At 38.7% G+C, this 130,556-nt stretch overlaps 1 protein-coding gene across 1 annotated transcript; it reads right to left on the minus strand.

The window, feature by feature from the left end:
- Positions 1-37,398: 37,398 nt before the first annotated feature.
- On the minus strand, positions 37,399-98,504 carry cxxc4 (CXXC finger 4). The gene is made up of 3 exons (XM_087237241.1): positions 98,273-98,504; positions 96,114-97,052; positions 37,399-39,584 (listed from the first exon to the last, which is right to left on the minus strand). Exons 2-3 carry the CDS (start codon positions 96,936-96,938, stop codon positions 39,540-39,542), a joined length of 870 nt encoding a protein of 289 aa, XP_087093367.1. The 5' UTR covers positions 96,939-97,052; positions 98,273-98,504; the 3' UTR covers positions 37,399-39,539.
- Between the last annotated feature and the right edge of the window lie 32,052 nt (positions 98,505-130,556).

Here is a 130,556-nt window from a genome sequence, read left to right on the forward strand (position 1 = left end):
GCAAATGCTTTTGGGATTGGTCACAAGAACTACAACACTAGTATTTTTGTGTAGTGTGTTAAATTCTACATTAGATTTTTATTATCTCTGTCAATTGTTTCTAGGTTATGAAATTCCTAGAATATGATCAGGATGAAAAAAATTGTTTACAGTTATTTTGTTGGCCACAGAGTGTATTATCTGCAATAATTCAAAATCAAAAGTATGTCACTAGAACCTTTTTTTAAGTTCACTTTATGTCCAATGTATTTTAAAGTTAGATCTAAATTTGTTTTTTAACTATCAGATTGTATAGGTAAAGTGCTCAGTGTATAAATACAGTTGAGCAAAGAGAATACAGGGGGCAGTGGACACCCCTGCCCAGAGATCCACGCCTGGAAATTGGCTTTGATATTATGTTATTTGTTATAATGGATGTCATGGGTGAGGAATGAATGCTGATCCATTTGAAAAATTGCTGCCAAATCCAAATTTTCTCAAAGCAAAAGGCCAGCTGACCCTATAAAACCTCCACTCCAGACTGAGCTATATTGCTTCAGACTTGACACTTAAAGGAAACAAGAAAGTGCTCCAAAAATAAGCACCGCATATCAACAGTTCAGTCTTCTTATTTATATTTTAGAATCTTCATATCTAGTGACAGATATTAAAGCATTATTAAAATATATAATAGGCTTATTACAAAGTTTTTATCAGGTGTAAAAATATATACCTGTGTATAATCTAATTTTAAGGAAAACACTTTTTTTATTTATAAAATGACAACTTATGTAGAGTTGTGGGTATCCTGGATTTTTTCACAGTGTGCAAAGCAAAGTGAAACTTCATTTAGCATGTTTTAAGTCAATCTAACAGAATCTTGGAAAGATATACCTTTTAAATCTTGTGATTTTGCACTGTCAAAAGCTCAAATCAAGACCAAATCTGAACCTTGTGTATCGCCACTTCTTCTCATTTACAATATGGGTTCATACTAAGAAGGTCATGTACCCATTCAAAATAATTGTGCAAATTAACCCAAAAGGACACATAGTAATGAGTGATAATTTAATCTGCCAATACTTGTGAGAACCTTTATAGAAGGAGTTTCCAAACTTGGTCCTGGAGGGCTGGTGTCCTGCATAGTTTAGCTCCAACTTCCTTCGACACACCTGACTGGAACTTTTTAGTATACCTAGAAAGAGCTTAATTAGCTGGCTCAGGTGTGTTTAATTGTGGTTGGAACTAAAATATGCAGGACACCAGCCCTCCAGGACCGAATTTGGGCAGCCCTGGTCTATAGGCTACAGCATAATATTACTTTTCAGCCATAAAATAATACTCTAATTATAAATGTAACACTTTCTAAATGCATGTTCTTATAATACTTAAATCCAACAGACAGTGATCTTTTAGCCATCTGTAAGAATGTAACAACCTTCTATCTGAGGGAAACTTTACTATTGTTAATCTTTATCTTCAAATTGAGTCTTTTAATATGTACTCAAATTGTTCTTGTCCTATATATGCCTGACAGGATATTTCTAGATCCAGGTAATAATATAACAAATTTACCATCAACTACCCAGATAGCAAAATATATTCAGCTCACCTCTAGGTGGACCATGTATACAAGGCACCAATTCCCCAAAATGCAGTTTGAACAAGAGGGCATACAGCACAGTGCAATGGAACAGGCGCCCAACTCCTCTAATGAGTCAGGATTTGGGGGCCTTAGAGGAACTGTTTTGGGTTCAACAGTGGGGAACTCACTAGAATGGCACAGCAAGAATTGACACCATGTCAGTTTTCTTCAGATTATCTGGTGTTAGGCAGTAACAGCGATGGAATCAAATTCACCCTGTAATTATAGAATCATATATATGTGTTAGGTGAGCGTGTCAGGCTCAGCCCACAGCTCTAGAAATGTTTGTTAAAGAGGTGCTCCTGGCTAACACCTTGGAGGAAGCAACACTCCTTATTGACTGTGCTCTCTACTCCAAGTAGCTATTGCTGCAGTCAGAGAACTGACAAGTAGGCTGGGCCACCTGGGGGAGGAACTGAAGTGTGGGGGGGGGGGTTTTATGGTTGATGTAGATGTAGTACACATTAATAAAACATAAGAGCTTACTGTGAGGTTGCGGTTAGGGTAGGGCTAGGTGTAGATGTAATAAAACCCAACAGGTTACTGTGAGGTTGGGTTTAGAGTAGGGGTAGGTCTAGACCAGTGGTCACCAAACTTGTTCCTGGAGGGCTGGTGTCCTGCAGATTTTAGCTCTAACCCTAATCAAACACACCTGAACAAGCTAATCAAGGTCTTACTAGGTATACTTGAAACATCCAGGCAGGTGTGTTGAGGCAAGATGGAGCTAAACCCTGCAGGGACACTGGCCCTCCAGGATCAGGATTGGTGACCCCTGGTCTAGACATTCAAAAAACACAATAGGTTGGACTGTGTCATGTACAAGAACGCTCAGGTTACAGAAGTAAAATGCTATTAGTGGATTTGAACTTAGAAATCCACGAATGGGAGGTTTCGGTTCAGAAGCCGCTTGTCTGAAAGAGTATTGAACGGGCCAATGAATGCCAATGAATTGGCAGCGTAAGCTTGCGCAGGTGTGCTTCATTGCCAATTATCCCAGCATATAAGCACACGTGGAGCGAGCAGACGCCATCCTTTTAAGCTGAAGAGACTTGCTAACAGCTAAGGGACAGTCATTATGGTGATGCAAAATAGCATTTCCGTTCCCCTCCTCAGGGAACGAAGGGTTACTATTGTAACCTGAACGTTCCCCTTCGGGTAGGGAACTCTAATGCTATTAGTGAATTTGAACTTAGAAATCCACGAATGGGAGAACTATGGAAAACGCCATAATGACTGCACCTTACCAACGCCTCCAATGAGAGGATAGTCAAGCAAGTGTGACACACCCACCTCATGGGAGGCGCGGCCCTCCAACGTGTCCCTGGCCCTAACTTATTCCACTTCAAAGGAAGTTTTATGGATTGGCTATATTTTTTGGGAGTCGCTAGCGTCTAGATAATTCTAGGAAATATGACAGTACGTTGGGAAGCGTGCAATCCCGATAGGGAGGACGCTTCAGAGACCATTCGCACCCAATGGGGGAGATAAGATGGCAATTACATATGGACTAGCCCTAAGAAGGGGGAGTGCGCATAAGAAGGTGGTTAGCGGATAGGGAAGACACGGGTCCACCCAAGAGGGGGGACTGAACCGTGGCGGAATAGGCATATGGGATCGCCTAGTGGGGATCACGCATAGCAGACACTTTTACCCAAAACGCGGGCTGACTAACGGGCAGACCTACAACATAGTGGGCCAGAAAGTGACTCCTCCGCTGAGTCAGTGCTGGGGCCCATGGAGGAATCTGCAGGGCTCACCTGACGGTGAACTTACTGACAGATAAGAAGGTACACATCTTTCCGTGTTAGGGAAAAATGGCACCACAAGCGTGTTACAACACCCTACCGAGTTGTTTCCTCAATCACCAAAGGGTTACCTAATACCCTTGAGGAAACTGGCTCCACTCACAGATTGTAAAACCTAGCAAATGTGTTGGGTGTCGCCCAGCCCGCAGCTCTACAGATGTCTGTTAGAGAGGCGCCGCGTGCACGCGCCCAAGAGGATGCAATGCTCCGAGTGGAGTGTGCACGCACTCCCGGGGGACACGGCTCACCTCTGCTCAAATAAGCAAATGAAATGGCCTCCACAATCCAGTGGGATAATCTTTGTTTCGATACGGCACTTCCCTGCTGCCGACCGCCATAACAGACGAAAAGCTGCTCAGATGATCTAAAGTACTGAGTACGGTCCACATAGATGCGCAGAGCGCAAACTGGCCAGAGTAAGGAAAGGGCTGGGTCTGCCTCCTTCGGGGGCAGCGCTTGCAGGTTTACTACCTGGTCTCTAAAAGGAGTGGTAGGAACCTTGGGCACATAACCCGGGCGGGGTCTCAGGATAACGTGAGAATAATCCGCCTCGAATTCCAGGCACGAGTCACTGACCGAAAATGCCTCCAGGTCCCCGACCCTCTTAATGGAGGCCAACGCGACCAGCAGAGCTGTCTTCAGGGACAGAAATCTTAAGGATACTGATTCGAGTGGCTCAAACGGATCTGTGCGCAGGCTCATGAGAACGAGGGCGAGATCCCAAGAGGGCATGAGAGGGGGCGAGTTGGATTAATTCGCCTAGCGCCTCTGAGGTACCGGATGATAAGCGTTCTCGGGGGAAGCAAACATCGATCTGGGCCTCCCCGAAATGCGCCCATATCAGCTGGACAGACTCGGGGTGGAGTCTCCATTCTCCAGAGTGTATTTGCTGCCGTGAGAGCACATCAGCTGCACGGTTGAGCATACCTAGGATGTGAATGGCGCGCAGCGATTTCAGCCGCGGGTGACTCCAGAGGAGCAGACGGCGGGCGAGCTGAGACATGCGGCGAGAGCGCATACCCTCCATACGCTTGATATACGCTGCCGCGGCCGTACTGTCCGTCCTGACCAGAACGTGTTGCTGCTCCAACACCGGAAAAAGCGGTGGAGAGCGAGGAACACTGCCAACGGCTCTAGGCAATTGATATGCCAATGCAGCTGGGCACCCTTCCATAGGCCCGCAGCTACATGCCCGCGACACACGGCCCCCCAGCCCGTGTTGGAAGCAACTGTTGAGACAACAACATGACTGGACTCCTGTCCCAGAGGCACACCGGCCTGCAGGGCTGAAGGCGCGGCGACACAGCGCAGTGACAGAGACTCGGTGTGTGCCCGCATGCCATGTGCGTCTTGGGACTCAATTGCGAAGCCAGTGCTGAAGTGGTCTCATATGGAGCAATCCGAGCGGCGTGACGGCTGCAGCGGATGCTATATACCGAAGGAGCCTCTGAAAGTATTTCAGTGGGACCACTATTCTGCTGTCGCGCTCTCTCAGACAGTTCAGCAACAAGCGAGCGCGCTCTCCGGAGAGGCGCGCTACCATGGTGACCGACTCCAGCTCCATCCCGAGAAAAGAGATCCTCTGCACAGGGACGAGTTTGCTCTTTTCTCGGTTGACCTGCAACCCCAACAGGCGGAGGTGCCGGAGCACCTTGTCTCTGTGCATAGTCAATTGCTCCCGCGAGTGGGCTAAAATCAGCCAGTCGTCGAGATAATTGAGTATGCGGATGCCCGCGAGCTGAAGGGGCGCTAAGGCACCCTCCACGAGTTTGGTGAAGACCCGCGGAGACAAAGAGAGCCCGAAGGGGAGGACCTTGTATTGCCACGCTAGACCTTCGAACGCAAACCGCAGAAACTGGCGGTGGCGTGGAAGAATGGAGACATTAAAATACGCGTCCTTCAGGTCTATGGCTGCAAACCAATCCAGAGGACGAACGCATCAGAGGATGCGCCTCTGCGTAAGCATTTTGAACGGCAGCTTGTGCAGACAGCGGTTCAAAACGTGCAGATCTAGGATTGGCCGTGACCCACCGCTCTTTTTGGGTACGATGAAGTACGGGCTGTAAAACCCGCTCTCCATCTCGGCTGGAGGGACCGGCTCAATTGCACCCTTCGCCAGGAGGGCAGCAATCTCCTCTCGCAAGACAGGGGCGGACAGGGGGTTGACCCTGGTGAAATACACACCCGTGAACTTGGGGGGCTGTTTCGCGAACTGAATCGCATAGCTGAGTCTAATTGTGCGTATGAGCCACCGCGAGGGGCTGGCCCACACTAACCAGGCAGGCAGAGCCCTCACTAATGGAGTCATCGCTACAATCGCTGATGTACCAGTGGTGGGGCAGCGCGGAGTGGGTGTGCTGATCTGGGAAGCACGAGGGTCCCGCGGAAGAGCTGGAGGAGAACGATTCGCTCGGGCTCCGCACCCTGACTCCGGAGAGGGGGCTCGAGGGTTTAGGGAAAGGAGACCGTCCCCCCAGCGCTCGCGAGCCACTGGCGGAGCATGTAGAAGCAGCTCGTCCCAGACTGGCAGGGTTCATGCTATCACATCCGGGGAAGGGGAAAAGTGCTCCTCCATTGAAATTTTGGTGGCACTGAAAAGTACCGTTGAAATAGGGGCCCAGCCCTCCAGCGGGGAAAGAGCAAGAAGTTTCCTCTTCTCCGGATGGCCTGTCTCAGGGACTTTTCGCGGTCCGTTTACTGGACTTAATGGTGCCATGGGCAGGGGGGGCTGCCGGCTTTCGACGTGCTCGACGCGCCCGCTTCGCCGGAGGTGCAGGCAGGAGCGGGGCAGCACTCGTTGGCGGGCGCCCTCGGCGAGGAGCAGCGGAGGTGGAAGGCTCGGCGGGCGGAGCGGGCTTACGATCCTGCCGATAGATGACATTACCTATCGCATCCGACTGCTCTCTCACCGCCTTGAATTCCTGGGTGAACTTACCGATGGTGTCGCCGAACAGGCCAGCCTGAGATATGGGCGAGTCAAGAAAGCGAACTTTGTCGACATTGCGCATATCAGCCAAGTTTAGCCAGAGGTGGCGTTCCTGGACCACTAGTGTGGACATCGTCTTCCCTAGCGCATACGCAGCGGACTTAGTAGTCCGGAGAGCATAGTCGATCGCGGTGCGCAGCTCGTGTAACAAGCCTGGGTTAGACCCACCCTCGGGCCAGCGCCTGCGCTTGGTAGTGCTGGTAGGTGGCCATCGCATGGAAGGGGGAAGCAGCCTGGTCCGCAGCCTTGTAAGTTCTGGCTCCGAGGGTGGCAGATAACCTACAGGCTTTGGACAGGAGGAAAGTTGCAACTATACGCACCGCTCTGGAGGACCGGACCCAAAGAATGCCAGGCAAGGGAGAATCCCAGCCGGACCGGGAGACACTCGTTCGCTCGGAAGTCGCTGTAGCAGCAAGAGGAACCCTCATCGACTTGATCAGAAAGTCTCTGAAGCGAAAAGGATGGCGTCTGCTCGCTCCACGTGTGCTTATATGCTGGGATAATTGGCAATGAAGCACACCTGCGCAAGCTTACGCTGCCAATTCATTGGCATTTATTGGCCCGTTCAATACTCTTTCAGACAATCGGCTTCTGAATCGAAATCTCCTATTCGTGGATTTCTAAGTTCAAATCCTCTAATAGCATTGGAGTTCCCCACCCGATGGGGAACTGAAGTTTCCACCCATTTGGAGCTGGCTTCGACCTCTGCTCATATGCTTCTTATATGGAGTGAAATTTGTGACAAATATATCACAAACAAATCCACCATTTTGCAAACATACACAATCAGCTTTGCAAAGAATCAAAACTTGCAAACAATCAGAAAGCTCTTTGCAAAAATATTGTCAATTTAAGCAAAAACCTTGTGCTGATAACAAATAAACTTTTAATTTTTACAAATATAAATGCGTAATTGCATGTATCATTTGTAGAAACATCAAATCTAGTGCATACAGTTGCACACCTGCTGATTTTCTAACAAATGCATCAAGGCTAATTTTCTCACAAATGTGCTTGGACCATTTCCTCGACCAAAACTGCAGATGGCCCCATGAGCCTCCTTGCACCTCTCCTGAGCAGAGATGGTGAGTGGAGATGGCAGTGACATAAAATTTCAGTATGTAGGTTGTCAGCTTCCAATCTAACTAAACCTGAAGAAAGTTTAGCACAATACTAATCGGGCAAGTTCAGGGGTCTTTTAATTGAAAATCACACCATTCCGTGCAGAGAATACACTCTGATGTCTTTAGCATTTCATCTATGGACCGTAGATGGAGTTTGCACAAATGTTGATGCTGCCGTGCCAGGTGTAAAAGGTCTTAGGGGAATATGTTAGGAAGGTGCTATTGTGCAGAGTGTTGGTTTTGGAATCAGGCCCAGGTGGGCCAGTGGCACAACCAGCAACCTGCTACTCATCGTTCCTGCCTTGCACAGTGTCTGTGTAGGGAGACTCACTAGAGTAAAGGTATAATACACAGACCCCCAGGGCCTAGACGAAAATGTTCATCCTCCTGATGGTTAATGTACTCTGCAGTGGCCATGTTGTAAATGGTCTCTTAAAAAGTTTCAGTGGGACCAGTGCTTGCTGAATGAGTTTCCACAGACAAGCCCTGACTTGGAACATGCAGTAGAGAGCCACACCACTTTTATGGGCTGTAAACCCCACATTTCATCTCAGCTGGAGGGACCAATCCAGCTGCATCCTTTGGCAGGAGGACAGCAATCTCCTTACACAAGGTAGGGGTGGCTGTGGAATGCACAGTAGTCAAAAAAAAAAAAAAACACCTGAAAGCAAATTGCCAGCCTAGGAAAGCAAAGCCTGATACAAGCCCCTCATGTGCAAGCACCACAGTAGGTGAAAACATCCCTAAACTTTTGCCAAACTCTTCTGAACGAGAACACGCATTACTCACGAGGATTTCATCCACATGTTTTTTTCTCAGATGTGTAGATGTGGACAACATAAAGAGATTATGACCATCATACACTACCACAATTATGACAACCAGCACAACATCTTGGAAAAAAATGTAATTACAAAAAGACTACACATGAAGATTGCACTCATCAATTACATAGTCATTTCATTGGCCCCTTTTCATACAAGTTTGAGTAATTGGTCTTCCAAGTGATTGCCCATCTGTCAGTTTCGACACAACTTAAAGTGACCAACTAATCAAAGAGCTTTAAATTCAACAAAAAAGGGGCATTGATATTTAATACAATAAAGCAAATGATAAAAAAATAAATGACTTAACTAGAATATTAAAATTAGCCAATCTAATAATAGATAATAAAAAGCGATAAGAGTTAATATACAAGATTATTATTTTTTTATTCTTTGGGAAACTTTTGGGGGGGCAGGGGGATGGGGGATGGGGGTAGAGGGGGACACTTCAGACGCTGTATTGCCATTCAAATTTAAATCAAATCTAATAAATGTTAGCATTCTCAATTCGGTTGTGAATAGCACACGACAAAGGAACGCACTCAAACAGAGGAACCAGGCGAAGGTCAGCAAACCTCCCTCCCCCACTTCTCAATCCTACATCTCTCTCTCTTTTATCTCTGCCTGTATTTCTCTCTCTCCCATTCCACACGCAGACGTTTTGACAAACAGTTTTATCGGTTACGTCATATTTCTTCCCTGTTTTAATCAAACAGTTGGGTGGCAGGCTGACTGGCAAGCAGATTAATATCACCATTGATCAGATTGGATGGAAATATTCTCGCACATGTTCTCTCCTCTCCAAAATACCCATACCCTGTGAATAATTTGACCATTATCTCTGCAGTTTCGGAATCCTCTATATTGAAATGTTAAGTTTTCATAATGCACAGGCTATGAATGTACAGGTGAAGTTCTATAAACAAATTTTGAGAGGAGCATGTGATATGATTGATGGTGGCTGATCTCTCATCTGCAATCATCGATAAACCAATCGGATTATTCCAACAATAATCCTACAATACTACAATTCTACAATAAATAGGCCATTTCACCTAACTTTCCTTATCTTCATTTTTAAAGAGTGCCAACCCCCCTCCCCCCCTTCCCCCCAAACCACCCCATCTTACCCTTTTTTCTCCATCTACCAGGGGGAGCTCTCAAGAACTACCTGATTTCAGACCTCTCACATGCTAATTGACCAGACGGGAGCTCAGGGTTCGCTCCTGGGACAGCATGCCAAACCTGCTATTAGTATCAACCTCTTTGATAACTTTTAAAATACGTTCAAAAGTTGGGGTCAGTAAGATGTTCTGAAACAAATGAATCCTTTTTTGGCATAATGCAAGGATGCATTACATTAATTGAAAGTGACAGTTAAGGCATTCATAATGTAAGAATTTTTTTTTAAATTTTCTTCTTAAATAAATAAAAGCAACAGAGCAGAGTACAGAAAGAATGTGGTAAAAGGAAGATAATTTTGTCCACGTGCATTCATTTGGAATGCCAGAAGACAATGTAATTTAAACATATTGATTAGCAAACCACACCATTTTACATTTTCACTGCTTTGGTAGATTGTGCTGTGTAGAGTGAAAATGAGCTGTCTCTGTGTTATTTATTTTGCACGTATCTGCAGAACTTTCTATTACAATTTGTGCTTTATGGGACAGCATTCTTACGCTAATTTGCCCTGCTTTGTAAAGTTTGCTGAGTAGGCAAAGTTTGATTGCAGATGCCTTTTATAAAGACATCTTGTTCCTCCCATCTGTTTTTGCTGTGCCATTTTGATGTGACATCGAAGGCACGACCATTCTGGCTTCTGCAAAACTCTGTCTAATGTGATGTTTAGGGGTCAGTGACAGCAGTGAGGAATGTTCAGTGATCCGCGGAAAGACAGGCCTGCACATAAGAAATAACCTAACATTTTTTGATTACTAAGTGTACAGTGAACCAATAACCAGGACCTTTGGCATAATTTAACTGAAAGGCTCACATTGTACGTGTGTGTACGTGTGTGTGTGTGTTTATGTGTGTGTGAGACTGAGAGAGAGAGAGAGAGAGAGAGAGAGAGAGAGAGAGAGAGAGAGAGAGCTTAGTGAGGACAGATCTGGCTGGTGGAGATTGTAAAGACAATTTCAAGAATATACAGTATAGGTAAATTGCACTCATACTAATTAAAGGTAAGGAGTGAAAGAGAGAAAGAGATTGAGCAACCTTTTTCAGGACTGAGGGGAAAGCACCAAATGCTTCTTAACTGTCTGTTATTTGTGCCCTTTTGTCCTTGCCACTTTTCATAAAATATTTTGGATTTCTTTTCTCAAATTTGAACTTTGAGGACTGAGAGATGTGTTCAGTTTGTATGGAAAAGAAGAACAGAACCGGACGGAGAGAGAAAGAGTGAAAGAGAGAGAAGAATAAGATTCCCCCCACCCCCCAGGAGTGAGCACCTGTGTCATTGTTATGCTTGTTGCCTAGTAACAACATTCTTCACCGCCCACCACAGAAAGAGTGGAAGCCATGCATGAAGACGGGAACAAAGAATCTCATATTTCATGTATATTTTTAAGGAGTTTATGTTAGGGATGTGACTGAATGGTGTCTGTGTTCTGGTTTTCAAGGTTTATAACTTTAAACAATCACATTATTTTAGTTTTGCTGATAATGTATTTTTGTTTAAATAAAGAATTGATTTAAGAAAAATGTCTAACTTGCTATTTAATTGTAAGGTAAAAACAAAATAAGCAATTAAATATTATAAAAATGATAACATACATATATTTTAAAATAATTTTCAGAAAACCAAAATATGTGAAAAAATGAAGGCTAGAATTACCTTAAATATTAAGTTTACAGCAACGCTAATGGTCTCTCTATTTATGTTCAGACGCACCAGAGTTTTGGGTGAATATAGAGAAACACAAGGGACAGAAATCCCTCAGATTTCATTCAATTACTGTTATTTTTTTATTTGTGGTCCTAATGTTAACTGAAGTCTTATGGGGTTGGAATTACATGAGGATGGGAAATTATATATGATTTGAAGCCTTTAATATTACTTAAACCAAATGTCTCCCTAATTTAAGAATGTAAAAAACAATATTTGAGCTGAGTAGTGTGTCTGAGTGTGTATTGTATTCGATAAAGACATATACTCATATAAGGCTAATTATTGTTTATTAATTAAGATTAATATTTATATGGGTATTTTTTACTTATTTATTTACATTTATTTTAACATCCCAATGTTGACAGGTATGACACACACATGCACAAAAATATATAAAAATGGTAATGTCTTGGTTACTAACTTGTTTGGAAGGACACTAACGGTGTCGCTGGCAGAGTTGCTGGTGAGTTGGCAGAGCTGAGCTCCACAGGTGCCCGTGATTAATTATATATAACCAGCATACGTGGAGAGAGTAGTTACATTTTTAGCCTCTGAAAAGCCGAAACTCTTCAGAGCTGAGTGATTGTATTAACATTCGATGCCAGTAGATCACCCAAGTCTTACATGCTCTGTCTATGGACCACACTTGAAGGTTCCAGAGATCTGGGCATGGGTGCCAGAGGGTGCCTGGGAGAGGAGGTCCTCTTTCAAGGCAATACGCCAGAAAGGGGCCGTTGCAGGGAGTGTAAGTTCAGAAACCCCGGTCCGATTGGGCCAGAAAGATGCAACTAACAAAGTCTGTGCAAGTAGACTCACAGGGGAAATGCATATTTCTGCATGCCCAGAGGCAGGCTGTTAGCCAGCGCATCCATGCTAAAGTGGGCCTCAGTCAGAGAATAAAACAACTGGCAAGGCCATTTTCGGGAGAAGCAAACAGGTCAAACTGAGCTTTCCCGAAGCGCTCCCATATGAGCTGGACTACCCTGGGGTGGAGTCTCGATTCTTCTTGGAACACTAGCTGCCTTGAGAGCATATCGGCTAAAAAGAAGAGCTCGCCCGGTATGTAAATGGAACTCATCAACTTAAACTGCTTGTGAGCGAGCTGAGACATGCGATGGGAGCTTATACTGCCCATACGGTTTATATATGTCACTCTTGCCATGCTGTCCGTCCTGACCAGCACATGTTTCCATTCCAGAACAGGTAAAAATGCAACCAGAGTTCGGTCCACGAATCGCTGCTGCATGCTCATTGCACATAGCCCCCTATCCCAACAACATGCCTGGAAAGGCAAGATCCATCCAGAGACTAAGGGTGCGGTGGCACAACGAAGTCACACGGTGCACACCCGCATGACAACGACTGTCTAGAGACCCGATCGTGAAGCCAGCAATTAAAAGTGATCTCATATAAAGTAATCCAAGCTACATTATTGCAGCTGTGGATGCCATATGCCCCAGGAGCCTCTGAAAATTTTTAAGTGGGACCACTGTCTTTCTGTTGAAGATACTCAGACAGGACAGCAGGCTGGGTGCACTCATCTGAAAAGCATGCCATCTTAGATATCGAGTCCAGCTCCATCCTAAGAACTTCCTGAACTTCCTGCTTTGCTACTGTTCGGACGTCTTTGCCCACTGCTCCGCTCTTCGCACTCTTGCTTTTATATCTTATACCCTAATTTTAACTTGAGCCTATCAGCACAGTGCTCAAACAACACGGCTTGAAGATCAGCATCGATTCTACAAACTTTCTGGAATACAGCTATACTAACAAGAGGGGAATTACCGTCTAAACAATCCTCCCGCTACCAGCTATCAGCTGCTTACATTCCGGAGACGGGAAGACACGGCTGTGAAAATGCCTCTGGACCGGATTATTTCAGATTCTTACTGCTGCACAAACTGCCACAAACTTCTACAAAAGATTGCAGTTCTTGAAACGAAGTTGCTTGCGATCCGACCAGAACTTCAGCTTCATTGTGGATTCTCTCAGCACACAGCCGGTGAGTCCCATAAATCTGTTCCTGCTACTGTTTTGAGCACAGAAAGACAGAAAAGAACTGTTGAAAATGAGCATTGGCATAAACAAGGTGCGAGACCAAAGGGTACTCGCGGGGTCAGATCATACGCTGCCGCATTAGCGTCTTCTACCCCAAATACAGCTCGGACTCAAATACAGCTTCAGAACAGATATGAAGTGTTGAGTAATATGGGTGAAGAATCCCCAAATGCAGTCAGACAGAGATCGCATGATTCAGCAACTAATTCTGCATGGAACAGAGGCTCAAGGCCGACTAGACAGCGGCATTCTGCTCCGATCACACCGGAGATAAGAACACTAGTCGTAGGAGATTCAATAATCAAGAATTTCAGGAGCAGATCTACAATGACATACTGCTTTCCTCATGCTACAGTTTCTGATGTAAACAAAGAACTTGAGGAAATTCTGAAAAAGCACAAGACTGCAAAACGGATTATCATCCATGTGGGGAAGAATGATATTCGGAAGGAACAGTCAGAACTGCTCAAGAAAGATTTCTGTGAGCTCTTGGAAACAGCTGAAAGATTGAAGGTTCAGGCGTTCATAAGTGGACCACTCCCTGCAAGAGGGACAAATATGTTTTCACGGCTTCTTGGTCTAAATGTATGGCTACAGAAAACATGTAACAAGAAAGGACTGAATTTCATCGACAACTTCAATCTCTTCTGGAACCAAAGACAGCCGTTTACATCAGACAGCCTTCATCCAAACAAATTTGGTGCAAAGGTGCTAAAGGACAATATTTTTTTCTCCCTCAATCATCCATCAGCTGTGTATGCCACTGAACTGAATTGTACGCACACACCTAGCAAATGTCCGGATGACCACAGGACCTCAAATCAGCTCCTAAGTGGACTTGTGGCTGACGAATCACCCAAGGACAGTGATAATGCCATGCAGCCAAAACACCCAATGGTGATAGAGACACTATCAGTTGCCCTCTGCTCAACACAGGCAGACTGTGACGCATCAGAACAGCATCAAGTCTCGTCACTCAAAAATGATCCTCAGGAAAACATACTTCTGCAGACAGAATCTCCAGATGCACAGCCTCTGTCACCGGACACGTTTTCATTGTCACAATGTTCACCACTCTTGGGTTTTTCAAAAAAGATGGAGGAACTGGTGTATGCTGGAACTAAACTTTCACACTCCATTGCCGCAAGCCCCCAGTTACCAACCAAAAAGCGGCCTGCTCCACAACCACCTATGAGCCCACCTGGAAGAGCCCTCCGATCACACCGCCAGGGCCCAAACAACAACGCCCCATCTTCAGCTGGTGAACACAAGAGCTCTCTGTGATGTGTGTCGGGGACCTGCTTAGATAACAGTGTCTTTATCAAATGTTTTCAGAACAAGCAGGAACCCAGTGTGTCTGTAGCTGTCTCTAAGCAGATATGTGTTGTGTTAAGTGACAGAAAACCAAAGACTCTTTCAGACCGTAAAGCAAATCATTCAAATCTGGTGTCTATTAAATGTAGATCTGAGACTACTATAGAAAAAACAGCTAAAACTGTTAAGTTAGCACTTTTAAACATCAGATCGCTCAACAATAAGTCTCTTTTAGTCAATGATTTTATCAACACAAATTGCCTTGATTTTATGCTTTTAAATGAAACTTGGCTAGATGACAGTTGTAGCGCAGCAGTTCTGAATGAAGCAGCTCCTTTAAACTTTGACTTTTTGAGTGTTTGCAGAGTTAATAGGAGAGGTGGAGGCATCGCTGCCCTGTTTAAAGATGTGTATGAATGTAAACAAGTGTCATTTGGTGACTATTTGTCTTTTGAATATCTGAGTATAGCACTAAAAGGTGCTCCACGCATCTTACTGATCATTATCTACAGACCTCCAAAATATTCTCCAGCTTTTATTGAGGATTTTACAGAGCTGTTATCAATTGTAACCTCTGAATTTGATTATTTTAGTATTGCTGGGGATTTTAATATTCACATTGATAATCCAGAAATCAATGCTGTAAAAGAACTGATGACTGTTTTTAACACTTTTGATCTGACTCAGCATGTTCAAGGACCCACACACAATCGTGGACACACTCTTGATCTACTTATAACTAAGGGTTTACACATTTCATCGACTGTTGTTAAGGATGTGGCACTATCTGATCATTTCTGTATCTTTTTTGATATATTGATCACTCCAGCTATTAAAGACAGATCTGTCTCTGTCAGAAAGAGATACATTAATGAGAACACTAGTGAGCAGTTTATGAAGGCCATATCACTAGCACCAAGTATATCTGCAGACTCTGTTGATTCTCTCCTTGATTTGTTCAATTCTAAAATTGAGAATGTCATAAATGACATCGCTCCTGTTAAAGTCAAGAAGATGACTGGCAGGCAAAAGGGATCTTGGACAAGGTCACCTAGAGTACAAATGATGAAAAGACAGTGCAGAAAAGCTGAGCGTATGTGGAGAAAGACAAAACTAGTAGTCCATTATAATATCTATAAAGACAGTCTTCATGCCTTTAATATGGAACTAAACACTGCTAGACAGACTTTCTTTTCAAGCCTTATAAACAGCAACTTAAATAATGCTCGCACACTCTTTGCAACGATAGAGAGACTCACAAACCCCCCCAGTCGGATTCCAAGTGAGCTCCTCTCTGAAAGCAAATGTAATGAGTTTGCTCATTTCTTCACTGATAAGATCAATAATATCAGAAAGGCAATCAGCTCATCCAATCAGTCAAGTTGTGTCGATATCAAACAAGCTCAACCACAACTTAAGAAATCAGAAATTATGTCTGATTTCATGGCAATTAACGGCAAAATCTTAGAAGAAATTGTGCAAGTTATGAAAACATCAACCTGCAGTCTTGACACGCTCCCCACATCATTCTTCAAAACGGTGTTTACCTGTTTAGAAATGGATCTTCTAAAAGTGGTAAATGCTTCACTTCTATCAGGGATTTTTCCAACCTCACTTAAAACTGCAGTTGTTAAACCCCTCTTGAAGAAGAGCAATCTGGATAACACCCTATTGAGCAATTACAGGCCAATCTCAAATCTCCCTTTCACTGGCAAAATCATTGAAAAAGTTGTTTTTAACCAGGTTAACAAGTTCTTAAACTTCAGGGGGTGTTTAGACAATGTTCAATCTGGTTTCAGAGCACATCACAGTACAGAGAGCGCTCTTATAAAGATAATCAATGATATACGCCTAAATACAGATTCAGGTAAAATAACAGTGCTGGTATTGTTGGATCTCAGTGCTGCATTTGACACTGTCGATCACAGCATACTTCTGGATAGGCTGGAAAACTGGGTTGGGCTGTCTGGCACGGTCCTCAAATGGTTTAGATCTTACCTTGAAGGGAGAGGTTACCATGTCAGTATAGGTGACCATAGGTCGAGGTGGACACCCATGACGTGTGGAGTCCCACAAGGCTCGATTCTGGCACCTCTCCTGTTCAACCTTTACATGCTCCCTCTAAGCCAAATAATGAGAAAGAACCAAATCTCCTACCACAGCTATGCTGATGACACTCAGATCTACCTAGCCTTAGTGCCTAATGACTACAGCCCCATTGACACCCTCTGCCAATGCATTGATGAAATGAGCAATTGGATGTGCCAAAACTTTCTTCAGTTAAACAAAGAGAAAACTGAAGTCATTGCGTTTGGGAACAGAGATGAGGTTCTCAAGGTAAATGCGTACCTTGGCTCTAAAGGTCAAACGACAAAAAATAAGGTCAAGAATCTTGGTGTGACTCTTGAGTCAGATCTGAGTTTTAACAGTCATGTCAAAGCAGTCAGTAAATCAGCATACTATCATCTCAAAAACATAGCAAGAATCAGATGCTTTGTTTCTAGTGAAGACTTAGAGAAACTTGTTCATGCTTTTATCAGCAGCAGGGTGGATTACTGTAATGGACTCCTCACTGGTCTTCCTAAAAAGACAGTCAGACACTTGCAGCTCATCCAGAATGCTGCAGCCAGAATTCTAACCAGAACCAGAAAATCAGAGCACATCACACCTGTCCTCAGGTCTTTACACTGGCTGCCAGTTACATTCAGAATAGATTTTAAAGTATTATTACTGGTCTATAAATCACTAAATGGCCTAGGACCTAAATACATCACAGATATGCTCACTGAATACAAACCTAACAGATCACTCAGATCATTAGGATCATATAAACTAGAAGTTGCAAGAGTTCAGTCAAAGCAGGGTGAATCGGCTTTTAGCCACTATGCCCCTCGCTGCTGGAATCAGCTTCCAGAAATGATCAGATGTGCTCCAACATTAGGCACATTCAAATCAAGACTGAAAACACATCTGTTTAGCTGTGCCTTTACTGAATGAGCACTGTGCTGCGTCCGACAGATTGCACTATCATGTTTTTCTCTTCTTCTTCATTCTTTTATATCACATTTTACCTGTTTTTATGTTTTGTTTTGTTTTTACGCATTTTTATTATTTGTTTTTATTTTTATTTTACTTGTTTCTTTTATTCTTGTTTATGTAAAGCACTTTGAATTGCCATTGTGTATGAAATGTGCTATATAAATAAACTTGCCTTGCCTTGCCTTGCCTTGCCTTAAGATAGGACATGCTCTGCACAGGGGAGCGTTTGCTCTCCTTTCGGGTGACCCAAAGCCCCGACTGGTTGAGGTGCTGGAGCACCCTGTCCCTGTGTATAATCAGTTGATCTCAGGACGAAACCAGTATAAGCCAGTCATCAAGATAATTGAGTATGTGTATACCTGCAAACCAAAGAGGCGCTAGGGCACACTCCATAAACTTGGCGAAAACCCGCCTTTCAGGAAGAGCCTGAAAGGGAGGACTTAGTATAGCCAAGCTCGACCTTCAAACGCAAACCGCAGAAAGCGACAGTGGCATGGAAGAATAGAGACATGGAAGTGTGCTTCTTTCAGGTCTATAGCTGCAAACCAATTCTGAGGACGGAGTATGAGCTTCTGCATGAGCATCCTGAACAAAATTTTGTGTAAATAGTGGTTCAGTTTGTGCAGATCTAGGATTGGTCTTAAGCTACCACTCATTTTTGGTCACAATGAAGTACAAGCTGTAAAACCCACTCTTCATTTCAAATGGAGGGACCAGCTCCACTGCATCCTTAATTAGGAGGACAGAAATCTCTTCTCGCAGGACAAGGGCATAGACAGGGCTTAGCTTTGTGAAACACATTAATGTGAACCAGGCACGTGCACACACAGGGCTCAACCCGTGCAGTGCATATGCCCTTTTTAGTCTTGGATAGAAAGTGCCCCTCCTAAATGATCTGAAGTGCCCCCGCTCCACAACCCCGCCTCACTTTAGAGTTTGCCACAAACAGTCCCCCCCGCCCGCTCTTCTGTCCGTGATAACACTACCCTCCATTCTTCAAATGTATTATCCTGCACATGCCCCTGGGATTGTCTCTGCAAGGGGCTGATGTAAACACCAGCTCAGGAGAAGAATGCTCATTCTGGGAAGCGGAGTGTCCTGAAGAAGAGCTGAAAAAAAGAGAGCTTACCTTCCTTTCTGGAACCCGAGATGAGGCTGAAGGAGTGAAAGAAAGGAGACCGTCCCTTTGCTCCCTCAGAGCTCATATCAATAAGGCCCGATGCTGCGAGCTGAAAGGCGGAGCATTCCAGACTGGCAAGGCTTGAATTTGCACACCTGGAGAGAGAGGAAACTGCTCTTTTATTGAAAACATTAATTAATCTGGCAGCGTGGAGAGCAGTTTTCCGAGCTTGCTGATGGATGTGATGGATTAGTGCAGAGTACCCGGCTTTCTTGGAGTCCTTGGGAGAGGTGCTGGATGGTGTTCAGACTGAGGACTCCATTGTTCTACTGGGGGCCTTCAATGCCCGTGTGGGTAATGACAGTGAAATCTGGAGATTGGGAGAAACGGCCTCCCTGACCAGAATTCAAGTGGTGTTTTGTTATTGGATTTCTGTACTAATCACAGTTTGTCCATAACGAACACAATGTTCAAGCATAAGGGTGTCCCATCAGTGCACATGGCACCAGGACACCCTAGGGCTTGATGGTTGTATCATCTGATCTCCACCCATATGTCTTGGACACTCCGGGAAAGCAGCTCCACATCAACATTGTTTACAGCGGAAATGGGGAGCTGTTGACCTCGACTGGGAATGTGGTCATACGGTGGAAGGAACACTTTGAGGATCTCCTTAACTTCTCCTAATGTCTTTCATTAAAGAAGCAGAGACTGGGAATGCAGGGCTGGACTCACCCATCACCCAAACTGAGGTCACTGAGGTAGTTTGCAAGCTCAAGGGGGTGGATGAGATTCACCCTGTGTATCTTAGGTCTCTGGATGTTGTGGGCTGTCTTGGCTGACATGTCTCTACAGCATTGCATAGAGGACGAGGACAGTACTGGGCAACTGGGATGGTGGGTCCCATTTTTAAAAAAGGGGGACCGGAGGGTTTGCTTCAATTTTAGGGTGATCACACTCCTCAGCCTCCTGGGCCTGAGTCTATGCCAGGTCTATGCCAGGGTACTGGAGAGGAGGATCCGACCGATTGTTTAACCTATGATCCAGAAGGAACAATTTGGATTTTATCATGGCCATGGTACGCTGGGCCAGCTCTTTACTCTCACCAGGTTGCTTAATAGTTCATGGGAGTATGCCCAACCAGTCCTTATGTGTTTTGTGGACTTGGAGAATTGGCATTCGAATGAGTCCCTCGTGGCATTCTGTGGAGGCTGCTGGGGCATTATAGGATCAGAGGCGCTCTGTTAAGAGTCGTCTCGTCCCTGTATGAACAGAGTAGGAGTCTGGTTCGCATTGCCGGCAATAAGTCAGACTTGTTTCCAGTGCATGTTAGACTCTGGCAGGACTGCTCCTTGTCACCAATTCTGTTTATAATTTTTATGGACACAATTTCAAGGCGCAGCCTTGGGCTGGAGGGGGTCCGGTTCAAGGACTACAGGATTTCACCTCTGTTATTCACAGACAATGTTGTTCTGTTGGCTTCATCGAACATGGACCTTCAGCGTGCACTGCACTTTGCTGCAGAGTGTGAGGCGGCTGGGATGAGAATCAGCACCTCCAAGTCCGAGGCCATGGTGTTCCACCAGAAAAAGGTGTTCTGCCATTTGGATTGACAGAAGGGGGGGTGCAGTGGCAGCAAGCAATAATGTGGTCAATGTACCAGTCCGTTGTGGCAAAGCTTTCGATTTGTCGGTCAATTTATGTTCCTATTCTCAACTATGGCCATGAGCTTTGCGTCATGACCGAAAGGACAAGATCTCAAATATAAGCAGCCAAATGAGTTTCCTTCGAAGGGTGGCAGGGCGCCCTTATGGATAGGGTGAGGAGCTCTGACTCCCAGGAAGAGCTCGGAAAAGAGTCGCTGCTCCTCCACATCGAGAGAAGTCAGCTGAGGTGGCTTGGGCATCTGTTTCTCAGAGTAAAATGATCTTCTCCCACTGGTCTCACTTCCACAAAGAGAGTTAAAATAACACTGCAACAGAGTTAAAGTGCTGACTGGACAAAAAATAACTAACTCCTGGTGTAAAGAGCAGATTTCAGTCACAACCTTAGGCTCTGCTGTCCACACAAACATGGGTATTTTCAAAACCGTTGCTTTTTCTACACAATATGGCTATTTGTCCTCACAACAATGCAGTATCAGTTCACTGAAACCCAAATTTAAAAAATAATCTTGTCAGGATGGAAATGCTTTGTGTAAACTTCCACTATGGGGATTTTATTATGGAGCCAATCATCTGAAAGAGTAATAAAACATTTAAAATCATTTGTGTATAAAGATGCCGGCCGTGCATCACACTTTTTCTATTTTCTAATTTCCTCATTTACTGGCGTTATCCAGCACACATGAGGAAAATTGGCTCCACTTAAAAATATAGAATCTTATGAATGTATTAGGTGTCACCCAGCCCACAGCTCAACAGATGTCTGTTAGAGAGGCACTGAGTGCTAATGCCCAAGAGGAATTAATAATTTTAGTCGAGTTCGCTCTCACTCCCGGGTGACTGCTGATACAGAAAAGCGAGTTAGATGGCATGCCTACACCCTGAAGTGGAGACTATATGCTGTGTGCCTTGAGCACCTAGGTGGTCCGGTGGAGCCGAGTACGCTCACTAGAAAAATGCGTATTTATGCACGCCACGGGGCCAGCTGTGTTAGCCTGCGCACCAGAATGCACCCATAACAGCTGCACAGCCAGGGGTGGAGCCTCCATTCTTCTGGACGTGAACTGCCATGAGAGCGCATCGGCTGCATAGTTGAACTTTCCATGAAAGAATGGCACACAAGATTTATTGCTGCATATGACTCTGAAGGAGCAGTTGATATACACCATCATCACCGTGCTGTCCATCCCGACCAGCACATGTTTCTCCTCTAGCACAGATAAAAAATGGCACAGCGCAAGATACACTGCAACAGCTTTAGGCAATTAAAATGACAATTTCACCAGGTTCCTTCTATGAACCCGTAGCTGCATGCCCACAACACACGGCCCCCAGCTTGTACTGAAAGTATCTTGTAGAATGACAACATGTCTGGACACTTGTTTTAGAACCACACAGGCTTGTAGAAACCCAGGGTCCAGGCTAACAGTGGAGTGACAGGCACCCAGTGCATGCCCGTGTGCCATGCGCATCTGGGGACTCAATCATGAAGCCAATGCTGAAGCAATCTAAAAAAAAAATAGGATTGGTCATAACCCACCTCGCTTTTAGGGTACAATGAAGTATAGACTATAGTAGGAGGCAATAGAAGCAGCCAAAATCGTCAGGGAGAGCGTTTTTTTTAAAGCCCACCGATTACACTTGACTGCTCTTTCACCATGGAACTCCTGGGTGAGCTCATTCTGGTGTTGCCAAACAGGCCAGCCAGGGATATGGGTGAGTTAAGAAAGCCAACTTTGTCAACGACATGCATATCTGCCAGATTTAAGCCAGAGGTTGCATTCCCGGACCACTAGTGTGGAAAGCATCCTTCCCAGGGCACTTGCAGCCAACCTAGGATTTTAGAGCAAAGTCGGTTGCAGTGCCTAAATTAAGCCTGGGTCGGAACCTTCCTTATGCCGATAGGCCAATGTCTGCACCAGCCATAGCAAGCATAGCATTTGGACAAGAGCCGAGGCTAACCATGCCAGGAAGGCATCTGGTCTTCGGTGTCACTGAGTGAGAGGGTCATCATTCTAGAGGATAGTGCGCTTCTCTTACTCGAAGCTTGGCAAAAGTGCGCTGAGGAATAGGAGGTCCGCAAGCCAGAGGGTGGCAGATTGAACCCACACTGCAACCCTCAGATTTGCCCGAGTGCCAACTGCTACTTGTGGGGGACAACAGGGGTGGTTAGCCCTTTTACAAGAGCGAGCCACGATCTTAGATGCACAACAGACACGCCATAACAGTAATGGCATGCGCTGCCCACAAGCACCGTATAAACATGCTGAACCCCCAGACATGCAACACAGTGCTCGTGCAGTGCACGATATTTGCAATATCTATCTTTTGATCTACCTAAACTTTATATATAACACTTTTTAAAATAATATATATATATATATATATATATATATATATATATATATATATATATATATATATATATATATATAACTTTTTTAATTACAGTAGTCTGTTGGGAAAATTAGTGTGTTTTGTCACTTTAAGACATATAGATCAGTTCTTTGTGTTTTTATATTGCTGAGATTATATGATAGATACTTTCTTGGTGGCTCATATCAAGTAGTATTCTATGTTTAAACATAATGAATTTGTTTATGAATATGAATTGATCTGTTGAAGGCAGTTATTCCTATTCTAATTGTACACTGATATTTTGTTCAGAATATAGACAGTTTAAGTGAATGTGAAAGAATATGAGAGCAAATATTTAACAAAAGTGAGCATATTGTGCATACAATTGTGCATTATTATTCTAATCAGTACACAATTGTTGCAATCATTAAAATCCTAGCAACAGACATTTTTATTCTGGTTTTATTCTGTTCACATTTCATTTTGGTCTGGTACTGGTAGATTTTTAAGGGTGAGAGGTCATGCAGGGTTTTAAATGTTAAAATATGGGTCTCCTAAAAGAAGGTTTGGGAATTACTGCTTTAAAGTATCATCAAATGTCCTAGGGACACTTTCACATAGTTCTTCAGCAAGAAAATAAAGTTTCAAATGTTTCTTTGTTTGCTTCTGTGCAGCAAATCATTTTGATTTTTACAAACACATTGATGGTGTTTAGAATATAATAATTATTTTATTTAAAATAATTGTGTATTATGTACCTTAAAGTAGCAAATAACCATTCTAAACAAACATTTTGTTTTGTTTTTTAAGCATCAAGAATGTCTAAGAATTTAACACAGTACTCTATATATTGTAGCAGACTGAAGAAGGTCAGGAAGCGTTTAGCAGTCAAAACTTGTCTTTTATTGAACTTTTGCACGTTGCAGACAGAGTAATCCTTTTAGCTCTTCACATAAAACAACTCTCTCTCTTGTAAACCAAAGAAAAACCCCAGATACCTGTCAATCTCTCGAAAACCCGCCCCCTCCCTCTCAAGTGCGCAGACTCCTTTTTCCCATAATCCAGCCCCTTAAAGCCCTACATTACCCAACATAAATACACGCCAAACTACAACAACCAGGAACTGTATTTAAACCTTTTCTAGCATGCTACACTGCCCCCTCCTCACAAAGTTCCTCGACCTCGAGGGAACAAACATAGTCCTGGAGACGTCTTGGTGGCCTCTTGACTCTCTGAGACCGAGGTGAGCCCCTATCTGCAACAGGGCCACCAGAATGTGAACTTTGTAGCTCAGGAACTGGTGTAGTTTCAAGGAGGACATCTATAGTATTAGAACTACCCAACCCGTGTCCCGCCTCATTCTCCAGAACAGGCATAACTGTAGGAGAGGCCAGCACTGTATCTGCTGAAGCACACCCTCTGTACGGAGCCAGTCTATCCCTGTGCACCGCTACTTTCCTGCCTCTTGGTGGCATCTGGACACGGTAAACAACTTCCCCAATTCTCTCCAGTACAATGCAAGGCCCCACCCACTGTGCATCAAGTTTAGGGCACCTGCCCTTCTTCCTCTGTGGGCTGTACACCCACACCCTTTCTCCCGCTGTGAAGTGTCGCCCTTTCGTTTTCAAGTCATAATTCCGCTTCTGTCGGATCCCCGCTTTCAGCAAGTGTTGCCTTGCAAAACTATGAGCGGTTTCCAAAGAGGCCTGAAGCCTACTTGCATACTCAGGGCCCGGTGGCACAGCAGGTGCATCAGGAGGCCTTCCATAAGCCATTTCCCCGGGCGTTCTGATTTCTCTGCCCAACATTAAAAGGGCGGGAGTGCATAAAGTTGAGTCTTGCACAGCTGATCGGTATGCCATTAAAATAAAAGGCAAGTGCCTGTCCCAATCTTGCTGATTGGTTTCAGTTACAATGGCTAATTGTTCTGCCAGAGTCCTATTAAATCTCTCGACAAGACCGTCACTTTGTGGGTGTAAAGGGGTAGTCCTTGTCTTGTGGATCCCCAGTTTTTCACACATAACTGCAAATACACGTGACTCAAAGTTCCGGCCCTGATCACTGTGGATGGACTCAGGGACCCCAAAACGGCTAAACATCCCATCCACTAATGCATCTACCACTGTCTCAGCTTCTTGGTCAGGCAGTGCGTACGCCTCTGGCCATTTTGTAAAATAATCCATAGACGTCAACACAAACCTGTTACCCCTCTCTGAGCGTGGGAATGGGCCCATTACATCTACCCCCACCCTCTCCATTGGCCCTCCTACAGGGAACTGCTGAAGAGGAGCAATGGACCGACCAGGGGGACCCTTACGGGCAGTGCAAGCATCACAACGCCGACAAAAATCCTCTACATCTCTCCTTACCCGCCCCCAGTAAAAACATTGCCTCACTCGATTAAGTGTTTTTGAAACACCAAAGTGTCCAGACCCCACTGTACCATGAGAAGCCCCAATAACCCCCTCACGCAACACTTTTGGTACCACCACCTGCCACCTTTCCTCTCCAGTGGTGGGGTCTTTCCACCCTCTCTCCAACACACCATCCCGCAGACGCAAGCCCTTAAATTTGGCCCATAAAGTTTTTGTTGACAGTGACATAATAGCCACTTCCTCCCACGGAGGTCGTTGTTGGGCTTGAACCCACTGAATTACTGGCTGCAGGTCTACATCTTGCTCTTGCAGCCGCTTCCAGTCCTCTATGCCCACAACCTCCATTGCTGCACACACCAGTGTATCCCCACACTTACAATCAGCAGAATTCTCCCCTGCATCAACATTCCCCAGCTCTCGGTCCCTGGCTTCCTTCTTGTCGCAGTAGCGACACCCAGCTATCGCACACGGCCGGCGAGACAGAGCATCTGCGTTTGCATGGCTCAACCCTGTACGGTGAACTACCTTCATGTTGTACGCCTGAAGTTCTTCAATCCAGCGTGCCAGTTGGCCTTCTGGCTCTTTAAATGACATAAGCCACTGGAGAGCAGAATGGTCAGTGCGTACTGTGAAATGTAACCCACACAGGTAATACTTAAAATGTCGCACAGCAAAAAGCATTGCAACGAGTTCCCGCCTGGTAACGCAGTACCTGCGTTCAGCCTTACTGAATGCTTTGCTATAGTAGGCAATGACTCTCTCCCCACTAGCCCCCACCTGAGAGAGAACTGCCCCCATACCCACATTGCTGGCATCTGTGTCTAAAATGAAAGGAAGTGCCGGATCAGGGGGGGCCAAGATTGGGGCTGTAACCAGAGACAGTTTCAGGGCAGCAAAAGAATCCTGACACTCCTCCGTCCACCTAAAGGATTTATCCTTCTTCAGCAGACGGAAAAGTGGGTCTGCAATGCTGGCAAAACCCTCCACAAACCTCCTGTAATATGACGCCAAGCCAAGAAAACTTTTAAGCTGCTGTGCTGTTGTGGGAGCAGGCCAGTTGCTCACAGCCTGCACCTTCTCTTCCACTGTGCCAATTCCCTGTCCTCCCAATTTGTGCCCTAGAAATGTCACCTCCTTCTTAAAGAATTTACATTTTTCTGGGTGCAGCTTCAAGCCAGACTCACTCACACGAACCAGCACATGACTGAGGGATTCCAGTGAGGTTTGAAAAGAGCTACCATGAACCAGTATGTCATCTAGGTACACCAGACACTCAGACCTTGGAATACCCGACAACACCTTGTCCATTAACCTTGCAAACGTGGCAGGTGCATTGCAGAGACCGAAACAGAGCACCCGGAACTGCCACAGCCCTCGACTGGTGCAAAATGCTGTTTTAGGCCTTGCATCAGGCGCAAGCGGTACCTGCCAATAGCCAGAACGAAGGTCCAAGGAAGTGAACCATGAGGACCCCACCACCAGGTCCAGTGATTCGTCGACACGGGGAATGGGGTAGGAGTCCTTTCTGGTCACTTCATTAAGGCGTCTGTAGTCAACACAAAATCTCCACTGGCCCCCCTTCTTAGGCACTAAGACTACCGGTGCAGCCCATGCACTCTCGGAGGGCTCAATTATCCCTGCTTGTGCCATTTCTGTCAAGGCCTTATCAGCAGCATCCTGTCGTGCAAAGGGGAGCCTCCGTGGCCGCAGCCTAACAGGTGTGGCATCTCCAGTCTCTATTTCATGTTGTACTAGGTGTGTTTGCCCCACATCTCCCTCCCTAAATGCAAAACAGTGTTTGAATTTAAACAGCAAATCCCAAAACTGCTTCTGCTGACACTCATCTAAGCCCTCACAATTCTTACACCATAACTCCCTCAAATCCCCCAACCCTGTCTCCTCCCCAAGAGGGGAAATCAGAGTGCTGGTTCCCTGCCCTTGCATGTCATGGAATTGTGGGGCCACCCTGGGATAGACCACAGGCGGAGCAAGGGCTAAGGAAGTAGGAGAGTTCTTTACCCCTTGAGGACTGTTGTCAGCTTTGTTGTGGTTTTGCAAGTGTGGTATATGTTCCCCCCCATTAGGCTTCCCATGAGAAGATTTTGCCTCTAGAAGGCCTGTAAAAGACATATCCCTGTCATTTCCAGTGGACATGACAACCTCAGGACCCCCTTCGAAACAAAGCATACCATTTTTCAAGTCTAACTTACAGCCTGCACTTCTTAGGAAGTCTAGACCGAGAATACAGGGGTCCTGGACAGTAGCCACCCACACTGAATGTTGTAATGTCTTCCCTCCGACAGTGAGCTCCACCTCCCCTTTACCCTTCATTGGTGCAAGTTCCCCTGTCACTGTGCGTAACAGAACAGTGGTGGGATCCAGTCTGGCATTGGTTGGTACCAAATCTGGTCTCAAGACCGTTACAGTAGAGCCTGTATCCACCAATGCCACACATGGAACTCCTTCTACTAAAATTGGTACATGACAAAAATCACTAACACATGTTCGACCCACCACAACTACAGACTCTTTGGGCCCATATTTCCCCTCCCCCAACAAAACATGTTTTCTCTTCGTTTGCCCCACTCCTTTGACCCCTGATGGAAAAGTCTCATGGTCGGGATGAGAGTTGAGGGTCCGCACATCCCCGCTCATGCGGACCCCAGGCCGTTTCCCTGGTTCCCCGCTACATTAGGACACTGTCTGACTAAATGTCCAGTCTGACCACAACCCCAACAAACCCTTGGTCTCGTGCGAGGACGTTGCTCGGCTTGAAGTGTCACAGATCTAATTAACTCAGTTATCTCTGAGACCCAGGCTGGTCTTTCACTTAACCCCTCCCCCACAACAGCAGACCTTACTGGAACAATATTGTGATGACTCTCTTCCAATTTAGGGGTTCCACAAACAATTTCTCTCTCCAAAGCCATCTCCAAAGCATCCTGTAGGGTATGTGGGTGGGCCAGTTGAGTTTGTCTGCGGAGCTCCACAGGGGCCAGGGCCTGGACGAACTGGTCTCTTGCAAGCTCCCCTTGAACAGAGGGAGGCATGTGGGCATATGCACGTCGAGTCAGATTCTCAATGTCGTTTGCTAAAACTCTCAGCTGCTCTCCAGGAAGCCTGCGTCTATTATTCAGTTCAGAACGCAGGAGGCCTGACTGTTCAAATTGGCCAAAACGTCGTTTCAGAGCACCGACAAGTGCATTATAGTCATGTCTGTGTTCAGGGCTTAGAAGTAACAAGCAGGACAGGGCATCGTCAGTTAGGCACATAGCCAATTCAAGAGCTTTGCGGTCCTCTGACCAGCCTCCAGCTCGAGCCAGCAATTCAAATTGAGCATGAAAAGCTTCCCAATCAGCTTTGCCTGAAAATTTGGGTGTTTTAACAGTCACTATAGCTGTAGCGCCGCGGCCGCCACTGCATTCATATGCGTCGGCAGACAGCGCGGATCCGTGGGCGCCGCCATGTTTATTTACATCGTCAGGCAGCGCAGCTCCGTGGGCGCCGTCATGTCCATTTTTATCCGCACCCGGCGGGGTTCCAAAGGTGCCGCGGCGTATATTTACATCAGCCGACAGCGCCAACCCTTGGGGGCTGCTATGTTTGTTTTCATCAGTACCTCGCGTTGTAACATGGGCGCCGCCATGTTTGTTTGTTTCTCTCGTGACTGTTCGGTAACTCTCGGCGGCACTCGGCTCTGGTAACGAAAGCCCGGCGTCTGCTGCCATCCGCCTCGTGGCATCAATCACACGAGCTCTGTGAGAATCCCATCGATCTTCCTGCTTAATCAAGTGCTCAGGAGGCGACATTGATCCATCCAGAGCCCCACGAAACCTTTGACTTTGGTCCTTAGATTCGGACTTTATTTTTCCTTGGGTCTTCTTCCACATCGCGTTGGTTGCAGGACGAAAAATAAGTAAATGCGGCTATCCAGTTCACTTCTGACACCAGTGTAGCAGACTGAAGAAGGTCAGGAAGCGTTTAGCAGTCAAAACTTGTCTTTTATTGAACTTTTGCACGTTGCAGACAGAGTAATCCTTTTAGCTCTTCACATAAAACAACTCTCTCTCTTGTAAACCAAAGAAAAACCCCAGATACCTGTCAATCTCTCGAAAACCCGCCCCCTCCCTCTCAAGTGCGCAGACTCCTTTTTCCCATAATCCAGCCCCTTAAAGCCCTACATTACCCAACATAAATACACGCCAAACTACAACAACCAGGAACTGTATTTAAACCTTTTCTAGCATGCTACAATATTGTAACTTTTTTAATCCCAAAAAGTATGTCACTTGCAAAAATAATACTAAAATGCTAAACTGTGCTTACAAACATGTCTAAGTTTTTGCCATCTTCATACTTTGACAGTAAACACTACAATGCAGTCATTATATGTTTAAACTATTCACCTTTTTACCTTTTGTAGATGTCTGTCATCCAAGTGTGAAGAGACAACAGCATTTTCTCCCTTTTTCTTTGCTGTACCTGCTTGTGATCACAGAGCGGCACTGCTAGGGCTGTCATACAGGATCAGAGCTCCACTGATTACTTCCACTTTGTCACCTTCATCAGGAAATGATTCTGACGCACACTCACACCCCAGTCTCTCCACATCAATATGTGTGCTGTTGAAAAAAACATGCAGACTGGAAATAAATAATGAAAAAGACCATGCTCTAGCTTTGCACACTTTCTGAGCCATGCCCCCCCCCCTTCCCCCCCTCTCTCTCTCTCAGCACTTGAATCACCTTTTCTGTTAGAAAGAAAATCTTAAAATGAAACCTGTACTGAGAACCCCTGGCTGGACCATTTAAAAAAATAGACACTGTTTATGTACGTCTGTAAGCAGATTCATTATGGCTGTTATTATAATTTTATGATATATTATGGTATATATATATATATATATATATATATATATATATATATATATATATATATATATATATATATATATATATATATATATATATATAATTTTATGTTTTATGTTAGCCTTTGTCGATGGTGTGTTACTTTTGAAACATGTTTCCTACTTTGTATTTGTTTTGTAATATTCTGGACTGTTATTAAATCAGTTGAAACTGTGTTGGGATCATCACCTCCTCTCAATTTTGCACAACAGACATTGGACTGTAAAATTTTTATATATAAAATTTTTTTAATATTTAAATAATGCTCTCACAAGCCAAATGGTTTATTTCCTCTTTAAGGCAGTTTTGCTTTTCTCCCACATTAGAGCCACATTTTGCAACCAATTTATTAGACTTTTGAGACTTTATCTGTTAAAACCCTAATTTGTGTTTTTTTATTTTAATTTTTTTTATTGTTTACAACTATTAATAAAGGGGCAGCATGGTGGTGCAGTGGATAGCACACTCATCTTACAGCAGGAAGGTTGCTGCTTCGAGCCCCTGCAGGGTCAGTTGGCATTTCTGTGGGGAGTTTGCATGTTCTCCCCGCGTTGGCGTGGGTTTTCTCCGGGTGCTCCGATTTCCCCCACAGTCCAATAACATGCAGTACAGGTGAAATAAATAAGCTAAATTGGCCGTAGTGTATGTGAGTGTATGCAAGAGTGTATGGTTGTTTCCCAGTGTTGGGTTGCGGCTGGAAGGGTTACCGCTGTGTAATAATGTGCTGAATAAGTTGGCGGTGAATTCCACTGTGGTGACACAAGATTAATAAAAGGGACTAAGCCAAAAAGAAAATGAATGAATGAATAAACTATTATTAAAAAAACAATAATAATAAATAATAATAATAATAATAATAATAAAGGCTATTTAAAAATAAGGACTACCAGTTGTTCTTAATGTCAGGCTCTGTAAACTGAGTGAAAACAAAACAATAATACTATAATTTACAATAGTACTATTATTATTATTATTATTAGTAGTAGTAGTAGTACCAACAATAACTAATAAACAAATAATTTAGTCAAAATAATGCTAAATGTGTGTTTTTACAGTTGCATGAGGCTGCTCTGTTGTAGTTGTTGTAGTTCATAAGTAACATGTTCACAAGTAACATGAATTTTTGTACTATATTGTTTAACGTTATATTTGTAACAGTAAAAATAAACAACATTTGTTACCTTACTTTGATGGTTTACCTTTACATTTTCTACATGTATTTGTTTAGCAGATGCTTTTTTTAAAGTAAAAAAGTTTTGAAGGTAAAAGTCATTGCAACTGATTTATTACTTGAGTCTGTTACAGTATTGTTTTAAAAAACTACCCACTCGTCTTTGCGAAATTGTTGTAATACTGCCTTGGAGGGCTTTCGAGCATGAACCACCTTTTTAAGGTCATGCCACAGGATCTAAATTGGATTCAGGTCAGGACTTTGACTAGACCAGTCCAACATTTTCATTCATTCATTCATTTTCTTGTTAGCTTAGTCCCTTTATTAATCCGGGGTCGCCACAGCGGAATAAACCGCCAACTTTTCCAGCAAGTTTTTTTACGCAGCAGATGCCCTTCCAGCCGCAACCCATCTCTGGGAAACATCCACACACACATTCACACATTACGGACAATTTAGCCTACCCAATTCACCTCTACCGCATGTCTTTGGACTGTGGGGGAAACAGGAGAACCCAGAGGAAACCCACGCGAACGCAGTGAGAACATGCTCCACACAGAAACTCCAACTGAGCCCAGGCTCGAACCAGCGACCCAGCGACCTTCTTGCTGTGAGGCTACAGCACTACCTACTGCACCACTGCTTCGCCGGTCCAACATTTTTATTCAGTTTTTTTTTTTCCTTCAGCCATTCGGAAGTGCACTTGCCGGTGTTATTTGGATCATTGTCCTGCAGCAGAACCCAAGATCACTTTAGCTTGAGGTCACTAACAAATGGCTGGACATTCTCATTCAGGATATTTTGGTACACAGCAGAATTCATGGTTCCATTTATCAAAGCAGTTCTTCCAGGTCTTAAAGCTGCAAAACAGCCCAAAACCACCACAGTGCCAACATATTTTACTGTTGGTATAAATGTTCTTTTTCTGAAATGCTGTGTTACTTTTTTAAGCCACACTAGCCGTTATGTTCTTTTTGCTCAGCAGTGGTTTTGGTCTTGAAAAATGGAATTATCGGCCAATGTCTTTCCTAACACTCACCTTAACTTAGGAAAGTGAGGCCTGAAGTTCTTTGGATGTTGCTATAAGTTTTTTGTGACCTCTTGGATGCATTGTCACTGCTTTCTTGGGTTAATTTTGGTCAGCCAGCCACTGCTGGGAAAGTTCTCCACTGTTCAGTGTTTTTGCCATTTGTAGATACTGGCTCTCACTGTGGTTCACTGCAGTCCCAAAGCTTTAGAAACAGCTGTTCCAGACTGGTAGATCTTTATTATTTTCTTTCTCATTTATTTTTGAAAATCTTTGAATCTGAGTTTATGAATGTTTAGCTTTTAAGGATCTTTTGGTCTACTTCACTTTGTCAGGAAGATCATAATTATGTGTTTTCTTGATTGCAAACAGGTGTAGCAGTAATCAGGCCTGGGTGTGGCAAAAAAAATAAAGGTGTGATAAACCAGAGTTAATGTATGGGGTTAACACCTTTTCACGCAGAGCTATGTAGTTTTGTATTTTTTTTTCGCTTAATAATAAAAACCTTAATTTATAAACTGCATGTGTTTACTTTTGTTATCTTTGGCTAAAATTTTAATTATTTCCTGATCTAAAACATTAAAGTGTAACAAACATGCAAAAAATCAAAAAGAAATCAATGAGTTTATAACGTTTTTTTACACTAGTAATTTTTATCACGAGTAATTTAATACCCTGAGTCCTTCCTTCAAATTCACAACAAAAATTAAGATATTTAAAAAATATTCTGAAAGTTCCTTTACACCTCCCCCACCACACCCCCACCTCTAACGGAAACAATGCAAAGACATTCAAAATCCTAAAACATTGTAAAAACTGCTTTGTTTGGGCAATATGACACTTGTATGTTGTGCTCTAATGACAATATGTCATAGCCCTTATTAAAAAAGCAAATTGGTGACCTGACAAGGAAGAACTTTAGGGGAACAGAGTTGTATTTACATTATTTTGACAAACAAAAGTGTTTTGGAGTTTCATCACATGGAATATTTTGACAAGGGTTAATGTTTTTTTTTTTTTTTTCTGAACATCTCATGAACCTTGCTGTCTAGAGAAGGGAGGGTCAGAGAGCTTTCAGGTTAGTAGAGTAAAAGGACATGGACTTTTAATTTACATATTAGGAGCATGCATCTTGGAACACCATCAAATTTGTTGATGATATTACTGTTACTGTGTTCATTTTCTTATTAATAACAACACAATATTGAAAACAAACTAATAAAATTAAATGTTACCTAAAGTGGTCTCAAACCATTATGAGTATTTTTTTATTCTGAACATTAAAGAAGATATTTTGAAAAAAGATGAAAACCTGTAACCACTGATTTCTAGAAGGAAAAACAAACACTATGGAAGTCAATAGTTGCAGGTTTCTTAAAAAGCTTTCTTTGTGTTGAACAGAAGAAAGAAACTCAAACAGATTTATAATGAGCATGAATAATTGATGACAGAATTTGTATTTTTGTGAACTCTCCCTTTAATATTGCTAGTATTGGTAAAGTTATTGATAAAGTTATATTTATAATTTTACAACAGTATTTGTCTTTTTCTTGACTCCTCTCCCACATTAGGTGCATCTTTCTTTTTTCACTTAAACCCCTCCGCACTCTAAAAGTTGTGTGCACTTTGCCAGGAAATGCCAGTATTCCTAGCACAGCACAGCATGATCATTCCCTGCAGAATCCCTGAGGGATTACTTAGAGGACTGCACCATCCCTGGGGTGGGCATGCCTGCGGGAGACACTGGGTTCAGACCCAACAGAGCCACCACAAAAGAACAAAAAATCATAGACAGAGAAGTATCTGTCTACACTTTTTTTGTTGCTCACTGATGTATTTATTTGATATGTTTTATTTGCTTTAATATGGGTATTTTAAGTGGATTGCTTAATTTGTTATCCTTAAAAACAATATGTAGAACACTCTAAGATTTCTTAACTTTAAAGATTTCAACATAATAGAATGAGATTGTTTTGAGCTAGGCATCAAACACTGTTTGTTTACTTATGCAATGTAGAGTTGTAGAATAAGGGAAGGCGTTTCTTTAAATCAAGGTGTGCGAATGGGCTGAGGAACAGAAGAGGATTAGAGCCCCTTCTGATGTGGTTTATTAATCACAGCATTCAACATGTTCTTGATGGCTCTTATCACCTTGTGATCACTGGCTGAGAGGATTTGGCACAGACGAGGCTGCCGCCAACTGCAGTCATATTCCTCAGGCTCTCTACTGCCAGCTGTTCCAATGCTTCATATTCTTCTGTCATTTTTCAGGAAACATCCTTTCCTGAAAAGCAGAGAGGCTTGTGAAGAGTCAATAACAAGTATTTAACAGGCATTTGACACTTTCAACAGACACAAAAAAGAAGATTTTGTTTTTGCCTTTGCTTAGTCCTGTATTTAAAACCTACAAAATGAGGTAATTCAAAAATAATCATTCAGGTAAAACCAGGTAAAAACAAATTAGGTTTATTCATTGTTTGTTGGTTATTAATGTTTGAAAAAATGTGTTTAAATGCTGAACTACAAAAATATATTTTAACAATGAATAATAACGTAATAAATAAAACAAACAAAAGGAAATGCAATCAAAAGCTATCTGTTATTATAAATAGGCATAAACTAAATAATAATAATAATAACAACAACAACAAATGAATTAAAATGCAGTAGACACTGTGGTCATAGAAATTCCAACAGGCTCTCCTCTTTTTTTCTGTTACATTCATCAAATAACAGTTCCAGTTTAAATTGCCACTATTAACTGGAAAACAACAACAATGAAGTATACATCCATGTCCCATGCATGATGCTGTTTGATAGCCTAAATAGAGTAAAACACCTGAATCCCATGAAACATGAATAGCCATAAGACTTGTGCTCTCTCTCCCTCTCTATTATAATTAGCCCCCCTAATTTATTAGCCCCCTGTTGTTGTTTTTTTTTTTTTTTTACCCAGTTTCTGTTTTACGGAGAGAAACTGATTTAATAATAATTTGTGACTGATTTATCTTTGCCATGATGACAGTAAATAATATTTTACTAGATATTTTTCAAGACACTTCTATACAGCCTCAAGTGACATTTAAAGGCATAACCAGGTTAATTAGGTAAACTAGGCAGGTTCGGGTAATTAGGCAAGTTATTGTATAATGATGGTTTGTTCTGTAAACTATTGGGAAAAACAATAGCTTAAAGAGACTAATAATTTTGACCTTAAAATGTTTTTTAAAAAAATTAAAACTGCTTTTATTCTAGCCGAAATAAAACATATGAGACTTTGTCCAGAAGACAAAATATTATCAGACATACTGTGATTTACACAGTGATTTCCTTGCTCTGTTGAACATCATTTGTTATATATATATATATATATATATATATATATATATATATATATATATATATATATATATATATATATATATATATATATATATATATATATATATATATATAAAGAAAATAAATAAGGTGGGCTAATAATTCTCACTTCAATTGCATATACAGTGCAAAGTATTCATAGTGCTTCACTTTTGTCCACATTTTTTTAATGTTACAGCCTTATTCCAAAATGGATTAAATTCATTTATTTCCTCTAAATTCTACACAAAGATTTTTTTTTATTATTGCAAATTATATATATATATATATATATATATAAAAGAAAAAATCACATGTATATACGTGTTCACAGCTTTTGCTCAGTACTTTGTTAATGCATCTTTTGCAGCAATTACAGCCTGAAGTCTTTTTGAATACGATGCCACAAGTTTGGTACACCTTTCTTTGGGAATTTTTGCCCATTCCTCATTGCTGTACCTCTCAAGCTCTATTGGGTTGGATAGGAAGCGACGTTGTACAGCCATTTTCAGATCTCTCCAGAGATGCTCAATAGGATTTAGATCTGGTCTCTGGCTGGGCCACTCAAGAACATTAACCAAGTTGTTGTAAAGCCACTCTATTGATATTTTGGCAGTGTACTTTGGGTCATTGTCCTGCTGGAAGATGAACCGTCGCCCCAGTCTGAGGTCAAGAGCATTCTGAAGCAGTTTTTTTCTCAGGATGTCCCTCTACATTGCTGCATTCATCTTGTCCTCTATCATGACTAGTGTTCCAGTTCCTGCTGCTGAAAAGCATCCCCACAGCATGATGCTGCTACCACCATGCTTCACTGTAGAGATGGTATTAGCCTGGTGAGCGGCGCCTGATTTTCTCCAAATGTAACGCCTGGCATTCACTCTAAAGAGTTCAATTTTAGTCTCCTCAGACCAGAGAATTTAGTTTCTTATGGTCCGAGAGTCCTTCAGATGAATTTTGACAAATTACAGGTGAGGAGTGGCTACAGTCTGGCCACTCTACCATACAGGCCTGATTGATTGATTGCTGCACAGGTGGTTGTCCCTTGATAAGGTTTTCCTCGCTCCACAGAAGAATGCTGGAGGTCAGACAGAGTGACCATCGGGTTATTTGATCACCTCCCTGACTAAGGCTCTTCAAACCTGATCACACAGCTTAGATGGCCAGCCAGCTCTAGGAAAAGTCCTGGTGGTTCCAAACATCTTCCTCTTACAGATGATAAAGGCCACTGTGCTCATTGGAACTTTCAGAGCAACAGAAAATTTACTGTAACCTTCCCCAGCCTTGTGCCTCGAGACAGTTCCTTTGTCTTCATGCTTAGTTTGTGCTTCAACATGCATTGTCAACCCTGGGACCTTATATAGGCAGGTGTATGCCTTTTCAAATCATGTCCAATCAACTGAGTTTACCACAGGTGAAACATCTCAAAATGATCAGTGGAAACAGAATGTACCTGAGCTCAATTTAGAGCTTTACAACAAAGGCTGTGAATACTTGTGTACATGTGATTTTTCAGGTTTTTTATTTGTAATAAATTTTCAGCAATAAAAAAAAATCATGTTGTCATTATATAATCCATTTAGGAATAAGGCTGTAACATGAAAAAAAATGTGGAAAAGTGAAGTGAATACTTGACAATAAATACTTTCCGGATGCATTGTATATTTAACAGTGACTTGTTGTACCTAGTATATTTAATTAACAGGTAATATTACACAAATAATAATAATAATAATAATGAAACAGTAAAATGTACAAAAAAAATGTAATTTGATTGCAAATAACAGTTACAGGCAGCCTCACAGCAAGAAGGTCGCTGGTTCGAGCCCCAGCTGGGTTGGTTGGCATTTCTGTGTGGATGGAAGTGTATGAATGTTCCCAGTGACGGGTTCAGCTGGAAGGGCGTCCGCTGCGTAAAACATATGCTGCATAAGTTGTAAAGGATGGCTAGTTTGGAACCATGAGTCGAGCCATCAATATCATTATATTTTCCAGAAAGCATATTCCTTCTGTTTTCCTGAAAGAAGTTCCTTTGTTCCATGTTCCACACCAAAATTATTCTATCCTTGCGATATCCTTGATTCCCCCAAACCACCGCCTGCCCCCCAAACCCACCCGTTCCACGCATTACAAACCGCAAGGGATTTCAGTGTCTCTTTAAGGCTTAACGCCTCTGGGAGTCATTCTCTTTTCCATGTGACATTTCTGCATTCTCTGGGAAGATGGGATGACAATGTCTGTTTTTTTCCTGTGTTTTCTTCCCACTTTTTTATCCCCTGTGACAGCCACATAGAAACAGAGGAAATGTATGCTTATATTAGGATAAAAGATAGAAACACAATACAGATGTAAAAATTGTTCAAATTATGGCATCAAATAATTTTTTTTCACCGTTTTTCCTTTTTTTTTTCTTTCCTTTATTATTTTAACACATAAAAGCATCACAACAACAATATACAAATTTTTAGTTATCTTTAAAACAAAAACACACTTACACATGCAACATTAGGGTAAAGACAATGAGCAACTTATTGGATAATTCATATCGGAATGTGTTGTTTACTGTGTTGTGAGACTTAAAATATCATGTCACAAATCTTACTGTGATTTCCATAAATGTTTTGTACTGGCTCGCTACCTACCCTTTAGGTAGTCTTTTGAAAGAATTTCAACCAAAACTAAGTGGAATGTGATCAAACTTTGAGAGACTATACAAACAACCTTAGACCACCGTCTCTCAGCATTACCGGACCTTTAAAAGTGCACCATGGCAACAAGATAATGTGCCACACAAAAAATTAACACAGCTGAAAAGAAAGAAAATTCCTGGCTTTTGCTTACTGTTCATACATAGTCTGTCAAATACAAAACATCACATTAATGAGAGATTAATCACAGTAGCTATGTTTCCATTCAAATTGATGAGATTTAAGTTTATGCGCAAAACTGGAATATCGCATTAAAAATTTGCGAATAAAGCACTGTTTCCATCCAGTGAGTCAAAGACAATGAAAATTTCATAAACTGGCAAACATTTGCCTGAAATTTGCTGCTGTAGGAGGTCACTGTGGGCTGTTTCATACTTATATACTAAAATACTTGCATCTTAGAAGACAATGAAATGTAATAAACGCACAGTGGCTTTTTGAGGCATGAGACAGTTCTGGGAAGTAATGAAACTTAACTACTGTGAAGACTTGACCAAAACAACATTACTGATGCTGAAACAAAATCACATGATTGCGCACAGTGGAATTTATTCTGTATATTTGTTTCTGTCGTAGTTTATGTGCATTTTTTTTCTAACCAGATAAAAAGTTATCTTAGTTATGGGTATAAGTTTTGACCAAATTTTCAAAATGTAATGCTTTTTTGGTGATAGTATAATAGATAATAGATGAAAACATAGCTAATGTGTGTCTCGAACTTGTCGGTTTAGGTGAAAAGAGGTATTTTTAAGATCATTCCTTAGAAAAGTGTAAAGTGGTGGCAATTACGAGGTGAACAATTACCTTTATAATTATTGCTCCAGATTTAAAAATATGTTTGTGATCCAAATGGCCATTAGCCCACTGACTGACATTATTTTCCTCTGTTTGTAATGATTGTCTACTCAGTTCTTTACAACATTGCTTGCAACTTGCACAGCCAAGACACTGAAACACATTGATAGACACTGAAAAATATACATTATGATGCTGCCAAAAGGTACAATAATAATTACACAGGAAATAAAATTACAAAGTTTTTTTTTCTTCCTTTTTTTAACTTGTCAAACCCTCTCATGCTCTGTCATCCACAGTCTGGGTTTTGTTTTGGGTTTGTAGCCCTGCAATTTCCTTTTGTGGTAAGTCTGTTACATCAGTCCATATGATGTCACGTATTTGAGAGTCCTAAAAGAACCATCGAAATGCTTCTCCGCTGTTTACTGGTGTTCTCTGGTGGAAACAAACAGAAAGTACAGAGAATCAGTATCATTCGAATAAAGACAAAAGTTCACAATAAGTTGCATGGCAAGTTAATTACATTTTGTTACATTCTCCGTTTTTTTCTATAAAAAGCATTTAAAATTATTCTCTTAGCTCATCATTCTATAAATAATACACTGAATCCTACATCTCAATGTCTCGATGTCCCAAATAGACAAAGGAAAGTTTAGGTTTAGAGTCATGTTTAGATTTCCTCACAATATTTTACAAAAACTGTACAATCAAAGAGTTAACTCTACCCAAAATGAAAATTCTGCAATTATTTACCATCATGTCATCACAAACACTTTAAGAACTTTGATTCAATTTGAAACATAAATTTAGAGATGTCCTTTACTTTGTTGAACTTTTTATACCTCAACACTGATGCTTCTCACCTCAAATAAACAGCACAGTGACAGATACGAAGGATGCTGATTTACCATTTATGAGAGATAAACACACACAAACACGCACACACATGCACACACTTCTTGAAACAGAGTTTTGGGTGATTCGATTTTTAATGGGTTGACATAAATCTTTTGGAATTCAACTTAATTTGTGTTTTGAGGGTGAACAAAAGGTTTATGGGTTTTGAATGGACACAAGGAGAGCAAATTATAAAAAATTTTATTATTATTATTTATTTTTTACCAATTCACTCCAAGCAACTTTTCTGTTGATGTTGTTGTTTTTAAGATAACGTTTTGCAAAAAAAATCTATCATGCAATGCACATAACATAAAGCAATGATCAGCAATCATTCTATGAAATTCAATCTGAGGTAAAGAAAGGCTCATATAGTCAGTATGAGTTGTGTTTTATGACGCAAATTGGTATTTATATTTAGAAATGTTGTTTTTGTGAAACTAATTCATGTACAGACATTATAGCTTGTGCCCTATTGTGCTATGTTATGAAAAAGTAAAAAATAAATGAACACATATAAATAAGCATTTTTGAGGATTATGTGATAAATGTGAAAAAGTAATCAAAAAGGTTAAGATAATGAGAACATAAACCTAAGGTTTTAGCATTCAGTGGAACATTCACCAGCTTTTCTATACAAAAAATAGGAAGTCAAAGGAAGCTTTTTGATCAACACAAGTCATTTACACAAGTAAACAGTTCATCTAGTAGTAATTGAAAGTAATTAAAAAAAATATCTAAGGCCAAAGATGATATAAGCTTTATTTGTGGACGATTCATAATAAATAAACACACCATGAGGTTTAGGATTGTAAGGACACTTCTTATCTTAGCTCTGCTGGTATTTAAGTCCCTGCTGTATTTATTTAATGACAAATGAGAATTGAACTTCTGAACTTATTCTGACCTCACACTCACAAGCAATAAATATATCTGTAGATCATACAACACATCTAAAAATCTGATCCTTAAACTATAAATACCATCAGAAAAAAAGGGATTGATTGGCTGTCAGGATTTTTTGTTTGATTGTTGGTCAAATTAAAGTCACCTGCACTTCAGACATAACGTGCAAAAGCCAATACATAAAAAACATGTAGTATTAATTGAAATGCCTATTTAGAATTTAGAACTCCTTGTTATTAGTAAGCCCACACGGAATCTGTGCGGGCAGAATTCCGCAGATGAAAGTTCATCTGATTTATGTACAACACAGTTTGTTAAGTAATGATTTCTTTTAGTAAAGATATTATATGAGAGACTTGCTTTGTTTACCAAATGAAATTAATCTAATTGGATTTGCATTCGAAAACATTAAATAAAAGTTATAAAGGTATTTCTTTTTTATTTCATGTATTAAGGTTTTAGTTGTCATACCCCGCCGGATACTCCCAAAATTATTCCGCAGAAATCCGCAGATTTTTACCAAAATCCTCTGCAGAAATAGCAAAAAACATCTGCAGATTCCGTCTGGCCCTGGTTATTAGCCACATCAATGGCTATGCAGAGATCTCCTTGAAAGCAATATAATAAGTGTGAATCATAGAAGTAAACTAATATAAAATTTTAATCCACAAAACTGAAAACTTGATTTAAAGTTTTCCAGATGGCAAACGATATCAGTATTTCTGCTCATAGTAAAAAAAAAAAAATGTTATGCTCTAATTTCCACATTCTGCACTTGCGTGATGGCTTTAGAATCAAAATTGGCTTTAGACAATCAGTCGAAGAAAGAGTTTTGAAGATCAATCCCATCCATTTCCAGCTAGAGTTTATTCACTTTCTCACTCTTTGAAATGTTACACTAACTTGTTGTTGTAACACAATGCAAGTGAAAATGCGAGTGAGAATATAAACTGGGAGATGTGCCAAAATAAAAAGCCTAGCTCTGTGTAAACATTCCATGTCCTTTAAAGAAAAGCTGAAGCATGCACAAAATGACATTAATCTTTATCTTCAATGCCGTCAAAATGGAAAGTATCCAAAACAAATGCTGTAAAATCTTCATTTTCACTGTTTACACTGTAACCCAAAAAAAGTGTTTCCAGATTTGCACACCTAGGAGAATACTTTTAAAGAGATTCCTAAAAATGTAATCACAGTGTGGAAAGAAAGCTGAAACAGAGAGAAAAAAATATGTTGTCGTTTTTTTAAAAGAGTTATGTATTAGTGTGGACATGGACTAAGGCTCCATTATACTTATGATATATTGATATAATAAACAATCAGACTGCAACTACAATTCCTCTGAAAGTGACATTTAGATATGTAGAATTTGTAGACATTTAGAATATGCAAATGACAGTTGAGAAAACAGCAGTTAAGAAGAAATTGTGGGTATGTTTGCAAAAGCCTTGCAATTAACCACATCATTTATTTTTGTTTATAATTTACTTTCTTAAAATAAAATTATTCAGGTAAAATATTTAAGTACATGACAAAGTTTGACCAAGTATGTCAGACAAAAATAATAATAATCACAATAATAATAAAAATAATAATAATAATAATAATAATAATTATTATTATTATTATAGAGCCTGTTGACTATTTTATATATATATATATATATATATATATATATATATATATATATATATATATATATATATATATATATATATGTGTGTGTGTGTGTGTGTGTGTGTGTGTGTGTGTGTGTGTGTGTGTGTGTGTGTGTGTGTGTTTTTTAAATAAACAACATTATATATACACACACACTCAACAACCACTTCATTAGGTACACCTGTCCAACTGCTCGTTAACACAGATTGATCACAAGGCAGCAACGCAATGCGTTTATGCATGTAGACATGGTCAAGACGATCTGCTGCAGTTCAAACTGAGCATCAGAATGTAGAAAAAGATGATTTAAGTGACTTTGAAGGTGGGATTGTTGGTGCCAGGTAGGCTGGTCTGAGTTTTTCTGAATCTGCTGCTCTGCTAGGATTTTCATGCACAACCATCTCTATAGGGTTTACAATAAATGGTTCAAAAAAGGGAAAATATCCAGTGAGCAGCTGTTCTGTGGGTGCAAATGCATTGTTGATGTCAGAGGCCAAAGGAGAATGGCCAGACTGGTTCGAGCTGATAGAAAGGCAATAGTAACTCAAATAACCACTCATTAAAACTGAAGAGCATCTCTGAAAGCACAACACGTCCAACCTTGAGGCTGTTGGGCTACAGCAGCAGAAGACCACACCAGGTGCTACTCCTGTCAGCTAAAAACAGGAAACGGTGGCTACATGTCACATAGCCTCACCAAAATTGGACAACAGAAGATTGGAAAAATGTTGCCTGGTCTGATGAGTCTCAATTTCTACTGTGACATTCGGATGATAGGGTCAGAATTTGGCTTCAACAACATGAAAGCATGGATCCACCCTGGCTTGTATCAACAGGCTGGTGGTGGTGGTGTGATGGTGTAGGTTATATAATCTAGGCACACTTTGGGCCTATTAGTATAAATTGAGCAGCATGTCAATGCCACAGCCAACCTGAGTATTGTTGCCGACCATGTCCATCCCTTTATGACCACAGTGTACCCATTTTCTGATGGTTACTTACTTTCAGCATGATAACATACCATGTCAAGAAGTGTGAATCATCTCAGACGGGTTTCTTGAACATAAATATAAATATAATGTATAAAACCATACATTATTTATATTACTTCATATTACCTATACGCCTGATAAGAATTATATTAATAGACAATGCACAGATACTGATGTTTCACAACGTTTTACACTATTTTTTACATTATTTGACATTATTTGACAAGCTAACAAGCTTAGTTTACAATGTTTGCATTGCTGTTCTTCCATTAAATCTGAATCCCAAATATCAGAAATGACAACAGATTGTTAAGATTTAATTAATGTCAGTTTTAATGTTATTGATTAATGCACTTACTTTACAGATTTCATTCATTCATTTTCATTCTGCTTTGTCCCTGGTCCCAGGGATTAACACAGAGGAATGAACCGCCACTTACTTGACAGATTTATGTGTTTTTAATTTTATATGGTTTGTTTAATGTGTTTAATGTTTGGTAAATGATTAGCATCTTTCATTACTTTTCAACTAATTACACTATCTTGTCCCAGTAGATGGATTTAGATGTTTTTGCAAAAAAAGTAGAAGTGGATTTAACTTGTTTTGACGCAAAAGAAAATCTACCTTGGTAAAAATAAAAGAATTGTCTAAAGTGACATTTTTGAAAAAAACTTTATTTTATTTACTAGCTAATAACCTTTTTATTACATATAAAATGAAACTTCTGAACCTAATCAGAGGAGCCTGATAGAAAATGCTTATTTACAAAAAAGTGGTCTGATGTATTTAGAGGGTTTTGCATCTAAACTATATATATATATATATATATATATATATATATATATATATATATATATATATATATATATATATATATATATATATATATATATATATATATTTAACAACATAATATTTATATAACCTTCAGTAACTAAACAGTGATCTAATCTGAAAAAAAGGGAAAAAATGTATATTAGTATTAGAATCAGCCATTAGTTGCTATCACAATGCTATCAAACACAGTACACAATCCCAAATAAAAGGTTAAAATAACTAAAAAACAAAAAATCCTAGTCTATCAAAAACAAATAAATTATTTACACTGAAAAGCCTAAATGTTTTTTTTTTCAATGTTCAGAATCAAGAGACTAAAACTGGTTCAAAAATTCCAAGTCCTGGTGTCATTACAGGTTGCAGGAGGATGACACCTTCCATAAACAAATACACAAATGTCTTCATGCAAGTGCAGGAGAGGAAACAGAAAGAGACACGGACAAAGGGTTTGATTTGCATACCGTGACTCCTTTCTCACACATATTTTCTATAACTGCCAACCACAAAAAAATAATCCCGCCATTGAGATTTTTCGAGAAGTGAAAAAAAAAACTATTCTTTTGAAAGAAAAATACTAACACAAGTTGTGGTTTAGAGTAAGAAAGAAAAGAAATGTTTCTCCAAATCCACATATTCCCCCATTGATCAGTCCCCAGTGGAAATGTGGCTCGCTATAGACAGTAATGACCCTGATGTGCGTGGCCGGCATGTCTGCGTTTTGTTAAGTCTCGCACTATCGATCTGGTTGAGGCTTCCTGAGTGCTGCTCAAATTCACTTCCAGCCGTCTCTCCTCGCCTCACTGCTGTGACCAGGCACAAAGAGAGCTCAATTAGCACAGCTCCACGACGGCTCTCGGCCGCCTGCGCACTCCATCAAAATCACTCCATCAAACCACCCAGAGAGAGAGAGAAAGATGGGGGATGGAGAACCAGATACGAAAGGAATGTTCTTGTAACTTTGAGCTTATATTTCCAATCCAAAGACACCAGGACAAATTTTGAGAGCATACAAACATTACCTATTGTCAGAGATACAGGAGAAATTGTTTTCTAAATATATCTATGGCCAATTTTTTTTGTTTTTAAGAAGTCTCTTCTGCTCATCTAGCCTGCATTTATTTGATCGAAAACAGTAAAATGTTGATTCGGGTTTGGTGAGGAGATATTACTTCTTCAAAAAACATTAAAAATCATGTTTTTGGTTTTAATTAAAATATATAAAGTTATTAATATGTTTGTCTAAATTTCGAGGTTATTTTAAATGCCTTTAATGTGAAAAAAATGTAACATAAACACAGGTTTTTGCATCTGAATTCTTGATATAATGACATGTAATTTATTCCTGTAATTTCAAAGCTAAAATTTTAGCATCATTACTTCAGTCAAATGATCATTCTGCTTTTTCAGAAACATTTCTTAACATATGAATATTTAACTAATAGAACGGACCCCTTGGTTTTGTTGTATTTTCTGCATGATCAGTGCGATAATGCAATAACGACCAAATTTATTGGGCGTCTAGTTTACTTAATTTGAAGTTTCATTCGGAATTTATTCTAAGTCACATTTGGCTTTACACAGTTTTATTGATTTTCTATAATGAACAAAAGTTGAAATCAAACATTTCTGTAATCGTTTAACTTTTAACACAGCAGTTTGTCTGGAATATGATTTCACTCATTCATTTATTCATTGTCTTGTTGCCTTAGTCCCTTTATTAATCCGGGGTCACCACAGCGGAATGAACCGCCAACTTATCCAGCATGTTTTTATGCAGCCGATGCCCTTCCAGCCGCAACCCATCTCTGGGAAACATCCATACACACTTATTCACACACACACTCATACACTACGGACAATTTAGCCTACCCAATTCACTTGTACCGTATGTCTTTGGACTGTGGGGGAAACGGAGCACCCGGAAGAAAAACCGACGCAAACGCAGGGGGAACATGCAAACCCCACACAGAAACGCCAACTGAGCAGAGGCTCGAACCAGCGACCCAGCAACCTTCTTGCTGTGAGGCGACAGCACTTCCTACTGGGCCACTGCATCGCCGAAATATGATTTTACTTTACAAAAAAAATTAATAAACAAACCCCAAACCTGAAACATTCTGTTCTTGCTCTGTAATCCAAATTTTAGATGCACTTGATTATGTCTTATGATTCATATGTTTTTGTTTGCATATATTGTTTTTTTGTGAGGAATAGAACCTTATTCCAGCCTTTGACAATTTTTATCTATAATCTCAGCATACCTACAATCTCATAAACATTTTCCGGAAACCGGAGCACCCGGAGGAAACCCACACGAACGCAGGGAGAACATGCAAACTCCACACAGAAACGCCAACTGAGCCGAGGCTCGAACCTACCTACTTCACCACTGCTTCGCCATCAATGTAATATATTTCTGTTTATTATGTAATCTAATATGTAATGTAATATATTTCTGCCTCGGCTGGGTCAGTTGGCATTTTTATGTGGAGTTTGCATGATCTCCTCGTGTTGGCATAGGTTTCCTCTGGGTGCTCCGGTTTCTTCAACGAGTCCAAAGACGTAGTATAGGTGAATTGGGTAACCTAAATTGTCTGTAGTGTATGTGTGTGAATAAGTGTGCATGGAAGTTTCCCAGTGATGGGTTGAAGCTGGAAGGCATCTGCTGCGTAAAACATATGCTGGATAATTTGGTTCATTCCTCTGTGGCGACCCCAAGTTAAAAAAGGGACTTGAAAAGTCGAAAAGACAATGAATGAATGAATGAATGAATGAATTATTGTTGAATATACTGTCAGGTTAAAATGTAATGGCTTAAATGCTGTCAAAAATATTAGCCTTCAAAATTAAAAAAAAAAAAAAAAAAAAAAAAAACATTTCCCAAGTGTTGTTTAATGGAGAGAATTTCTTTTTTTAACATGAAAATTAAACATAATAGCTTTGATTAAGCTTAAAGTGCAATTTATAGACTTAACTAGGTTAATATATTAATTAGGCAGATTAGAATTATTAGGCAAATTGTTGTATAACAGTACAGTTTTCTGTATACAATCAGAAAAAAATCTTAAGGAGGTCAATAAAATTGACCTTAAAATTGTTTAAACTTTAAAACTGCTTTGATTCCAGCCAGACTAAAAGAAATAAGACTATTGGCCTTATTCCTTGCGTACGATCGGGTGCAGCCATTTGAATCTCTTTGACTCAAGACTTCCAGTCTCATTCACTTCCATTTATTTTAAGACGTTAAAAACAGCTTGTGTTGCTGCTTGATGTTGCGAACTGATATTTTCTTATTATATAATTCTGCTTTGTATGTATAGTCATGGACACACTTGTTTGTAGAGCAAGTTTGTTTCTGCCGGTTATTATTCCTAGTCATTTCTCCCATAGGCAACTCAATCGGAGGTTATAAAACAATCACATAAATAAGAGCACTTCTGCATTTTAAATTAAGTTCAATAAAATATTATAGGAAATACTGCTAGCATTTCCTTGCAACATCACTTGGTAAATATTTGAAAAAAAAAAAAAATTGCAAGAGGGCTGATAATTTTGACGTCAACTGTATATTCATAATGACATCATAAAAAAATTAAACCTGTAATACTTAATCAAAAAATCTTTTGAAGTTACAAGCATGTCCATACTGTACATTTCAGCTTCCACCCAAACATACAAAAAAGTAAATGTTGCATTAGAACACCAACATATAAACAATGGAACTCTCATACAGTATGTTACAGCATGAAAATATTACTCCAATACTACAAATTTCCAAACAAATGCACCCCAAATTAGTCCAACCAAACGATTTCGAATAATCTCCGTGACTGAGAATTGAATTGATGGTTAAAGAATAGTCTTACATTCTTCTCACAAAGGAAGACACGTCAAAGCCAAAATCAGGCAGACTGAATGAAAGCGAGTTGTGCATGCGGTGGGGGTCCTAACAGCCATTGACACTGATTGTGGATGGCAGGTGCAGTTAATGACAGGGGCCGTGCATGTCCTGCTCTGATTGAGCTGAGCGAGATTGGAAGGATAGAGAGGACGGATGAGGCTGGAAGAGATGCTGACTCATAATCAAACACTAATCAAATGCCAAACACACACACATACACACACACACACACACACACACACACACACACACACACACACATATATATATATATATATATATATATATATATATATATATATATATATATATATATATATATATATATATATATATATATACCCAAGGACAAAAAATGGATATCCAAAAAATGTACAAAGATTCTTTCTCTGCATCTCACACATGGACACACACATCCTATCCAATCCTGTTCAGTCTCCCCAACCCCCAGCAGCCCTGATATGGTGATTCGTGGAGGCCACAGATAAACCACTCAAGACCATGAGGATGATAATGGCAGATGCTGCAGAGACTCAAATTCAATCAGCACTGGGCTGTCAGCGTGGATGAGCTGAAGAGTGAAACACGCTCGCTGATATATGTTAAAGACACATCAGCTGCTACAGCTGCTATTTACTACAAAATTATAGCATCATGTACTCATCCTCCTGTTGTTTTAAACCTGTATGACCGGAACACAAAAGAAGATATGAAAAGTATTGCATGCCCCTACAAAATAAACAAAATATGTCCAAGTTTTTTCAAACCTTTTTTGTGCAAGACCAGCGACACAGGTTTAGAACAGCATAATGGTGATTAAATTATGACAAACTTATTCATTTGTTTATTTATATATGAAAATGAAGTATTGTATCCAAAGTTAATGACACTCAAAGTAAGTAAAAAAACAAGTAAATTAAGTAGTCTGATAGGATGATATAATATAGTAAGAATGTTATGGTACAGTTCACCTTTATCAGACTTGCATTTCCACTGCCAAAAGGGTACCAATGGTACCAATTTGGTGAGCGTGGTGTATGACAGAAAGTTTCAGTCGATGTCATTCTCACTCGAGGAGATGTGTACAGTAAAGCTGTATGGGTCATTCACATACTGTATCATATGAAAAGCACTTCTCATAAAACAGATGCTTTATACACATACGTGCGATCAGGCTGTTTAATTATAATAGCAAATCAATGATTGTGCAAAACAGCCTACTGTAAGGTCTGTGATTATATAAAATAAATGTATAAATGCAACATAAATGAACACATACAGACCCTAACAGTCTCTAATATGTTACCAATTACAGAAAAAACTGCACACAGCATACATTTAGTCCTTATTTGGGTTCAAAAACAACACGCAACATATAGCCTACAGTCAGTGCAAACCTCTCATCTGTATCTTTAATCTTCACCAACATCTCTTGTTAGAAAGTAATTACATCATTTCATGGTCATAATGATCCAAAAAGTGATGGTAATAGTTAAACATAGCAGTTTTGTTCATGTTTTTGCTGAAACAATCATTTGCTCCTTTGTTTTGTCTGGCTTCTCCTTTGTTTTTTTCATGTGTCACTCTCGCATTTGTTTGTTTCTGAAAAGATCGGATGTCAAAAGCACTTTAATAATCATATGCACATTATTATCATCAGCTCAAGAAGTTCATTGTTTCAAATATAGATGCGCGGCGAGCTCTTTAGAGAAAGTGAAACCACCTGTGCTTTAGATGGCCTTGTAAAAAACAACGGGTCACAGGGTAGATTCCGCTCATCTTCTCGGCTTTGTGGCTATTCATCAAGATGACGGCAAGGTTTGTTTGAGCTTGGGTCAACCACGGCTCATTATTATTTGTATATATTATTATGGTGTAATGTCTTGGTGTTCTTAATGCTTCTCCTGGCTTGTGCTCGAGCCAGTGATGTATCTCTGTAAACCAATAGCGTAAAACTGTGTGTCTCGCTCCGCCTTTTGGTACCCTTTTGTTGTGCTAGTTACCCTTTCGAAAGCATACTCAAAAAGTGGCATGGTACAGTTTCCTTTTTAGTATTTTTTGACAGTAGAAACAGCCATTCACGAGTTCACACTTGCATTCGTTTAAGTATAAAGTATATTTGGCGTGCTGTCCGGGGGGAGGGCTCTGAGCTCGAGGAGACACCCTAACTCGAGTTACTCCCCTTATCAGGAAACAAAGAGGAATTGGTATTTGAGCGAAGTGTCTAGCCCGGCCCCAGAACGCTGCCCCCGGGAATTCGATGCAATAGGTGAGGTGACGGGGTGGTGGAGGGATGCTAAAGTCATGAGATGCTGCAGGTAAAACAGCTTTGGTATATATAGGGGTTTGTTCAAGCACTGATTTAATAATGGGTTGATTGTCAATGACGTATTCGATACTGAAACTTCTGCGCATGCTCCTCCCGAAATTTGTTTACAAAACATCACTAAAAGCAACAGTACCGTACCGTACCCCTCAGTGGAAACATGTCATAATTGTGATAAAAAGAATGCAATTTGCTAGGGAGCATAAAGGTTGTACTCTGAAACAAAGAAAGAAGATCAAGTGGTCTGATGAGTCCAGATTTACTCTGTTCTGGATTTATGGGCGCATCAGGGTAAGAAGAAAAAAATCATGCCTATTGCCAAACAGGCTTGTGGGGGCAGTGTTGTGATCTGGGGATGCTGAAGTTGCTCGAGTCTTGGTTCAGCAACATTATGTGCCCAAAGATTGAGTCTAGGGTTGGGTATTGTTTTCATTTTAATAATTACAGTTCTGCTGAATATGCATGTTACCGATTCTAAGTTCCAATCATAATCATTTTTAGTAGAGAGAAAAAGAGTAGTTTTTCTTGCCACACTTAGGTTAAAGTAGGCTATAACTGTTACCTGTAACAATTGGTCAAATATTGAAAAAAATATTTAAGGAAAGGATGCAAGAAGCAGTTACAAACTAAATTTATTTATGTATAACACAAAAAGATTTAACATACAGTATATAACTGGCAGTTACTATAGGATGCAGAAACATAAGTGTTACATAACATGTTTTGTACCTGAGTGTGAGACACTGCTGTTGCTAATATTAGCTGTATCGGGTGGATTGTTGGCTGGTAGAGTTAAACATGGTGCATTCCTTCAGATTAATTCCATGTTGAAGCAAAAGATGCATCATGCTAGAGATACTTCCTCACTTGCACAAAACATCTTTGTCATGTGTATTGGATTTGGCAATGCTATTATCTTTTTTAAGTTTAAAGAAACTTTTGAATGTATGCTGAGGTCAGTCATAGCGCTAATTTTAATGAACGGTGCTTGTGTGAATAAACAGGAATCGATAAACAGAATCAAAATGAGTGCATTATATGAAATATGATGTTATGTGAAATATAATATTTATTTTTGTAAAGTTTTGAACCGGTTCCTAAATACCCAACCCTACTCACTATCTGAATAAACTGAATAACCAGGTTATACCATCAATGGATTTTTTTCTTCCCTGATGGCACAGACATATTCCAAAATGATGATGTCAAAGAGTGGTTCAGGGAGGATGCAGCAGTATTTTTAGACATTAGTTGGCCACTGCAGAGTCCAGAACTTAACCATATTAAAAATAGTTGGTATGTGCTAGAGAAGGCTTTGTACAGTGGTCAGACTTTCCCATCATCAATACTAGATCTTGTTGAAAATAAATTATTCAAATCTCAACGGCAGAAGCATATTGAAATGATACCACAGAAAAAGTGTGCTGTAATTTAAGTTATGGCGGTCCAACAAAATATTACAGTGTGTAACTTTTTTTAGACAGGTAATATTTCCCAAGTGCTGTTTTCCTAGAGCCTCCGCACCACTTCTGTTAAACATCACTTGGGAAATATTTAAACATTTCACAAGAGAGCAAACAGTTCTACTTTTAATTGCATATACAGTGGAAATCAGAATTATTAGCCCCCCTTTGAATTTCTTTTTTAAATGTTTCCCGAATGTTGTTTAACGGAGCAAGGAAAGTTTCACAGTATGTCTGATAATAGTTTTTCTGCAAGAGAAAGTCTTATTTGTTTTATTTCAACTAGAATAAAAACTGTTTTTAGTTTTTTGAAAAAACATTTTAAGGTGAAAATTATTTCTTTATTGACAGTTTTATTTCCGCTACATTAATTTTCTTTTCGGCTTCATCCCTTTATTAAACTGGGGTCGCCACAGCAGAATGAACCGCCAACTTATCCAGCATATGTTTTACACAGCTGATGCCCTTGTAGCTGCAACCCATCTCTGGGAACATGCAAACTCCACACAGAAACGCCAACTGACCTTCTTTCTTTGCACTACCTACTACACCACTGCGTTTCCATATTTATAAATTATAAATATATATAAACATTTAGCAGAAGCATTCAATTAAGGCATGAAGAAATGTAATAACTAAATTAATCCTGTGTACCTATATATGAATGTTAAATTACAGATTTATTTTTTTAAAGTATTGGCAATAACATATGTAGAAAACCTCAAACATCTTCATGACATTCGATGACAAACAAAAATAGCTTTAACATTAAGAAATAGTGACAGGAATGAAGGCCTATTGCCTATAAGTAGGTATAACTACTTATATCTTATATAAGTAGAATGTTATAATCACAATAATTCTCTTTATTGATAACACAAATTAGTGTACTATTTTAATTGGAATACTGTGGGATATATAATTTGGGATAAATAAAAGGGAAGAATTGTAAAATATTATTTGAGAAAAAAATTATATTCACACAATTTCACAATTATATACAGTATTAAAGCCATTTGGGAGTACAAATAACATTTGTTTTCTCACAGTAACATATTTTAAATACTATTTGGAGTGGTCCTCCACATTGCTGTGAAGTATTCTATTGGTTCTAAAAGGAAGGTAAAGTGTAAGAAAGCGAAGGCTGATATGGAAAGGGAAGAGAAGCGGGGGGTTTGGTTCAGTGACAGTGGCTCAGACCCTCGTCTCTTCACCAGATGAATACCAGTCCAGGCAGAGTGCTGATGTGCTCCAGAACGCTCATTATAACGCACAGCCCATACGTTGCCCTGACATATCCATTATTTATTAACGTATGGACTGGGAACCAGGCCACCATTCATGACTGCAATCCTTTGGAGGCAATTCTGACAGGTTCTTTCAGAAATAAATAAATAATCCTTCACTTCTCTCTACCTTCATGGCTTATGCTCACAAAACAAGAATAGCTCATATCCTCAGACTGTTTCTGCTGCTGAACCTGTAAACATAATTCACATGCTTTCACTGCTCAACCTAAAACTGAGAGGTTGTAACATCATCCAAGCTGATTAATCCAAACCATATTTTGAGTTAATATTCCACCAAAAAATGTTTATTTCTGTAAATATGTAGTACATTTCATAAGCAATCACTTAACATAGACTAAAATGTAATTGTATAAACGTATAACCTCTTATGTCAACACTTTATTTATAGTAATTTTGCTGAATTTGCAAAAGACGCTTTACATCAGTGATTTATTCAGAAATTTGTTATTTTGGAAAATGTATTTTGAAAAATGTATTGTTTTTGTATTGTACGCAGAAAATTTTAAATCTATAGTAAATTTCACAAACTACTTCAAAGCAAGCAAAAAAGACACTGAAATAAAGGTCCAATTTTTAAGTATCAAAACTAAAATCATTGCAGTACGTTCTTGGTAAACAATATACCTCAGCAGTTTTGTTTTCGGTTATTAAAATAATTGTAAAGAAATTTTTTAGTTAATTTCTCAAATTAAAGGTCAAATAATTTTGAAGTACAAAAAACTGAAATAGTGCAGTATGTTCTTTAAAAAAAAAACAGCAATTACTATGCACAACTTTGCACATTTTTGATTAAAACTTTTTAAAGAAACATGTTTAATTACATTGCTCACAATTCAAAGGTCAAATTTTGAACTCAAAATGTTCTTGTAAAAATACCAGGGAAACTACTAAATTTTGCAATTTTTTGGGGGTATTAAATAATTTTTAATTCCCAGTACTGGATTGCAGCTGGAATGTGTGTAAAACATATGCTGGAATAGTTGGAGGTTCATTCCACTGTGGCAACCTCTGATAAATCAGAGACTAAGCCAAAGGAAAATGAATGAATAAAAACCACCTAGATTTGGTCATATTTTTATTTGGAATTTGATAAATACTATTACAAGTTTATAATAATAACATAGATCGCAAATAGGGAACTCTACACACTATATATTACATAACACAAAAATAAGAAACAATTAAAAATGAAAAGAAAGTATATTATAAATAGGTATTTCCAATGGTAATATTTTTATACATACACCTGTTTTTTTTTTTCAGCCATAAACATCTATACTCATACTTCGCTAAGCATTTTAGATAAAATGTATCAATAATTAATTATATACTGCAGTCCATTGATTACCGGTAAGTACCTATTAAGATTATCTGTATTATATAAGTCAAAAATATTAAAATTAAAATATCGTCGATTTTCAGCTCTGGGTTGACTTTTGGGCGCTTTAGCCAATAGCCAACAGCAACTACTGGGGATGTGGGGATAAAATTATAAAACCCCTTTTGATTGGTCAAATTTAGATAAACATTCATTTATTCATTTTCTTTTCAGCTTAGTCCCTTCATTAATCCTGGGTCGCCACAATGGGATGAACCGCCAAGTGACCTTCTTTCTGTGAGGTAACAGCACTACCGTGCCACAGTGTCGCACAAATTTAGATGCACAAACCAATGCATAAAAATAAATGTAATTTATCACACATGTCTGCTGTACATGTACTAAATATACTATTATTGTGATAACAATCATTTAGCAACATATAATGCAGCCCCCACCAAAACACATGTCAATTGCCAATAAAAATTTTACCACTTTGCTAGTATTTTTTAAAACACTTTGAACACGAGCTTTACCACTTGTAAGCAAGTCCTTTCATACATTCATTTTCTTTTCAGCTTAGTCTCTTTATTAATCTGGGGTCGCCACAACGGAATGAACCGCCAACTTTTCCAGCATTTGTTTTACGCAGCGAATCCCCTTCCAGCTGCAACCCATCACAGGGAAACATCCATACACACTCATTCACACACATACACTACGGACAATTTTATCCCACCCAATTCACCTATACCACATGTCTTTGGACTTGTATGGGAAACCGGAGCACCCGGAGGAAACCCACATGAACACAGGGAGAACATGCAAACTCTACACAAAAATGGCAACTGACCCAGCCGAGGCTCCAACCAACAACCTTCTTGTTGTGAGGTAAACGTGCCACCCACTACCCACTGAAAATTCTGTCAACAGTGACTCAGCGTTGACTTGTTCTGAATATTAGTTTTCTGCAAAATAATTAGAAAAATATCATGTACTGTGACCATAGCAAACACAAAATAAATGTTTTAAAATAAAAATAATTTGTAAAATCTATTAGGTTTAAAACACAAGCTAAAAAAACTTCTCTCAATTTAACAGCACTTGGGATTTTTTTTTAAATAATTAATACTTTATTCATAATGATTTTTTCTTCAAGTATAAATCAAATTATGTGCAAAAAGTTCAATTTGATGTGAACAATAAAATGAGACGTTGTGTCTTTGATCCATAGGTGATCAATCTGGCCAGTCTATAATTAAACTGAATTATCAGTACTTTTTTATTTTTTCAGCTCCTATTTAAACATCATTACTAAATAAGGTCTAAGATCTGAAAGTGCAGATTTTCTTCATATTATTCATCCATCTCTTCACAATGACAAAATGCTGACCAAAAGAATCAATCCCAGCACTTGCCCCCCTATTGACAGCATGTAAAATGTATAACCGATCACAAAATCCCAAGAGGAAAGAGAATTTCTGCAGATTTGAGCAGTTTAGGATTGTGAGAGTGAACTGAATATTTAGGGCTTCTTTTCAGACAGGGAAAAATAAAGTTTCTGTGGTGCAGTCAGCCCAAACTGATGCGTTATATATTGCCTGTCACTCCATTCTGCAGGAATATTGGGGCGTTGCCGAGCTCAAACCTGGAAGGTACAGCAATCCATCACCAACATTCACAGGAGGAGATCTCATCTCAGTGTTGGTAGCCAATATCCCAGACGCGCTAAAAGCATATAATAGAGACCTGGTTCAAGGCTGCTACAAACGCACCGTTCATCTATACTGTCCATGATCTAAATAAACCTAAAATCAGAACACCAGAATGATTCACATTAAATGGGTATAAAACAATGGCAATCATACTAAAGCACTGTTTGTCATTAAGCCATTTTAATGACAGCAAAGTCAGCATGAAATGGTGGTTGTGAAGATATTTTGTTGCCAAAAGTCCTATCATGACAAATTTACTATACAGTTGAAATCAGAATTATTAGCCCATGAATTATTAACCCCCCTGTTTATTTTCCCCCAATTTCTGTAAAATGGAGAGAAGATTTTTTTCAACAAATTTCTAAACAAATTTTCTAAACATCCAGACATACTGTGAAAATTTCCTTGCTCTGTTAAACATTATTTGGGAAATATTTAAAAAAGAAAAAAAAATCAAAGGAGGGCTAATAATTCTGACTTCAACTGTATGACAGAAACTAATTTTGTATAGAAATTATAAAAATTAAATGATAAAAACTAACATGGAAAATAAAAACTAATTTAAACTTATTAATGAATACTGCATATCTGAATTATATGTCTTTGAGCCAATGATTAGAAAATACATGAAAAAAAGATTATAGGTTATAAAATAAATTATTATAATATATATATATATATATATTATATATATTATATCTATATATGTGCATTATAGGTTCAATAACCAACAAAAAACTCAAAATTGAAATTTTTTAAGTTTCTTTAAAATATGAAATTTAAAACTTTGTCAAAATGTTACTACCAGGTCTACTTGAGAATTTTTGTATGCATCTTTGTGATGCAGTTGGCAACACTGCAGCAGAATAGGGCCAGATTTACTAGCAAACTATGCCAGCATAAAACACTTTTCATTATAAAGAAATTGTGATCAAAAGGTGTGGACAGCATTTAGGCCACACATAATTTAAATGTATTTCATTTAAAAAAATATATTTCTCCCTGTAAACAGTTTTTGAGTATTTGTTTTAACATGCTCCAAATAAGGAAGCTTATGTTGTTTCTTACATATGAAAAAACAGTAGACAGCTTCTGTATAGTGCACACATACAAAAATAAATTATATATTTTTTTATGATTTAAATAATAGTGAAAATGTTATATGTATGGTAATTTATTTCATTGTTTTGAATGATATGTTAAAGTAAGTAAAGTTGTTAATTCTGATAATATATGGGCTGGGTTTTGTTTAACATCTGAGCACCTAAAATTTTCATTTAATTGATTGAATTCATTTTTGCATGGCCAGGTGCATTTTTCTCTTTGTTTATAGTTATTTTACTTTAAAGGTAATGCAAAAAATCTATACTTTGCCATAAAATTTCTTTACTGAACATATGCACAGGAGCTTAAGAAAAATGCCCATTTTAAAAGAATGTTTATGCATCTGAACTATAAATAATTATTTTGTTTGTTTTTGCAAATAATGCCTTCTACATTATGCTATATTAGAAAAATCCTGAATTACCCGCTCCCGATTATCATCCGCTCTGGTCATCTTGAAAATGAATTGCTTTGTTTTGAATTGTTGACAATTAAATAGTCTTTTCTTTTTTTTCATTTGTAGATTAGTAGATTCAGGCTGTACCAAGGCCCAGAGATTAGAGTGCATGCTGTAGTAATTAACACAGCATGGCTACACCTCATATTATCAAACTTCACCCGAATCAAGGTAAAAAGATGTAACAAAATTCTATAGCATTTTAAAAGCTAGAGTGAATAAATAACTGGTTACTGAAACTGAAATGAAATGATACTTCATTCTAGAAACATATCTATACATGCTAATATTTAATGTATTTGAAGAGCAGAGTATTAGAATCAAGTCTTCTACTCAATGACTTAAATAACTTTTACTTGCAGCTCTTTTTTAGGTCCCACTTTATATTAAGTGGCCTTAACTAATATGTACTTACATAGGAATTAATAGTTTGTTACAATGTACGTATTGCATTAAATACATGTATTTACTGTGTACTTATGCTTGATTAAATACATGTATGTAATTACATCTGTAATTAACTTTTGTAATTACATTTGTAAATACACTGTTGACCATCCCTTACACCTTAACCCACCCTTAAACCTACCCATACCACTAAACCTGTCCATTACCCAACCTCTATCCCAACTCAAAAGCCCCACTAGTGTTCTCAAATACATTATAAACACAGTAAGTACATTGTATTTATTTTTTAATGTAAGTACATAGTAAGAGAGACTTATAGGGTACCACCTGTCAAAAAGTTTGATGGATTGTAGCCCCGCCCACTAAGGCGGGACTTCCGGTCTAAGCCCCGCCCCTTTTATATAAACTTTATAGTTCCGGTAATTAGATTCTTATCGGTTTAATATAAAATAATAGTTCCGGTAATTAGATTCTTATCGGTTTAATATAAAATAATAATTCCGGTAATTAGATTTTTATCGGTTTAATATAAAATAATAATTCCGGTAATTAGATTTTTATCAGTCTAATTAAATTAATAGGCTATTTCCAGGTAATGAAAATATTGGTAATTAAATTCTAATCAAACAGAAATAAAATTATTATTATAATAATAACGGTAATTAAATTACTGTTATTAGAACCATTATTTTATATTTTTAGCTATTTGACTAAATTATATTATTATATTACAATATATTATATTATATTAAGTTATATAAAATTAATATTTTATTAAATAAAATTATGTATTGTATTATAATATATTATATTAAGTTATATTAAATCATTATTTTATTAACTTATTTTGTAATTATACCATATTATATAATATTATTATATTATATTATTATTATAATATTTATATTAGATATTAAATTAAATTATATTATATTATATATCATTATTATTCTATTCTATTCTATTATATTATATTATATTATATTATAATTAATAAACTATTAACATAAACATTTCTTTATGTTCATACCGATGTTTCCTCTGTGTCTCAGTCTGGGCCTGAGCGTGTGAGTGAGTGATGATAAGGAAAACTTTGGATAACATCCCGTCAAGTGCTTGTGAAAGATAGATTTATATCAGATGTAGAATATGTATATCTGATTGTATGTGTTGGGTGTCTCCCACTAACTACTATATGTTGTTAGGTGATTAGAAAGTGTACTGATATCTATATGTCCATATGCAGTCAACTGTATGCATATGTATGTGTTTGTGTGTGCGTACGTGCGTGCGTGCGTGCGTGCGTGCGTGCATGTGTGCGCGCTTGAGCGAACTTGGGTCTGGCTTTGTATGCTTGAATCCAAAGACACAGTATTTACTAAAAATACTCATTAATAGGTTATGTTGTTTTTCACATTATTACTACAATAATACATATTTTAAGACACACAAACATTTTGATGTATCTTTGTCGGAGTATTAAATTAAAATATGTTTACAATATTTTTTGTCGCCTTAGTCCCTTTTTAATTCCTGGGTGGACACAGCGGCATGAACCGCCAACTTAACCAGCAAGGTTTTGCGCAGCGTATGCCCTTCCACCCGCAACCCATCTCTGGGAAAATGTTTACAATATTAATCCAGTAAATAACACATCTTAATCTTTATTGACAATAAATTGTCACACCTTTTAAAACAACGTTATCTAAAATGTAATATTCTAAAATGTTGAAAAACACAGATGTAAATTCAAGTTGTCTTTATAATTAATGAAAACTTTTATTATGAAAAACAATTTAAAATGAAAGTTTTTCCTTTGACTAACATGTTTTCAATTTATTTACATGCATGTCCTGTAATTTATGGCACACATTGTAATACAGTTAATCCAAAGCCTAATGTTTTGAGCACTGGTCATCACTGGTGTTGGTTTAAAAAATCAACATAAAATATTTACTAAAAAGGACTTATCACTCTTTAGACATTATTGTTTTTTCTGTTTCAAAAGATAAATAAAATGTAATTTTATTACAATAAATTGTAGTAATTGCATTACTAGACAACTTAGTTACTGAATTTTAAATTCAAACTGTTTTTAATTCATTGCAAATACTTGATCATATAAAGAGAAATATGTTAATTATACTGAATAATGGAATAACACTGATATTTATTTTAAGAAGAAAATTGGCTCTCAGTTTATCTAAAAACAGTACAGCTCCAGCCCTTAGTTAAATCTACTTAATGTTTTATAGTAAAATTTTCTAGTTTAACTACTGAATCCACTATGTACATGTTCATACAATAGTGTCAAATCTAGTAAGTTTACAAATTTGTCAAAATTAGTCAAGTTTAAAAGTAGTTCTTGAAAGTAGACTGATTACTTTTTTACAGGGTAAATGATGCTTTTCTTCTACCAATAGATTTAATCAAGATTATTGTCACTACACACAATTTGTTGGGAGTGTATATGTTTCTTTAAACAATGTTTTTTATTGGCAAACACATTTTCAATTGATCAAACTAAAATCTAACGGAATGTTTTTCACTCTGAATATAAAAGCTTTATCTGTGCATTTCACTTGGAAAAGTGATGTTTAAAATACTATTCATTAAACTTACTGCATGACTGGAGTTTTATTTTTTACAAACCAATAGCATTGACCTAATTCATGCTTTTGATTTTCCACTCTGTAGCAGTTTTTCAACACAAAATGTAAACGTTTTATGCATGTGCTAAAAATCTGTAATTTTGCACCACTGTCAGAGTTTGTATGTAACAAAGCATACATGTTTTTAAAACTGTCAGTTTTCAAAAGTTACTTAACGTTGTCTCCTTTCTTCTGGAGTTTTTAGGAACAACAATGTTTCATTTGTGGGGGAAAGAAAAAAAAAGTGATGTTTTGAAATACATTGGTTACACCAATATGGTGTAAAGGTTAGAAGTTGGGGTTTCATCCAGACGGCTGGGGCTCAACGCCTGATTTTTTAATGCTTTTTAACCTCTAAAGTGTCCCAAGTAACATTAATAACAACACTTAGCCACAATTATTTGTTTCGCAGTTGAAGGCTACACTTAATACTGCCAGCAAAACACAATAATAACAAAGAGTAAACACTTTCTTATTTTAAGAATACTTTGCAGTAAACTTTAATGCATTAGTAAGTTTATTTTATCCACCTTCTGATGCAGAATGTTTTTGAAACATTTGATTATGTTTTTATGACCACGGGCATCTCACCAAAATATTTGACCTAATTCAAGTAACCAGTGCTGCAGTTTTTAATCACAAAATGTCTTTACAAACTTTTTTGCGTATGTGTTAAAAGTCTAATTTTACACAACTCTTATAGCGTCCGTTACAATGCATACAGTAAATGTCACAATAACCATTTCTACTGCCAATTATCTTTTGGTGTCTAATTCTTCACAGTATTTTTTTTCACGAGAACTATGAATCTACAAAGGCAAGGCAAGGCAAGACAAGGCAAGTTTATTTCTATAGCACATTTCATACACAGTGGTAATTCAAAGTGCTTTACATAAACAGGAATAAAAGAGACAAGTATAAGAAAAATAAAAACAAATAATGAAAAAAAAAAAAAAAATTATAAAAACAGATCAAATGTGTTAAAACAAGTTATAAAAGAATGAAAAGAAGAGAAAAACATATTAGTGTGATCTGTCAATAGTGCGATCTGTCTACAAAACTAAAAGAATAGTTGCCACTAAATCTGTATTAATATCTTATTCAACAGTGTCTAATGTACAGTGTATTAAAACTGTATTCTTTTGAACTGTCATGAAAGTTTGCGTTGTGAATGTTTTGGTTTTAAACCAGAGACAACCAACAATATTATGTATACCTTTTGTTCAAATACTTTTTCAAATGAAAGATAAATTATGAAATTGTATGTCAGTGCATCTTTAAAACTAAATTGGGCAAAAAAAATTTAGGTTGTCTTTCTAAACTGACTACAAAACCGTTATACATGAGAACTGTGTGTTATTGGGTTGACTTAAACGTTAACCAATTTTAATAAATGTTCTACAGTTTATACATTTGCTTTAAACAAGTGACCAGTCCTTGACACACTATGCAACATTCTAATTTTCTAAATATTTAAATATACATTTGGCATAAATACAGGGCTTTAATCAGTTTTGACAATGTTTCTATGATTTGTTTCACACCATCATGTTTTGCACCTAGCTCAATTTTTTACTTTTTTACAGGAAAGGCATAGACACTTGAGTTGATAAACTTTTATTTCAAGTAAATATACACTGAAATAGAGTAGTACATAACAAACAAACATGGATTGCATTACCATAATAAAGACAAATTAACTAAGAAAAAAAAATACATTTATACAGTCATACATTGAAGAAAAAACAGGGTACACCAGAACAATAAAGACATTACTGAATATTACCAAACAACAAAGAAATGCTGCTAAAAGCATTCTGTCATGTTCTAGTATGTGGCTAGTCATAACATCCACAATCTCAGCAATATTTGTTATTTTGTTTTGTGAAACCAGTGACACACAAATATCTGTTATATATGTGGACATACATAGAACCTGCGTTACCCCCCATCTCATCACTCAATTCAGTCAGCACCTCCAGAATTTTTGTATTGGTTTCACAGACAGCACCATTGTTATGAAAACACAGGTGTGTCAAATGATTTATCGTATCGGCCCATGAGTTTAGGTCCCTCTCACAACGTCCATTTCTCTCTTGAGATTTTTCACACGTTTGACATCTCCGTACAATCATGTTTAGAATCACACACATCATTAATGATCTTCTCCAGAAGAAAAACCATATGGTCCCTATAATGCTGTTTAAACATGTTGTCCACAATAGACCTTATTTGACAATCAAAAACAGGGTTGCACTCGTACTCGGGCCTTTCATGCGCATTATCGTCAGTATTTTGAGAACAATAGCAACCAACCATCTTTGCATGGTGGCTGTCAGAAAAAAAATCTGAAAATATTTTTAAGAAAAGTTTTTTCTTTAATCACAATACAAAGTTTGACCCATAATCTGTGTAGATCATATAAAGTAGTACCTTAAAGATGCGGCCTGTGTCCTTAAACAGCGATAGTTCAGCCCTAATAGTTCAGTGCAAACAAGACCAAAGTAGGGGCTGTGGTCCTCAAAGATAGTACCTTTTTATGTCTTTAATCTTCTTTTTACTCCTGATCAATTGGTTCTTGTAGAAAGCTTTAGGATCAGTGACTGTAGCCAGAAGCATTACTCCTTGGTAGCTAGAAGTAAAAATGGGTGCTTTATCTACACATTCAAACAGGCCCGCCCTCACTCACGGGGAGGTACTATGAACATCTGCCATGGTGTCATAAAACTCATGATAGTTGACATCTTGTCTTTTATTTAAGACATAGGCGTGATGATGTAGGGATACCTATTTTAAAAATAAAAATAAAGATACAGACTCATACCGTAAATATATTCACAATGAAAGATTTTAGAGAACTAATATTATAGATTTTTTACATTTCATGGAAGTTTTAGGTTGATAAAATATAATGCACAGCTGAAGTCATCTCAAAACTCATTGCCAAAATGGACAATACAATTAATTTGAATGTTTTTAAGCAAATATGTACAGTCTTTTCAACATTATTCTGCAGTTTGAATTGTTCAATACAATTGTTTATTTGGTTTCCTATTTGGGCTCAAAGCAGTCACATATTTAACTGAAATTTGCATCTTTCATGATAGTGTTCTTTTTCAAAGAATGATTGAGAAGAAATAGGATTACATCTACACTTGCATATTCTTTTTAGAATTTAAGTGAACTATACTTGTAAGAAAATACAATTAAATTTATGAAATAACCCATATTCCATAACTTATTACAATGCCTTTGAGGTCAAGAAAGAGATCAAGTTTAGGAGCCATTACCTCATAATTGGTTATTAGATAAAAGTTATTTTAAAAAGTCAAGTTTGGTTAAAAACCTAGGCTTTCTTAAATTTGTTCTGTTAAAACATAAAAAAATTTTAAAAATCAAGTTATGCATTATACGTTCTGGAGATATATAAACATACACTTTACCATCAGATAATCTACGAATAACAATATTCACCAATTTTATACAAAGGGTACCAAAACCGTTTGCTTATGTTTGTTGCAGAGTAGCAATTTTTTTGTTTGTTTTTTTTATGTTATGTGATACTAAATCTATTTTCTGGCCTATAATTTTAGTGATATACTTATGATAAAGTTGAAATAAAAAGCTGATACATTTAGTTAAACATCATGTGCTTGACATTTTGGTAAATAGTTAAAGCTTCTGATTGTACTAATTGAATATTTAGCATTTTGAAAGGTAAATGTGTGTCAGGGTATGTAAAGCTGACCCCTCTAACTTGTTTGGTTGAGATTTGTGGAATGTTTCCACAAATTGAAATATTAAAGTGTTTTTCTTATTCACTATTCTGCAACTTTGATGCAACATTGTAAAAGTGTTAGAAATATACAAAAGTACATGTCATGCTGTTTTGTAAAAACAGACAGTCATATCAGTAAAGAACTGCACTTCCTGAGACAAACATTTTGTTTTGCTGTAAATCTATAATATTTTAGTTTGTCTGTCAGGATGTAAGCATACAACTTACATATAACTGACTTTTTGTACGACAATCTTTCGATGAACATGTTTACATTATATTGTGACATTTTTAGAGTGGTCTTTGAAATAGATACAATATCACAGATGTAAAGTACTCGAACAATGTTTGAACAATGTTAGCTGATTGCTGTACTTAAGTACTACTTTTATGATTTGTACCCTACTTGAGTACAGTTAAAATTAATGTTTACTTTTACTTCATTACTTTTTTAATAACAGTATTTTTTTTTTTACAACTTTCAATTTTATTTATTCTCAAAAAAAAGTTCCTCACTCCTATCAAAACGACAAAGCTGCTTAAATTAATGTTATTTACTTTGTAATTGACATTCATTTCAATATTCCATCAAACTGGTCAGACATGCTCTTCGATTGTTTAGAAGTCATGTCCTGTTACATTGAGCTCTACAATACACATCAACCCCAGTAAGTCTGCTATCAGTACACTTCTGTTAAGCTAAACATAAGAAATTATACATTTAGTCCATTGTCTGTGTACATATCCACATAATTGTATTTAGATGCCGCACAGAAATAAACTTAAACCTCACTTAAGTATATTTAAACTTATACAAACAGAAAGCGTTTAGTTATTGGTCCTACAGTATGCTTGGTCATTGGTTTACGCGTACAATTTTATTACAGTACGTGTTCTAAGTACATTTGGTTAGTAGTTATTTTGACACCCTTTGATTAATTGGGACACATAATTTTTCTACATAATGTTATAGACACATGTATTAAGACAGAGAATAAATTTGTTTGAGTCGACTTAACTGAAATGAACTGCGAACATGTCAAATCTTTATAAAAGACGGTAATCTTATAATAACACAAATTTAACTGCTTACTGCAGTGAGAAAAATATTAAAATGAAATCACATAAACATAAAAAGTATACATGCAGCTAGACAAAGAGCCTGTATAATTCAATGTAATTAATTATTTGCTATCTTGAAATGCCATATTTTGAAATATTAAATTTGGTATATTTGAATTGTAAATAATTTGTACTACAGCATATTCTCTTGGGTATTTAATGTACTTTTATGGGCTATATTTGATTAGCAACAAGTATACTTTGACCATATGACTGTGTAAGTTCATTACATGGTTGAATAATGTTTGAAGCTTTTGTTATTTTTATTACAATTATCTTTATAATTTTTTTTAATAATGTTTATAATTTTTATTAAATTATAAACATTTTCAAAATCCACAGGTAATTTAAATCTGCACTTATTCTGAGAAAAAATGCTCAGCGGTTACTTCAGTTGTTTTCTAAATTGGTTTCTACAAATTGCATAACATGTTTTCAATAACACACTATCCCTTGTGGTAACTGCTTTGTGTACTACTAGTTAACCAAGGCTACACTAGCTGTACTCTTGCAAGTTTCAAGACACTAGAGTACTATGGACACTGTATCACTATAAATTATAACGCTAAATTGTTTGGAAAGTCAGACCTGTGGTGCAAATGTTGAAGCATTGAGCATGCAGCACCGACAGTTCTCATATGGATGGTTTAAGTGGAGACATAAATGGATCATTTCATTGCATCATTTCCAGCACAAACTATTTATCTACTACAAGTATAAGTGAACTACTAATATTCTTATAAGTTGACAGGATGTATAAATAAAAATGTTATAGTTAGCTACTTGTGTGCTTAATGTTTACTGCTGTCACACTTGAAATTAAACTTTTACAGTATACTCTATACTAAAAAGAACACAGTAAACATTAAGCACACAAGTAGCTAACTATAACATTTTTATTTATACATCCTGTCAACTTATAAGAATATTAGTAGTTCACTTATACTTGTAGTAGATAAATAGTTTGTGCTGGAAATGATGCAATGAAATGATGCATTTATGTCTCCACTTAAACCATCCATATGAGAACTGTCGGTGCTGCATGCTCAATGCTTCAACATTTGCACCACAGGTCTGACTTTCCAAACAATTTAGCGTTATAATTTATAGTGATACAGTGTCCATAGTACTCTAGTGTCTTGAAACTTGCAAGAGTACAGCTAGTGTAGCCTTGGTTAACTAGTAGTACACAAAGCAGTTACCACAAGGGATAGTGTGTTATTGAAAACATGTTATGCAATTTGTAGAAACCAATTTAGAAAACAACTGAAGTAACCGCTGAGCATTTTTTCTCAGAATAAGTGCAGATTTAAATTACCTGTGGATTTTGAAAATGTTTATAATTTAATAAAAATTATAAACATTATTAAAAAAAATTATAAAGATAATTGTAATAAAAATAACAAAAGCTTCAAACATTATTCAACCATGTAATGAACTTACACAGTCATATGGTCAAAGTATACTTGTTGCTAATCAAATATAGCCCATAAAAGTACATTAAATACCCAAGAGAATATGCTGTAGTACAAATTATTTACAATTCAAATATACCAAATTTAATATTTCAAAATATGGCATTTCAAGATAGCAAATAATTAATTACATTGAATTATACAGGCTCTTTGTCTAGCTGCATGTATACTTTTTATGTTTATGTGATTTCATTTTAATATTTTTCTCACTGCAGTAAGCAGTTAAATTTGTGTTATTATAAGATTACCGTCTTTTATAAAGATTTGACATGTTCGCAGTTCATTTCAGTTAAGTCGACTCAAACAAATTTATTCTCTGTCTTAATACATGTGTCTATAACATTATGTAGAAAAATTATGTGTCCCAATTAATCAAAGGGTGTCAAAATAACTACTAACCAAATGTACTTAGAACACGTACTGTAATAAAATTGTACGCGTAAACCAATGACCAAGCATACTGTAGGACCAATAACTAAACGCTTTCTGTTTGTATAAGTTTAAATATACTTAAGTGAGGTTTAAGTTTATTTCTGTGCGGCATCTAAATACAATTATGTGGATATGTACACAGACAATGGACTAAATGTATAATTTCTTATGTTTAGCTTAACAGAAGTGTACTGATAGCAGACTTACTGGGGTTGATGTGTATTGTAGAGCTCAATGTAACAGGACATGACTTCTAAACAATCGAAGAGCATGTCTGACCAGTTTGATGGAATATTGAAATGAATGTCAATTACAAAGTAAATAACATTAATTTAAGCAGCTTTGTCGTTTTGATAGGAGTGAGGAACTTTTTTTTGAGAATAAATAAAATTGAAAGTTGTAAAAAAAAAAATACTGTTATTAAAAAAGTAATGAAGTAAAAGTAAACATTAATTTTAACTGTACTCAAGTAGGGTACAAATCATAAAAGTAGTACTTAAGTACAGCAATCAGCTAACATTGTTCAAACATTGTTCGAGTACTTTACATCTGTGATATTGTATCTATTTCAAAGACCACTCTAAAAATGTCACAATATAATGTAAACATGTTCATCGAAAGATTGTCGTACAAAAAGTCAGTTATATGTAAGTTGTATGCTTACATCCTGACAGACAAACTAAAATATTATAGATTTACAGCAAAACAAAATGTTTGTCTCAGGAAGTGCAGTTCTTTACTGATATGACTGTCTGTTTTTACAAAACAGCATGACATGTACTTTTGTATATTTCTAACACTTTTACAATGTTGCATCAAAGTTGCAGAATAGTGAATAAGAAAAACACTTTAATATTTCAATTTGTGGAAACATTCCACAAATCTCAACCAAACAAGTTAGAGGGGTCAGCTTTACATACCCTGACACACATTTACCTTTCAAAATGCTAAATATTCAATTAGTACAATCAGAAGCTTTAACTATTTACCAAAATGTCAAGCACATGATGTTTAACTAAATGTATCAGCTTTTTATTTCAACTTTATCATAAGTATATCACTAAAATTATAGGCCAGAAAATAGATTTAGTATCACATAACATAAAAAAAACAAACAAAAAAATTGCTACTCTGCAACAAACATAAGCAAACGGTTTTGGTACCCTTTGTATAAAATTGGTGAATATTGTTATTCGTAGATTATCTGATGGTAAAGTGTATGTTTATATATCTCCAGAACGTATAATGCATAACTTGATTTTTAAAATTTTTTTATGTTTTAACAGAACAAATTTAAGAAAGCCTAGGTTTTTAACCAAACTTGACTTTTTAAAATAACTTTTATCTAATAACCAATTATGAGGTAATGGCTCCTAAACTTGATCTCTTTCTTGACCTCAAAGGCATTGTAATAAGTTATGGAATATGGGTTATTTCATAAATTTAATTGTATTTTCTTACAAGTATAGTTCACTTAAATTCTAAAAAGAATATGCAAGTGTAGATGTAATCCTATTTCTTCTCAATCATTCTTTGAAAAAGAACACTATCATGAAAGATGCAAATTTCAGTTAAATATGTGACTGCTTTGAGCCCAAATAGGAAACCAAATAAACAATTGTATTGAACAATTCAAACTGCAGAATAATGTTGAAAAGACTGTACATATTTGCTTAAAAACATTCAAATTAATTGTATTGTCCATTTTGGCAATGAGTTTTGAGATGACTTCAGCTGTGCATTATATTTTATCAACCTAAAACTTCCATGAAATGTAAAAAATCTATAATATTAGTTCTCTAAAATCTTTCATTGTGAATATATTTACGGTATGAGTCTGTATCTTTATTTTTATTTTTAAAATAGGTATCCCTACATCATCACGCCTATGTCTTAAATAAAAGACAAGATGTCAACTATCATGAGTTTTATGACACCATGGCAGATGTTCATAGTACCTCCCCGTGAGTGAGGGCGGGCCTGTTTGAATGTGTAGATAAAGCACCCATTTTTACTTCTAGCTACCAAGGAGTAATGCTTCTGGCTACAGTCACTGATCCTAAAGCTTTCTACAAGAACCAATTGATCAGGAGTAAAAAGAAGATTAAAGACATAAAAAGGTACTATCTTTGAGGACCACAGCCCCTACTTTGGTCTTGTTTGCACTGAACTATTAGGGCTGAACTATCGCTGTTTAAGGACACAGGCCGCATCTTTAAGGTACTACTTTATATGATCTACACAGATTATGGGTCAAACTTTGTATTGTGATTAAAGAAAAAACTTTTCTTAAAAATATTTTCAGATTTTTTTTCTGACAGCCACCATGCAAAGATGGTTGGTTGCTATTGTTCTCAAAATACTGACGATAATGCGCATGAAAGGCCCGAGTACGAGTGCAACCCTGTTTTTGATTGTCAAATAAGGTCTATTGTGGACAACATGTTTAAACAGCATTATAGGGACCATATGGTTTTTCTTCTGGAGAAGATCATTAATGATGTGTGTGATTCTAAACATGATTGTACGGAGATGTCAAACGTGTGAAAAATCTCAAGAGAGAAATGGACGTTGTGAGAGGGACCTAAACTCATGGGCCGATACGATAAATCATTTGACACACCTGTGTTTTCATAACAATGGTGCTGTCTGTGAAACCAATACAAAAATTCTGGAGGTGCTGACTGAATTGAGTGATGAGATGGGGGGTAACGCAGGTTCTATGTATGTCCACATATATAACAGATATTTGTGTGTCACTGGTTTCACAAAACAAAATAACAAATATTGCTGAGATTGTGGATGTTATGACTAGCCACATACTAGAACATGACAGAATGCTTTTAGCAGCATTTCTTTGTTGTTTGGTAATATTCAGTAATGTCTTTATTGTTCTGGTGTACCCTGTTTTTTCTTCAATGTATGACTGTATAAATGTATTTTTTTTTCTTAGTTAATTTGTCTTTATTATGGTAATGCAATCCATGTTTGTTTGTTATGTACTACTCTATTTCAGTGTATATTTACTTGAAATAAAAGTTTATCAACTCAAGTGTCTATGCCTTTCCTGTAAAAAAGTAAAAAATTGAGCTAGGTGCAAAACATGATGGTGTGAAACAAATCATAGAAACATTGTCAAAACTGATTAAAGCCCTGTATTTATGCCAAATGTATATTTAAATATTTAGAAAATTAGAATGTTGCATAGTGTGTCAAGGACTGGTCACTTGTTTAAAGCAAATGTATAAACTGTAGAACATTTATTAAAATTGGTTAACGTTTAAGTCAACCCAATAACACACAGTTCTCATGTATAACGGTTTTGTAGTCAGTTTAGAAAGACAACCTAAATTTTTTTTGCCCAATTTAGTTTTAAAGATGCACTGACATACAATTTCATAATTTATCTTTCATTTGAAAAAGTATTTGAACAAAAGGTATACATAATATTGTTGGTTGTCTCTGGTTTAAAACCAAAACATTCACAACGCAAACTTTCATGACAGTTCAAAAGAATACAGTTTTAATACACTGTACATTAGACACTGTTGAATAAGATATTAATACAGATTTAGTGGCAACTATTCTTTTAGTTTTGTAGACAGATCGCACTATTGACAGATCACACTAATATGTTTTTCTCTTCTTTTCATTCTTTTATAACTTGTTTTAACACATTTGATCTGTTTTTATAATTTTTTTTTTTATTTTTTCATTATTTGTTTTTATTTTTCTTATACTTGTCTCTTTTATTCCTGTTTATGTAAAGCACTTTGAATTACCACTGTGTATGAAATGTGCTATAGAAATAAACTTGCCTTGTCTTGCCTTGCCTTGCCTTTGTAGATTCATAGTTCTCGTGAAAAAAAATACTGTGAAGAATTAGACACCAAAAGATAATTGGCAGTAGAAATGGTTATTGTGACATTTACTGTATGCATTGTAACGGACGCTATAAGAGTTGTGTAAAATTAGACTTTTAACACATACGCAAAAAAGTTTGTAAAGACATTTTGTGATTAAAAACTGCAGCACTGGTTACTTGAATTAGGTCAAATATTTTGGTGAGATGCCCGTGGTCATAAAAACATAATCAAATGTTTCAAAAACATTCTGCATCAGAAGGTGGATAAAATAAACTTACTAATGCATTAAAGTTTACTGCAAAGTATTCTTAAAATAAGAAAGTGTTTACTCTTTGTTATTATTGTGTTTTGCTGGCAGTATTAAGTGTAGCCTTCAACTGCGAAACAAATAATTGTGGCTAAGTGTTGTTATTAATGTTACTTGGGACACTTTAGAGGTTAAAAAGCATTAAAAAATCAGGCGTTGAGCCCCAGCCGTCTGGATGAAACCCCAACTTCTAACCTTTACACCATATTGGTGTAACCAATGTATTTCAAAACATCACTTTTTTTTTCTTTCCCCCACAAATGAAACATTGTTGTTCCTAAAAACTCCAGAAGAAAGGAGACAACGTTAAGTAACTTTTGAAAACTGACAGTTTTAAAAACATGTATGCTTTGTTACATACAAACTCTGACAGTGGTGCAAAATTACAGATTTTTAGCACATGCATAAAACGTTTACATTTTGTGTTGAAAAACTGCTACAGAGTGGAAAATCAAAAGCATGAATTAGGTCAATGCTATTGGTTTGTAAAAAATAAAACTCCAGTCATGCAGTAAGTTTAATGAATAGTATTTTAAACATCACTTTTCCAAGTGAAATGCACAGATAAAGCTTTTATATTCAGAGTGAAAAACATTCCGTTAGATTTTAGTTTGATCATTTGAAAATGTGTTTGCCAATAAAAAACATTGTTTAAAGAAACATATACACTCCCAACAAATTGTGTGTAGTGACAATAATCTTGATTAAATCTATTGGTAGAAGAAAAGCATCATTTACCCTGTAAAAAAGTAATCAGTCTACTTTCAAGAACTACTTTTAAACTTGACTAATTTTGACAAATTTGTAAACTTACTAGATTTGACACTATTGTATGAACATGTACATAGTGGATTCAGTAGTTAAACTAGAAAATTTTACTATAAAACATTAAGTAGATTTAACTAAGGGCTGGAGCTGTACTGTTTTTAGATAAACTGAGAGCCAATTTTCTTCTTAAAATAAATATCAGTGTTATTCCATTATTCAGTATAATTAACATATTTCTCTTTATATGATCAAGTATTTGCAATGAATTAAAAACAGTTTGAATTTAAAATTCAGTAACTAAGTTGTCTAGTAATGCAATTACTACAATTTATTGTAATAAAATTACATTTTATTTATCTTTTGAAACAGAAAAAACAATAATGTCTAAAGAGTGATAAGTCCTTTTTAGTAAATATTTTATGTTGATTTTTTAAACCAACACCAGTGATGACCAGTGCTCAAAACATTAGGCTTTGGATTAACTGTATTACAATGTGTGCCATAAATTACAGGACATGCATGTAAATAAATTGAAAACATGTTAGTCAAAGGAAAAACTTTCATTTTAAATTGTTTTTCATAATAAAAGTTTTCATTAATTATAAAGACAACTTGAATTTACATCTGTGTTTTTCAACATTTTAGAATATTACATTTTAGATAACGTTGTTTTAAAAGGTGTGACAATTTATTGTCAATAAAGATTAAGATGTGTTATTTACTGGATTAATATTGTAAACATTTTCCCAGAGATGGGTTGCGGGTGGAAGGGCATACGCTGCGCAAAACCTTGCTGGTTAAGTTGGCGGTTCATGCCGCTGTGTCCACCCAGGAATTAAAAAGGGACTAAGGCGACAAAAAATATTGTAAACATATTTTAATTTAATACTCCGACAAAGATACATCAAAATGTTTGTGTGTCTTAAAATATGTATTATTGTAGTAATAATGTGAAAAACAACATAACCTATTAATGAGTATTTTTAGTAAATACTGTGTCTTTGGATTCAAGCATACAAAGCCAGACCCAAGTTCGCTCAAGCGCGCACACATGCACGCACGCACGCACGCACGCACGCACGCACGTACGCACACACAAACACATACATATGCATACAGTTGACTGCATATGGACATATAGATATCAGTACACTTTCTAATCACCTAACAACATATAGTAGTTAGTGGGAGACACCCAACACATACAATCAGATATACATATTCTACATCTGATATAAATCTATCTTTCACAAGCACTTGACGGGATGTTATCCAAAGTTTTCCTTATCATCACTCACTCACACGCTCAGGCCCAGACTGAGACACAGAGGAAACATCGGTATGAACATAAAGAAATGTTTATGTTAATAGTTTATTAATTATAATATAATATAATATAATATAATAGAATAGAATAGAATAATAATGATATATAATATAATATAATTTAATTTAATATCTAATATAAATATTATAATAATAATATAATAATATTATATAATATGGTATAATTACAAAATAAGTTAATAAAATAATGATTTAATATAACTTAATATAATATATTATAATACAATACATAATTTTATTTAATAAAATATTAATTTTATATAACTTAATATAATATAATATATTGTAATATAATAATATAATTTAGTCAAATAGCTAAAAATATAAAATAATGGTTCTAATAACAGTAATTTAATTACCGTTATTATTATAATAATAATTTTATTTCTGTTTGATTAGAATTTAATTACCAATATTTTCATTACCTGGAAATAGCCTATTAATTTAATTAGACTGATAAAAATCTAATTACCGGAATTATTATTTTATATTAAACCGATAAAAATCTAATTACCGGAATTATTATTTTATATTAAACCGATAAGAATCTAATTACCGGAACTATTATTTTATATTAAACCGATAAGAATCTAATTACCGGAACTATAAAGTTAATATAAAAGGGGCGGGGCTTAGACCGGAAGTCCCGCCTTAGTGGGCGGGGCTACAATCCATCAAACTTTTTGACAGGTGGTACCCTATAAGTCTCTCTCTATAGTAGTTAAGGACACTTAATATAAAGTGGGACCCTTTTTTATAACCTTATATTGTGGCCACGTAACAGACATACAAACACACACAAAAAAAATAAAATAACTGAGTGCCAACACAGCTACAATAAACTAAACCCAGAAGACTGACAAAAACATAATAGAACTTTTTTGACAGCGAACTACAATAAATAAGCAGAATAACAAGTTTCAGTACTTACATGGGACTGAACCCTCATGCTAATTTGCTGTTTAGCAAATCTGTTCTATAATGTGTTGAAGGCCACTGCATCTCATTCACTAATAACTGTGTTAAATTGATTATTTCATATTTCTGTGAGTACAGACATATGCTGCTTAGCAGATGAGAAATTGTCCCAGAAAATGCAGCAGTTATTTTTGAATAATATTTGAAGACCTAGGCGACGAGCCTGGTTCGAGCCTCGGCTGGGTCAGTTGGCATTTCTGTGTGGAGTTTGCATGTTCTCCCCGCATTTGTGTGGGTTTCCTCCAGGTGCTCCAGTTTCCCCCACAAGTCCAAAGACATGCAGTGAATTGGGTAGGCTAAATTGTCCATAGTGTGTGAAAGAGTATGCTGGATGAGCTGTTGTTGGTTTGTTACGCTATGGTGACCCCTGATTAATAAAGGGACTAAGCCAAAGAGAAAATGAATGAATGAATGAATGAATGAATGAATGAATGAATGAATGAATGAATGAATGAATGAATGAATAGTTTTCTGTTTAGCGAGCAGAGAGCTTTGTCACAGAGATGACACCCTTATGTCACCAGGAAGAATTTTGGAATCTGTGGAATTCCCCAAAGTAATTCCATACAGCACTTTTGACATGAAGTTGAAAGAGTGTTTTATTTGCTTATTTCAAAATGAGGCTTGATACACAAGCTTATCACAGCTATCAGACCTCAGAGTAATGAAGAAAAGTGGAATTGTCAATTTACTGTAAGAAATCATCTATTCAGACAAGGACAAGAAGAAAAAAAATACTGAGAAGTGGTGTGAAGAGAGCAGTTAGGAGAATTTCTAGAATGTACAGACTATCCATGGTGTCTCCTTACCACATATTTGACCTTGTAAAATAAAAAAAGAAAAACTATAAAGTACATCTGAAGGTCATGGACTATGATTCACTCATTCAATACTTAACACACAGACAGTCAGACAGGAGAGATGGTACAATCAAGATGGAGACTTATTTCAATGCCTCATGAGAGCAAGTTTAGATTTAAATACACTGAGAATATGATAGAAATCAAATGAAATTTACAAATATTTTTGTTTTAATTTAGTGCATTTATTGATTGGATTATAATGAGGGCCATATTTCCCACGTTTCTTAAGAAAAAGTGTTGTCTAGTTTAATGAACATGCTCTCCATGTTGAGCTGTGGTGCTAATGCTTTTGATACAAATTCAAATCTGGTTTGTGTCTTTTCTTAATTATTATGCCCTTCCCATTGTTCTCTCTAATTATGACTTAACAAATTACTGGTTTAAGCAAACATGCTATGCATATTCTCTTAATCACTACTATCCTTCTCAGCATTCTTTATATGCTAAAATTAATAAAAATCTAATCAACTAAAATAAAAACAAGAAATTTTTTTTTAAATCTATAAAACAAAAATCTAAATAAAAATAAAAAAATAAAATAAAATTGGCTACAGAAAAGTGCTGGTTCAAGTACACATACTATGTATGTGTATGTTATTTTGTGAAAAGGCCATTCTTGTGTAACCAAGCTTTATTCTAGAGCCCTTCTGCATTATCATCATCGCTCGCAGACCACGACCCCATAATCAGCAATTAAACAGCCTAAAGCAAGTGAGAAACTGAGAAACGGGGTTGACATCAGTGTTGGCTGTTGATCTACATCAAGAATATGAAGAGAAAGGGTATAAAAAGAAAAATTCATTTTTAGAATGAGGCGGAGAGACACCGAAAAGGTACAAGAGGGGATTGTGAGAGAGTGAAAGAAAGACAGTGGCAGCAGGGTGCTTTCTAAGGGCTCTCAGGGGACATTTTGTGGAAAGCTTCCCTCCCTGTGGCGGCCCGCAGGCCTTTAAAGAATGGCAGCGGGACGTCAGTCACTGGCGTCGGTGCAGGAGAGCGAGAGAGTGCAGCATAGCGATGAGCCATGTGGGTGTATCGGTGCGAGGGCTAAGCGATCTGAACAGATTGCCTGTTCTCTGAAATGTTAAATCAAAATGCAAAGCAGGAGTTGACCGGCCTTCCTCTCAAAACAGATTCGCCAGCATATGTGAGGAAGCGTGGACAGCTTCTTGGGGAGCGCTAATATTTTAAGGTAATTAAACTGAACTTCTCACTGGCTATGAAGCCCTTGGTCTGTCTCTTTGCTACATCCGTTATTTTAGCCAATATGAAGACAGAAGAAAAAGCCCAAGTAGAAAAATAACTGAAAAGTTAAGCCAGATCTATACGCTTGTTTATCAGTCACAAATAAGGGTCAATCTGGCTAGTGGATTATCCATACATATATCCATTTATTAAAAAAAGATTTATGCCATAGTATAAAATGACCTCTTTGAGATATTGAGTAAAAGCCAAGTTTGGAAATATATATATATATATATATATATATATATATATATATATTTTTTTTTTTTTGGAAAATAATTTTTAGTGAAAACATCTTCTAAACTTAATTTTTAATGAAGGGAAAAATGTGGAGAGAAAAATGAGAGAAAAGCCTACTATGTATACTAAATTAAGATGTTGCCTAGGTGTCCTACTCCTAACAGATATATTCTTTTTAAAATAAGCTTTACAAGCCACAAGCTACAATGTCTACAGGGTGGGTGAAATGTAACAAGGCAATATTTAATGGATAGAACTTGAAGTATCACTGGAGTTATGATGAACACATTTCATTTTTAAATAGTACAGTCATCCCCTTATGAAAAGGAGTATTAGAAATAAGGACTTTTGTTACCAATTTTTAATAGCTAGCTACTTTTCACCCACCCTGCATATTCTGATACAAATTATAAACAAAGTATAAACAAACAACTCTCACACACCACCAAGTTATTAATCTGGCACCTATTCATCTGTTCATTTCTTTAATTATCTAACAAACACTCATCTATCTTCCTATATTTCAAGCTTACAAAAGGTGTACAAAAGCCTTCAACAGGTAAAGGTCAAAGGGACGACCCTTTCAGCCATACCAAGAGTAGTTAATCGTTCCAAATGTGCCAGTGTCTCTAAGGGTGTACAGTTTCCTTGAACTGTGCCAAAGCGGGATTGTCCCCTGTCCCCTCTCCCCCTCGGCCTGCACTCACATTGCATTTTTTATCAACCGGACCTAAGCACGCTAACATCATCGATGATGTGACTGTTCAGTTTAACAGAGAGAGGCGCTCTCACTCAGCACAGTAGACATTGCTTTAGTTTTATCGCTTTGTAATAATTTCAGTCATTTGGAATGCAGTGACATGCAGTCAAATACTTTGCAGAACATATCCACCACTTTTGACGCTCATAAATTATCATAAAAGTCCTCGTGCTGCAGGTATTAGAATAAGGAGGTTTGCTGCATCTGTCATGCAGCTAGCTGTTTGTGCCTTTAATAAACTACGACAGTTTGTGTTCATTAAAAATTAAAAATGATTAATAAATACATATAAAAACAGTCCCTTAAAAGTGATGCCGCATCTTCAGTTTTGGGCTCATGCGGCTTTGCACTCACACTGCAAGCATACCGCACCAAAGCCCAACTTAACTGTGCTCTGGCACACCTTTTCCAACCATGATTCAGATTACTCCTAAAACGAAGTGGAAACGCACCTGGGGATGGTTAGGATAGCATAGTGTGAGTGCGGCCTTACTCTAAACTCAGGCCCCGTTTACACTAGTACGTTTTAGTTTTAAAACAGCGTTTTAGAATGAAAACGATCCGCGTCCACACTCGCGTTTTACCCAGCGTTTCTGAACTGCTCTCCGTCCACACCAAAACGCTGAAAACGCACATCACGTGACCACACAGACGCTCTCGGGCAAGCGCTGCAGCCCATGTACCCAGATGAGAGCTCTGCTAGTCGGACTTCTCATCAAGCATCTCCCGCTGGATCTAATCTCACTATATTTATTAAACGGGATATTTCATTCATCTTGTTGTCTTTATCTAACGACATATTCCCTGACTTTGGGCATTGGAATCTATTACTTGTTCTCAGGTAACGTGTTTTGGCTGAGCGCAAAGATAAGTTAATGATTAATGTAACCACGTACATTCTGTATATTGACTTATCGCTTGCCTTTATTTCCTACAATGTATAAACTTATTGTATGTTATACTTTTAAAATGGCCATTATCGATTATTAAAACTGATACTCAGCAAAAGAGAGGGTATGTTTCGTATTTTCACTGAAATTGAAAGGAGGCAGTTGTTATCGGCTCCGTTTTGTTATAAATATCCACACAGTGAAGATGACGCTCATATATGCAGCAAGACGCCTCAACATTTCTGCTGTCTAAGTTGCTAATATTAAAATGAAAATAGGCAGTTCCTTAAATCATGTTTACATTTTATTGTTGAGAAAGTGAAACAACGAAGGGTGATGTGAATGAAGTTATAAAGTACACTGTTCCCTTTGAAGATTTACCCGTGTCCTCGGTATAGTCTGCTTTTCCATATCAAACTGAGAAGAAGAGACTGCAGCCTTGATCAAACTTGCGAAGTCTGAACTTACACGGAGAAGATTCAGGACTGAACTGTGTGTTAGGCTACTTAATATTCAGGAAAAGCCCCAATCAGAGAGGCGAACGTCTGCAGCCCCGCCTCCGTTTTCAGATGTCTCCGTTTTCCATCATCCACACTGAGACGGAGCAGGAGCGTTTCAAAATGAAAACGGCCTCTCCAGCGTTTTCGAAACGCTCCGTTTTCGGCGCTCGAGAACTCCGGCGTAGTGTGGACGGTTGGCGTAACCGTAGCAAAACTTATGCGTTTTCAAACTAAAACGCATTAGTGTAAACGGGGCCTCAAAGTCCCAGATAAATTGTAGTAGCCCACAAAAGCCAAATGCACAGGAAAATCCAATTAACAGCATGGCTAGAACTGCTCACTGGTTTAGCTCTGAACAGAGTAAGGATCTGCCTCAGAATACAGTGACTCCTACTCACACTATGCCATCCGTACCATGCCCAGGCCCGTTTCCCGGATCGTTTGAGAAGTGTGAGTGCGCTGAATCGGGCTCAAGCACGGTTCACTTGGCCGGCCCTGGCCCGGTTGGAAGAGGTGTGCCTGAGCGCAGTTCACTTGGGCTTTGGCGCGGTACGCTTGTGTGTGAGTGCAAAACGCGCCAAAGCCCGAAACTGAAAGCGAGGCGTGACTTTTAAGGGTCTGTTTCATATGGATTTATTAATCATTCTGACTGTTCAGTGAACACAAACTGCCGTAGTTTATTAAAGACGAGAACTCCTTACAGCACGACAGCTGCACGGCTTCAGTAGACCTCCTCATTCCTGCAGCTTTATGATTGTTTATGAGCGCCAAAAGTGGTGGATCTGTTTGGCGAAATATCTGACTGCGTGTCACCGCATCCCTAAGGACTGCTTGGCGAAATATTTGACTGCATGTCACTGCATATCAAACGACTGACACGATATAACTAGAGAAATCTCCACTGTGCTGCTGAGTGAGAGAGCGCTTCTCACTGAACAGCACAGCAATGATGACAGCAATGAGCGTGCCAAGGCCCGTTTGTGGTGTGAGTGTGGGCCGTCGGGGGAGACGGGAGGGGGGACAAGCGTGCTTTGGCCCGGTTCGAGGCAACTGTACCTAGTGTGAGTACGGCCTATGACTACGTTTACATGGACACCAATAATTTAGTTTTAATGCAATTAAGACATTACTCTGATTAAGAGTTAACCATGTAAACAGCAATTTTTGATTAATTTAATTAGATTAAGATCATAATCGAACTAAAGAGAAATCGAATTAAGATGTGTGGAGTATGCCGATATAGTCGCATTATTGAAGTGCAGTACAGGCATGTAAACACCCTAATCAAACTATTACTGTCATGTAGGACTTTTCGCCCTGTTTAAGACAGGATAGTCTACACACACACACACACACGAGCGCGCTTGAATTGACACTCTTTGCACCTAACGAGTCAGTGCAGACCAAAGACACCTGCATTATGAAATGTGGAGTTTTTTTTTTTTCTTCCATTCAGCATGCGGTATGAACTTCCATTTTCTGTAGCAGGAGTTGGGCCTCTTAAATGGCCACATGACAGAGTCAATACCGGTGCTGGACAAAGTACCTTAATAAAATGTTTCTCCAGTAAAAGTATTAACTCCTCCTTATACTTGTCCTGTAATTATAATGTCTCAATTATTAAAAACTGATTGACGCATGTTTATTATGAAGGAAAATTATTCCAAAAGATGCCATTTGGCTACTTATAATAAAAAAAAGGGTGCAAAAAAGTAAATATAATAAAATGTTTAATCTTTCAAGCGGCACAGTGGCTCAGTGGTTAGCACTGTCAGAGCAATCAGAGCAAGAAGGTCACTAGTTTGAGTCCTGGCTGGGCCAGTTGGGCCCCCACAGTCCAAAGACATGCGTCATAGTTAAATCGGATAAACTAAATTGGCCGTAGTTTATGTATGTACGAATGTTAGCATGTGAATAGGTGTTTCCCAGTACTGGGTAGTGGCTGGAGGGGCATCTGCTGTGTAAAACATATGCTGGATAAGTTGGCGGTTCATTCCGCTGTGGTGACCCTTTTTAAATAAGGGACGAAGCCGATGGAAAAGGAATAAATGAATATAATCTACCCCAGTATATGACAACAACAAACAAACTAAAGCACATGCTGCCAAATATAAAAATTACAATATAAAAAATCCAATGTATGTTAAAAATGTTAACATTTTAAGAAAACACTGTAATCATAGTAGATTGTAGCAGTGAAAATATGATCATTAATTTAAGTGAAATGGTCAGCCTTGAGTTCTGACCTAAACCTGACTTAAAATCTCTGGAAATTCCTTGGTAGCAAAGTTATGGCTAAGAAAATGACTACAGTCATTGAAGATCCTGCATAAGACCAGGATTATAGCAGAACAGGGTGATAGACTAGTGATGTCTGTGAGAAACTAGCGGTGTCCTTCCACACCTTCTACTCATTTTTGACTGGTGTAATCTTCAGAGATGTTGTAATCTGTCTTTGTGCTACAATTGTTGCTGGTCTCTATCACTGTGATTTTCACAAAATTAAGTATTTTGGTGAATTGCCTAAATTATTTTTAAAGCATTGTTGTGATGTAGGCATTACTAACTAAACTAAATAGGCAATACAAATGAACAAGTCTGTGTTGTCAAAAAGAATGACTCTTATAGTACTAAACTAAATTATTTTTAATTAATTTAAATATTTAGTTTAATTTTCATAAAATATATACTAAGTGAAGTTTATTTATAAACTAATTTCGAGAGGAGCACGTGCTTATGATTGATAGCACCTGGTCCACATTAGCTAACACTGATTTCCAATCAGACGACTCCTTAACCACTGTAAATACGTCATTTACATTTACATTTAGTCATTTAGCAGACGCTTTTATCCAAAGCGACTTACAAATGAGGACAAGGAAGTCACTTTGGATAAAAGCGTCTGCTGAATGACTAAATGTAAATGTAAATGTATTTACACTGGTTAAGGAGTCGTCTGAATATACCCAGAGTATGAATATACACAGAGTATCTTACTTCAGCCATCTTCGTCTTGAAGAATCCCCCCTTCCACCCCTACTCCTCCTATTTACTTGTCAGGGCAGCACGGAGGCCTAGTGGTTAGCACCAAGGCCGCACAGCAAAGAATGTCACCGGCTCGGACACTTCCTGGCCAGGTCGGCATTTCTGTGCGGCGTTTGCATGTTCTCCTCGTGTTTGCGTGGGTTTTCATCGGGCTCTCCGGTTTCCTCCCACAGGCCAAAAACATGTAACATAAGTAAACTGACAAATCTAAATTGACAGCAAAGACACTTCATAGCATTAATCTACTTCCAACATTATTAAGCAGGGGAGTTCTTGAGACCTAACTGAACTCAGACTCCCTTCTCGCCCTGCAACGGGAGGGAGCCCCGGGCTCAAGGATCTCACAAGTTCAGCGCTCTCTCCCGGGACAGCATGCCAAAACAAGCTCCATAATCAATCATCAGCTAAGGGCGAACTCTTAAAATGGTCCTAGAGTTAGTATGACACACCATGTCTACCTGTCTAACTGCTCCTTAACGCAAATTTCTAATCAGCCAATCACATGGCAGCAACGCAATGCATTTAGGCATGTAGACATGGTCAAGATGGTCTACGGCAGTTCAAACCGAGCATCAGAATGGGGAAGAAAGATGATTTAAGTGACTTTGAATGTGGCATGGTTGTTGGTGCCATAAAAAGGGAAAATATCCAGTGAGAGGCAGTTCTGTGGGTACAAATGCCTTGTTGATGCCAGAGGTCAGAGGAGAATGGCCAGACTGGTTCCAGCTGATAGAAAGACAACAGTAACTCAAATAACCACTTGTTACAACCGAGGTATGCAGAAGAGCATCTCTGAACACAACATGTCGAACCTTGAGGCGGATGGGCTACAGCAGCAGAAGACCACACCGGGTGCCACTCCTGTCAGCTAAGAACAGGAAACTGAGCCTACAATTCACAAAGGCTCACCTAAGTAGGACAATAGAAGATTGGAAAAATGTTGCCTGGTCTGATGAGTTTTGATTTCTGCTGCAACATTCGGATGGTAGGGTCAGAATTTGGCGTTAGCATGAAAGTATGGATCTATCCTGCCTTGCATCAACGCTTTAGGCTGGTAGTGCTGGTGTAATTGTGTGTGGGATATTTTCTTGGCACACTTTGGGCCCATTAGTACCGTGTCAACGCCACAGCCAACCTGAGTATTGTTGCTGACCATGTCCATCCCTTTATGACCACAGTGTACCCATCTTCTTCTACTTCCAGCAGGAAGCATTACTAATCAAAATGCTGGAATTACTTATCAAATGCAGGTTCATTTAGAACCATTACCACAATTTTTATATTTCAACTCACAAAAGCTAAACTTTTAGCATCTGTCAGAGGCTTTGGAACAGAATTCACTGTCTCTTCAAGGAACACATTTCAGCTATGCATTGTATTGTATTTCCTGGGATAGAAACCCATAGTTGTGCTGTTATAATGCAGTGATCAAATTACATATGTCTCAAATTTTTGCTCTGATAAAAGGGAATTATGCATTATAGTAGGAGCTAATCTTTGGATGACAAATAAAGATTTTTTTATTCAAGACTTTTTTTTCACTTTACTGAAAGTCTGATCTCCAGAAAATTGTAATGTTTCAATATGTTTTATAAAGACACAAAAAATTCATATAAATTTACCAGTTTAATCCAAGCTTTTAAAGTTTAATGAAGGCTTTAATTCATGTATCTAACAAGCAAACAGTGTGAGCTCAGCCATGCTTGTTTGACTTGAATATAATGTGAATAAACTTTTAAATTGTTAGAGATTAGAGCAATAGACACTCAACAGAAAGAAATCTCTAAAATATAATTTAAAACATTTTCATTTGTCTTTCAAAGATAAATACATTTATTTTAAAAGACACAAACGTGAATAAATGAAAATTCATTTTGTAGTGAATTAGCTACCAACCACTTTACAACCACTTTTGTATTAACTGTCCTAAAAAACCTAAAAAAAATAAAAAAACCTAAAAAAATAAAAAGTACTATATTATAATAATACATAGCTCTTTTTCACCATGGTTAAAAGCAAGACCTGAAGTGCTGAGCATAAACACACGGCAGCCAAAGCCATCACACCACAACATATCTCTGTCAAAGTCACAGCAACACAGTGGTAAACCACAGACTGAGGAAGGGAAAGATTTTGAGGCAGCCGGTTACATTGCCATGCAACCCACAAACAGCGTAAAAAATTGTTGGGGCTGAATCCAATAACGTCAGTTTAATTGATGTATGCTTTAAGAGATAAGAAAAAAAACAGACAATTATGTGTTAAGAAGCCATAACTCATTACAGAAATTGACAAGGACTGGTTTTATGGTCACATAGGATGATCCTCTCAAGAAACAACAGCAAGACACAAAATCAGAAGATCCCGTTACATGCTGTATATATAGCCTCAGCAAGCAAAACATACAGAATCATTAAGGTTCCTATTCCACAACACCCATTCAATTATATTTTGCACAATTACCATGTGCGATCAGCTAGAACCTTTCTGAATTATCAGACACACAGTAAAGATTAGGCTTTCCATGCTTTCTTTGTATCAATAATCACAAAGTGCATGACATTTTTTCATCACCTGAGCTCATCAGACAATAAAGGAAAAAAATATAAATACACAGCCCAGTGTGAAGTAGAGGTCTGTGCGAGACTGATTTTTTAGTCCCGTTCCTGCCAGGTTTTATTCCGCACCAGACCACTCCCACTGTATACTCAGTCTTTGTTCACCCGCTGCACGTTTAGAATAATTTTCTACCTGACCCAACCATTCCCGCTAAATAGCCTATAGGTCTTGTTTACAAAATCTGGTTTACAAAATCTCCAAAATTTAAATTGGGTACTACCAAAAGAGAGCAATAACAGATAAAACTGTACGTTGTGCAAGGATTGTAAGCTAAATGTCAGTATTGCTTGTCTCTTTGAGATGAGATACAGTATAAGTGCAGACTTAAACCTGAGGTTCCAGTCTTCTAAAGCTGGTCACACACTAAATATGTTGCTCAGCGCCTCTCTGCAGCGTGCATACAGTATGACAGTTAGAAGTAACATTAGCTGAATACGCACATTAGGCTGTTATTTAAAACAAAACTATTCAGATGGTTTCCTGAGTCGTAGATGCATAATCTGTCCAACCAAATGGTCTTTAGAATTTGAAACCCAATCCCTACATTAAAAATTACGTTAATGCTGTGTCAGAAATCTTTATTCGCAGTTATATAGTTTATAGTGAGTGAATAAGACAACTAAACACACTGCCTTTAGGAGCCACTGACTTCTAGTTTATGTAAAGCAAACCACCCCACCGCTTTAGAGACAACATACCATACTGAACGTGATGGAATGTTTTGATGGTTTTGGTTGCTTTTCTGGACATAGAACATCACGTGACCGCTGCTGTATATGAACAGTAAGATGACTCTAAAAATATCTTAATTTGTGTTCTGAAGATAAACTATATGAAACGATATGATGGTGAAGTAATTAATAACAGAATTGTGATTTTTGTGTGAACTAACCCTTTAAAAATATAAGATGTCAATGTTCCACAGAATGCTGCCGACAATTTCTCTTTGATAGCGAGTTTACCGACTTGTGTTCATTATCCAGTGATTTAAGCAGTTCAGTGCAGCTCACGGTTAGTGAATTCAAAGCATGATTTTAAGTATTGTCAATTTCAACATTAAAGTGATGGCAAATTAAATAAAGAAAAGTTTTCATGTGAAAAAAAAAAAAGAATTTCAAAGTTTACAAATGAATAAATATTGGGTTATGCTCGTTTACAGCTGAAGTATTGTTATTAATATTAACAACCAAAAATTTATCAAATGCTTTAAAATAAAAATTTTAAAATAGATTTTGGATTTATTCTTTCCATTAGACAGACAAAAAAAACACTTCATGAAAAGCCAAAAAACCTCTATCTCTAAACTGAGGAGCATGAAAAAATATATATATATGCCTGCAGTATCTTGATATAATTGCAATTTAAACAATTTAGCATTTGTCCAAAGTAATTTTATTTGTTTATTTGTTAGAGTGTACATCTAACAGAATCTGTAAATATTACTGAAATGCATTTGAAAAAGCATGGCATGTTGTTATATCGTTTATGGTCTTCCATGTAAATCCCAAGACCCCATCTGTGTTGACTTTTCTCACATATTTTCAAACAGGTCACTGCAATGATGGGGAACCATTTAACTTCTCAGCCAGAGCCTGCCATCAATAATTTACTGTCAACTGTTTAAAATTTAAAGGGCCACACATTAACGTTCCCAGCACCTAGACTTTCACCCTGACCATCCTCCACTGATCCGCCACCCTCTCCATCCTATAAAAGGCCAGTGATAATGAGTTGCTTTCCCCACTGAACTGGGGATGTTAAATCAAGCCAGGTCACAGGACAAGCAGGCGTCACAGGGAAGGGCACAGGCCGAGCTTGTACGATTAGTTTGCTCTTAATCCATTGGTTTAATGAAAACAATATTTTTTTTTTTATAAGAAAAAACTATTCTAATATTGGTTAAGGGGAAGACTATCAAATTTAAGAGTCTGAATCTTGTGAATTACTTTTAAAGGGTAAGTGCTTTGGTGCTCTTGGTTCGACAACATCATACATATATATTGCACTTGAGAATTGAGAATCACAAAAAAATTAAAAGTATACTAATCATTTGCAACCTCATGTCAGCTCAGACTTGTATATATCTCAGTCTTCTGTAAAATATATATTTTATAGATATTTTAAAAAGAATTTTTAACCAGTTTAGACAAAGAAAAAAAAAAAAACACTGAGAATATCTTAATTAGCATTAATTCATCCATTCACTCATTTTCTTTTTGGCATAGTCCCTTTATTATTCTGGGGTCCCCACAGCGGAATGAACTGCCAACTTATCCAGCATATGTTTTACACAGCTAATGCTATTCCAGCCGCAACCCATCACTGGGAAACACTCATTCACGCACATACACTATGGACTATTTAGTTTACTCAATTTACCTGTACCGCATGTCTTTGGACTTGTAGGGGAAACTGGAGAACCCAGAAGAAACCCAATCGAACACAGGAAGAACATGTAAACTCCACACGGAAATGCCAACTGACCCAGCTGAGGCTCGAACCAGTGACCTTCTTGGTGTGAAACAACAGCGATACCCAAAGTGCCATTGCATCGCCTTAATCAGCATATGTTCTATAAATATCTATATTATTATTCAAAGAAAGAAAGTCATGTAAGTTTCAAATAATATGAGACTGAGTAAATGTTGCTATAATTTTATACGTCATTCACTTACACAAATACAGTGTCATATTACACTCAAAAATATTTTTCTGCTTGTTCAAACTACTTAAAATGTGTTGAAAGAACACAAGTTTTTGGGACAACTTAATTGTTTTATCTTCAATCCACTTTAATTAGTAAAAATGATGAAGTTAATTTAATCAATTTGTATTTGGACAACATAAAGGAATTGTGTGAAACCCAGCGTTTTTACATTGTAGAAACAGATCATAGATTACATTCTATATTTATATTGTAGTATTCTCGCAAGTTACTTCTCAGCTCAAGTAAAATGTTTTATAGCTAAAAATAGCCCTTTTCACAGAAGAAACAAAATACTTTATCGTGCACTTAATTTCCTCGAGCAAAAATTCAATAATTTATGCAGCATTTAAGCAGCGGAACCTCTTATAATCACTGAGGTGAAAAGCACTGCTGTAGTACTAAATCTCTCCTGATGCATTATAATTTTAAAAAACTAAGCAATTTTTGCTTACATTTTACACTACACAACAGTGCTGTTTTTACAGTGACTGAAAATGTCTTCAAATGGTCTTAACATAGACAATCTAATTTCTTTTGACATAAAAGAGGTCTTTAAAAGCATCATGCAAGCAAGTTTAAAATGTCCTTGAAACATTTAAACAAGCTGCAAAAGTTTGCATTTCATGCAGCATGTTATGTTACAAGGATGCATACAGTTGAAGTCAGAATAATTACCCCCTTGAATAATTAGCCCCGTTTATTTTTTTCTCTCCAAATTTCTGTTTAATAGAGAGAAGATTAAATCAACACATTTCAAAACATAATAGTTTTAATAACTCATTTTAAATAACTGATTTATTTAATCTTTGTCATGATGACAAAAAATAATATTTTACTAGATATTTTTCAAGAGACTTTTATAAAGCTTAAATTGACATTTAAAGGCTTAACTAGGATAATTAGGTTAACAGGGCAGCTTAGGGTAATTAGGCAAGTCATTGTATAGCGATGGTTTGTTCTGTAGAAAACTTAAACAAATATAGCTTAAAGGGGCTAATAATTTTGTCCTTAAAATGCTTTTAAAAAATTAAAAACCACTTTTATTCTAGCCAAATAAAACAAATAAGACTTTCTCCAGAAGAAAAAATAATATCAGACATACTGTGAAAATTTCCTTGCTCTGTATAACATCATTTGGGAAATATTTAAAAAAAGAAAAAAAAATTAAAGAGGGGGATAATAATTTACTTTAACTATGAATTTGCATAGCATTGAGACTTCCATTCAAAATTTTCACAATAGGCACTGCACACTGGCATTCAGATGCTTAATGGTTAACACTTGGCCATATCGGATGTGAGTGCTACACCACGTCATAATCAAACAACTGATTATAACTGTATACACATGAGCCTTCAGTTTCTGATATTCTTCACATGCTTGAATTTACTGACAAAGAGTACAAACTAAAAAGTGAAAAGGCTTAGGTTTAGGTGTCTAATGTTTACATGTGTGTGCTAAACAGCTCATTTGCATCTAGTACGTAGATTTCAAATGAGTGGATTGTTTAATTAAAATTATGTTCCAGATCCCATTGGAAGATTAAAGAAGAATCAGTCAGTCAACTGTACAGGATCTAACAGCAGCCTCACTCAAACTGTAAGTAAACAATTTTACAAACTGTAAATGATGTTTTACTGTAAATGAATGATGTTGTCAAAACACTTACTGATGCATTAGTGAAGAAGCCTTCATACTAGGGCTGCACAATATTGGAAATATATGTGATATAGCTGTTGAGTATTGCGATAACGAGGATCCTTATAATAAAACGTTTCCCTAAATAAATGCTATTTTTATTAGCTTTAAAAAAAAAGAATTATCTATCTAATGATATTACAATGAAGATATAAAAGATGTTTTTGCAGATCTAATTAATTCTAATAAAAAACTAAATAAAAAAAACGACAAGGTGCAAAAATTCAAAAGCTATAAATGATGCCGAGTTCAGACTGCATGATTTTAGCCCCAATTTTGACTCTCCGACAGGTTTTGAGAAATTGTCGACAAAAGCCTGAAATCACAAGCAAATCGGTGGTCGTTCACGTGTGACAATCTCACAGTGTGAAAGACAAGATCTGAAAAATTGCCGATGAGCCGCCGATGCCTGTGAGATATTTGGCATGCTGAATATGTGGAGTTGTCGGCGATTCAAATCATGCCGTGTGAAATGAGTTTTGACTGAAAATAATATCAGCAAGTGCCTACAACCAATGAGAGAGCAGTAGTCAGGCCAGCGGGAGGCTGGGGGAGAAGTTAAAAGCGCTCATTTTTAGTTTATTTGGACCCAAGAATTGGAGGAAAAACTAGTGGAAATTTGGCAGGAGCACCCATATCTGTTTGACGTGTCATGTGAGCAATATCACAACCAGGTCAAAAAAGAAAGTTGAGGAGAATTTGCTATTTCCCTTCAAACCCATTTGAGCACATTTTCAACCCCATTAAAGGCTTCTTTCTCGTTATGTAGTTAATAACAAAAGATGTACTACATGTTTTTGGTTGTGAGACATAGTTTGAACGAAGTTGTTGGCGATTCTTCCTATTGTAAAGTCATGCAATGTGAAAGCCCCTGTCACCGATCTATCTAGCAGTGTAAACAAAGCATTGACAAAACGCTAGCCCAGATAGTTATGCAGTGTGAAAACATCTGTGACACGACTACTTTGAAAGTCATGCAGTCTGATCTCGGCATGAGTAAAAACCTCAACAGATATTCTGACTCTGATTGGCTGTTTTCCATTTCCTCTCTTGCCCTGACTCTCGCCATTAGTATCTATTTTCAGCTCTGGGTTCACCTTTGGGCCGCTTCAGCTAAAACCAGAACAGCAACTACTGGGAATGCAGGGATAATGAAAGGCCCCACCTGATTGATCAACATTAGATAAACAATCAAAGCATAAAATGAATTTAATTTGCTAGACGTGTATTGCATATGCTATCATCGCGATAACCTTAATTTGGACACGTGCAGCCCTACTTCATACTATTTCCTCTGTATGAAAGTGTACATTTATTGAAATATATAATTTTATAATAAATCCAATAATCCATAAAAAACAATGGAACATTTTAGAATGAGATTCAGATTCAGATCAAAAGGATGAACATAGTTATTTTCCCCATAAATATATATTTTGTTTAATTTTTTTATCACATACCTGCGCACACAAACATTATTACCATCATAAGCGAGTCTCAAGTAACAACAAAAAAAATAAATAAATATCCATGTCATGACACCTTTAACATACATTATATGTGACTTATTACTGTAAATAACAGAGAAACCAGTCCCTTGGCTATATAAATCCTAGTTTATGTATGCACACTTCATCTCGATCAACATCTTCAACAAAACAAAATCTACCAGAGAACCAATCCTCAAACTGTCTGACTAACCTGGAGCATTACTGGACCCAAAGCAAGCTCAGGAAGCGTTAGGAAAGATAAGATGACTCTGCTAGACTAATCCATTCTGGTGTGTGAGGCAGAGAGAGAGAGAGCGAGAGACTGAGAAAGAGAGAACAGCAGAGCAGTGACACGGGGTAATCCTCCGGGGTCTTGCATTAGCGCGCTAAATTAAAGGCGGTATTAGATTAAATTGGCTCTCCGATTTCAGGGGTGTAAGTAAAATTCTAATTTGCATTTTCCACTGCCGCTTAAGATATAATTAGTTCAGGGTGATTCCCAGGTGCAAAACACTGACAGCAACATCCAGCTGCTTACTGGGAGTTTATCATTTATTAGCAGCAAAAGGTGCAATCAGCTGGGTCTACATATATGTGTGTGTGCTTGTCTGGCTTTGAGTCGGTGTGTGTTTCTATGTTGTGTATTGGAAGCAAGTCCATTATTAATTGAAAAAAAGTGTTTTAGCCTATATGTGTTTGCAGACTATCTGCACAGGCATATGGTTTTCCTATACTGGTCATTACACATGTTTGCTCAATATAAATTAATGAAGGAGCTGTGTGTGGGTTGAGGATGCAAATCAGTCTTACTGCAAACTCAGATCATCCTACATTCCATCACACAAAGAATACAACAAAAAGAGTGCATTGAGCATTCAGAAGATCACAGAAAACACCTTAACATTATTCATTTGATCAGGTATTTCCTATGGTTATATGACATGATGTCTTGCAAGTGATTTTACAGTATACAGTGGGGCTGCACAATATTCAATTTTAGTAACAATATCTCAATGTGTGAATACGCAATAGTCATTTAGTCAGTTTAGTTTATTCATAATGAAGTGAAAGTTGATCAAATGCTTGTGTTTTTAGGCCCATGTAAATATTTTAAGCACGTTTAAAGCATTTAAGCACATGATTGTACTGAATTATTTACCCACTGAAGTATATACAGCTTTACTGTACATTTGATTCTTTTATTTCTGTACCTGTTTCCTGTGTCTCTGCTGGTAATTTGCTTACTATATTTTACACACTACAAAATCATCCCCATCCCTCTAACATTATTAATTATGTTATCTTGTGAAATCTCACAAGATAAATAGCAGAAAATCAAATTATTGCAATCTAGGTTTTTTTCCAATATCGCCCAACCCTAAAGTACTTTTGATCTCAAATAACGTTGTTAATTGGTTGATTTTAGGTTGTGTTGAAAAGTGACCAAAATACAATGTCGTGCTGCCATCTTAAACCAACATCATGTTGATGTCAAATACTGACATTTATTCGTCAGGTATAAAAAAAAAAATCCAACGCCTGATAGACGTCATAATGGTTATGTCCACAGCAATGTCAAGCTGTAACATCATTAGACGTTGATATTTGGTGGATTTTAGGTTAGACATTGAGGTCAGCCTGACATTGAGTTCTGATATCAACCTAATAATAGATAATAATAAATAAAGGTTATTAGCTAGTAATTTTTTTTTAAATGTCACTTTAGACAATTCTTTGGTTGTTAACAAGGTCAATTTTCTTTTTCGTCAAAACCAGCTAAATCTACTTGTGCTTTTTTTTTTGCAAAAACCTCTAAATCCACCTATTGTAACAAGAGCTGAAAAATCACAAAAGATGCAATTAGAAATTATTTTACCAAACATAAAACATTACATAAACCATCTGAAGTTAAAAACACATAAATCTGTCAAGTACAGGTAAGTGGTTCATTCGGCTGTGTTAATCCCTGATAAACTACGCCTAAGCAGAAGGAAAATAAATGAATGAAATCTGTCAAGTAAGTGCATTAATCAGTAACATTAATTAAATCTTTACAATCTGTTGTCGTTTCAGATATTTGGGATTTAGATTTAATGGAAGTAGAGCATTGTAAACATTGTAAATGCTGTGAACCAAGCTTGTTACATTTAAATGTGTGTAAAAACGTTGTGAAACATTAATATTTGTACATTGTCCATTAATATAAAAGTTTATCAGGCATATAAGTAATATGAAGTAATATAAATAATGTATAGTTTTATACATTATATTTTAAAATAGCTTACAATAGCATATAAAACACTAGGTGGGTCTACTGAGCAAAAAGGGGTTGTCTCTCAGACACTTAAAAACTGTCATCCATTCATTCTCACCATACTCAAGGTCTTGATCTCTTTTTCGTCTCTTGTTTATCCTCATGGCATCCATGCAGAATAGAAGAACGGCATCTTAACTATGTGTTTTGTAAAATGGAGTTTCTGTATAGTAAATCTGACTCATTTAAAGTAGCGTTACTGCGCAAAAAAAAAAAAAATGTTGAGTGTGCATGTTACACTTCTGACTGTGTTTTCTTTTTCTTACAATGCAGAGTTTTGAGGTAAGGGATGAATTAATTTGCCATTCAGTGACAGTCAGAGAGGCTCAAGCAATTAATCAAACTCCATCTTTTAAAATCTAAAACGAAAGTAGAATAAAACACTCTCCTCATAAAAGCCGACATTTCAGCGAGCTGTTACATTGAAAACATATGATTCGATTCGTGCCTTCTGATTGGTTCTCAAGATAGAGCTTCTTTTGCTTTCAAGGGCAAGTGGCGTTTAGAGGCTTTGCCAACAAATTGTTGTTTCTAAAAGAGCTGACGCTGGGATTTGGATAATTTGAAGCAATTAAATTTGGTGAACATGTACTATGTGCCTAAAAGCATTTCCTCAATGCCATTACCTAATTTTTGACGGAAGTGTCGTTTAGCGGCTTTTGCATCTGAAATCTCAATATATATATATATATACACACACACACACACGCACGCACGCACGCACGCACGCACGCACGCACGCACGCACACACACACACACACACACACACACAATTGTAGGATATAATCTGTGAAGTACAATTTAAACAAGGTCACTATTAGCTCTTTAGCATAGAAATCTTCTCTGTATAAGTTTATCTAGACTAAATGAAACAACTTCATTACAATTTGCACTTATGGAGTTTGTGCTTCTGACCTCAAAACTGTATTCCACAATCCCAAAAAGACAACTTACTGCAGGATAAAAGTTACTAAATTTGAAAATATTAAACAAAACATTAAACATATCAATAGAACAACAAAGACAAGGACATGTTTTCAAACCGGTTTTAAGATCACAATTATTCCCTGACAGCACTGGGACAGAAGGCTGTAATTTAAAACTAACTTTTAAAATCAAATAATAGACACACCTTTCACTCATGCCAACCACACCAACAGCTGCTAATCTGTGTTTAGCAGCTTGGCCTGTACATTCAGGGTAATTAACTAACATGGAATTAAAACACACATCTTTAACCTAGCTGCATAAACACTAAAAAGAAACACGCTAATGAAAAAATTAACATACATTATGATTCAAAGCTCTCAGTTGACTGGTGAACTACGTGCAAAATTAATTTTGTAATATATAAGTACTTATGTGAATATGCTTTAGGCCAGGAGTGGCCAAGTTGGGTCCTGGAGCGTCACAGTCCTGTAAAGTTTCACTCCAGTTCTAACTTAACACCATATACCAGGTAATCAAGATCTAAGTGATCCTAAATCTAAAGGCAGGCAGTTTTGTTTTTTGTTTAACATTGGATGCAGGACCGAACTTTACTTTACTGACCGAACCTTTACTTTAGGTCTTGTTTACACCTGTAATTAACATGCCTTTTGAATGCATTTCCTGCAGTCACTTTTACTACAGTATTCTGCTAAAGAGAAGGTCATGTGGATGTCAGACATACAAGTCAATGTGCAATTTTTAAACCTTTGTTTACATGCACTGTGGACACATTGGTCACTTGTTGACGTCCAAAATGCACTAGAATACATTGAGCTACATTGTGTTTTTTTGCATCCCTTTGTGTAATTAGTGAGATCAGATGATGCTGCACTGCAACCTCTTTCTGCTTGTATTTTGAGCTGTCAACTTCAAATTAACAGAAATGAATGTTTATACCATGTGTAAACTAAATCCTGTATTTATTCACCAATGCACCCAAAATATAGCATTTTCTTTAAACCTAAAAAATATCAATTATCAAAGCCCTTGAAAATATAACAATTTGGTGAACTTTCATGTCATGAGTAATATTATCCTAAATAATAAGAATGTTGGAAAGAATTGTTTTTGTTATTTCCTTTGCAGTGTATAACGACATCAGGAAGAAAATCCAGACTTTCCATATCCCAAGCGTGATAACAGAGGAGCAGCAGGAATTTTCCCTATTGCTCTCATTGTGGGGGAGATCGACTAGCCTCGTCAGGAGACAGTTTCTATAATTGGTTAAAATGACCAAGTGCAGAGAAGGATGGCTCTCTGCTGAAAACCATTTCCCAGCTCAGCTTGGAGCAGAGCCAAGCCCTGGGTTGTTCGGATGCGTTCCAGCCCCAGCCTGACTGGCAGCAATTAGGGGTGTCTGAGCCAAGCTCAGCTTGCGCTCCGCACAAACACCCCTAATTACTGCCAATTAGGCTAGGCGGGTAGGCAGATTTGAGAAGCCGGGGGGATGTTCAGGCATGGGTGGGCATGGAAACAATTTTCAAGGGCTTAGAAACGTGACTAGAAGGAAAGGTTAATGCTTTTGAGTGCACGAAGGGAAGGAGGGAGGGGGGGGGGAGTGTGGTGTCTGAGCCGTCGTCTCACCTCTAGTGATGAGCCAGGCTTCTTTTTTAGCTCCTCGCATTTCCGAAACTTGCAGATCTGGTGGCCCGTCTTACGGTTCCGACAACTGCTGCACACTCCACAGTTGATTAGCCTCCTGCAGGGCGCACAGACCCCACACCTTTTCCTTTTCTTTTTCGCTGGGTTTCCGCTGGATGCGGAGGAATTATTCTGTGGGCAGTCTGCCAGATTGGCAATTTGAAACGCACTGTCTGTAACGGCTGCTGAGGCTGCGGGGGAGTGAAGGGCTGTCATGACGATGACCCCGGGAGGTAATGAGATGCCCCCTAAAGCCGGAATAGCGGAAAAAGTTCCAACACGTTCCGGGAGATTCATTATCTCTGCTTCAGCAGCACCGCATTTCAGCTTGTTCATGCATTCTCCTGCTAAAGGTCTGCAGTGTTCAGGGGATAAGCTAGAGAGGAAATTATTATTTGCCATTTGCAGCGTCTCTGGCGGCACGCCAGGTTTCCCCGGCCTTTGGGAGTCGTTTCTATGCATGCTGGTCCTATTAGGGTTTATTGCTGCTGATTTCCTTCCCCAGAGCATGCCGTTATCACAGTTCCAAGGGGACACGCCAATTCTGGCGCTGGGAAAAATTGGTGTCGTTATGCGGGCAATCTTAGCAGTCTGTGGAAATGCTCCATTGGTTTTGTAAAAGTTTGCAAATGACCTGTATCTTTCCATTTCTGCATTGTAATCCAACAGCTGGCTTAATCCACCATCCTGAAGATTATCCTTTTGCAAGAGTGACACGTCGGTGCTCTGGCCGCTTTCAATGCAAAGTGCATTGTTGAGATTAGACATGACTGTTAAGTTTCAAGCACTCACAAAATTTTTTTGGTGAAGGGTGCCAGTTGTTCTTTTGAAGGTGAAGCTTGTTAGACACAACACATTACCATCCTGGGTTTATCCTCTCCACTAAAACAAGAGAACAAAATTATGCATACAAGTGACAAACATTTGCTGTGAAACTTCCAAGTGACTTAAATCTAGGAAAATTGCATTACTTGTATTTAAACTGTCAATTTAATGTCTTTATCCTTTTGTCATCAAAGTGGAAATTCTTGTAGCTCTAGCACTATATTTTGAATTATATTACTAAATAAAAACCATAATATATTTTGTCAGCACAGAAAGAAGAAATGGTAAAACATTGAGTACTTTTTAACCATAAGATTCTATAGGACCAATTGTGAAAAATGAAGTGGCATATTATTAAATAGCATAACAAAAAAGTTTTGTTTGCCAAAATATCTTCTATATAAACATAGTCTCATATCATGCTTATGAAAATATGTGGAAAAATGAATCACATATTAAGATTTAACCAATGATCCAATGATGCTTTGTGAGGCACACACCAAGCAAGCCTCTATCGTTGACAACTGGAGTATGTGTGGGGGATCCATTTCCGATCTCCCAGTCTGGCTGGGTTTTGTTGCCACAGATAAAAGCCCATTAGACACATCTTCCTCTACTTACATTACCTTTCACTAGGCTCTCTCACTCACTGCAAGAAGACTACAGAAATTCAAAGCATTGTGAACAGCTGGTTTTGAATTTAATAGTACATCTCCACCTGAGAGACAACACTGGATACCCATTCATATTCAAGACCCTGTCATTAATCATCTGAGACCTCACATGAAGCCAGTAATGTTCTTTATTAAGTTTGTTTAAGAGGCTCACACTGCTTTATAACTTCCTGATTAAAAGCAAACAGATCAAAACTGAGTAACAGATATAATTTTACACTTACGAGAACGTGAAGTTTTTGTAACAATAAACCAACAGGTATTGTATTAATGACGCAAATGATTAATCTTCTATTATAATAATCGATTAGTTTTTGGTTCACAAGTAGCTCAAATGTGCCATTAAGCGTCGATTTGAAAGCAGTAAACAAAGTTCAGGAAATTAGAAATATCCGACACTCAGGGGAGAAAGAAAGAGGTCGAGAGTAGACAACTGTGCCGTCGATTGCAGCCGGAGACATTTAGATCAAATTGCATAATGGGATTTAATCACTCTGGCGCCTTCAAAACCACCCGAAATAAATAATAAAACAGTGGACATTCAGAAAGCATGCGCCACTATCGCTAAGCGAGAGAAGAAAAAAATGAAAGAGCATCACCTACCAGACAATCCAGACACCAGGGCAGCACATTACTGCGATGAATGCACAATAAACACACGCCGAGGGATCACCACAAAAACACCATCTTTACGCACAAAACGCCATTCTACACGTGAAGAAAAGTAGACGGAAAGGTATTTGTTTGCGATGGCGTCCGGGTTGAGCCTGTTGTCCGTGGAGCGATGACTGGAGGTGAGGTGTCTCCTGTCGCTGTGTGTGGCTGATTGGTGCTGAGGTGAGGAGGATGGGGATGTGTGGACACCAACTGATCATTGGCTGGAAATTACTATAGAAACACCAGGAGCTCTGGGGAGGGGGATGATCATCAATCTCCACCGGGAAACAGCGTGCTTTCTGTCGCTGTCTGTTTGCTAACTCTTTACATTATAGTCTCGGAGATTACATGTAAGTAGCTTATAACTAATTACAGGACTAAGTGTATTTAAAAGCTGCGACGCAAAATGTTATCATAACTGGGTTTCTCTCTAAACCTGTAAAGTAGCAAATTACTGCTGTAAATAAAAAAATAAGCAAACAAAAATAAAAAGGGAATCACCTCATGTCTGAAAATTGTCATGTAACGTGCTTCAGGTGTCAATAAAAACAAATAAACAGTTTTTTAAAATTATTATTTATTCAATGACTCTGTAAACTACAGAAAAAAACTGGAGTCTAAGTAGTCAAAACACTGACTAAAAGACTGAAGATTGATTATTGCTTTTAAAATTGCTCACAAAAGCTGCTTGATTTTATAAAAAAATACAGTGATAATATTATTACAGTAATATCAAATTGATATTGTGAAACATTATTTCAATTTGAATATATTTTTTTTCTACATTTTAAAATTTAACTTGTTCCTATGCTTAAAAGATTTTTTTTCAGCAATTTTTTTTTCTTAAATTCCGGCTTATATTTTGTGAAACTTTTTAAAATTTTTATTTATTTCAATGAATATAAAGTCAAAAAGAACAGCATGTGTTTGAAATAAAATATGTGATTATAGTCAACGACTATATTTAAAGACCATTTATGGTAATATATCAGAATTACAGAAAAATATAACAGATATGTGGAAATAAAGATCAAACTTTTGATGGACACCACAGACAAGTAATACTATTGCATATTCAGCTCTGAAGCAGGAATACATCACATTTTGAAATCTATTAACACAAAAACGTTATTTTGAATAAAACTAATATTTCACATTATTAACACAGTTTTTGTTTTGATCATAGAAATATAGCCAATAGAAGAGAAGATGCTTGTGCTTATTAGTTTAGTCTGTATTAAAGCCAAAATGGAACTAATCTAAGATCATAGACCAAAATTACTATACCAAAATAATACGTTATAGAAAAATATTGGAATAAAAAAGACAAAGAAAGAGACACATAAAAATTAAAATTTAGCAGTTTGTCATTTTTTTATATAGTTTTGTTCCCAAACATTATTTGTAGTTAGCATTTTAAGGTCTGATAGATGTGCAATCAAATGGATTCTTCATTTCAAGGTAAACAAAAAAGCAGAGTGAGGAAATTTTCACAGTATGTCTAATATTGTTTTTTCTTCTGGAGAAAGTCTTATTTATTTTATTTCAGCTAGAATAAAAGCAGTTTTTATTATTTTAAAACCCATTTTAAGGTCAAAATTATTAGCCCCTTTAAGCAATTTATTTTCGATAGTCTACAGAACAAACCATCATATACAATAACTTGCCTAATTACCCTAACCTGCCTAATTAACCTAGTTAAACCTATAAATGTAACTTTAAGCTGTAGAAAAGTGTCTTGAAAAATATCTAGTAAAATAATATTTACTGTCATCATGGCAAAGATAAAATAAATCCGTTATTAGAAATGAGTTATTAAAACTTGTGTTTAGAAATGTGTTGAAAAAATATTATCTCTGTTTAATAGAAATAAGGAAAAAAATAAACAGGGGGCTAATAATTCAGGGCGCTCATAATTTAGATTTCAACTATATACTGTATATATATATATATAAGATTCTCCTGCTCACCAAGGCTGCAATTATTTAATCAAAAATACTGTACAAATTGTAAAAATGTGAAATGTTATTGCACTATAATTTAACTGTTCAAAAGTTGTTTACAGATTAATTTAATAATTTATTCCAGTGAATTTACAGATGAATTTTCAGCTTCGTTACTCCAGTCTTCAGTCGCATGGTCCTTCAGAAACCACTCTAATATTAGTTATTATATTCATTATTATTAATATTATTATCATTTTCAATAGTATATATATATCTTGAAAAATATCTAGTAAAGTTGGATTTGATGTCATCATGGCAAAGATGAATCAGTTATTATAAATGAGTTGCTAAAACTATTAGGTTTAAAAATGTGTTGAAAAAAAACTTCTCTCTGTTAAACAGAAATTGGGGAAAAAAATAAACAGGGGGTCTAATAATTCTGACTTCAACTGTATACATGTATATTAATTCATTCATTTTCTTTTCGGCTTACTCCCTTTATTAATTTAAGGTCACCACAGCGGAATGAAGCGCCAACTTATCCAGCATATGTTTTACACAGCGGATGCCCTTCCAGCTGCAACCCATCTCTGGGAAACATCCATAAACTTATACAATATGGACAATTTAGCCTATCGATTTCACCTGTACCCCATGTCTTTGGACTGTGGGGGAAAGTGGAGCACCCAGAGGAAACTAACGCCAATGCAGGTAGAACATGCAAACTCCACACAGAAAAGCCGACTGACCCAGGCTCAAACCAATGACTTTCTTGCTGTGAAGCGACAGCACTACCTACTGCACAACCGTGTCACCTATATGTGAGTGTGAATATATATATATATATTTAAAAGTGGACACAGATAATTTTTTTTAATCTAGATTAAAATGGCTCATATGAATTCTGCCGAAGCCATTCAGAACATGTGTGCTACCCAAATAATCTTAATAGTTTTTGAGAATGGGTTTCTCAAGCCAGGTGATGCATTAGACCAGGGGCTCATCTCCTGTTTTCAAAATGCATCACAAACTGCTTGAGAAACTGTGCTACTATAATAATTGGTGATGAAAATAAATTATGTCCAATAAGATGTACTTGTGTTTACTAACTGTTTATTCAGTTAAACATGAATTTTGAACTGTAGGCCTACATAAGCTCGAAACAGAAATTTTTGATGATCTTAATCAGACTAAAGTCATAACTGAACTAAACAGAAATGGAATTAAGATGTGGAGTATGCATATATTAGTGGCATTATTGAAGTAAAACGCACAATCAAACTATTACCATCATGTAGGACTTTTAGCCATATTTTCCAATACGATCCACACACGCAGCTGTTAAAGGACCACACACACACAAACACAAACACACACACATTGTGAAATGCAGAAGTTTTTTTTTCTTTCCATTTGGTGTGCGTTATTAAATTTCATAACACTCTAACCAGTCCTTACCCCTTATTTGCGGCAAACACCCCAGTTTGTCACAGCGACATGAATGAAATGCTCATGAATTAAAGTGAATCTGCTGAACTGCAGTTAATGTCAGGCATCCTGCTCATTTGATTCAAAAAATGCATCCGCACTAAAATATCAAGGTGTATAGACCCTGCTCCCAAACCAACTGTAAGGAATAAATTAACGGCGATATGTTTTTAATCGCACGATATGATTCTCACGTTAACGCAGCACGTTAACGCCGCTAACGACTCACCACTAATATATATATATATGTATGTATATATATATTATATTTAACCTTTAACAGTTCTTAACATAATTAAGATTTAAGGAATCTCGAAGAATTTCAGTGCGTAAAAGACAAGGACGCATGCCTAAGCTGAACAACTGATCCCTCTAATCCCTCATGTGTCACTGCATCAAGAATCATCATTCATCCATAAGCGATATCACCACATGAGCTCAGGACTACTTTGGCAAACCTTTATCAAGTACCATAAATAATGCATAGTTACATCCACAAATGCCAGTTAAAACTGTACTGTGACAAAAGGAAGCCCTATGTTAACAGTGTCCAGAAAAATAACTCTGGGCTCGGAGGCATCTGGAATGTACCATCACACAGTGTAAACGTGTACTGTGCTCAGTTGAATCTGCATTTCAGGTATTTTGTTTGGTAGAAATAAATGCCGTGCTTCGGACCAAAAATGAAAAGGATCATTCAGACTGTTACAAGCAACAAGTGAAAAAAACAAGGTTCTGTCACAGTATAGGACTGTGTCAGTGCCCTTGGCAAAGGTAACTCTGTGATGGTGCAATTCTGTGATGGCGCCATTAATGCTGATAAGTACATGGAGATTTTGGAGCACAATATACAGCCTTCGTTTGCAGGGACACCCATGCATTCAACAAGACAAAGCAAAACCACATTCTGCACACATTACCAAGTCCTGACTGTGGAGAAAGAGGATACAGGTACTTGGCTCATCTGCTTGCAGTCCAGACCTGTCTCCAATAGAGAATGTGTGGCGCATTTTGAAGTGCAAAATTTGACAATGAAGAACCTGTACTAATGCCCACCTCAAGACTTGTTTGCAGGAAAAATAAAAAATGACAAAATTACACCTGAAACACATATTTTAAGTGTTGTTAAAAGGAATGGCAACATTACGAATTGGTAAATGCTTTACTGTTCCAACTTTATGAAATGTTTTGCAAGAACCAAAATTGGAATATGTGTTTTTTTAAATAATTAAGAAATACAAATTATGAGGAACACATTAAATAATGTTTGTTGTATTGTCTGCAATGAAATACAAGTCAAAGTAAAATTTGAAATCACTACTACTATTTGCATTTTTTTATACTGTCCCAACTTTTTTTCTGATTTGGGATTGGGATTATATATATATATTAAGTTGTTGTATATTCCGGCTATACCGTGGCTGAGTAAAGCATAGGGTATCGCCAGTGGGTATCGCGCATATCAGGAACCTATACCCAAATGCAGGCTGACCAAGTGGGCATGCCAACAATGTAATGGGCTAGGCACCTGACTCCTCCGCTGAGTCAAATGCTGGAGGAAATCTGTAGGGTTTGCTAAATGGGGAACTCAACTGATCAGAGTAAAAAAGCACACATTTCTCTGTCAGGGATGCTGCTGGTAAAAAAGGGTGCCCTATGCGAAATTTTACTGTGGTGCCCCCAACAGAGGAACAAAATCACACAAACATATGTATTTAAACATGCATTTATTTATTTATTTATTTATTTATTTATATACATTCATAAGCACATACACACTCAAAATTGGTCTTAAACATTCAAATATTTACTATACAACATAATAGCTTACTTAAAAAATAATGTCTTTTGCAGAAGCACTCCTAATTTCAAACATTTACAAAAGGTAAGGAATAAACCCTCTCTGTACCTGAAGAGATGGACGGTAGTCAGGGCTGCATCCTCTGTCTGTACCTGTGCAGATGCTGAAGCGGTGCTGGTCATTCCACCTCATTTTCTTTTGTGACAAAATTCAGCATTGAACCTTCATGCAAAATACAGATGAAATTAGTCACTTAAAGAAAAACTCATGACATACTATTTAAGCAATGGGCCAGTCAGGCACTCTTCATAATATGTCTAAACTACAACCAACGTGTGGATTTAACTTGCACTATCTATGGTGACAAAAGCTGGCCCTTGCTTTCAGAATAAATCAAAGACATTTGTGTTTTTAAGAATTATTGAGTGAATTTTAAAACAAAAAACTTTGTTAACATTCAGAAGAAAAAAAAATGAATTCATGCAATCAAATGTTTATGGCCTGTGGCTTACAGTAATTTCACTCATTTTATATTATTGATCCTTCAGAAATTACAGAATGACACAATGTACAAAACTGAAAAACCTGCCTATTAAAAACACATTAATCCACTGATGTAAAGACTAAAGAGACGTTACTGTCCTTGCAGTGATACAAGCAATAACAACAGCAGCAATAAGAAATTGTCACTTTAAAATTATAAGGTTCTATCTGACATTTTTGTCAAAATTGAGTTAATGGCATATTCTTATTAAATGACATCTTATTTACATTATGGAATGTTTTTTATTTAAGTTTACATTTTAGGACTTTCTTTTTAAAAAAACAAATGTTACACACATACTGTTTGCTATGGAATGGAAAAACTTAGAATGCAAATAGCTTAAAATCATTCAAAACACAGATAGTACCTTATAATTCCTAAGTGACGAAATGTAAAAAAAAATAGACAAAACTGTAAACAATAATAACTGCAAAGAAATATATAATATATAATTAAATAACATAATAACTATATATTAATAAATAACAGATACAGTGAAATAATTGTCCAGTGCATGTGTCATGTTTTGCATGTAGCTGATGTACAAACAGAATTGTAAAGTACAGCACAAGTTAACATTAATAATTGAGTTTGTGTAATTATTAGCAACATGGGAAAGAGGGGTAAACGCGAATAGTCATAGATCATGTCCTGTCATAGTTTAAGCACAATGCACAGCTGCAAAGAAAAAACTGAATGTGAACAACAACACATAAGGCAGATTATTGTAGTTGTTGTGGAGTTTAAACGTTAGCGTCACTAATTTACTCACTAATTTACAAACAAAAATTAGTTTTCTAGATTCTTGGAATCTGGATATCAACGGATATCAATACACATTTTATTTACACTCAGTTTATGTTAATATTAGTAAATAAATATCAATATTTTTTTGAGCAGCCAAGATGGTGTCCCCTTCCGGAGTTGAGGTCCTACGCAGCCTGCTTACTCTGCGTATAGGGAGCGTTGGTACTGATCCCTGTGTTAGAGAGAAAGGCGCAGCAAGAGTATTATAACACCAAACTGAATTCCGTCTAGTTCACCAGAACACATGAGGAAATCAGCTACACTCGAAGATTATAAAATCTCATAAATGTATTAGGTGTCTATCAGCCTGCAGCTCTACAGTTATCTGTTGGAAAGGCGCCGCGTGCTAACACCCAAGAAGAAGTGATGCTCCTAGTGGAGTTTGCTCGAATTCCAGGGGGACACGGCTCGCCCTGGCACTGATAAGTGAGGGAGATGGCATCCACTATTCAGTGGGCCAACCTCTGTTTGAATACGGCACTTTTCTTCTGCTGACCCCCGTAACAGACAAAAAGCTGCTCGAAGGATCTAAGTTCTGAGTGCAGTCCACATAAATATGCAGAGCGCGAACAAGACACAGCACTGAAAGGGTTGGGTCTGCCTCCTCCAAAGGCAGCGCTTGCAGGCTCACTACCTGGTCTTTAAATAGAGTGGTAGGAACCTTGGGCGCATATCTAGGCCAAGGTCTCAGGATCATGTGAGAGTAAACCGGCCCCAATTCCAGGCATGAATCGCTGACCGAAAAAGCCTCCAGGTCCCCAACACTCTTGATCGATTCCAACGTGACCAGCAAAGTTGTCTTTAGGGATAGAAATCTGAAGGATACTGAGTCGAGTGGTTCGAACGCATCTCCGTGTAGGCTCATAAGCACTACAAAGAGATCCCAAGAGGGCATGAGAGGGGGGTGGATAGATTTAATCGCCCCGCACCTCTGAAGAACCGAATGATGAGGTTATGCCTTCCCATGGTGCAACCATCCACTGTGCCATGATGAACGGAAATGGCAGCAATGTAAACCTTTAGTTTGAAGGGCGACAGCCTACGCTCCAGCCTATCCTGAAGGAAAGAAAGCACAATGCTAATCTGGCAAGTCCGGGGTTCTTCTCGGAGAAAAGCACACTGTTCAGTGAATAGACTCTACTTAAGGGCATAGGCATGCCTAGTTGAGGGTGTTTTAGCCTGAGTGATTGTGTTAACTACTGCAATCGGTAGGTCACCTAAGTCTTTCTCTCTCTGTCTATGGACCACACATGAAGGTTCCTGAGATCTGAATGTGGGTGCCAGATGGTGCCCTGTCACTGAGAAAGATGGTCCTTCCTCAAAGGTATCTGCCAGGGGGGACCCTCACGAGGAGAAAGAGTTCTGATATCCAGGTCCCGTTCGGCCAGAGGGGTGCAACCAGCAAGACCTGCTTGTCGTCCTCCCTGACCTTGCACAGTAATTACGCAAGTAGGCTCACTGGGGGAAACATGTATTTGCGCATAACCCAAGGCCAGCTTTGAGCCAGTGTTCCATGCTGAGGGAGCCCTCGGTCAGGGAAAAAACACTGCCAATGGGCACTCTCAGGGAAAGCAAACAGGTTGACCTTGGCTTCCTCGAAGTGCGCCCATATCAGCTGAACAGACTTGGGGTGGAGCCTCTAATCTCCCGGATGTGAAAGCAACCATGAGAGTGCATCGGCTGCAAGGTTGAGCTTGCCAGGAATGCACGAAGCATTTCAGCCACATACGACTTCTAAGGAGTAGACGACGAGCGATCTAAGACATGTGGCGGGAGCGGATACCTCCCATATGGTTGATATACACCACCGTCGTCATGTTGTCAGTCATGACCAGCCGTTGCTTCCCCTCTAGGACCGGTAAAAAAACAGCGGAGATCAAGATACATTGCCAATAGCTCCCGGCAATTGATATGCCAATGCAACCGGGTTCCTTTCCATGGACCCACAGCTGCATGCCCACAACACATGGCCCACACAGGCACTTCAGCTTGTAGAAATACAGGGTGCGTCCAGGGGCTGAAGGTGCGGCGACACAGCAAAGTCATCACCTCAGAATTATAAGGTTCTATCTAACATTTTTGTCAAAATTGAGTTATTCACATATTCTTATTAAATGACAACTTATTTACATTATGGGATGTGTTTTTATAAGTTGTTTACATTTTAAGGCTTTTTATTTAAAAAACAAAAAAGGTATATCTACAAAGTTAAACTCTAGCTTAGCTCTATAAGGTTCTATCTGTGACCCAATCAGCATTTTTAATGCATGCACGAGGACCAATCAAGATCAGCTTTCTTTGTCATTTTGCCGGACTGCTCCATTGACAGCAGGAAACACCAGAAGAACAAAATCACACAAAATCAGAGTCAATTAAATAATGCCACACCACATAAAATTGAAATTTGTGCATTTCTTGACACTGGGATTCATTCATTCATTTTCTTTTCGACATAGTCCCTTTATTAATCTGGGGTCGCCACAGCAGAATGAACTGCCAACTTATCCAGCATATGTTTTACACAGTGGATGCCCTTCCAGCTGCAACCCAACAATCAATTTAATCACAGACATAGACTATGGCCAATTTTAGCTTATAAAATTCACCTGTACCGCATGTCTTTGGACTTGTGGGGGAAACCAGAGCACCCAGAGGAAACCCACGCAAACATGTGTTGAACATGCAAACTCCACATAGAAACGCCAACTGACCCAGCCAAGGCTCGAACCAGCGACCTTCTTGTTGAGGCAATTGTGCTACCCACTGCGCCACCACGTCGCAAAGATTGAGATGAAATGCTCAATTTTACTGTTGAAAAAGAGATCATTATTTAAAAATTTGTATATTAAATGAGAAATATTTTTATTTGTGTACATATAGTCAGTAAAACACTTTTCAGTGTTTATTAAACTTATTTGCTCATAGTCTGTTTCTTTTAAAGTTTATAAGTTTAATATTAAGCCTTGAAGGGCAAATACTTAATTTATTTCATGGGGCATATAAATCAATACATATAATTCAATAATTTATTTAAAGCATAAAATTTAATAAATATGAACATATTAATTAGATAAAATTAACAGCAGCACTGAAAAAATATTTAGTACAGCCCATATGCTTAATTTTAAAGAAAAAATATTCATCCTAAAACATGAAATAAATGTTACAGAAAGCAAAATTGTAACTTTCTCAAGCATCAACATATTGTAACAACACTAAACTATCTATTTTTTATTGTATTTCTTGATAAGTAATGCTTCAATGAATGATCTGCCAGATAGAACCTTATAATTCCAAGTGAAAAAATGACTTTCAGAAGGTTCTATCTGCATTTACCATGGTTTATTTACTCCAATTTGCAAATGTAAGAGAACTTTGATAATTTACATTTAGTGAACCCTTAGGTTCTCTGTCATGTTAATGTTTGAAAGAGATATGTTACACACATGTTGTTTGCTATATAGAATGCAAAAATTTTGAAGCTCAATATCTCAAAATCATTCAGAACGCAGATAGAACCTTATAATTCTAAGGTGACGAAGTGACAGTGACTCGGTGCATACCCTCATGCCATGCGTGTCTGGGGACCTGATTGTGAAGCCAGTGCTGAAGTGGTCACAAAAAGGTGACCACTCTTTTTGGGCAGGATAAAGTACAAGCTGTAAAACCCGCTTCTCATTTTGGCTGGAGAGACCAGCTTGATTGCATTTTTTGCCAGGAGGACACCAATCTCCTAGACCAAGACAGGGGCGGACACAGGGCTGACCCTGGTGAAATGCACGCCCATGAACTTGGAAAGCTGTTTGGCAAACTGAGTTGCGTAGCTGGTCTGATCTTGCGAATGAGCCATTGCGACGGGCTGGCCAGCGCCAACCAGGCTGGTAGAGCTTGCGCAAGTGGCATCATAGGCACGATCGGTGGAAGGGCTCATCCGGGGAGCACTGAGGCTCTGCGGAAATGCAGGAGGCAATAGATTCACTCTCACCTCCCTGCCAGGGTCCTGAGAGGGGGCTGAGAGTGTGCGAGAAGTGAGACAATCTTTTAACACTCTCAGATCCGCTGGTAAGGTGCATCGATCCTGCAAGCTGAAAGGCATAGCTTCCCACACTGGCAGTGTTCGTGCTGACACATCCGGGGAAGGGGAAAAGGCTCTTCCATTGATAATTTGGCGGCCCCTGGCCACAGGCCAGCAGCTTGCCGTTGAAAAATGCCATTTGATGTTGTGGTCCCCAGCTCTTCACCGGGGAAAGAGCAGGTTCCCACTTCTCCGGATGGCTGTCTTAGGGACGCTTCACGGTCCATGTACAGGACTTAACAGCACCAGAGAAAGGTGCCCTCCAAGACAGTGTGAGCTTACTGTGCACATCCAGGAAGAACCAGACGGGAGGCTTAGAAAGCATTGCCTTCTTCTTAGCCTTCACATAACAACTAGTTTGTCCAGCCATGGTACTGGGGAATGAACCATCTCCAAACCCACAGGCGAAGCAGCCCGGGAAAGCATGGCTGTGGAGAGGTAAGCGTGATCGAACACCCAATAAGGGGGGAGAGCATGCTAGGAGCCCGGCGGCTAATCAGCGGGTCAATCAGAAATGATAAATAACACCTGTCTTTCTAGTGATTGGGCCGGAGAGACTCCCTTCTTAAGGAGAACGGGAGGAGCAGTCGGGAGAGCAGAGAGCGCACACACACACACACAGACACAGCCTGCAAGTGGTGTGCATAAATAAAATAAAGTATATTGCTTACCTGATATCGCCGACCCTGTCTTCTTCTTCCCACACAACAACGAACTTTACTACAATGACCATCATATCTGCTTCTAGATCTGAAGCCTTGCTCGCCACCCAGACAGAGAGAGCAGATTCAGATCCTTGTCACACAATGACAGCCCACCCTCTGATGCAGCGATGGACAACTGGTCCTCTGTGTCATTGAGTGAGAGGGCGACCATCTGAGAGGATAGAGCGCTTCTCTCACTCAAAGCTTGGAAGGAGTACGCTGAGAAGTGGAAGGTCTGCAAGCCCGAGGGTGGCAGATTGACTCCCACTGTAACGCCCAGATCTGCCCAAGTGCCAGCTGCTTTGCGGGGGACAACTGGGGTGGTTCACCCTTTCGCAAGAGCAAGCCGCGTTCTTAGCTCCACAACAGACATGAAATCACTGTGATGGCATGCTCTGCGCGCAAGCACTGCATTAACATGCTGGACCCCCAAACATGGAACGCAGTGCTCGTGCCCATCATCCGGGGACAGGGAACCATTGCATCCAGAAATGGTCGGAACGACATCTTGAAAAAACATGCTGCATGACCGATGTCCTCTTTTAGGAAACTTGCGCCTATATACTAACTGCTCTGGAAGGACCGGACCCAGAGAACACCCAGGCAAAGAGAATAACTCAGCTTGACTGTCTGCTACTACATGTCACATACTCTGGAAGTGGAAGAAGAAGCCTGTTCAAACACCCACAGTTTTCTCTCTCTCTCTCTCTCTCTCTTCTCAAAGGAGGTTTGAAGGAACCTGAAGACTCTCTGAGTAGCATAAAGGTTCTGAAAGCAAAAAGGTGTCTATGCGATGCATGGCGGGCCTCTTTATACAACAGATGATTGTAATTGCTGCCAGCTGTGCACACTGATGCCACCAACTCATTGGCCTTTTTTGGCCCATTTTACAACTCTTTCTGATGAATGGTTTCTAATGAAATCCCCATAGAGGAAATTTTCCACATAGCATTGAAGTTCCCCTCTGGCTGGGGAACTTTGATCTGGACAGGTGAAATACTGTTCTCTGGTTGTCAACTTTCAGGAATCAGTAAGGGATCCCCTGTGGACACATCTGAATTCCAGGATGTGTTCAGCAAACAAGTATAGCCAGCCATCTTCCAGCCATCTATGTCATTTTAATTTGCTCTTATATAAGACATCATATTGTCACATATTTATGATATCATATTACCCTATATATTTAGGGGGTCAAATATGTTATTGGATAAACCTGCCCAACTTGACCACATCCTCGAAAGACCATCTGCATTGCCGTGGGTAGTTCATGGGAATGTTGGATCCAGAAATGAAAGTCCTGTGCGAGGAACCACATGGGGAAGCATGGTCTTTTTGACCTGGGACATCCACTGGAGTGGGGCGTGATCAGTCACCAGTGTGAAGCTCCTGCCTAGAAGATAGTAATGCAACTCCAGGACTACCCATTTGATAATGTAGGCTTCCCTTTCTAGCGGATCTCTCCTGCTCCCATGTCTCTCTAGCCACATCCAGCAGTCCGCAGGGCTGACGCATAAACAGCAGTTCAAATGATTTTAACCCGGTAGATGCCTGGGGTACCTCTATGATTACAAAGAGCACATATGAAAGCATAATGTGCCAGTTGCGTCCATCCTCTGCAACTACTCGACACAACATCTGTTAAAGGGTCTGGTTGAAACATTCCACCAAGCCGTCTGTCTGAGGATGGTAAAAAGATGTGTGGAGCTGTTTTTACCTGGAGCAGCTGGCAGAGGTTGTCCATCAGCTGGGACATGAATGGGGTACCCTAGTCATAAACTGTGTTATCAGATTGATTGGGCCTACCAAGTCCATACTGATGGGCTAGATGGACAACCCAGCAGTTTTTAAGCCATTCGCCTTTATAATATTCTTTCCCAAAGTCTCCCCCTGTAGTTATTTTCTGGAACAGATTGAAAAAAGGGTTAGGGTCAGAATGTGTGCACACACCCTCTCTTTCACCAAGGTGGCCAGCATGATGGTTGGGCGGCCCCCTTATTTCCGTGGTAAGCTTTGTCTCCAAAAAGATTCAGCTGGCTGCATCGTGGCAGTGATGAACTGCTCAAATCCTGGATAGACTTCCATCGGCCAAGAGCATGGACCTGCTGCCACTGCTGTCAGCTGTCCCGACATGTGGGCATATGGTGTGTCTCTTCTTATAAACAGGTGATTGGAAGCATTACTTGGGAGTCCCATTGGGGAGGAACAATGTGTAGCTGCATTAAAGTTATAAGGATGCCAGAGTCCAGGATGGCCCATAATTCTTTTCCTCCCAGCTTCACCATATGCTGCGGAGCTCCAGGTGGAATGGAGTGATGCACAATGCAACCAGCCATCCATGCCCAAGCCCCTGGAGATTGCATTTCTATAGGCATGAGCTCATCAACGTGGGAGGGGGCCGCTCATCTGACAAGACATGTTCTTCTTATCCACGGGTACTCTCTGGGGGGTTACAGATGCTCATGCTCCCACATCCCGGGTGAACCAGGCTTTTGCTAGCTTGATTACCTCAACCAGCTCGACTAGCCTGGAAGGATACTGCATGCTTATAAGACGTCACAGTCTTCTCAGCTGCGCTTGGAGTGGATAGTCAATTACCACTCTCTTAGCGACCTGGGAGGCAGTGGCGTTTCTTGGGCGCAACCAGAGATGCCAGCCTAGACAGCTGAGTGGCTAACACATGGCCGAAGAGTTATTTATCATACGACCATTGCCAAACTGTTGTGCTGCGCTGATGGGAGAAAAAAAACCCACTTATGTCAGTATCTCTCTTTTTGATGCGTCATAATTCTTATTCTTTGACACTTTCAGTGACTAGTACGCTTGCTGTGCTTCTCCAGCGAGAAGCATCACTAACAGGCGAGCCCATTGCGTGTTGTCCCATAGCTCTATGGTTGCTATCACTTCAAAGATATGTAGATATGCCTCAATATTATCCAGGTCGCTGAGCTTTATGAGATGATGGTGGGCTGTGCTTCTGGGGTAGATGCCATGACATTACCTCTGTGAGCTGCTGTACTATTTCTTCAATTCGGAAGCAGCTATGGGGAGAGCGAAAGTGGTGACAAGCTGCAAAACAAATAAGTGTCAGTGGGTAATGGAATCCTTAAATTCACTCCTCCTAAGCCAGCATTCTCCACCAGTTTAGAAGGGAGGAGTGAAAATGCAGACACAAGTTGCAGGTTAACACACCCAGAGGGAATTTATTAAAAGGGATAGTGATTAAAAATGTGCCGTAGAAAATTAAGATGGTGTCTTTAGTAAGTGTCCAGGATCAAATGTGGAAAGGTGCCCCGGTGATATGCAGGTGAGTCCCTAGGTCACATTGTTGGTGTGATTACGCAGATTGCCTTTCTCTGTCAGTCTGTCGTGTCTGGAACGTGAGAGAGAGAACTCATTAGAGTCAGGTTAGCAAAGAGACTTCTCACCCTCTGTCATCGTTGGGGCTGTTTTAAAGAGCCTGGAAGATCATTCTCAGGTGTTGTGGATCGGAGTCAGGTGTTGTAGGTGCTCCTTTCCCAGGTTGACACTGATTATGCCTTGGGTGACCCACCATAATGTGTGTATGTGTGTGTACAGTCAGGTCCATAAATATTGGGGCATTGAGAAAATTCTAACATTTTTAGCTCTTTACACCAACAATAGATTTGAAATTAAACTAACAAGGTGTGCTTTAACTGCAAACTGTCAGCTTTAATGTGAGGGTATTCACATCCAAATCAGGTGAATGGTGAAGGACTTACAACAGTTTGCGTATGTGCCTCCCACTTGTTAAGGGACCAAAAGTAATGGTACAATTGGCTAAGCTGTTCCATGGCCATGTGTGCGTTATTCCCTTACTATCCCAATTACAAAGGACAGATAAAAGGTCCAGAGTACATTTCTATTTGCATGTGCTATTTGCATTTGTAATCTGTTGCTGTCAATTCTCAAGATGAGATTCAAAGAGCTCTCACAATCAATCAACCAAACCATCATTAGGCTAAAAAAACAAAACAAACACATCAGAGAGATTAAAAAAAAAAAAAAAAAAAACATTGGGCATGGACAAAACAACTGTGGGAACATTCTTAAAAAGAAAGAACCAGTGAGCTCAGCAACACCAAATGACTCAGAAGACCACAGAAACAACTGTGAATTCTGAAGAATTCTTTCCCTGGTGAAGAAAAAACCCTTTACAACAGATGGCCAGATCAGGAACATTCACCAGCAGGTAGGTGTATGTGTGTCAAAGTCAACAATAAAGAAAGACTTCGCCAGTGTGAATACAGAGAGTTCATCACAAGATGTAAACCACTGGTGAGCCTCAAAACAGGAAGGCCAGATAAGAGTTCTAAAAAAAAGCCTTCAGGGTTCTAGAACAACATTCTATGGACATATGAGACTAAGATCAATTTCTACCAGAGTGATGGGAAGAGAAGAGTATGGAAAAAGAAAGGAACTGCTTGTGATCCTAAGCAGAGAAGCATTGTGATAATAGTGTCATGGTTTGGGCATATATAGCTGCCAATTTAACAGGTTCTCTTGTATTGATTGATGATGTGACTGCTGACAAAAGCAGCAGGGTGAATTTTTAAGTTCTTTGGGCAATATTATCTGCTCATTTTCAGCTAATTGCTTCAAAACTTATTGGACGGCACTCCACAGAGCATATGGACAATGACCCAAAACATACTGCAAAAGCAACCAAACACAAATTTCTAATCAGCCAATCACATTCCAGCAACTCAATGCATATAGACATATAGACATACTTAAGACAATCTGCTGCAGTCCAAAATGAGCATCAGAATGGGGGAAAGGGTGATTTAAGTGACTTTAAATGTGGCATGATTATTGGTGTTAGACGGGCTAGTCTAAGTATTTCTGAAACTGCTGATCTACTGGGATTTTCATGCACAACTATCTCTAGGGTTTACAAAGAATGGTCCAAAAAGACCGCAGCATTACATGTTAGTTTCAAACAAGCCCGAAGGACTCAGGTGTGTTTAATTTGTGTTAATGCTAAACTGTGCAAAGCTGTGGCCCTGCAGGAATTGAGTGAGACACCTGTGTTTTAGACCCTTTCCCCGCGAGTGAAATCACTCTCATTCAGTCTAAATTTCTAAATTTGTGGTCATTCCTGGAATCACATAACGTAACCACCCCTGAAGGATGTCAGGCATTCACTGCAGCCACCTTCCTCACTTAGAGCCCAACACAGATATTCACTCTATGCTGATTACTGATCTCCATCACTGTTCCACTCTTTCATTAAGCTTCCCATAAAGGACTCTCACACCCACTATACCAGTGTCCCGCCTACAATTAAAAGCCCTGAACTTACCTTGTCTTTACTGCAAACCTGAAAGCTCTATTGTAAATTACACTGAAAACTGGCCATCACAAAAATAAATTATATTTAAAAGCATATTAAAATAGAATGCAGCTATTTTTAAATCATTAAAGACTTTACACTTATATAACTTGTAACTTTATTTTCTAATACACACTAAATCCATGTCACACAATTTATGAAACCTCTCATTTAAAGTGCAAAACTACACAGCAAATCTCGAAAACCATGAGCTATTTCTCAGCCTTCAACTCAGTTTTCAATTACCTTAAACGTTTTTTTAAAAACACTACAAACAAAACTCTACCTAAAATACAAAAGTTTAACAGTAAGCTACTTGCTGTCCAAACACTACTAATCCAAATGCTACACTTATCCACCAGATCACACACACTAATTTCTTAATTAAGCACTATCTAATCACTGCTTTACTGTAGTATAGGCCAAAGGTGATGGGACATCGGGCTTTTCTGGTCCAAATAAAACTGGTTTTCCACTCATAAACAGTTTATAGTTTTGTACCCAGTCCTATCTTTTCTAAATCCTAAATTCCTATACAAAATTATAAATTCTTCTGAGCCTTGTGCTGGAAAGTGTATGATGGCCAACCCAATGCCACCATTCTATTTATTTATTTTGTATACTGTATACACCAATAATGTTTGGCCTAATGAATATTTTCTGTTTCTTCATGTCATTATTGTTTTCGTAGCCGGCAGCTAGCTAAGCAGGGCTAAGTCCGGTCAGTACCTGGACGGGAGACCACATGGGAAAGCTGGAAGTGGTTTAAGTGAGACCAGCAGGGGGCGCTCAACCTGCGGTCTGTGTGGGTCCTAATGCCCCAGTATAGTGACGCGCAAAAATGGCTGCCGTCGTGTCATCCAGGTGGATGCTGCACACTGGTGGTGGATGAGATTACACCCCCTAATCCACCCCCCCCCCCCCCCCCAACAAAAGATGACTTTATTTTTTTTACTTTTATTGCACAACTAGCAATTGTAACTGCTGGCTCAGTATAAACACAGCCGGTCAAAAATGTGACCTAAAGTGTGTTTTGTATATTTCATGTAAACAGCATTTGGCAGTTTTTTTTTCAAAGCTCATTTATTAAGACAGAATCAAATTAATCACATTAGGTTACACACAAAACATATACTTTAAAGAGTCATTTCAGATTACTAGAAATAGGAAGAAAAGCTCTTTAAGATAACAATTGCACACTAATTCTATTTATAGCGCTGGTGATGTGAGCATTTTTAGATAAATGCTTTCCCTGGCACTTTGCAGTTTCAGACCATTATGCATGGACACATCTGTGTCAGTCCAAACCTCCCTAACTGCAGACACATTTTATCTTATGAGCATCCCCTAATCCTCAAGGGAAATCTGTGGAGATGCTCCTAACTGTCAGCAGACACAGATGACAAAACCAGAATGTTTGTTGTTTGAGAATGGATTGGGCCAAACATGGCAGCCACATGACTGGCTCAGTGCCAGTCTCATCCAACAGGTATGTGTGTGTGTGTGTGTGTGTGTGTGTGTGTGTGTGTGTGTGTGTGTGTGCGCACATGTGAGAGAGAGAGAGAGAGAGAGAGAGAGAGAGAGAGAGAGAGAGAGAGAGAGAGAAAGAAAGAGAGAGAGAAGGCTAATTTAACAATTTTACAAAAAGGTATTTTTGTTGTGGGTTTCAATATTCTGGAAATTATTTGAATACAAATATATACACATTGATCCACAAAGAAAAGTAATTTTTATGTGAAAATACAAATATGACATTTGAACAGCCAAATAAGACTTTTTTGCAATGATGAAGAAACTTATACCTTATTTGACGAAACACATATTGTGAAGTCGAGTCACACATATACAGTGCATCAGGAAAGTATTCACAGTTCTTCACTTTTTCCACATTTTTTAAGTTACAGACTTATTCTAAAATGGATTAAACTCATTTACATCCTCAAAAGTCTACGCACAATACCCCATAATGACAATGTGAAAAAAGATATTTTGAAATAAAAATACATGAAAAATCACATGTACATAAGAATTCACAGCCTTTGCTCAATACTTTGTTGATGCACCTTTGGCAGCAATTACAGCCTCAAGTCTTTTTGAATATGATGCCACAAGCTTGGCACACCTGTCTATGGAAATTTAGGCCCATTCCTCTTGCAGTACCTCTCAGCTCTATCAGGTTGTATGGGAAGCGACGATGTACAGCTATTTTCAGATCTCTCCAGAGATGTTCAATAGGATTTAGATCTGGGCTCTGGTTGGGCCACTCAAGGACATTCATGTTGTGAAATTTTGGCAATGTGCTTTGGTTCATTGTCCTGGTGGAAGATAAACCGTCGCCCCAGTCTGAGGTCAAGAGCATTCTGAAGCAAGTTTTCATTCGGGATGTCTCTGATGTCTCAGGATGTCGCTGCATTTATCTTTCCTTCTATCTGGACTAGTCTTCCAGTTCCTGCTGCTGAAAAACATCCCCACAGCATGATGCTGTCACTACCATGCTTCACTGTAGGGATGGTATTAGCCTGGTGATGAGCTGTGCCTGGTTTACTCCAAATGTAACGCCTGGCATTCACTCCAATTTTCACCAGAGAATTTTGTTTCCTTTGGTCCTTCAGATGCCTTTTGGCATTTTCTAGGCAGGGAGTGGCTTCCATCTGGCCACTCTACCATACAGACCTGATTGGTGAATTGCTGTACAGATGGTTGTCCCTTTGTAAGGTTCTCCTCTCTCCACAGAAGAATGCTGGCGCTCAGACAGAGTGACCATTGGGTTATTGATCACCTCCCAGACTAAGGTCCTTCTCCCCTGATCAATCAGTCCTGGTGGTTTCAAACATCTTGCACTTACAGATGATGGAGGCCACTGTGGTCATTAGAACTTTCAGAGCAGCAGAATTTTTTTTGTAACCTTCCCCAACCTTGTACCTCGAAACAATCCTGTCTCGGAGGTCTACACACAATTCCTTTGTCTTCATGCTTGGTTTGTGCTTGGACTTCAACTATCAAGCTTGGGACCTTATATAAACAGATTTATGCCTTTTCAAATCATATCCAATCAACTGAATTTACCACAGGTGAACTCCAATTAAGCTGCTGAAACATCTCAAGAATGATCAGTAGAAATAGAATGTACCTGAGCTCAATTTAGAACTTCACAACAAAGGCTGTGAATACTTATGTACATGTGATTATTCTTTTTTTTTATTTGTAATATATTTGCAACAATTAAAATTTTTTTTTTCATGTTTTCATTATGGGGTATTGTGTGTAGAACTTTAAGGAAATAAATGAATTAAAACAATTTTGAAATAAGGCTGTAACAAAAAAATGTGGAAAAAGTGAAGTGCTTTAATTACTTTTAGGATGTACTATATATTTATGGTCACACTTTACAATAAGGTTTATTAGTTAATGTTAATTTAATGCATTTACTAACATGAACAAACAATGAACAATACATCTACTACTGTATTTGTTCATGCTAGTTAACGTTAGTTAATGAAAATAGAGTTGTACATTGTTTGTTCATGTTAACTCATTGAAACGAGGAGACTGACACGGAGGGATCCATTATGCAGTATTTATTGCTCAAGTTCTCATTCACACACACAATATGCACTAACGTGCAAACACACAACAACAACAGTCTATGATGACCAGAGACTGGTGATGGATAAACACAGTGAGTATTACCAGGCATAGATCGAGGACAGGCTGCTAGTATCAGAGTCTGTGAGCCAGGCGTGGGTCGTGGGCAGATAGCAAACATCAGAGTCCGTATAACAGGCGTGGTTTTTGGGCAGGCAGCGAGTATCAGAGTCCGTATACAAAGCGAGGGTCGTGGGCAGGCAGAAGGCGAAGCAGAGTCAAGAAACAGACCGGAGTAATACACATGGAATCAGGCAGGAATAACGCTCAGAAATGCTGGCCGGGGCTAAACAAGACTTCGCACTGAATGGGCGTTTGGTGCTAGCTTATAAAGGGTATGTGGGTCATTAACGGGATTCCGATCAGGTGTGCATGATCAGAGTGAAAGGATGATGTAATGCTTAGAAGTCCGGAGATGGTGGCCTCTGCTGGCCAGCGAGGGGAATGACTGGGACCGAGTCGGTGACAGAGCCCCCCCACTACGAACGGCTCCTGAAGTGAGAAGAGTCTCGACGCCGGGGTCTTCCACGGGGGCGAGGGGCCGGCATATCCGGGTGCTGTGAGTGGAACTCATCCAGTAGTGTTGAATCAAGAATGTCCTTACGGTTGATCCATGATCTTTCCTCCGAACCGTACCCCTCCCAATCGATGAGATACTGAAGTTGACCACCCCGGCGTCTGGATCTCAGGATCTCATGGATCTGATAGGCTTCCTCTCTGTCGATCATGAGAGGCGGGGGACCCTGTTCACCGGCTGCCACCTCCCTATCCGCCTCGGCTGGACCAACAGCAGGCTTGAGCAGGGAAACATAGAAGGTAGGAGAAATGCGATAATGGATAGGGAGAATCAAGCTAAAGGAAACAGGTGAAATCTGACGTTCTATTTGGAACGGACCCACGTACCTGGGACTGAGTTTTTTACAGGGAAGTCTTAAGCGAAGGTCTCTTGCAGATAGCCATACCCACTGTCCTGGGGAATACGTGGGACCAGGACGACGGTGACGGTCGGCTTGTTCCTTAAACCTTCGGATGGCGTGTGATAACTGAGTGTGAGCTGCGTTCCAGACCTCCTCACTCCTCTTGAACCAAGTGTCGACTGCGGGGAGGTCAGTGGTCTCACCGGTCCAGGGAAACAGGGGAGGTTGGAAACCTAATACACATTGGAACGGTGTTAGACCTGTGGCTGCCTTTCGTAGGGAGTTCTGTGCGTACTCCGCCCACATCAGGAACTTGTTTCAGTCAGCTTGATTGGAGTGACAGTAGGTGCGGAGAAAGCGCCCGATCTCTTGATTGAGGCGTTCTGTCTGGCCGTTAGACTGGGGGTGATTGTGTACTTCAGTGATCAATTTCTCACGGAGCATGGGGGGCACATATATTTTGTTCTCGGGACATGCCTGCGGAGTCGGATCTTGTTCTGAAGCCTGTGTGATTTCATGTTCGATATCCCATCTAATGGGTGCAATAATCAGTGGGTTCTTCAGGATGGGTTCTACCTCCTCTAGTGAAGTCTCCTCGTCAGAAATACGAGAGAGTGCGTCTGCCTTAATGTTCTTGCTGCCTGGGATGTACGTGACTTGAAAGTCAAATCGAGTGAAGAACAACGCCCATTTGGCTTGTCTGGGATTCAAACGTTTACATGAGCGAATATACTCCAAGTTCTTGTGATCTGTGATGACGGTGAACGGGTGTGTAGCTCCCTCGAGCCAATGTCTCCATTCCTCGAGTGCAGCCTTCATAGCAAGGAGTTCGCGATTACCCACATCATAATTCCTTTCAGCAGAGTTCAGCTTACGGGAATAGAATGCACAGGGATGGAGTTTATTCGTAGTCGTGGATCTTTGGGACAGGATGGCTCCGATACCGGAATTAGACGCGTCAATCTCCACAATAAAGGGTCGTGTAGGGTCTGGGTGACACAGGATGGGTGCCTCCGTGAAACAGGCTTTGAGTTGGCTGAATGCCCGAATGGCTTCCGAGTTCCACCTTAAGCGGGCATTATTGGCTTTTACCATTGTGGTGAGAGGGGCAGCCACTGAACTGAAGTTTCTAATGAACCGTCTGTAGAAGTTGGCGCATCCCAGGAAACGTTGTAATTGTCGGATGGTTTCAGGTTGTGGCCAGTGAGTAACAGCGTCAACTTTCTGCTGGTCCATAGCAACTCCATCGTGATTGATGATGTAACCCAGAAATGAGATACATGTCTGATGAAACTCACATTTGGATACTTTGGCGTATAATTGATTCTGGATGAGGCGTTGTAGCACTGCCCTGACATGTTGAATGTGTTTTGGTAGGGAATTGGAATAAATCAAGATGTTGTCAATGTAAACGATGACCCACTTGTTGAGCATGTCTCGAAATATCTCATTTATAAAAGCCTGGAACACGGAAGGACTGTTAGCTAGGCCGAAGGTCATAACAAGATATTCGTAGTGCCCATTAATGGTAGAGAACCCGGTCTTCCACTTGTCTCCTTGGCGAATACGAACAAGGTTGTAAGCACTATGGAGATTCAATTTGGTGAAATATTGAGCTGAGCGGAGCTGTTCAAGTGCTGCTGGAACTAGAGGTAGGGGATAGCGGTATTTGATGGTTATTTCATTCAAACCTCTATAATCGATACAAGGGCGTAAACTGCCATCCTTCTTCTTAACAAAGAAGAATCCAGCTGAAGCGGGTGACCTAGAGGGTCTTATAAATCCCTTCTCCAGTTCTTCTGAGATGTAAGAGTTCATGGCTTCGGTTTCAGGTTGAGAGAGAGGAAATATGCGATCACGAGGGGGCGTGGTGCCGGGCACTAGTTCAATGGCACAATCATACTCACGATGAGGTGGGAGTTTGGTTGCTTTTTTTCTTGTTAAAGGCTCCAAGTAAATCGTGATACATTCTGGGAACTTGACAGAGTTCAGAATCCTCCATACTAGAGATAATGTTAATCTGGACGGGAGATACGGAGTGTAGGCATTGGGTTAGACAATTCTCGCTCCATTTTACAATCTCACCCGTTTTCCAGGAGACTTGGGGATCATGACGTTGTAACCAGGGGAGTCCGAGGATCACATTGTATCGAGGAGAGTCGATAACGAGGAGGGAAATTTCTTCCACATGGAGAGAGCCTGTGCGAAGACATAACGGCAAAGTTCGGTACTTTATGTGTCCTTTCCCCAGGGGGCACCCATCAATAGCAGTGATGGCTAGAGAGGAAGTACAGGAAGTTAGAGGGATGGAGTAAGCAGAGGCAAACTTGCAGTCAATAAAGTTACCAGCGGCTCCTGAATCGACCATTGCCAAAGTCGAAATTTCAACCTCCTTATATTTCAAACAAACAGGTACACTCATGGTGTCATTAGTGGTCGTGAAAACGGTGGTTGCACTCACCGGAAGTCCCTTAGGTGGAGGTTTATTGGGACATACGCTCTTTATGTGACCTGAAAGTCCGCAATACAGGCATAGTTGATTCCGTCTCCTCCGTTCACGTTCTTAGGGGGTCAGACGAGTTTTACCCAACTGCATGGGCTCCGTGGGAGTTTCAGGGGATACAGGACTGGAAATAGCAGAGCATATGGGGTTACGAGTGCGAAGCAAGGTGTCTAACCTGATTGACAGTTCGATGAGCTGATCCAGAGTCTTCCCCTCATCCCTACATGCCATCTCCTTTTGCAGTTCTGGTCTGAGAGCTTTTCGGTAGAGTGTAGTGAGTGGATCATCAGCCCAGCCTGTTTGCGCTGCCAGCGTGCGGAAGCACAGAGCGAATTCAGCTGCAGATCGATCTCCCTGTTGCACACATAAAAGCTCCTCACCAGCATTACGACCTCCCTCAGGGTGATCAAACACAGTGCAAAAGCGTTTGAGAAAGTCATTGAACGATGGGAATATCGGGGTACTATCTGGCCAGACAGCAGTAGCCCAGTCTAAAGCTTTGCCAGTGAGCAGTGAACACACAAAAGCGATTTTCCCATTGTCATCCTTAAATAAATAGGGTTGTTGGGCAATAAATAGTTTACACTGCAACAAGAAGCCTTTACACTTTGATGGGTTACCTGCGAATTTATCGGGGAAAGCCAAGCGTACTCCTGAAGCATTCTGAGTCTGGATTTGCATGGGTTGAGTCGGAGAGTAGTTAGCGGTGAGTTGCGCTGTGGGAGCAGCTTGCAGGTTTTGCAGAGATCTCACCAGTTCATCTGTTAACTGAGTCAAATGGGTTAGTTGCTGTTGATGTGTGGTGAGTACCTGAGCTTGAGTGGTAACTTCCTGTGACAAAACCTGTATGGCTGCGGGATCCGTGTTGGGCGAAGTCTTCTGTAACGAGGAGACTGACACGGAGGGATCCGTTATGCAGTATTTATTGCTCAAGTTCTCATTCACACACACAATATGCACTAACGTGCAAACACACAACAACAACAGTCTATGATGACTAGAGACTGGTGATGGATAGACACAGTGAGTATTACCAGGCATAGATCGAGGACAGGCTGCTAGTATCAGAGTCCGTGAGCCAGGCGTGGGTCGTGGGCAGATAGCAAACATCAGAGTCCGTATAACAGGTGTGGTTCGTGGGCAGGCAGCGAGTATCAGAGTCCATATACAAAGCGAGGGTCGTGGGCAGGCAGAAGGCGAAGAAGGGTCAAGAAACAGGCTAGAGTAATACACATGGAATCAGGCAGGAATAACGCTCAGAAATGCTGGCCGGGGCTAAACAAGACTTTGCACTGAATGAGCGTTTGGTGCTGGCTTATAAAGGGTACGTGGGTCATTAACGGGATTCTGATCAGGTGTGCATGATCAGAGTGAAAGGATGATGTAAAGCTTAGAAGTCCGGAGATGGTGGCCTCTGCTGCCCAGCGAGGGGAATGACTGGGAACCAGTCGGTGACACTCATGGTGCATTAACTAATGTTAACAAGCATGGACTTGGATGTTAGTAATGCATTAGTAAATGTTCAATTATGATTAATAAATGCTGTACATGTGTTGTTCATGATTAGATCATGTTAGTAAATGCATTAACTAATGAACCTTATTGTGAAGTGTTACCACATATATATATATATTGTAGCGAGTATACTGATGCCACGTCGCCCTGGTCCCATATTCACCCCAGCTGGCACCTCATCAGCACCGGATCGTTCACAGCTGGATCTCATCAGCCGGAGAGGCATAAAAGCCAGCCCCACACAGGAGGAAGACAAGCTTCATTCACTGATGACTCCCTGCGCTAACACTTGTGTCTCTCTGTCTCTCCCACAGCGGACTCCTGCTCGTGATGATCCAACACCCGAACTCTCACTATCCTTCACCTTATCCCCGGAGCACCAGAGCACCACAACCAAGAAGAACACTGTATTTTCACTATATTCACCTTGTAAATAAAGCACCCTCCTGTGTTTGTGTTTTCAGAAAATTCAGAAGAAACACCAGTAAGAAGAAATAACCGCTGAATTTTTCTTTGTGTTACAGACAGGCATCCGCTCTCTCTCTCACTCACGCTCCCTCTTACTCGGCTGTCAACATCCCGTCGCCATGTCACTGGAAGAGGTACTACTCCACCTAGCGGAGATCTCCAGCAAACAGCAAACCATCTCTGAGCAGCTTACAGCCAGACAGGAGACTGGCCGGGGTTTGACGACCTCCTCACACACCATCAGGTTCTATCGGCTCGTCCTAAAAAGAAGAGCAAGACACGGGCTCATCGGGACCACAAACCAGCGTTGATGGCCACCGAGAGCGACAGAGGGGGTGAGTCATCAACATCTGCTAATTTATATTTTAATCTGTTTCAAGAGATAACCGCAGGAGGTGACTTCGGGAGAGCACAATGGGAAGATGAGACGCTCAAACACTGCTGGCCTCAAGTGAGAATTGTTGACGGTAATGAGCGATTTCCCAGCCCTCACCCTCTCCCTCACTTTATTGTGCAAAATGGTCTGCTGTACTGTGTCGCAGAGAGGCAGGGGGAAAAGAAGACACTACTGGTCATTCCGAGGACCAAGAGGGAGACGGTTATAGAACTGGCACATACCCACCCAATGGCTGGACATCTGGGAGCCGGCAACACAGTTCGCCAAGAGAATCAAGCGATTCAAGAACAAGAGAATCCGCGATTGTTTCCACTGGCCAAGTCTGGACGGAGAGGTACAAAGGTATTGTCAGGCATGCGACATTTGCCAAAGAATGTCTCCCCAATGACAACCCCCCAGCCCTCTAATACCCCTACCCATCATTGATGTGCCCCTTACCCGCATTGGTATGGAATGATAGGGCCTTAGCCGAAGTCGGCCCGGGGACATGAACACATCCTTGTCATCCTCAATTATGCTACCAGATACCCAGAAGCGATTCCCCTGAGGAAAGCCACGTCATCGGCGATCGCGAAGGAGCTGTTTCTGCTGTGCAGTCGAGTGGGAATACCAGCGGAGATACTGACCGACCAGGGCACCCACTTCATGTCCCGGTTGATGGCAGTCCTCTGCCACCTCCTCAAGGTAAAACAAATAAAAACATCAGTGTACCATCCACAGACTGACGGCCTTGTAGAGAGCTTTAACAAGACGCTGAAGCAGATGCTCCGCCAGGTGGTGGCAGAGGAAGGGCGCGACTGGGACTTCATGATCCCGTACGTGTTGCTTGGGATCAGAGAAGTCCCCCAGGCCTCCACAGGCTTCACCCCCTTTAAACTTCTGTTTGGCCGCCAAACCCGGGGGCTTTTGGATGTGGCTCGTCAGGCCTTGGAGCAAAAGCCAGCCCCCCAGCGGTCGGTGATTGAACATGTACGGGACATGAGAGAACGCATCGAGACCAAAGCCCAGCGTGCCAAACAGAGATTATATAACTGGCCCGCCCAACCCAGGGAGTTTCATCCAGGAGACAAGGTAATGATCCTGATACCCACCACAACCTCGAAGTTTCTCGCATTCTGGAAGGGACCGTATACGGTGGTGGAAAGGGTAGGGCCGGTAAACTATCGAGTCCGTCAGCCGGGACGAAGACGGGAAGAACAACTGTACCACATCAATCTGATGAAGAAGTGGGTTGCAGCTCCAGGCCACCTAGTCGCCTTCGCTAAAGAAAGTTCCCCCATCGTGCACATAGGTGAGCAACTCTTACCGAACCAGAAAGCGGAGCTGCAAGTCTTGGTTGGTCAGTTCAAGGATGTGTTCTCGGAGAAACCGGGCCGAACCACCATCATCCAGCACGACATCAGCACTCCACCTGGCACCATCGTCGAGCAGAGGCCTTATCGAGTACCAGAGGCTCGTCGACTGGCTATCAACGAGGAGATCCAGAGGATGAGACAGTTAGGAATCATCGAGCCATCCCATAGCCCGTGGCACCCTCCGTTTCTGCAACAACTTCAGCAAACTTAATGAGATCTCCAAGTTTGATGGATACCCCATGCCTTGGGTGGACGAGCTGCTGGATAGGCTGGGTGGAGCCCGATTCATCTCCACCATCGACCTCACCAAAGGCTACTGGCAGTTACCACTTAGTGAACAGGCCAAGGAGAATACTGCCTTCTCCACACCCGGTGGGCACTGGCAATACCGGGTTCTTCCCTTCGGGCTCCACTGGGCCCCAGCCACATTCCAACGAATGATGGACATCCTGCTGAGGCCCCACCAGCCATATGCAGCAGCGTATTTGGACGATCTTATCGTCCACTCCGAGTCATAGGAAGAACATCTATCCCGGTTACGGAGGGTGCTCTTAGATCTTCGACGGGCTGGGCTGGGCTGAGAACTAAATTTATTCTTCTTTTTTTATAGTAGCGCTTGTTATAAATGAAGTAACTGTGCACTGCCTTAATAATTAAATTTTTCCCTTAATCTTAAAATCAAATACTATAACATTTTCTCCCCACTGAAAACAACTATGGGAGCAGTTTGAACAAATATACAATTCTGTCTGTAAAATTTGGCTCCTGGGCATCCTGTCCTCATTGGGCATCTGAAAACATTTAGCACCAGATTGTCCCACTGGTAATTCCAGTAGACAGTAATCCTTCACATCTGAGTGCAAACCGGCATTTAAATCTTCCTCCGTTTGGTTAGCAATGTACATCTAACAATACAATTGGAAATCATGCACTACCCTACATGTTTTTTCTCATTTCACAAACCGTTTCAATAGGATGTACATCACATTATGGAAAAAAATGATTTCTGATTACAAATCTACTGTACTACAGTACTACTCAATGCAGTACTACTGTGATAAATATGTTCTAACATACAGCATTGAAAAATATGCATTTTATAAATGATCATACCGTAAAAATATGCAGTGTTTAAAAAAACGGTGTGCTGAACTGAAGACAATTTTACATACAATCACAATTATTGTGTTAATGCATCTAAGCGTGTCCCAGACAACATTTAGAGACCACTCATGCAACAAATAATCACTACACCTATAGGGTTGTCAGTTTTAGAACTTTATGATGAGAGTGTATCCAGTATCCAGACAAACATGGTAGCAGCTATCAGTCATCAAAGTAAGATCAGCTGTGCCATAGCATCACCATGATGTGACTAGATTTTAAAATAACATAAACATAAAAGGAAAAAAATACAGGTATACTAGACATCTTCGCAAAACCTGATTTTACAAAGTGTAACATGTTTCTGGATAAGCAACTTTGTTGATTCTGAAACACTATTCAGATCAATCAAATTGAATGGACAAGTGTGGTTTATGTTAAATTTAGACATAGCCTATGACCAGGGTTACGTTACATAATTATTATTAAACAAATATTTCTCTTTGATTTTAGAAATAATTTCTAAGCAGAGTTAGGTTTAAACATAGGAATTAGGTTTCAATGGCAAATGTACAGGAATGATGTTTTTAGGATAAACAAAATATGTTGATTCAGGAACGTGTCCAACTCTGAAAAATCACAACAACCTGCGATCTTGACACCCAATGTAAGACTTGGGTTAAACACAGGAAATACATCATTTAAGTAGATAAGTAGTCAATTTGTCAAGAGCAAATGTGTGGTTATTTGCCTTTAGGCAGGCTCAGTGACTCACTGCTCATGCACTACTCCTAACCCAACTCAATGCTGCCATCTGCAGGGCTTTCTTTCTACAGGGGTTTCACTACTTAAAAATATTTAACAGTTTTGTTTCTTTACCTACAGTTTTCTTTTTTTAACAACTAATAAGAACATTCTCATTTTTTCAGGACATTTATAAGCAAATGTTCATTTTGTTACTGTAACTTTCTGTCAGGCTGATCTGATTTTGTCTTTGTTTCTTTGACTTTTATCAACAGATTTCAATCATCGGCAACATACAGTAAGCCTAAAATTTCTAAACATACTTGTGCACACCTGTCTTGTGCACAAACCTGAAACTGACAGCACTAACTAATGGATCCACTTAATGGCAACACCAACACATGAGCTTATCATTTTATGAAATGTTCAATGACAAGGACTAAAAATGCTAAACGGGTTGCTATTTGCTGGTTGACAGATTTAGGAGCTTTGCAGTCTGCCCTATATCATCTTTCTCTGCTCATTTTTAAGCATATATACAATTTAATACATGTTTGGCATATATTAACCTTTGAAATAAACCTAAACAATAGAAAAGCATTCATGAAAGAAAGAAAGAAAGAAAGAAAGAAAAAAAGAAAGAAAGAAAGAAAGAAAGAAAGAAAGAAAGAAAGAAAGAAAGAAAGAAAGAAAGCATTGAACAGCACTCCAGCTTGAAGAGAAGTGAGAGTTGTAAATATTGCTGCATCTTGTTATTAGAATGCACTCATAGACCCTTTTCACATTTCCGGGTTTTTCAGCAGTGGAAGTGATCATAGTTGGGAAAACTTAGAGGGCAGCGAATGGGAGAATACACCAATTTTTTTTATAATCCTTTTTGCTCAAATAATAAAGGAAAAACTCTACAAAGATGTTATAAAGACTTTCAGAAAAAAAGAACAAATTGTGTGAATCTTGAAATAAAGAAGATAGAATACATACATACATACATAAATACAGTTGAAAGCAGAAGTTTTACATGCACTCTAAAAAAAGGAACATAACCATTTTTAAAAAAAATGTCTGGTGTTAAATCATACTAAACGTTTACTATTTTAGGTCCATTAGGATTACCTAAATGATTTACATTTGCTGAATGCCAGAATAATGAGAGCTTTTTTCTTATTATTATTATTATTATTAATTTATAGATTATATACATTTCCTTGGTATTTTTTTAGCTTTGCTTTTAAACTGTATAACTTTGCTCAAATGTTCTGGGTATCCTTCCACATGCTTCTCACAATAGTTTGAAGGAATTTTGGCCCATTCCTCCTGACATAATTGGTGTAAATGAGTTAGACTTGCTCACACAAGATTTTTCAACTCTGCCCACAAGTTTTCTATAGGATTGAGATCAAGGCTTTGTAAAGGCCACTCCAAAACATTCATTCTGTTGTCCTTAAAGCAACTTTTAAATCATTTGGCAGTATGCTTGGGGTCATGGTCCCAGAACTGGCAAACACCCACACAGTCTCTCATTCACACACATTCATTTACAACAACCAATTTTGTTCACCCAATTCACCTATAGCGCATGTCTTTGGACTGTAGGGGGAAACCTGAGCACCCGGAGGAAACCCACACGAACATGCAAACTCCACACAGAAATGCCAACTGACTCAGCCGGGACTCAAATAAGCGACCTTCTTGCTGTGAAGCGACAGTGCTAACCACTGAGCCATCATGCCACCCTATGAACATTTCTTGTAACCCTAAAACATTCACTATCACTGTCATCAACATACACACACACCATCATCTCTCACTCATCATCTATCATTTTCTCACACATACACCATCCTTTCACACACACACTATCCCTCACACACACCATTCTATCAACCATGCATTATACTTTTTTCTCCCTCTCACACACACCATCCTGTTACATGCAGACTAGCACTCACACACAGAAACTTCTCACTTACACATTATATCTCTCATACACATACCATGACACACTTTCCTTTTCTCTCTCTCTCTCTCTCTTTCACACACACACACACACACACACACACACACACACACACACACATATACAATCCTTCACACTAACTTCTCTCTCTCACACACACACACACACACACACACACACACATACTTTCCATGCTGTCACATACATGCTATTATTCTCCCGTATACACACCATACGCTTACATATGCACAGACACATGCACACACAAACACATAAAGGAAAAAAAAACAGCATTTAAATAATTGTGTCCTCTTTTAGCATGTAGCATACTAATGTCATTGTGCATTCTGCTAGCTGGTGGTGGATTTCAGGAGAGAGAAGCGAGAACACACCCCCATAACCATCAGTCGGACACCAGTGGAGAGAGTCAGCACTTTCAAGTTTCTCTGAGTCCACATTACTGAGGATTTGACATGGACTGCTCCTACAGACGCAGTGTTGAGGAAGGCACAACAACCCCTCTTCTTCCTCTGGTGTCTCAGGAGGTTTGTAATAAGCCCCCACATCCTCCGCTCGTTCTACACCTGCATTGTGGAGAGCATGCTGTCTGGCTGTATCACCACCTGGTACAGAAATAGCACCAGGAGCAATCGCAAAGGCCTACTGTACATAGGATTGTGCGAACTGCGGGACGCATAATAGGAGGTGAGCTTCCCTCCCTTCAGGACATCTACACCAGGCGGTGCATGAGGAAAGCCAAGAGAATTATCAATGACTCCAGTCACCCAAGCCAAAGACTTTTCTCTCTGCTACACTCAGACAGACATTTCTGCAGCATACGATCACGCACCAGCTGGCTGAAGAAAGCTTCTTTCCTCAGACTATTAGGCTGATGAACAGTAAACAC

This window comes from Danio rerio, chromosome 1, assembly GCF_052040795.2.
Source record: "Danio rerio strain M-AB ecotype USA chromosome 1, GRCz13ab, whole genome shotgun sequence".
NCBI classification, from domain to species: Eukaryota; Metazoa; Chordata; class Actinopteri; order Cypriniformes; family Danionidae; genus Danio; species Danio rerio.

What these genes read in the sequence shown, in the direction of transcription:
- cxxc4 (XM_087237241.1), bottom strand. Translation starts at nt 96,938, where the DNA reads ATGTCTAATCTCAACAATGCACTTTGCATTGAAAGCGGCCAGAGCACC. An exon ending in AGCCTGGCTCATCACTAGAG is followed by an intron (nt 39,585 to 96,113) that starts GTGAGACGACGG and finishes TGTTTCCACCAG; the next exon opens with AGAACACCAGTAAACAGCGG.